Source organism: Lactuca serriola, chromosome 3 (genome assembly GCF_051521515.1).
Source record: "Lactuca serriola cultivar US96UC23 chromosome 3, Lser_US96UC23_V15, whole genome shotgun sequence".
NCBI classification, from domain to species: Eukaryota; Viridiplantae; Streptophyta; class Magnoliopsida; order Asterales; family Asteraceae; genus Lactuca; species Lactuca serriola.
Window position 1 is genome coordinate 130718204 of NC_136410.1, and position 144179 is coordinate 130862382.

Consider the following 144179-nt stretch of genomic DNA (forward strand, 5'->3'; position numbering starts at 1 on the left):
CTAATAGCCTCACTATATATAAGACCCTTATGACCCAAAAACGTAGAGAAGCATTCTTCTAGGGTTAGAACACATTTTTGGGCAGCCTCCATCCTCTCCCCTTTTCATCCTCTTGCTTATGGTGTTTGTGAACCATTAGAGGAGTGACATTTGTGACTCCAAGCTTTCAAAAGTCAATACAAGGAGGAATTGGGATTGTTATTGCTATATAACAATCAAGGTAATATCTTAAACCTATTCTCATGTTAATATGATTACTTGAATGCTAGAATTAGGGTTTATAGTCTTGGATAACTTGCATGTACAATAGAGAAACCTAGATCCAAGCATTAGGGTTTGTATGAGCATATAGGATGTCTTATGAGCAAAACTCATCAGGGATATATCCAGAGTATGCTACGATTGTCAAGTCATATTCATTTCCGATCAATGAAAAACCAAAATTATTCAGGTTAGCATACGAATCTGCAAGGAAGGATGTGGAATGAGCGTTTGGATTCCTAAAACAAAAGTGGGACATAATCAAACATCCGGAACGAACATGGGATAGGGAAAATCTTACGATGGTATTGATTGATTGTGTTATAAACAACTTGATAATAAAATAAGAGGGTATGGCTATTTGTTCATATACTGGGAACGATATACTTAATCCACCTACAGTAATACAAGTTGGTAGCTCGACATACTTTTCTAGGGTTTTGGATTTACAAAACCGTGAAACACACCACAATCTACATCACGATTTGACCGAACACATATGGGAAAGACAATTACAAGGGAAGAATGACAATGAAGACAAAGAGGATGAGGGATGTGACGTCGATGCGATTGAGGATGGTGACGACGAAGCGGACGAGGTCGATGACAAAAACGACGATGAGTAGTATTTCTCTATGGTTTTTTATGTTTTAAATTTTTATGTTTTCTAAGTGGTGTAATGTTGTATTTGGTATGTTTTATGTTTATTTTTGTAATTTAGATTTTAGATTTTTATGTTTTTAATTAATGAAATGTGGTTTTATTTTTTTTTATCTTTTCAAAAAATTTATTTATGATATAAATTATGTTTTTTATTTAATATAATGTTAACGAAATTTTAAAAATGAATATTTTGGAGTGGTAACCATTTCCAATGTCTAGTGGGTTGGTGGTGGTTGGTGATGAAGCTGACGTGGCACGGAGGTGATAATACTTTTTCAGTGGGTTGGTGGTGACCACTCCCCATAGTCTATGAAGGTGTGTTTGATCAATTGGAAGTCTAGAAGCTCATGTTTTCTTGATATCGATCAACCAATGAGATTGTATGTAGTAGACAATTAGTATCCATTCTTAAGGTAATATTCTAAACACCAAATGGTAAATATTTTTTGATTTAACTATCTCTAAGCGGATCGACGAATATGTAGATTATAATTACACAAAAACATTATTGGTTCTGTTGCTTGGTTAGGCTTTTATTGTTTTGAACATCAATTGTAACAACCACTTTTTCTCAACAAAATACATATACAAAATATACGTAACCTTTTTCCAAATATTATACATCAAAACTTTGAATTTGGTTAAGTATTACAGTCTTAGTTAATATGCACAATACATTCTAAAACTACACCCATGATCTGTTTGGTGTTACAACGTTTTATAAAAAAGATAATAGTCATATATAAGCAAACTACTTTTTGTTTCCATTGTTGTATTTCCTTTGCCTTGGTTAACATTACATGTTTCACACAAATTATACTCATACTGTATGCATAATCTTAGTGAATAGTTTATTTACAACATATAACATATAATCATATTTTTAAAGTTTTACACTATTTATCATAATACCAACTTATGACTCAATAATAGGTTTATGACATATAAAAAGATTCATGCTGAGAACTCATATTTTACTCCACCAATGCAATATCCTTCTCTTGGTATATTCTCAACATTATTTTATTATACTCTCTATAAGACTTAATAAAATACTCATATACTATCTCCAAAGAAACCATCTTCTTAAAACATAACGATTATATAACTTTAAATGATACAACACAATTCATAATTTGAGTTAAAGTTAAAAGGTTTGTGTCAATCGGATACACTTCAAATATAACAAATAAGAACAAAATTACTATGTAAATAAAGAACACAGAGGATCCACTAAGTTGTCTTTCACCAATAAAAGGTTTGTTTTCACCAAGAAAGCAAGTTTTCACAAAGGTGGTCACCAAGATGTTCACATTAGGCTTTTACCCCTAATGTTGAATATATAATAATCTATACAAGTATATTCCTTGATTGAAGGGATTGTATCTAATCTATACTAAGAACCGATCCTCATCACAAAGATATCAGATCTGCTATATATGCTATACATATCTATATCATTACCTAATATAAAAAGATTACACAAATTGCATAACTACACACTGATGCTGTTAAGACTTGAGGCATTGGCACTCATGGTGATCTTGACACTGACGCTGACAGTTATCATGTAGAGTGTTTGACTCATCAGATAATAAGATGTGACCTTACAATCTCCCTCTATCTGATAATGTTAAAACTAATCTTCTTCTTCAGATTCATCAAAAGAACCATTGTAGACCTTGTCAGCTTCTTTCAAGATTTCAGGCTTAACCCATCCAAATTCATCAATTTTAAGCTCTTACAATCTTTTACTAAGCTCCAGAGAGATCAGCACACGATATCCTCTTTCCAGTTCTATATGATTAAGTCCTTCTAGGTAAAGATGAAACAAATGGTCAGTGGGTGCAGCAGGAAGATCATCAGTGCATTGAAATCACATGTGATTTTGGCTATCAAGATAGAAAATGCCATGCTCTGGTTTTCGAATTAACATGAACTAAAATGGTGCAACATCCACTGGCAGTTCATTGTTGATGTAACGAGTGGCATATGGAAAAAGAAACTTAATAATGTTGGACTATCTGGGGGTGCTTGTTCTTCCTAAGATGGATGGTCTAAAAGGACCAGTTTATGGCACAAGATTCAGCTTCTTGACTTTGTTGAGTAGCTTCTGAATTGCTAACTTTAACTATGGAGCATGAATACCTTTATGTTTGTCGATTAGTTCATATATTTATATCCATTCGATGTACCCAAATTTGAGTAACTCACGAGCAAATACAACCTGAATGTACTCATACTTAGTCTTCTTTCTGATCAAGTGAAGCTTCAGAGACTCGTTCCTTGGTTTGTTCCACGAGTCAGAACATCTCCAAACTTCTTTATATTGATCCTATCATTCAGATCAAAAAACCTATGTTGTTTGTCTACACTATTATTGAATAACTGAAATTTCTTGACTTGATCATTAGTGCTTTGAACATCAACACTTTTCTCAGGAAGCTAGAGCCTGAGCAAGTTTGGAGGACATACGTTTTCCTTTTATAACATCTTTTGTTTATCAAATGGCAACATTATTCTATATCATGATTTCTCTTACTTCCTCAACAGTTATTCCCCATACTTTAGCCAAATCACTTAATCAACAGTAAGCTTACTTTTCTTGGAAGGAGGAAGTGTTAAAGGATCATCAATAGCAACAAAACTTCTAGTTTTAGTGACATGGGTTCCCCACAAGAAGGAAGCCTTCATCTTGCAAGGATTAAGCTGATCATCATCAGACTCTATGTTATTGTTTGTTCCTTGATGAATCTTCCCCTCAAAGTATGAATCAGTGTAGACAACATTCAATGGAACACCAGAAACAGTAGCTTGTGGCATGAATCCCATATCAAGAAACCCTTTATGGTCATTAGTCTCTGATTGATCACCAACATCTGGAATATGTTGATCACCAGTCCTTGCATTAGTGTCTGTAACAACAATTTCCTTTTGAAATTCAGCTTTAACCCTTCCAGATTTAGTTATCTCAGTCTGAGATGGAGTTGATGTAGTGACCACCATTTGGATTTGTTGATCAGGACTCTCTTGACTATTATCCCCCTTTTTGGCAAGATCATATTAGGGTTTGGGGAGCTAGAAGGTGGTGAAGGAGTACGAGGAGGAGGATGGGATAGTGGAGGTGGATTCGATGATGGAGATGGAGGCGAAGGAGGATTATCACCTGGAGAGTTTGGTAGGGTGTCATCAATAACCATATCATCATGATCATCACCCAATATCATAAACCCCTTCAAATCAGCCACAACCTTTTCCACTTTATACAATCTTTCTCCCATTGATTGAGTTATTTTCACTGAAAGAGAAAGTTGAGAGAGCATAGTTGTTTCAAAATTGGAGTTGGATTCCCCTTTATGAAAAAGCAGAAATCTGAATAGGTGTTGGTATAGGAGGAACAGTCTCAACTTGAGGAGAAGGAAACGCTAATCTTGGATAAATCACATCTTGGATCAGTAACTCGGTAGTCTGCACTGGAGGCGGTGTTGATCCACGTTGTACAACATCATCTGTAGAGGGAGTGGATGAAGAATTCGATGAAGAACTCGGTAGTCTGCACTAGTCTTTTGTTGCACACAATAGAAAACAAAATACTTTGCTTAAAGAGATTTAGTTGATCCAAGCTCCCAGATTTGTGTCGAAGGTATTTTCCAATAACTCCTATTGATTACTTCAATCCTATAGAAAAACACTGACAAAAGAGTGTATTTGTGTGGATCACGATAGGTGCCGTGAAGAAAAAATTTATAACCTAATCTTTCACGAACGGACTTGAACTGTTCTTCCGAACGGGTTTCCGAATAATTTTATAATCGAGGAAGACGAAGAACAGTTTGAAAAGATTCCACGTCGATAGAAACCCTATATTGACCATCTCCAATGGTTCTAGTAATGGGTTGAGCATCAGAATAAACATAGCATGAATAGTTGAACTCACATACTTGTATAAGGTAGAATGGATTTGGGAAGTAACATAAGGAGTATTGAAGAGGGCTGCTTTTGACATAGTCAACGATTTCTTCGATTCATGAGTTCACAGACTGTTTTGGAATGTCATCAGAGAATGCCACATTTTTAACTGAATGATGATAAGAGAATCCGGGGCATGAGGAACTTTGGCGACATTAGCGTTAGGGGCAAACTCGTACAGAGGTTTTGACATGCTGAGAGATTGAGGAAAATGATGGTTGAGAGAGCCTTTTTCGAGTGAGAAAGCCAATTTCTTGAATAGCTTGTAAAAGTGACCTAGGACAGAGTTTTCCCAATCTATACAAAAACGTTTCTTCCCTTTTGCGTAATCATGATTGAAAAGATCTGCACAGTAAAAATCTCGTATCTCAAGATATTGATAAACCTTTTAATCGTCATCCAAAAAGTTACTGTTGAGATAAGGAAATAACATCAATGAGACATAGCATCAGTTGCAATGGGCATCAGCGAAAGCAATCAGTGTATTAGAATTGCAGCTTGTAAACCAATAACTTTGTGATGTCTCATGATAGTGTAGGTTTGAACTACCATTCACTGACATAGTATTGCGAGATTTCATCAGCGTGTGGTTTCATATGCTGACTCATTAATCACTTTTATTAGAAGAAAAGGGCAAGAATGGTATGATGCATGTAATATATTCCGATGTGAAATGTACGCATCGTAAAAGAGTGTCGAAGTTTTATCAGTGTATGGGTAATACAGTGAATCATTAACTTCTTAATAGAAGAAATTTTGGGAAAGAATGGGTAGGTGCATGTAATATATCACTGGCAATAATATACCAATTTCCACAAAATTTTCGAATTCTTATCAGCGTCAAGCTTTATATGCTGAATCATTAAATTCTAAATAACAATATATGGAGAGAATGGATTGATGCGTGTGATAAGCTATGGTGTTTTAGCATAACCATCGGCATAAATTTTTCAAGCTCTCATCAGTGTATGGTACATTATGCTGAATCACAAAGCTTTAAAGAAGAACGTAAGGGCAAGAAGGGGTTGGTGCATTTGATAGTCTACGGTACATAGACTAAACATCAGCACATAGTTTCAAACTTTTATCATTTTGCGGTATATTACAGTGAATCGTAAAGATTTATTAAAAATAAATTAAGGAAAGAATGGATTATTTCAGTCACATTGAGGTGTAATCAGCGTGAATCATAAATGATGTTAATTCATAGCAAACAAGATCAAATATATTTAACAAAAACACAATTCATAGTAAACAAAGAGAGAGAATGCCTTTAATCATTGAGATATTGCATATTGATTTCAAGCATCATGTTCTCCAAGAACAAGAGAAGAACATGAACTAGTATTTGTAACTAACGAGTTACGGGGATCCAATCTTTTTAACATTCGAGTTAGGAGAGTCACCAAGACAAAACTCGAAGGTTCCATTTGTTGAGATCTATGAAAGAAGAGAAGGTGGGACCACTGTCTTGTTGAAGACACCTTTAGAACTCTGAGGGGATGTGGTGTTGTAGTGATAGCTTCAATGGAAATTAGACGTGATATGTCACCTAACTTCACTTCATTCTATTGCAACAAAAATATGATATTCGAGACGGAAAAGATATGTGCCCAAAAGAACATATTTTGGCACAATTATCTCCAATCTTGTCTCATCAATAAGATACAACACGTCAGTCAGCGTGAGGATCAACGTTAGGGAGAGTGTAGTTGGTGCTGAAGAAAAGATGCAGAGTCAGCGTTAACGAGTTCTAAGAAGATGTTGCACAAAAGGAATGACACACTGATCTTTTCAAAAGGAACAAATCGGATAAGGTCACTATCGAGAGAGAAGAACATGAATAGACAAATGTCAGTAGAGTAATGTAAAATGTATACTTCTTGAGTAAAATAAAAGTTAAAAAGAATTTTTGAAACAAAAAATCATAGTAAACTAAAATTCTAACAGCTTATGTTCAAAAGTTTTAAGGTAGCGAAGCATAAATACAAAAATATAAAGTTTCATTGTCTAAATAAGTAAAATCAAAGCATGTAAATGTTTTCTCCCTAAGTGCAGTAAGCATAATTGTGTTCTTATAGTCAAAAAATTTACCTTCATGGCAATCAAAGAGAACCTTATAACCAACATCACAAAGATGACTTTTGAGATAAGATTACTTTTTAGACCCTTGACATAAAACACGTCCTTAAAATTCTTGTGATTGTCATCATAGCTAGCCTATGGTTTTTTCTTTAAAGGACCAATGGGAGCATTGCTGACTGTTTGTTGATACTTGGGAACATGATGACGTTTTTCAACAATTTTATGCATCCCATAGTCCATGGTTTCAAGCACAACCATGTTCAATAGTTTTCCACATGGTGAACTTGTGCTCCTCAAAGGGAGGAATCTTGTTGAGACCAAAGGATTTAGGATTATTGGAAGGCGACATGATTACTTGAGTGTATCAATAACCACTTTGATACCAATTAAATTTTGTGTCGATCGGATACACTTCAATTATAACAAAAAACAACAAAATTACTAAGCAAATAAAGAACAAAAAAAGTAACGAACACAGAGGATTCACCAAATTGTATTTCACCAAGAAAGGGTTTGTTTTCACAAAGAAAACAGGTTGTCACAAAGACGGTCACCAAGACGTTCACATTAGCCTTTTACCCTAATGTTGAATATGTACTAATCTATACAAGTATATCCCTTGATTGAAGGGATTATATCTAATCTATACTAAGAACTATTCCACATCACAAAGATATCAGATATGTTATCTATTCTATTCATATATGTATCATTACCTAATACACAAAGATTACATAGGTTGCATAACGACACGTTAATGATGATAAGACTTGAGGCGTTGGTACTAATGGTGATGTTGACACTAACGTTGATAGTTTGTGTAAAGTGTGTGACTCATCAGATCGTAAGGTGTGACCTTACAAAGTTTAAGTTGTCACCTTGCTAAGGCTCACTAGAAATAGTTCCAATCCCGTGAAATCCCAACCCAACTCTTTCTTCCCCAAAACCTAATAGAATGTACGATTCTTTAAGTGTTATGACTTATTCAAACGCAATAACACCTTATATATATATATATATATATATATATATATATATATATATATATATATAGTTCTCAATTATGTGTAACACTCAATTCATTGATATACATCATATAAATCATGTATTTATTCATATCAGACCTGTTCAAAACTCTATTCACCAAAACTATCAATTTAAGGTTTTAGGGTTCATGATAATTTATCCCCAATTTCACAAAATTGATTGTTATTATCATTCCATACACTTACAATCATGTAATTACTACTTCTACTTGCTATTACTCATTAGAATTTCACAAAAGAAATCAGTTCTTATGATTGGGGTAATTAAACCCTAAACTCAAGTTTGCCGTAAGTCACATATTCAACTCATATATGGAACTTACTCATGATTATAGAATTAAAAATCAATACCTTAATTGCTTCTCCTTAATATCTATTTCTTTCTCCCTTAAAATTCGACCAAAAGACCATAAATTTTGTATCTATCTATTCTGGAACAAATGTAAAGAGAATTAGAGTTGATAAGGAACTCTCGTCCCTTTCATCTAATTTGTTTCATCGCGTCGTCACGTTGTGACAATACATTTTTCATGTCATGACCTAATTAACTCACTACGTCATCGTTTTCATTTTATTTATGATGCTTCTAGTCCGCCGCTAAAAAGTTTTGTCATAAAAGAAAATTGTATTATACTTTATCACGTTGTGGCATATCTATGTCACATCATGACTTTAGCAAAGTACATTGCCCTTATTATTCTCCTCACTTCAACAAAATAACAACTTTAGCCTCACATCGTGACACCATTTCTTTCACGTCATGAATACTAAAGTTTAGTAATTCTTCATAATTTTCTTGTTTTAGCCTCATTCATTTTATCCCACTCTTAATGAATTAAGTCCTTTCCATTAAGAAATTATTCATACTTTAAATTTTACACCATTCCTTTATCACTCACATAAAACTCTACTGAAATTCATAATTACACAAAAAGACCAAAATACCCTCTTTGGTCTAATTACTTTTATCAATATTTTTATCAAACGCTACTACACATACTTATACATTTTATACTACAACTTCATTATAATCACCACACTAATTTATATTAAAAAATATTTCATTAATATCCTTGATTTCATGATTTACTAAAAATGACCAAAACACCATTTTCGTTTAAACATTTCTATTACAAGTTACTCATTTTAACATACTCACCTACAACATTTTACACTATCACTTAGTTATAACTTCTAGTTCATTCTAACAAAACAAGTTTCATAAGTTATTTTCTTCTCAAAAAAGATTATATCCCCAAAATCTACTTAAACAAGTGCGGGTATTTAACTTACAATTCTTCCTTGGATTCCCAAGTGACATCTGATCCTCTATGGTGTCTCCACTTGACTTTCATAAGTCCAATATTTTTGTTTCACAGTTTTGTATCCTTTTTGTCCAATATTTCTTTCGATTGTTCATGATACCTTAATTTCTCATCTATCTCTATCTTTTTCAACGATACTTCTTATGAGTTGTCAAATAGTGTCTTTCTTAGACATGACACACGAAACTCATGATGAATACCTTTAAATTCATTTGGTTAATTAAGGTGATATGCAACTTTTCCAAACTCTTTGTGTAATCTCAAAAGCTCCAATAAAACGAGGAGTTAATTTTCCCCTTTTATGAAAAAGGAATACACCGTTCCATGGAGGCTTTTTTGCATATTGTTTTTGGCGATCTTGAGCAAATATCATGTTTTATCGAATCTATTTAGTTTTTCTTTTCATTTCTTCCACAACATCAAGTTTAGCAAGCGGTTTCTCTCTATCTTTTGTCCAGCAAGTAGGGTTCTACATGGTGCTCCATATAAAGCTTCATACTACGACATTTAGCAAGCGGTTTCTCTCTAGCTTCCTAACTTCCTTGAAAATCTATCATGCATGCTGTCAACATATCCTCTAATGTGTGGATCGTTTTCTCACTTTTCCTATCAGTTTGTGGATGTTAATCAATACTCATTATCACTTTTGAGCCCATTTGTTCTTCAAAACATTGCCAAAACGTTGAAGTAAACCGACTATCTCTATCTGATACTATAGACGTAGTAATTCCATGTCGTCTTACTAGTTCATCAATATACTTTTTGGCTAATCTCCCGGTAGTATAACTTTCTCTTATTAGTAAAAAATGGGTTCACTTAGTTCGTCAATCAACTATAACCAAAATAGAATTAAACCCATTCGAGGTTCGAGGCAACTTCTTAACGAAGTACATAGTGATGTTGTCCCATTTGCTTCTCAGAATTGGTAATGGTTGTACTTCACCGTAAGGTTTCTGATGACTTGACTTCACTTTTAAGCATGTTAGACGTTCTTCCAAATATTTATCCACTTCTCTTTTTATTATTGGCCACCAAGGACTTCAAAGTAAGATACATTTTTGTACTCCTAAGGTGAACAGAATACGGAGTGCAATGTGTATCATCTAATATCATCTTTCGTACATTGCTGACTTTAAGGACCTAAACTCTTCGCATAAAACTTTCCTAACCTCTTCTATCATCTTCCAATTTGGATATATATCCTTTCATTTTCTAGGTTTTTATCCTCTCAAGTTTTCCAGCCTCTATCTACGCTTCTCGTATCAAATAATGTAATTTACTAGAAATTCCCATTCGAGCATACATTACTCGAATTACTGGCTCTTTTCGACTTAATGCGTCCGCAAGTACATTGTCTTTTCCAGGATGATATAATATTTCGCACTCACTATGACATCCCTAATTTCATCTGTCACACCCCGAAACCGATGGCGGAAACGTTCCGGGGCGGAGGACGTCATGTAAAGTATCACAACCAATGTACATAGTAAGCATAGTAAACACAAAACATTACATTACATAGAATCATTACATTTGTTTGAAAGTAAGGTATTACAGGTTTTATAGATATATTAGTTTAAACAAAAGTAAAGACGTTACTTCCATATGCTCCATCTTCTGCAAAAGAACACGGGATAGCTATATAATGTTGACCTGAGAATACAAGTAGTTTTAAAAATATCAACATAAAGCTGGTGAGTTCATAAGCGGTTTGTTTTCTGAAAATGAATAAGTTTCCATTAGTTTTCTGAAACAGCTGTTATCTAAGAAAATCCTATATTTTCTTATAAGTAAGATTTGGTTATCCGTTTGTTACCTAATCTGGTTAAGAACAATTCAGTTATCCCAGGAAAAACCCTTATTTTCCTAAAAGTTTGTAGTTGGTTATCGGTTCGGAATGCATTGTACAAGTATCTACCATACGTAAAGTGTTTGTGTAAAGTTTCCTGAATGCCTGGTTATCCTTGAAAAATACATTAGTTTTAACACGTATATAAAACTAATAAGTATGTAGAAAAGTTTTCATAGTCTAAATTGCGAGTTCCATAACCATACAATAGACTAGATAAGGATCAGAATGGGGCCAATATCGTTTTATGACTTTTGTCACCCTTGGACCTTTCGGTCTGACTGTAGCTAGTAGCCAGGTGCGGGGTAGTCAATCCCGTATAAATCTATACACTCAATTCACGTTCTCCCTCCAGGAGATTCTGGATATAGGGGTAGTCCTACACTCTCGTATCTAGGGGGTGTTACTAAGGACGTGTCTACAATCTTAAGATTAATAAATTTTTAAAGCAATCCTTCACTCTCGTATCTAGGGGGAGTGTTACCAAAGACGTTTTTAAAAGTAATAATACAGAAGAATCCTGTTTATTAGTCCTTCACTCTCGTATGTAGGGGGAGTATTATCAAGGACGTGTCTAAAGTTCTAAATTTAATGTTATTAGTTCTTCACTCTCATATCTAGGGGGAGTGTTATCAATGACGTGGCTCAAGTTCTAAGTTTAATGTTATTAGTCCTTCACTCTCGTGTCTAGGGGAAGTGTTATCAAGGACGTTTTTAAAGTTCTAAAGTTCATGCTTTTAACAGTAATGATATGGAAGATCAATTTTGAAATATAAGATATAACATTTTATAAAGAGTTTCACAAATAGTTTGACAATTTACTCTGCAAGTTAAACGGTTGGTTAATATGGTTTTCAATGTTAAAAGCATATGAAATATGAAACATTTCAAATGAAATAATAAGTTTGAGTTCAAGACTTCCTTGTACTTTTACTAGTATTCCCCCCTGAAAACATTGAAAAACACGGAAAAAGGTGTAGGGGTATGAACTCACCGGACGAGAAATGTGTCGGTAGGATACTAAGTGTCAGTTTGGGGCTTGAATACACGTGAGGTTCCTATGTAATATGAAGAGATACGTAAATTGTATCTAATTAGACTTTGAACTACTAATTAATTAAGAATATGCATTCCCAGGCGCGAAAACACTTCATATTAAGTGTTAGGAGTGATCCGGGTAGTATCTAAGGAGGTGTAAGGGCTAGATAAGGAGTTTACTCTTCAAGAGTAAGCCCTTAGGGATGTTTACAGTCCAAAGACCATATCCCCATGAGTTTACGGCCGTAAACTCATTGGTGGTGTGTTCTTCGATGCTAATTGGTCTTACAATGCACAAGGGAATGTTCTAGGGTTGAATCAAAGGCTTAGGAAGTGATCGGGACTTGAATTGACCTTGGAAAGGAGTTTACGGTTTATGAAGGTGTTCTTGGTGAGTTTAATACCTTAAACATATGAGTTTATGGCAGTAAACTCATGTTTGTCCATGAATCATGTGTTTTGGTGGTTATAGGTTAAGCATACAAAGTTCTAGGTCCAATTCTAAGCAATTCAAAGTGTTAAGGGCACTTAAACACCCTTTGGAGGTGTTTACGGTCTTGGGAGACCTTCCCAAACCGTAAACTCAAGTGTGACTCATTTGTGTATGATTTGGTGCATCTCATGAAGGAATATAAGGTTCTAGGCACTCATGGAAGCTCATGGAAGCTTTTGGAGGTGTTTAGCAATTTAACACCTTAAAAGGTGTTTATGGTCTATGAAGGAGGGTTTACGGTCCAAGCATGTTCTTGGGCCGTAAACTCATGTTTACTACCCAAATGATATGATTTTAGTGTTCAAATCTCGTACATGCAAGTCCTTAAGCCATATCTAATAAATAGGAGTGATTTGGAAGGGTTTTGGGGCTCCAAAATCCCATTTATAGGTGTTCAAGGTTTGGGGAGGTTCCTGGACCGTAAACACAAGTCTTTGGTCCTTTTGGATGATTTAAACATGAATTTGAAAGCTAAACTTGCTAAACTATAAGCTAGGATAGATCAATTACCAAATTGGAGCTTGAAAAGGGTGGTTTTGGATCAAAGTCGAGTTTTAGAGAGAGAGAGAGTAGAGAGAGAAAGTTATGAGATGGTGGTAAAAAGCTAAATTGAAGTTCACTCATCCTTTATATAAGGCTTGAGTTTGTGGCCCGGTGGGAATCTACCCGATACTGACGTTAAACGAGGCTTATGGTCGTACCCAATTAGTTGTCGTAACCCGACGTAGTTATAATTAAAAAATTTCCAAATAAATAACGAGGGTATTTTCATGCGTTTCTAATGGGTTTGGACACTCATGAGGTCAAAATAAAAGTCTTAATTTAAATGACCTGATCCAAAATGTTAACGGAAAAATTGAAATACAAACGGGTTTTACTGACGGGAACGGGTTACCATGACGGAAAAATTTTTCGGATTGTCACATCATCGCCAGATGAGACCAATTTATTTATGCTTATTTTAAATTAAAGTTTCCTTTTTGAGGAATAATATTGTAGAATTTGTTCCCAAAAAACATGATAAAAATATTATCAAAGCATTTCCGAAGAAATGTATTTTAGTTATATTTAAAAACATTGGGATGTTGTACATAATATAGTACATAAGCATAAACAAAAATAATACTTGCCTTACACAAGTTTATCTAAACTACTAGCCTATAAGCATCCATAAATCGCTCAACATAACATCATACATCTGCTCTCGTGCTACTACCTGTAATACAAAAAACTGTGTGGGTCAGACTTGGAGGCCTGGTGAGCACATAGGGTTTTCAACCCATAATAAGTAAAATTATATATTTTCATTAAAACATTCAACCCGATTACCCATTCCCGTCATCCATACTTTCTATACGTAAAGCATCTATTTTAGGGGACGTATCCTAAGGAATCATCTTCGGGATAGACAATACTACATAGGGGATGCCTTAAAAATACATGTAAATACGGAAACCATGCAGGAGATGGAGTACACCTGGTGAACACTTAGTTCAAAAACATATACAGGTTGCGAGCCTACTGACGTTCTAATGGACTGTCTAGAATAGACTCTGGTCGTCACCTATACCCAACTAGAAAACTAGATCATCTTTCAAGTCAAGGCCTTTCATTATCTATCTCATATTTCATCTCTCATCATCCATACCATCTTTTATTTACCCATTTCTACCATATATATATATATATATATATATATATATATATATATATATATATATATATATATAGTTAAAATCAAGTAAAACATATATTAATCGTTCATCTGGCATAGATATCAGGAACACAGATAATAGGCACATAAAACATGTAAGTATCTTAAATACTTTATATCTATGTGGAAAATGAAACTAACTATGCACTCACTTGTTAAAGTGATGACTCGAAACTTGGATAGTGCTTTGCGTTATCACTTGGATTTTCCTTTAACGTGACCTAGGTTCAATTAATACTAAGTCTTAGGCTAATATTCCTTATGAATAAAGATAGCCTAGATCCATCATTAATTCCAAAGTGTACTGAGCTATAGCTGATAAGGGATAACCAGGTAGGATCATAACGGGGGTAGGTTCTGTTTGGTATACAAAGTATAGTGTTTGGAAATCTTACTTTAAACACCTCACTAAATCCAGTCTAGACATTATCCCCGTAAGTAGATATATTAGTAATATGACATTGGAGCTACTAACGAATCTTATTTATAAATTCATAACAACGACTATGAATTTTAAATATAAATTGCACTAAAATAATATAGAGTGTAATTTAACTTACAAAGATTCAATAGAGACTTCTATTGCCGAAATATCCTAAACTCTACGAGGAATTTGGACCAAAAGGATAGATATTGAGAGAGAGTTGTAGAGAAAAGTGTGAGGTATGGTTGAACACAAATGATCTATTTATAGACTAAGATACAAGCATGTGTGATGTGCAAGGACCTTGCATGCCGCTCACATGGTTGATCTGCTTTCCCGGGTGTGGTGCAACATGTCGGATTATGGCTGGTGGTATGCGGCGACGTCTAGAAGGTTGCCCGCGGGGTGTAAACGCATGCAACGAAACTAAAACTTCAAAATTACATAAATTCTTCATACGAGCTCCATTTCTTATGTTGTTTATATCCATATGTAGCTATCGATGGGTGCTACAACTTTTGTTTACACTTTGTTGGCTAATTTTGAATTTTTTTTATTTTACACATGCTTAGACTGTTAAAGCCCGTATAAAATTCACAAAATTTTTTTTCGATGTTTCTTTTCGACTGTCTTTTTATTGTTGGACTCCTATTAACGATATCTTCGACTCTGATTTAGATTGTTTCGGCGAACAATCAACCGATATAAAATTCGATATTTGGGCACCAATTCTTAGAAAATTCATAACTTTCTTTATTTAATTCAGATTTGGGTGTTCTCTATATACGCGCTCTCGGTTTAACAGATACTACATCTTTTTTTTTAGGTTGCTAAGGCTAAAAATTAACCTAACAAAAAATTTACTATTTTACGACGCGTATTGTCGAATCTTGTCGAATCGCGAAAGTTTGACAGACCGTAACTTCTTTTTTATAAGTCTGATTTAAGCATTCCTTGTATCCTCAAAATCCTTATCACGACTACGTCAAATTTCGTTGAGGGTATTCGGCCTAATTATTATTCAATTTTAGATGCGTATTTTATTCTTATTTTATTATGTTGCCGTAAACACGTACGCTACAAATAATTACAAATAAATAACATAATACTAAAATAATTTCCCTTTATTAAATCAAATACGTTACAATTGTTGAGCTTAATCATCTAAGTAATGGCTAGCAAGAAACACAGGCATTACACTTATAATCATTCAGTAACTCCATTCACCTTCCTTGTCTCATATTGAACTCTTTCTAATAAAAAAAGTATTTTAAACTCTTATGATCACTATATATCTGAAAATTGACACCATAAAGATAATGCTTACATATTTTTAATGGAAACATCGTTGTTGCGAACTCTAGATAATGTATCGGATAAACTTGTTCTTTTGCCTTTTGTCGTCTTGATGCATATGCAATTACTCTACCTTTTTGCATTAAAATGCATCCTAATCCTATACCTGAAGCGTCACTAAAAACAACAAATTCTTCCCCACCTTGCGGTAAGGCCAATATCGGTGATTCTCTGTCTTTTATGTTAAAATTTCAACGAAATTTCAGTAGTTACGAAACCTTCTATAAATCGACGGTAGTACCCAACTAAACCAAGAAAGCTATGTATCTCTGTTGTATTTTTTGGTGATTCCCATTCCATAATAGTTTTGATTTTTATAGGATCTACTTTCACACCTGCTTCGCTGACGTCATGGCTTAGAACTTGAACCTTATTCAATCGAAATTCACATTCCGAGTATTTCGCATAAAACTTCTCTTTTCGAAGGTGCTCCAATATTTGTTGTAGGTGGATTTTATGCTCATCCCAACCTGTTGAGTAAATAAGAATATGATCTATAAACATTTTGAAAATTTTGTCCAAAAATGAACAACACACTCTATTCAATAAATCCATGAAAGTCGCGGGTGTGTTGGTCAATCCGAACAACATTACCAAGAACTCACAATGGTTGTAATAGTTATGGAATGTTTTCTTTGGCCCATCCTTTTCTCAAACCTTTAATTGATGGTACCCCGATCGTAGATCAAATTTTGAAAAAAAACTTGCCCCTTATAGTTGATCAAATAAGTCATCTATTCTCGGTATAGGTTACCGATTCGTTAATGTGATTTTATTTAATTCTCGATAATCAATACACATTGACCTTTCTTTCTCCTTTAAAAGTAATATAAGGGCACCCCAAGGAGATGAATTGGGTCTTATAAACCTACAATCCAATAACTCTTGTAATTATATCTTCAATTCTCCCATTTATGTCGAGGCTATCCGATACGGTGTATGAGCTATAGGGATTACTCCTGGTTGTAAATCAATAACAAACTATACCTGTCGATTAGCCGGTACTTCTGCAAATTCATCCAGAAATACTTCAGGAAAATCTCTAACTATCTCCAATTCACATACTTCTTGTTTCTTTAAACTTGATTGCATTGCATATGCAAGGTATAATTTCCCTCCATTATTAATACACTTTCAAACTTTTCCAATGAGAACACACAGATTCTTTCATAATGTTTTTAACCATGTATTTTTATTTTTGAACCATACGGAGCTTCAATTAATAAAGTCTTCTCATCACACAGAATATGACCACGATTGAGTGACAAACAATCCATCCCCACTATCAAATCAAAATCTCGAGTAGTAATCGGTTTTAGCTCAATAGGAAAGATAGTCCCATAAATTTCTAACTGACACTCTCTAAATTGTTGTTTAATTATAATTCTATTCCTATTTACCATTTTGTTTAAAATGATCTCATCTGACTTGAGATGTACATATATTGAGTTCAGAGTGCGCATACCTGACACGACATCTAGTTTCTCTTTAGTCTCCTCAACCGTCATTTGAAAAGGGCTGCCTTGTACACTCCCTCCGTCATTTTATCGCTACTCAAGAACATTTCCTCGATTAACTTGTGACCCACTACTTTGATCTTAAATATTCACCCTTGCAATACGAGGACGATTCAAACGAATATACCCTTTATCTCCACAATTGAAACTGATTTTGAGACAATCTTTCGCCATATGCCCTTTATCTCCATACTTATAAAACTTGAAACTCATAGAAGAAGCATAACAATTTCAAGTATTCTTTTTGCAACAATTTTCAAACCATTTCTCATTCCTTTTCTACGGCTCAGTTTGGAACTATAATCTAAAATTCTTCTTAGAATCTCTTTCTGGCTTTCCTTCCCATTTCCTTTTTGGATGATTTTCATTTCTTACAACTCCTTCTTCCTTCTCTTGTCGGTATAATTCAAGTTCTCGTATCTTAGCTACTTATACTGCTTGAAGAAAGGTAGTAATGGTACTTGTTTGTAGAAATTCCCATATTTGATTTCTCAACCCCCATAAATAGCGATCAATCTTTCTTTCTTTGGTATCCACTTGATGTCGTGCAAACCTTAATTTCTCATTATACTCAACCGTATAAGCTTGAATTGACTTTTCTCATTGTTGTAAATGCATAAAATCCTCATCTTTTTGTTTTATATCTTGACTAGAACAATAGTCTTCAGTGAACTTAGTTTTAAATTGTTTCCAAGTCATGATTCGTGCTAGACTTTCTCCTAGTATACTCTAAATGAATTCCCACCAAAAGTGAGATTCTCCTTTAAACATATTTGTAGCAAAATTGACTTTATCTCCTTCCGAACATTACTGGTCTGAAATATTTTCTCCATGTGAGTTATGCAGGATACAGCTACAACCAGACCAGTAGTTCCATGAAAATTCAGTAACTTTACAATAAAAAAACTCTTCATGAGTACACCCCGATTTCCATCATGTAGTAGTACCTTCTACTCCTCCAGTCTCACCATGTCCTTCCACTATTGGTGGTCGATCATGTATCAATTTAGTAGTTGCCTCAATTTGTGGTGTAATCAGAACAAGCATAATGTGTTTTAAATCTTTCTTTACCTCTGCTTCAATTGTTTTGCTGAAAATTGAGGGTTGTTCAGGTGGTACTTCTGGTTGTCACATTGAGCCTTGTGATCCTGGCTGACCACTTCTTTGACCACCACAACCACCTCATGTATTTCTGGTATTCACCAATCTTCAAAATAAACAAGTTTATTAAATCTCTCTCCACCATAATATATATATATATATATATATATATATATATGGTTACTTCTACTCTAAATTTACTCTATTACTCATACTCATACTCATCCTATTGTCTCTCTAGGCTACCAATATTTTCTCCAACAACATTTCAAGTCTACAATCCATACTGAAGGATTTAGTTCACTTGAACTATTGCTCTAATACCAACTTGTAACAACCAATACTTCTCCACAATATATATATATATATATATATATATATATATATACACACACACACAAAATACACATAAGCTTCCTCTAAATATTGTCAATCAAAACTTTGGATTTAGTTAAGTATTACAAATTTAACTAATATACACAACGCATTCTAAAACTATACCTAAGATCTATTTGGTGTTAAGATATTTTATACAAAAGTTAATAGTCATAGATAAGCAAACTACTATTTTTTCCATTGCTGCCTCTCATTTGCCTTGGTTAACATTACCTGTTTAACACAAACCATACACATAATATAAGCATAGTTTTAGTGAATAGTTTATTTACAACATAGAATGGGAAAAGTAGCCTTTTACCAAGACTCAACTGTTTTGTATGTTTGTTCCTTTGTAAAAGTGAGTGCTTTTCCCAAGTATGACTATCATTACCCAAATATAATTTTATATTACCCTTTATGTGAGAAGATCAGAATTTGAATATAATGGGAAAATGTATATGTGTACTACAGTATTATTTGTATTAATCGCTCAAGTAATAACTACCTTAAAACCAATGGTTTAATTAAGGCAAAATGTGATATGACTGTTACCATACTAATCTGACTATAATACGACGATGAAAGATGTCGGAAGAAATGACATTTGGCACCTGTAGGCTTGCAAGTCCCACTGTAGCGAACAACAAAGGTGTAGGATAGTCAATCCAGTATAGATCTATATGCAAACTCACGCTCTCCCTCCAGGAGATTCTGGTTACAAAACGAGACATAACGAAATGGTCGATGTGTCATGAAGTAGTATCTCACATTATGTTATCTCTGAATCTTGTTATAGTATACTTGTTATAGTAATAGTATTCTATGTATAATATTATCTATATAGTATCCTTTGTATAGTATTCTGTTATAGTATTCTCTGTCTAGTATTCTCCGTTATAGTATTCTATGTTCTAGTATCCTCTGTTATAGTATTCATTGTTATAGTATTTGTATATGATAGTATTCTCCTAAACTATACCTATTATAGTTTACTAATAAGTTATGTATATGAATAGATGAATGTATACCTTTGCTACCCAACGGTACTGAACTGATTGAATAGAACTTTTATGTCCACATATGTATACATAATATATATCTAATATTCAAACGACCTTTGGACAACTGAACGAGACCCTAAGTCCACATCTAAACAAGGAAAAGGAAATAAAGCGAGCTAGCAATCCTAAGTCCTTCAAACATTAAGTATATAACAATACATATATATACATGCTTTTGACAGTATATATAAGTTAAAAAGAGGTTTTGTAATACATTTAAAGAGTTTTGATCAATAAATAAATAATGACTTGATGTCAGTTTATAAAATGATTTAAAAGTAGTTTGTTTTGAAACACAGTTTGAAGTGTATGAAATCCTTGTTTGAAACACAGTTATAAATCACATGTGATTGATCTTATAACTAGCATGTTTTCTACTTGTATTCCCCCCACCCCCCCCCCCCCCCCCCCCGCTGTAAAAGCATTTAAAATCATTTAAAAGATAAGTTTAAGGGGTACGAACTCACCTGAAGTGAGTGATGTGAATGTAAGATCAGTAAAGGATGCTAAGTGTCAAGTGAGGACTTGAGCACACACGGATCCTATTTAACATATAATGACACATATATACTTACAATTAATGTTTATAACAACTAATTAGGTAATGGAACAACCTTAGGGACTAGGAAACACTTGTACTGAAGTGTTAAACGACATAGGGTTGCTTATAAGGGGTGTAGGGCCTCACTTGGGAGTTTATGGCCCATATGATATGAACCACATGAGTTTACGGCCCAAATACCATTTCCTCATGAGTTTACGGCCGTAAACTCATGGTACTATGTGTCAAGTTGTGATTTAAGTTCTTATAAGTCAATTATGAAGTGTTCTATGATCAAGTCTAAGCCCTAGGAAGGAATGGTAGCACCATTGCACCACTAACTAGTGTTCACGGCCTAAGGACTATTTCCACATGAGTTTATGGCTATAAACTCATGGTATCTTGTACCAAATCAATGTTTAAGTTCCCTATCTTATCATAGAAGTGTTCTAGACTTGATCCTAAGGCTTGAGAAGAGATTAGGGCTCATTTGGACCCTTGAATAGAGTTTACGGCCCAAGAAGGTTCCTTGGCCGTAAACTCCCTTCTGATCATGATTTCTTGATGATTTCTATGTGTAATCTAGTTGATTTAAGCATATAACAAGGTAAGACAAGAGTACTTACAATGTAGAAGCTTGAAAGGGTGCTTAAGGCTCAAAAACACTAGTGTGTGTTCTTGGTGAAATGAAGAACACTTGATTATCTATCAAATGATGTGATTTCATGGATGAAATCATTCATAAACACTATATAATGAAGTTTATTAACTAATCAAGGAAGAAAATACTTACTAAGTTGAAGATCTAGTGATGATACTTGAGAGAGAATGAGGTTAAGGACTTGAAAATGGTTAAAAATGACAAAAATGGCTAAGTGTCACTTATATAGTCCTTAGGGTTTATGGCCCCAATACCATTTGGGCCATAAACTGCAAACTCTTGGAGTTTTGGAACTTAAATGTCGCATACTTTACCCTAAAGTATCCTCTCTCCAATTATCTCTGGCAGTACTAGGCTTTAGAACACTCAAACTAACTCCAAAACTGCAAAAAATTAGCAATTGAAAGTTTGACTTTGATTGAATGCAGGGATTGTTATTAGATAGAAATTCAATTTGTGACAACCACCTCGCATGATTCGCGAATGGTCTCTTCTTCCATCTGTCTTGGCAATGATTGCCCTAGTTTTAGTTGTAAAGATTGATTTTCTCCTGGCATTCCTATGGTGTTATCGTTCCTCTTAGATGTGTTGAATCCTTACTACGTCAAGCTTTAGACCTTGGAATTGATCTCTATTACTTCATGATGGAAAATCTGGACTCAAATGTCCGAGCAGGCTCTCTATTTTTCTCCTGATAGGGTAAGGTTCATTAACGATCTTTCCAACGCTTTTCTCTTCGTCTGATCCCTTCTCGGATTCCTCCTCATGAACCCTTTATGGTTCTTCCTCAACACTTCTGCTAACTGTTGTAGTGGGGTTTCGATGTCGAGATAGGTCGTTTGTGCAAGCATAGGGGTGTCTAAAGAATCTATGAGATTAATAAAAGATTTCTATTTATAAATAAATTTTTATGGGGTGATCCTTACCGGGTCCTCCAATAATTACGTAGTGTGTACTAGTTATATATAACTAAGATAGAATAGTCCTTCGAATAACTGAACCTACTCTAAGACCACTACCAAACAAGGAATGGGAAGTATAGAGAAAATCACAAATTCTAAGTCTATAAAATCTTAATTATATATAGCCTTAGCGTATACACTCAACAAGTATAGATCTACCAGTATGGGCTTTTAGTTTTCACATAAGTTATTTATAGCACCTTAAAATACTCCTATAGTATTTTAACTTTATGTTTTATTCTAGAGTTTTCTTGGTATACGAAGTTGATAAGTTTTTAGATTTGTTGTCAATGTATAGTATCATAAAATACTCCTATAGTATTTCAACTTTATGTTTGGTTCTAGTGTTCCTTTGCATGTAGAGTTGGTAAGTTTTAGACTTGTTGCAACAACACGATCATTCCTAGACATATGCTAATCACCTCTCCGATAAATATAGTTGATCAGAGTATATTCTTCCCAGAACTGGTTATATATCTATTGGCCAACTGGTGTTGTTCAACTTTCTAAATACTTTTGTATTGTTCTTCTTATGATTCTGTTCTAGTATGTATGCATGTATGTATACCTTTATAAAAAATATTGTTATATTTTAAAAATAAAACTCCTGGTCAGATTGTTTTTATCCCATTGTATTTATATTTGTATATGTTATATGGGTTGATTTACTTAGTTCACTTTAAACAATGCTCTGATACCAATTTGTCACACCCCCAAATCGGATACGTCAGGTAAAGTATCACAACAATTGAATAATAGTAATCAAAGAAACAACCATTACATTTATAATATAAAGTTTAGATTGTGTTTATAACATTGTTTGTATAACACCAGAAATGTATAGCAAAACCAAGAAGATGTGACGCTATAATGCTCCGTCTTCTCAAAACTTGTAAGTGTGTACCTGTCTACTGGTTCCTGAGAATACAAGTGCTTTTGAAAGTGTATCAATGTCTAAGTTGGTGAGTTCATAAGTATTTTATATGAAAAGGTATGTTCTGTGTTCCTTGAACATTTTAGTGTGTTCCTCCAGAAAATCCAATAGCTTTTGTTGTAAATGTATTGTAGTTTTAATACCCTAAGACCAGAACGTGTAAATGTTATTGTACTCTGAAATAGTATGATGTAGTTTTAATCCACATAAAACCATAAAATGAATGTTTCCTGAAATGTAAGTTTCTATGTTAGAAAATAGTGTATTGTGCTTGTATGTAGTAGTATGACCCATACTTGTTCCTCCTATGATTACTTCCTCCAATGATTACTTAGTGTATACAAGTTATATATAACAAGATCGAACGTACAATCAATTGTGTGGTTATGCCCTAAGCCCACAACCAAACAAGCAATAGGAATTACGGCGGAAATCACACATTCCACTGCCTATCATATATTATTTATATATAACTCTGAGTATAAACTATAAAATGATAGAATTAGCAATACGGGTCCTTTATGTCTTATTAGTTTGAATGTATGTTCTTGGACTCACCAATTGTACTGTAAAGTCTTCTATTATAGTTTTATTATTAAAAAAAACTATGTACCATTTTTTATGTATTCATACATTAATCGTATTGTGAATACCAAATTGGGAGTTATTATAACCATGCTTGATGACCTAGGATGGCCTGATAAGACGTTCTTTAGGACTCGGAATCGTGATGACATTTGTCACCCCAGAACTTCTGTTCCACCTGTAGCTAACAGTCAGGGCGCGGGATTGTCAACCCCGTATAGATCTATACAAAAATTCATGCTCTCCCTCTAGGAGACTCTGGCTAAAAAATCAGGGCTTTCGGTGGTACTTAGATAAGCACCTGAAGGTATATCTCACAAAGTTGTATTGACGGTTACATTTAGAATAATGTAAAGCAATTTTGAAATGCCAATTCATATGTATTATACATTTCATAGTGAAAAACTTAGTTTATGTTCCATAAACTATACTTATTATAGTTCATATGTTTGTTCTTATATTGTTATCTGACTTACTAAAATAGTATGTAAGTTTCTAAACTATACCTATTATATTTTATATGTATGTTCTGTATATAATGAAACCTTTGTAAAATAACATTTTGTATAAATAGTACTCAAATATTTGAGAAAGATACCCTTTTGCTCAACATGTTACAAAAGGGTTAAAGTTTTATTTAAATAAGTTTTATACTCATATATATATATATATATATATATATATATATATATATATATATATATATATAATATTTAGATTGAAAAGGTAGTCGGACAAGTGATTCTTCCTTAAGCCCATATCCAAACAAGGAACAGAAGTTAAGGTAGAAACACTAGTCCTAAGTCTTTTAAATCTTAATTATATATATATATATATATATATATATATATATATATATATATATATATATATATATATATATATATATTGTGAAAAACAAAATTTTAAATAATTGAAGTAGTATGAAATAGTTTAAAATTGTTTGAATCAATTGAAATAGCTTGAAATGGATTGAAACAGTTTGAAATCGTTTAAATGTGAACACAAGATTCCTTGTGTTTTACTTGTATTCTCCCCTAAAAACATTGAAAAATAGTGAAAATGTAGGGGTATGAACTCACCTCGAGTGTGTGTTCTTGTTTGGATACGAAGTGGTAGCGATGATCCTCGGGTTAGAACCCATGTGAGTAGTCGTATCCTAAAAATATGTGTACATGATATCATATTTAAATTAATGAAACCTTAATATAAATAATAATTTAACTAATAATTTAAAGTGTTAGACAACATTAAATTACGTAAGAAATAATTACAAAATTTTTAGGAATTATTTGAAGGTGTTCTTGAGTGTTCTTGGGTGAAATATGAATATTTGATGATACTCTTGGTGTTCTTGAGTAAAAATAAGGAGATTTGAAGATGGGATGAATGTTCTTGATGACTTTATGAAGATTTGAAGGAATCTGGGCAAAAACCCTTGAAGATATGATGATTTCGTATGATAGTTGAGAGGATTCTAGATGAGTTTTGAGAGCAAATGAGAGGGATTTCGATGTGAAAAGTAAATTATGGGGAATGATTTCGGTTTAATATATATATATATATATATATATATATATATATATATATATATATATATATATATATATATATATAGCAATGTGATTTCGGTCCTAAAGGGCCTTACACTTTAAAATATCGATTCTTAATGGGCTTAGCCTTGTGTTTCTGGTCATATAGGAGATGATTTTGGACATAGCAAACCGAAAACCCCATATTTCTTGAATCAACAAGTGTAAACACCTTTTGATTAGATTCCCTAAACCGAAAACAACCTTATTCTAGAATCCTTGGACCGAAAAGTCAAATGTCGTGGATTATTTTATGGTTTTAAGTTTATCCTTTTGCCTTATGTTGACTTTCATTAACTTAAATCAACATAGGTTCCAATCTACACTTAGTTATTAGCTTATAAACATGTTCTCAAGGCTATAGATGATACAATGCATCAAGGTTGCAATGTCGTTTCACTTATACTTGATGAAGATTTTGACTTTTATTTGCATAAGCGCGACTTTTATTGACTTTCATTGGCTTAAAATAACGGGTTGTTACGAAATTCCGCATATCGCTCCCCTGAATTTCAAGACCACCCATGTTCCTGCCCCTGTTTCCTCCAATCCTCTATTAACCTTTTTTTACCGAAATCATCCATTGAACATTACTTACCTTATTTTTTCACTCGTTTATTTCATTTAACCTTTCATATTGTACTAGTTATTCAAATACAAAACATAAAGTACAAAATGGCTACTCTAAGTTTAAATTTTATATTTTATAAATAATATAGTTAAATGTATGGTAATTATTTTGAGGCCCACATGGGGTATTTGGGGTCGAACTCCCTACCTCCAAAAACTAAACGAGGGTAAAATCGATCTCTACTTCCTCCCCTAGACCCAAAAACATTATACTCCCATATAGAAATGGGCCTTGTGGGATTAGGGTTCCAATAGGGTTTTTGAAATCCCTTGTATATAGAAACATCACACACATGATTTAATGACAAAGTAAAAAAAACATATTTTTGTTGCACAAGTTGGATCCTAGTAAGTACTTCTTGAGCCACCAAGAAATTATTAAAAATAAATAATAAAGCACAAAACCATTATTAAAAAGGCTAAATTACACAAAATGATTGCATTGAACACGAGCTTTCTAGACCTCTTTTTCTCCAGTTCTTATGTCGGGATCTAATTCCATATGGAACCCTCTTCAATGGTGTAGCCTACTAGCTTACATTAGACTAAGAGTAGTTGGAATATATATGGTGATCGGGTCCTAATGTCATGTTTCTTGTTTTTAAGATTGATTCCAGATATTTACTTTGATAACACAAAGTGAATCTTCATAACTTCACATTTGAACCTAAATGTGATATAAAATTCTCTTCTCTTAAGAAGAAAAGGAACATGACCCCTAAATTTTAAGGTAAGTTTACTCTTATAATAGTAACAATCTGATGATAAAGTTTTTCGATACCATCTTTTTCATATTTTCGTATAGATGATTTTTCTAATAAAAAACATTATATCTTCCAAATATAACATAATATGACTAAGATACTTTATATATAATTCTTATTAGCAAACTTTTTTTTATCTTCATTTTCGGAGGGCCATTTTGATCTGGTGATATTATTTGTATGCATCTTGGAAACTATTTTATTTGAACCCTTTAGGCATTCGACTTTCTAATCGATTTCATATACTAGGAAACAATATTTAAGGCATGCTTTTGTTTAGATATATGTGTACCAATTACACATTTGTTAGGTATCAACTATTGTTTTTCACTATTACCAAGTTATTAATATGTGTACAAATTATTTTTATAGGATGTTAGCTTCGTAAATCATCACATTCTCTTTATTCTATTATGATGTTATATGAAAACAAGGATCAAACAACCATAAATTAAGTTGTTACTGGATTAATACAAGTGTTTTCTGGAACTTTCAAAAATGAAATCATGCTTATATAGCTTAACAACCATAAAGAGGGCCTAATAAAGAAAAATAAAAGGGACTCACTTGTATCAAGTTACATCCTAATGAGTTGATAAGTTGTTGGAAGAAATGCTGAAACATGAAATTAGTAGAGCTACTAATGTGTGTATATATGTATAGACACACACACTCACACACACCTTGCTATATTCTTGATGATTCCTTGAACTATAAATTGTTTTTCACACATTCTAGTGAGGTCATATAGGATCTACCCCTACGAAGGATAATTCGACACAATGATTTTTGCGGAGGTCTAATCGATGTGATTGTTAGTTATAGCTAGTCTTCTAAAGCTTGGGTCCTTTTTTCTCAAGCTCCCATAAATTATGCCAATAATGATACATATAGTTATGTTGCGGAGGTCCTGGCTCTATACCACCCATAATGGAGCTATTGCTTGCAATTGGAAGGGTGTTGCTTGAACTTTACATGAATTACACTTCGAATGGATGTCCACACGATATGTTTTGATGCTTAATTCATTGTGGTTTTTATATACAAAGTACCAAGTAATAGGTTTGTACCTTATAAATGATATGTAGATTGATGTTTTGAGTACTTGGTGAGGGACAAGAGGGTCGAAGTTTTATATGAGATATTGTGTCTATAATATATATTCTAGGGTCAGATTTTCTTAGGATAGTAAGATGAGTCCATTCCTTTTGGAGTATCAGACCGTACCTACATTTAAGGGGAAAAGGTTTCGTGGGCTTCTATTTTATCTTCTAGTTTGGTGACATTGATGTAGAGACTATGTTCAATTGTTATGCTATTGTTAGTCTATTTATGCTCCAAACTTTGATTCGAAGCTACTAGTTGTGGTGGCTAATTCGCTTTTGACAGTACCCAGGAATCCGACAGTACCCAAGAAATCATAGAGAAATACATTCTAACTCTAAACCATCACACCTTTCATGTCAATCTCATGACCATGACTATCAATAGCTTTGACATTATAATTGGCATGGATTGGCTATCCATTCATTGAGTTGAAATTTTATGTTACGAAAAAGTTATATGATGTTCCCTGCCCAACGAAGAATCCCTGACTATCTATGGGGATAAACCTAGCAAAATCCTTTAAGTCATCTTTTATATGAAAGAATAGAAGTACCTTCGCAACAAGTATTATGCTTTCTTAGCCCACGTCATAAATAATAGGAAAGAGAAGAAAGAAATAAAAGACATACCTCAAGTATGTGATTTCCCTGACGTATTTCTAGATGATTTGCCAAGATTGCCCCCAGTTCGGGAAGTTGAATTCCTAATCAATCTGGTCCATGGGGTAGATCAGGTAGCAAAATCTCCATACATATTAGCCCCCTCTTAAATGCAAGCGTTATTAGGACAAATCCATGAGATTCATGACAAAAGCTTCATTAGACCAAGTATCTCAACTTGGGGATCCCCATTATTATTTTTCAAAAAAAGAATGGATCCTTTTGGATGTACGTCGACTATTAGGAGTTGAACAAATTGATGATCAAGAATAGATACTCACTTCCGAGGATCGACAGTCTGTTTGACCAGTTACAAGGATCCAGCTTCTACTCAAAAATTGACTTAAGGTCAGGATACCATCAACTTCAAGTATTAGAAGAGGATATTCCAAAGACAACGTTCAGTACTCGCTATGGACATTTCATGTTCTTCGTGATGCCTTTCGGATTAACCAATTCCCCTGCAATCTTTATGCACCTTATAAATTGTGTCTACAAACCTTACTTGGACAAGTTCATGACTATGTTTATCGATGGCATATTGATATACTCACAAATAGAGGAAGAACATGGACATCATCTACGAGTTATCCTAGAACTATTATTAAAAGATAAATTATACACCAAAATCTCAAAATGTGAGTTTTAGATAAGAGAAATACATTTCCTAGGGCAAGTAGTCAATAGAAAAGGAATACATGTAGATCCCTCCAAAATCAAATCAATCAAGAATTGGGAAGCACCTATAACACCGGCAGAGGTGTGCAAATTCTTAGGATTGGTACGTCATCATTGAAGGTTTATAAAGAACTTCTCTAAAATAGTTAAGCCCTTCATATCATTGACGTAGAAAGATAAAATTTTAAATGGGAAGAAAAAAAAGAGTTTGCTTTTCGAAATTAGAAACATATGTTGTGTAGCGCGCCAATTCTATCACTCCCAAAAGGAACTAAGGATTTCGTTGTCTACTGCGACGCCTCACATCAAGAACTGGGATGTATACTAATGTAAAGAGACGAAGTCATTGCATACGCTTCACACCAAATTACGATACACGAAAACAATTACACCACCCATGATTTAGAGCTGGGACCTATAATTTTTTCCTTAATGATTTGGTGACTTTACCTTTACGCTACCAAATGTACCATATACACGGATCACAAGAGTTTTAAGCACATGTTTAGTTAGAATAGACTCAACATGATGCAACGAAGATGGATAGAAGTGCTTAATTACTACAAATGTAAAATTCGATACCACCCTAGAAAAGCAAATGTTATGATAGATGCCTTGAGCAGAAAAGAACGGGCCAAACCTTGCAGAGTCAAGGAACTCACATTGACAATCTATTTAAATCTACCTGCTTAAATTAGAGATGCCCATCTAGAGGCCCCTTAGGAAGGAAACATGGTAGAAGAGTGTCTGATAGGCATGGACAAAGAATTTGATTCCATATACGATAAAAGGCGATGTTTCATTGACCGAATTTGGATGCAAAAGTTTGGTGAAATCAGCAATACGGTCTTGGATGAATCACACAAGATGAGGTACTCGATCCACCCAGGATCTGATATGATGTATCTGGACTTGAAGAAAACGTATTGGTGGCCGTACATGAAAGTGGAGATCACCACCAATGTAAACAAGTTCTTGACCTATGCTATGGTCAAGGTAGAATATCAAAAGCCCTCGGCTCTACTGCAACAACCTGAAATACCCGAGTGGAAATTGGATCAAATCTCCATGGACCTCATCACAAAACCACTTAATCCATCTAATGTATATGACACTATTTGGGTAGTAGTTGACTGTCAGACTAAATCCGCCAATTTCCTACGAATAAAGGAAACATATCAGATGAAAAAACTAGCTAAGACATACATCAAGGGGATAGTCAGACTGCATGGCCTGTTAATATCTATTATCTTAGATAGAGATAGTAAATTTACATCTCAATTTTGCCAGTCATTACAACAGGCATTAAGAACACACCTCGACATCAGCATAACCTACGATCCTCAGACCGATGGACAAAGTGAAAGGACGATACAAACGATTAAGGACATTTTCCAAGCCTATTCTATAGACTTCAGAGATGCTTGGGATACTCATCCTACCCTTGGTTGATTTCTCCTATAATAACAACTATCATACTAGGGTAAGGGTTGCACCATTCGAAACCCTTTATGGCAGGAAATGTCGTTCACTGACATGTTAGGCAGAAGTCGGTGATCCAGATTTAGAAAAGAAATACGCGGTGATAGTTTGCTAGTTGGACCATAGATCATACATGAGACTATATAAAGGATTGTGGCGATTAAAGAGCGATTGAATACCGCTCGCGATCGCCAGAAGAATACGTTGATTTCCAATAAAAACCCCTTTAATTACATGTTGGAGACAATGTCATGCTGAAAGTCTTTCCTTGTAAAGGAATAATAAAATTCGAGAAACAGGGAAAACTTAATCCAAGGTACATAGGACCTTTCGAGATCCTTATAGAGTGGGTCTAGTAGCCTACTGACTCGTATTACCCTAAGATCTTAACAGCATACATGGTCTCTTTCATGTATCAAACCTTAAGAAATGTCTCTTCAATGATACACTAATTGTTCCTGTTGAAGAATTCCAAATTGATATGAACCTCAATTGCGTTGAAGAATCAATCAAATGAAGAGTAAGAGTGGGAAAGAGTACATGTGGTAGCGTAAATACCAAATGAAGAGTAAGTACCCACACTTATTCGAGAGCACCACGACAACTAGCAAAATTTTGAGACAAAATTTCCTTTAGCAGGGGGGGAGGGGAGGATGTGACAAGCGAGGAAAAAGAGACACCAACCATCGCTAGAAATCAACATAGACATATAAGTTTCATAGGACAGGAATTTAACATTTTTATATATTAATAAATATATTCGATTAATCCTTACCAAATACGATTATTACAACTAATAGGCTCAGAAATAAGTGCACGAAAAGTCGTGTCATCTTATGAGCAGGTTAACACACTCAGAATACATACATCAACGTAATTCAAAAAATATAAACTTCGTAAAAATGACCTAGCATGGAGGAGATATGATTTTTATAATATATATAAATTAATCACATGTAAAAACTTACAACGTCAAAATTTACAAAGAGAACGGTTGACTTCTAGTGAAAGGCGCCAAAAGGAAAAACATAGTATTCCTCAAAATAGGAATTTTGAGACTAAGAACGACAAAATGGACCCCGTGTGAGAGAGTTATGATTTTTGCAAAATAATCTTGGGTAGAAAATATACATTAAAAGTGAAAGTTAGAATAGCCAAAATGACCAAAGGGAAAGTTGTAGTAAATGTCGATACCTACACGTGGATATCAGAAACGTCGAAAACAAGCCTCATACACGGGAGTTATGAAATTTAGAAAATGCAATTTTTGTCAGGTGCTCCGACGTCTAGATCCTTTAGGATACGTGTAACGTAGCGCACAACACGTTCGACAAGATGTGCGCTCCAAAACCTCTTATAAATAGAAGGATGTAGCAGCCAATATCTGCATATCTCAACACATTTCTGTTGGATAAGGTGTTTAAGTCCATAACTATTTCTGGTAAATACTTGACCCGACCCGTCATGGTCCATTTGGGTTGCATGGCACCATGCGATTGGATAAACTAAATGAGAGAAATAACGCATATGGTTTATTAATATATTATAAGTTCTAATATATTAATAATATTATTTAATTTGTTTTGATCAAGAATTAATTTAGAATTAATTAAGTGATCAAAAGAATAACTAATTAAATATATGGGTAGATTATGTAAATCTTCCATATCTTATATAGTGGGCTAAAAGGCTCCATGGATTATCAAGTTGGGGGTTCCACCCATAGGATGCTCCATGGAGTTAACCCATGGATTGAGAAATGAAGAGTCATGTTACATTAGGGTTTTACCTAATGCAACACACTATATAAAGACCATGCCTCTCCCCAAAATTGGCTACACTAGTGAGACACACGTGAAACAAGAGGGCTTGGCCGATTTTGAGTGTGTTAGAGTATTCTCTCAAGTTTATATTTTGAATTTGGTGTTGTGTGAAGCATTTAAGGCATCACACTTAAGGTGCTAGGCTCACAAGGTTCTAAGGAACACTATCATCAACAAGGTATGTAGTTCTATCTTTTATAAAAAGAAAAATTGTTCCCCATGTATGCTAGATAGGTTCATAACCTTGGAAATCAACTTTGCATAATAATTAGACAAACATAGATCCAAGGTTATTAGGGTTGCAGGTACACTTAGGAAGTGTTAGAATGCTCAAAACACATTAGTGGTATCAGAGCCTAGGCTTGCTTGTTTGATTTTTGTGCAAACTGCTTGAAAAATCAAGTTTTCTGTTTTCTGCCCGTATGAACTCGCCGAGTCCATGGGGGACGCGACGAGTCCATGACCAAATCCAAGCTACTCGTCGAGTCAGTTCATGCTGCAGTTTTCAGAATTTCGATCTTTGTTGCTGGGAATGGACTAAGAACATTACCCTAAACTGTTTTGGTGTTTTAAAACTTGTTTTAGTTGGTTTAATGTTCATGCTAATCCATTTACAATGAAAAATTATCAAAATTACAAGTTTTAAGTGTAATTTTTGATTCATGAAAGTGTTCATATTCATGTTCTTGATCTTATGATGTTTATATGATCATAGGAATTATTTGTAACCTATGTGGTAGATTAATTCATGATCATTATGTGTTTTAATGGAGTCCATAACTTGTCCTCAAGTTATGGAAAACCAAAAGTCTTTTGTTTAAAAACCATTAAAAGAACACATGGGTTATAAAAATGAAGAGTCTTCATTTTTAATACTCTAATTAACTCATAAGTTACAAGAAACGAAAAGTTTTGAAAGTTTACAAAACTTGCCCTCAAGTTTTGGAACAAGTAAAGTCTTGATTAAAACTTTAGTTCCAACCCTTAGAATTTTAAAAATTAAAATTCAACCCTTATACTTATAATATTATAAGTTAATATATATATATATATATATATATATATATATATATATATATATATATATATATATATATATATATATATATATATATATATAAGATCAAAGTCGTCTTACCGCTAGTACGCCTCATTTACGAAGCCGGTCTATAAGGTGGGTATAAGGTTGTTGCCTATAAAATGGCAACTTAATGGGTGTCCACTCTCACCCACCGCTTGCTTGACTGGTGGAGGGTCGTTAGCCAAACGGGTAAGACAAGGACTTACAAATTGTTACTAAAAGTATGATGAATATTATAAAGTAACTAAATGTTTTATTAAATTCTCAATCTTAGTTAGTTTAGGAAAAATGTGAATAAGGTGCTAATCCATGAAATTACACTTTACACTTTGTCTAAGTCGTTAGTGGAGCGTGTGTGGTTAACCGGCACACTAACTTGGACTTAACAAGGTAGGTAAAGGGTGACTTAATATTTATCATAGTATCGATGGAGCGTGTGTGGTTAACCGGCACATCGATTGAGGGGTAAACATTAAGGGTACCAAGTGATTTGCATGGTTACTTCACACCTCGTTTTGTGATCCTCGGCATCACAGTCACAAAACTTGGAGGGTACACTCGAGATTGAAACATGCCTTTGAAAAGTTCATTGAATCTCAAAAGAATCTAGGAGTTTCTAAGAACCAAATTAAATATATTTTTTTAATATTTCATCTTTGGTGGAAATTGGTGAATCGTCATTCACCTACCTTTCAAATATGTTATTACTTAGATTACGGCGTACCTCTTCTAAGTATAATATATTGTGATTGGGTCCTAGCCTTAATACTACATTTGGGTGTTTTATTAAGGACTATCTCTATATCTAAACTAATCCTTTCTTTCTTCTCTTTTAGATGTCTACAAACAACTCTGCTTCTGGCTCTAATCCTAGTGGCTCCTTTTCTCTTATGAACTTGTGTGGGAAAGTCACTTTTGATGGATCCAACTTTAATGAATGGATCAGAAACATCAGAATGATTACTCACTACGAGGACAAGGAATATGTCCTCGATAAGGAGCTTAAGGAGATTGATGAGACAGTTGCTACTCCTCAAGAGATCGTTGAGTTTAGGGCACATGAAAGGGATGCCACCAAGGTGGCATGCGTCATGATGGCCACTATGACCGCGGATCTCCAAAAATCCTATGAAGATTTCTACCCCTATGAGATGCACCAAGACTTGATGGAAAGATACCATCAAAGTGCTCGTCAAGAGAGGTATGAAATCATCTCCTCCATGATAACAACTCGCATGAAGGATGGTGAACCCATCACGGGCCACATGCAGAAAATGGAAAGATTCGTGGACCGTTTGCTGAAGCTTAATGTGAACTTCCCCAAGGAGCTTGCAATAGATATCATTTTGCACTCTTTACCTTCATGTTATGATCAATTCCGCATGACATACCACATGAACAAGGAAGAGGTCACTCTCAGCAAACTTCAAGGACTGTTAAAGACCGTGGAAAGTGGTCTTAAGGGTAAGGCGATTGTTACTCCTACTCCTACCAACTCCACCCCTGTCCTTGCAATTGGGAAAGGACGAGGGAAGAAGAGAAAGAGTTCTTCGAAGGGTTCCAAGGCTAGGACCCTTGATGGCTCTTCTTCAAGTGGAACCAAGAAAGGTTTCATCACTCCTTCTGACCCAAAAGAGGCTGAATGCTTCTATTGCCATGAAAAGGCACACTGGAAGCGGAACTGCCCAAAGTACCAGCAAGATGTGAACGATGGGAAAGTTAAACCTAACCATGCAGGTATTTACACTATCTTATCTAATAACTCACCCCATTCTAACTCATGGGTCCTTGATACCGGTTGTGGTATTCATATTCGTTGTGACTTGCAGGGACTAAGAAGAAGTGAGAATGTGGAGCAAGGAAGAATAAACTTAATCATGGGGAATAGGAAAGTTACACCTGTCACCAAGATTGGAGTTTATACTTTATCACTAAGTAGTGGGTTTAATTTAGATTTGAATAAATGTTGTTACTCGCCAGAAATGGCAAGAAATATTATTTCCTTTCATGCATTGTATAAACAAGGTTTTACCTTTTCATTTAATAATGAAGTTGGTTCTATTGATGCTTTCTTTAATAATGTTCTTTATTTTAAAGCATTGCCTTGTGATGGCGTGTATGAAACAGTATCTGTGGTTGATAACTTAGGAAATAATGTGATGTGTATTGATTCTATTAATAATAATAACTTGGATAAAACATCATTATGGCATTGTCGTCTTGGACATATAAGCAAAAAACGCATAGGCCAACTCCAAAAGGATGGAGTCTTGGAGTCATTTGACCTAAAGTAAGATGATAGTTGTGAATCATGCTTACTTGGGAAAATGAAAAAGTCACCCTTCACAGGTTCTTATGAGAGGGGTGAAGGTTTTTTGGACCTTGTACACACGGATGTGTGTGGACCATTCAAACATGCCACAAAGGATGCTAATCGTTATTATTTGACTTTTACTGATGATTACAGTAGATATGGATATATCTACTTAATCAAGCATAAGTCAGAGACTTTCGAAAGCTTTAAGGAATTTAAACAGGAAGTCGAGAATCAATTGGGCAGGAACATTAAGATGCTTCGATCCGATCGAGGTGGTGAGTATCTTAGTTCAGAGTTCCTCGACTATCTTAGGGAATGTGGGATTGTCTCACAATTGACACCTCCCAGGACACCACAGTTGAATGGTGTAGCTGAGAGGCATAATCGAACCTTGTTGGATATGGTTCGTTCCATGATGAGTGGAGTTTTGCTACCAATCTCATTCTGGGGGTATGCCTTAGAGACTGCCGCCCATATCCTTAATCTAGTCCCTACAAAGAAAGTTGCCAAAACTCCTCACGAGATGTGGACTGGTAAAGTACCCAAACTAGAACACATCAAGATTTGGGGTTGCGAGGCTTTTGTGAGGAGCGAGACTCATGATAAGCTAGAACCCCGAAGTGAGAGGTGTATTTTCATTGGCTACCCACAAAGATCCTTTGGCTACCTCTTCTACAGACCTAGTGATAATGTGGTCTTTGTAGCAAGAAGAGGAGTCTTTCGAGAGAGATAGTTTATAAGCCAAGGAGACAGTGGGAGGCAAATTGATCTTGAAGAAATTCAAGAGTCAAGTGGTGAAGGAACTTCAAACGCTAGCCCTCAACTTGAGGAGGAAACTCCTGTTGAGCCAATTGACGAGTCTGCACCTCTGAGGCGTTCCACGAGAGTTAGGAATGCACCTGAGCATTACTATGGTTTTCATATTACTGCGGAAGGTGAGACACTTATTAGTGATGAGACACTAGTAGGTCTGGATGAACCTAACAGTTACGCGGAAGCCATGGCAGGCCCCGAGTCTGCGAAATGGAAAGAGGCTATGGATAGCGAGATACAATCCATGTATGACAATCAAGTTTGGAACTTGGTTGAGAATGTACCAGGTCGTAAGACAGTAGGGTACAAATGGATCTTCAAGAAGAAGACCAACATGGATGGTAATGTACACACTTTTAAGGCTCGACTTGTTGCAAAGGGTTTCTCTCAAACTCCTGGAGTGGATTATGATGAGACCTTTTCTCTAGTAGCCAAGATTAAGTCTATTAGGGTTCTGTTGGCCATAGCTGCATTTCATGACTATGAAATTTGGCAAATAGATGTCAAAACCGCTTTCCTTAATGGAAAGTTTACTGAAGATGTTTACATGAGTCAGCCAGAAGATTTTGTCAGCAACGAGAACCCTAATAGAGTGTGTAAGCTTGAGAAATCCATTTATGGATTAAAGCAAGCGCCTTGCAGATGGAATCTTTGCTTTGATGAAAAGGTCAAGGAATTTGGCTTTTCTAGGAGTGAAGATGAATCTTGTGTGTATGTCAAGGCTAGTGGGAGTATAGTTAGATTTTTGGTATTGTATGTGGATGACATACTACTCATAGGAAATGACATCCCAACTCTGCAGGAAGTTAAGTCCTGGCTTGGGAAGTGTTTCTCTATGAAGGACCTAGGAGAAGCTGCCTATATTCTAGGGATAAGGATTTTGAGAGACCGAAGTAAAAGACTAATTGGACTTAGTCAAAGTACCTACTTGGACAAAGTGTTGAAGAGATTCAGCATGGAGAACTCCAAGAAAGGAGAGTTACCTATCCAAAGTAACGCCAGACTGAGTAAGACACAAAGCCCTAGTACTGAGGCTGAGATAGCAGAAATGAGTCGAGTACCTTATGCTTCTGCAGTAGGCTCGATCATGTATGCTATGACTTGTACTCGACCTGATGTAGCCTTTTCTTTGAGTATGGTTAGCAGGTATCAGGGGAACCCTGGCAAGGCTCAGTGGACTGCGGTAAAGAATATTCTCAAGTACCTACGGAGGACTAAGGACTGGGTCCTTATCGTCGGTGGGAATGCTGACTTGAGAGTTGTAGGGTATAGTGATGCTAGCTTCCAGACTGATAGGGATAATTTCCGCTCTCAGTCGGGCTGGGTCTTTACTGTAAACGGAGGAGCAATCACTTGGAAGAGTTCCAAGCAGGAGACAGTGGCTAATTCTACTTGTGAATCAGAGTATATAGCAGCAAGCGAGGCAGCAAAGGAGGCTATATGGCTGAAGAACTTCATTGGAGACCTTGGAGTTGTACCAGCTATAAAGGAGCCTATAGAAATTTTCTGTGATAGTGAAAGTGATGTTGCCTTAGCCAAGGAACCAAGGGATCATGGGAGATCCAGACACATCGAAAAAAAATATCACTTTATCAGACATCGCATAGAAGAATGAATACTCGTGGCAAAGAGGGTATCATCGGATGAGAACCCAACAGATCCCCTCACGAAGGGACTGAGTAGGGTTAAGCATCTCCAGCATGCTCGGAGCATAGGGCTGAAGGATGATATAAGTTTTAGTAGTTAGATAAATTATGAAATTTGTAAAGTGTAATTGACATGATATGATGAATAAAAGTTGTGTTTATTTATGAGTAAAGTGTTACTATCTTTTGTCAATCGTTTACTATAATTTCTTTTGCATGCTTTGACTTCCAGAATAGTATGTTGTGGTTTCACATATTATTCAAACCTCCACAGTCGGTCGTATGTTGGAAGTAGGTATGAATCAAGACTGTCATGATTGGTTGCAGAGGTCTAAGGTGTTTGACATGGCTACAACAATCATGAGTGCTCATAAGTTCTGAGTATTGGAATCAACCCACGCTCACTGGAATCACTTCATGGAATTTTATCTCGAGTGATCGTGAGACGGAAATATCATATAAGTCTTCAAACCTAGAGATATGATTTGTTACTTACGAGTTGGTTATACATTGATTGTACGAAAACGCATTGGTAAATCGATGTTATAAAACGTGCTTTTGTGTATAATTCAATGAGTGGTAGAACAAACATATGAGTCGAAGTTTATCTGTTCCTTCTTGGATTAGAAGTTGATATCTGGGCCCCTTGATGATTTTGTTTTGACCTATGTACCGGGCCCGGTCAGAACTAAGTTGATGTGTTCAATTAAGTTCTTTGTCAAACAAATCGGAAATCGGGAAACAAACTACTAGACAATAAGTAAGACATTGTTCCATGTAATTGTCCGACTGATATCAAGAACAGAGGATTATATGATCACTTATCTTAAATGGCGTATCAACATCTTCTCAGTTCCGAGAGACCTTGAAAGAGCTACGATTGTCGATCGGTTCCTAAAGTATTGCAGTTATAGTTATTCAACGTATCCAAGTGGGAGACTGTTGGATAAGGTGTCTAAGTCCATAACTATTTCTGGTAATACTTGACCCAACCCGGCATGGTCCATTTGGGTTGCATGGCACCATGCGATTGGATAAACTAAATGAGAGAAATAACACATATGGTTTATTAATATTTTATAAGTTCTAATATATCAATAATATTATTTAATTAGTTTTGATCAAGAATTAATTTTGAATTAATTAAGTGATCAAAAGAATAACTAATTAAATATATGGGTAGATTATGTAAATCTTCCATATCTTATATAGTGGGCTAACAGGCTCCATGGATTATCAAGTTGGGTTCCACCCATAGGATGCTCCATGGAGTTAACCAATGGATTGAGAAATGAAGAGTCATGTTACATTAGGGTTTTACCTAATGCAACACACTATATAAAGACCATGCCTCTCCCCAAAATCGGCTACACTAGTGAGACACAAGTGAAACAAGAGGGCTTGGCCAATTTTGAGTGTGTTAGAGTATTCTCTCAAGTTTATACTTTGCATTTGGTGTTGTGTGAAGCATTTGAGGCATCACACTTGAGGTGCTAGGCTCACAAGGTTTCAAGGAACACTATCATTAACAAGGTATGTAGTTCTATCTTTTAGACAAAGAAAAATTGTTCCCCATGTATGCTAGATAGGTTCATAACCTTGGAAATCAACTTAGCATGATAATTAGACAAACATATATCCAAGGTTATTAGGGTTGCATGTACACTTAGGAAGTGTTAGAACGCTCAAAACCCATCAATTTCATCCATCGAATCTTGAGCCTTCTCCTATCCCGAGTGGTCCCCGAGTTTTCGACGATCCAACAGTACGCCCTGGGTATTGAGCACACTTCAAAGGTGAGTTCATGACCCCATATTATGATTTTCAAATGTTTTACCGGGGGGGGGGGGGGGAATACATGTTATAATACTACATTGTTTTATAAATATTACTCATTGTATAGTAATAGGGATATAAGTATGCCTAAAACGTTAGGGTAACATTTTTCCTGGTATATACCTTGCCCAACTTTTAAGGGAAATATTATGCCTAGTCATTATGCTGACCAACCTTTGGTGATAACATCATACATAGTCGTTATGTTCTTACTATGCCTGAATATCCTACCGAACGAAACTATACCAACTTAATTATATATATATATATATATATATATATATATATATATATATATATATATATATATATATATACATATATACATATATATATATATATATAGGTTAAGCATAACTAATGAAACAAGTAAAGCGAAACTATTGATACTGCTACATGTTAACGGTTGTTAAATGAGACATTATTCATCCCTTAGATAAATAATATTTAGCTAACCACGATCTATAATCGTTAACACTTAAGTGAGCAGGAAAGATATGTATAGATCTATACATGCCAGACACTCTAACCTACGGTTTCTAACTACAACCTTGATGGTCAAGTCACAACGGGCATAAATTTCTAAATTCCGGTGACGTCCGATTACCCATTGATTTTGAGGAAATCCAACATCAAAGCTTGATTATAGGAACTGATTGGAACATTGTTTAGCCTAAATGAACTAAAACTACTAATAGGAATAAGCCTATGAATTAGCAAACTTCTAATAGTCTCAAGGATGTGAGTTTAGATTATTAAGAGTACATAAGAGCTAATATATAATAAAACCATTCAAAAATGTTTTAAAGCATAAAAACCTGTGAACTCACTAACATTATGTCGACCTTTCAATACCACGTGTATTCTCAGGAGAATTAGTACTGGAGATGACGGGGGTCTTCCCGAGAGAATAATTGGAAGTATCTGTGTCTTGATTGTTTATTTAGAATTTGTCTTGTACATGTACCTTGAAGAATTATGTAACTAATTTTATATAATAAATCAAAGATAATATTGATGTGATATTATTTGGTGTGTTACTCAATATATATGTGGTTTGTGATCCAACATTCTAACGTCACACACCCCGGCGTTTTCGCCGCCATCTGAGGGTGTGACAATTACTCAGACAATTGACAGCTATCCGGGTGATCCTGCTAGCGGGCAATGCACCTAACAAGTTCTAACAGGAATTTCTAGCAAAAACCAAGATTTTTACATGTAGGACTTCGATAATGAGCTCTTTTACTTTTCCAACCCTCAAATGCCACCGAACTTTGTTAAAAATAACATTTTGCATAATCCCAAAAACCCCAGAAAACATGGATCCTAGAGAGAAAGAAGTAAGTGATATAGGTGTGAAGTAATAAAGGAGATTCGCTTGCTATTTATAGGAAATTTAGGGGAGGGTCGTCGTGGTCTCTATGAGGCACACCACACCCTTGGGTTACGAAACTCATCTGCATTGTTGCCACATGTCGAAAGCCTTGGGGTCTATGCCCCCTGCTTCTAGAAGTGTGCATTATGCCTAACTGCAATGAGCGCATTTCGAAAAAAAATTTAGAAAATCGTATCTTTCCCACACATGACTCCATCGACTAATTCTCAAATTATTTTTAAAGTTATATTTGAACAGGTTTAGTCTGTTAAAGTCCATCTAAAATTCATGACTCCTGCAAACGACATACATTCTCGACTGTCTTTATATCGACGAACTCCTATTCATGATATCGTCAACTCTCGTTTGATTTTTTAACCTAACAATCAACCGATTTTAATTTCGGATTCTGCATCGCACACTCTTGTGTTGCAACTGAGAAAAATCATAACTTCCTCAGACGAAGTCAGATTTAGATATTATTTATATGCACAAGTTTGCTTTTTCAATTATTATGACATTCATCAAGGATATTCATCCTAAATAGTCTTCAATCAAAAATGTCTATTTACATAAATGGTCGTTTATACTATAAGAAGAAATTGTGGTGTTAAAACTCTCCCATACTTATAGAGATTTCGTCCCAAAAATCCTACTTCTAACACTCCTTAAGATAATGCCTACACACTATCCTAATGGGGTTTCATGAGATCAACCTAATATCTAGCCAATGTTACCACATCAAATATGTCCATTTGTACTGATTTATCCATATAACTTCATTTTCTACCATAGACATACTCCTAAATTCCTCGCGAAATCTACAAAAAATGGGAACTCGTCTGTCTAGACTTCTAGAATTTACACACTATGATTTGACGATCACCTTCAGACTTAACATGTCGACACAATCAATTTTCTTTGAAGTGATTAACTATGGAAATATATCTACGACATCCCAACAAAATCCACTTTCCAGAACATGCCTCTAAAAAGGCTGATGGTATCTCCCTTAAAATACACATGAGTGTAGATTGCAAGTGGTTTCTTTACCTATTTCAGGTGTTCCAACATCCTAAAACTTACCCAAAACTACTATAACAGGTTTATTGGTTTGAAAACTCTAGAACCAATACTCTAGTATTGGTGACAGACTCATTATAAGGCTTGATTATCTTCCAACCTGCTAGTTTATAATGAACATTAGGTCACCAATAGCCTTATCACAAGGCTTTAACTACATTACCTATGTCAAGGTACAACTCTTGCTCGATCAATTCGTTCTTATGCCTATTCACGATACATCATGATATTATCCAACTATTGGGATTACGATGCCAGATCACTCTTATCATCGCCCCCTTAGGGCCTGAAGACTCACGATCAACTCTTCGGTGGTATTAAGACTCACAACCATTATTCGGCTGTCTTGAAAGAATCCAGAGATCATCCTTCCCTGATCACAACAAACCTCTACTAATTAAAATTTTGAGGCTATGACATCATTTAAACTAACGAGGTGTCTCCAAGTCTGAATCTTTTAGCTCTTGACGCTTTGTATTGGCGAAATACGTAACGTACCGAGTTCCATGTCTAAAAGATCCTACGCTAGAAGGATAAATTTCACATCCTTTGGGGTACGAACCTATCAATTTCTATTGGCTATCTAAGTCATACCCAGGCATTTGGTCAACTTCTTGGATTCTACTTAACTCTTGGGATGAAGATGTAACTATTCCTTGAGATTCACATCGAAAAACTTATAACCTATAGTTATTCTTGCAGAAGGCTTATTTCTTCTTTTACCTTGAATAACTAAACCAAAACGAACAAGATCTATCTACTTGGTTTACACCTTCCTGGACCTCAACGTAGAGACCAAAAGTCAAACTTCTTTTCGAACTTTCATCTTATAGGTCGGTTCTCCCCCACTTGGGTTCAACCCATTATCTGCTGCTAGTTATCACTGATCAAATCCCAAGCTGGATTTATCTGTGTAATCTGTAGCTTCTTTTGACTTTGAAGAAACTCATGTTTATGATATCTAAAGACCTTCGATATTCCTATTGTAGTACTACTACTTGTGCTTATCGCAAGTGATATTCTCACAATGTCGACGAAAACCAAACAACTCGTTTAGGGACGTACTAACATATACACATGAGTAATTGGTACAAGAGGATCTTATTAATGTAATATAAATTTCAAGCAACAACAATTTTTGCTGGATTACATAATATTACATTTGAACATAAACTGGACCTAATAAAATATTTGAAATCCTATCTGAAGCCTTTATGGCCATTACTTTATTCTTCTATGACAGGAAGCAAAACATCTTCCTTTTCAGCCATAGGGCCCCTAGCAATGAATGCATGTAACAACCCATTATTTCAAGTCAATGTGATTGTCTAGTTCAACCATTATAATTTCTTTTAATGTAATAAAATGTTACATAAACCTAACAAGAAAGTTGTAGTGATCGTTACAAGGATTCCGAAAATATAAAGAACACCAAAATCTGAGTTATAACGAAGAAGTTATGACCTATAAAAATTTCGAGACAGAACCGACACAACGTTGTGTGATGTAAAAAGTGAGTTTACAATACAATGATTTTTAGCCTTATTGATCTAAATGAAAGTCGTAGTATACGTTAAACCGAGAGTGTATATAAAAAGAACGTCCAAATCTGACTTCATATGAGGAACTTTTGATTTTTCTAAGATTCGGCATAGCAGTGTACAACTCGAAATTCGAATTATGGATCGAGTGATTTTTAGACGATACATCTCATCAACAGTAGTTCAACAATAAAAAGACAAATGAAAACGGATATCGGATGAAGAGGTTATGAATTTTTAACGGACTTTTCCTGTCCCGCCCTGTTAAAAATATAACATTAAATTTAAATTCAAAATTAGCCGACGGAGTCTAAATAAATGTTGTAGGGTATGGTCTCACCTATGCGTGGATATAAACAATGTCAAAAACAGAGCTCGTATGCGAAAGTTGTGAATTTTTTAAGACTGAAAAATTAAATCAGAAGTCGTACGCCCAACGTACTCGGAAACATGGTCCGGAGTCGGGCACATCACCCTATTCCTTCGCATGCAGGACGTGTATTAGTAGCCTTGAGACATCTGAAGGTTGGAAATCAAACCAGTGCCACGCCTCACCGACCGCCCAACGTACGAGAGTACGCCCAGCATAACTGAGCGTACCAAGGTACGCCCAACGTAACAGAATTTACGCCCAACGTAATTCAAGGCTTCAGCGACCTATAAATAGGATGCCAGACCTTCAGGTTTATCTTACAAAATTTAATACACTTTCACCCAATAACACCTCTCTAGCCACTCTAAACTACCCTGAAACCTAGGGAACCTCCCTAAAACCCAAAGAAAGCCCGAAACAATCGAAGTCCTCGAGAAAATAATCTTTTTCGGTCGAAACTTTGCCCACGCAGAACTCGATCTTCACCAGAAACTCGTAATTTCAAATAGCGAAGCACTGCCCAAATCACCACTTATCGAGTGAGTTCATACCCCTGCACTTTTCCAAACTTTTTATATATTTTAGGGGGGGGGGGGGGGGAATACGAGTAAAACATAAGAAATCTTGTGTTTACAAATAAAAATGATTTATTACATTCTCTTTTACTTTATAATCACTTTATGCGAAAATGCTAAATAAGCGTTATTGTTAAATTATAACTTTTAAAGTTGTTAAAATAACAAGGTTTTTATTATATCATTAAATGGATATAAACTATAATAGGTATACTTTATGAAAATGTCAGATTATGTTACTAAGTAGGAAAAACGATATGAAAACAAGAATATAAATCATAATAGGTATAATTTAAGAGTCAGTCCACATTTTTTATCATAAACATGTATAAATAAAAATTTCATTTTTATTTATTAAAAGTTTTTTCACCATATTACATGTGAATTCGTTGAGGCAATAGATTTGTGAGACATGGCTTTGAGTACTTACCTAAGTAATAACGGAAGTCCCCACTTATGAACCAGAGTCTCCTGGACGGAGAGCGTGAGTTTGTGTATAAATATATAAAGGAGTGACAATTCCGCACCTAAGCTGCTTGCAAGATCTAGGCCGGTAGGCCTGAGGTGACAAACGTCATTAACGCTACTGACGCCTAAAGAACGTCGTATCAGGATATATGTCATATTCGTATGGTTATAGGAACTCACATGGCGAAAAAAAAAAACGATTTATTTACGTAGTAATATGCTTTTCAAACAATCTTAAGGGTTAATAATTATATGATTACTTCATATATACATTTGGGTTATATACAATGAAGATCCAATAGGTAGTGGAATGTGTGATTTCCGCCTTACTTCCTGTTCCTTGCTTGGTTGTGGGCTTAGGGTAGAATCACCAAATCGACCGTCTGTTCAATGTATATTATATACACCTTGTATATACTAAGTCATAATGGTCAGGTTATAAGAAAACATCCAACTTACATTCGACTGTCCGTTCGATCTTTCATTTTATATAACTTGTAGGCATTAAGAAATCAAGGCAGGAACTAGTATAGGTCACTTTACATATACGAATTTAAAGCGTTATATCTCTTTCTTTAAATACAAGAAACAAATATATATTGGTCTTAAGGCTAAAGACTACAGTCCATTTTATTAAGAAAATATAGGAACTTCTAAAGGAACACACTCATCATGTTTAAAACAACATTTATTGTTAACTCTACGATTACCTAGCGGATACATTTTCGCTATATATAATAAGAATCCGATAAACAGTGGAATGTGTTACTTCCGCCTCATTTCCTGTTCCTTGTTTGGTTGTGGACATAGAGCAGACCCACCCATTCGACTATCCATCCGATCTGAATAACATATAACTTTTATACGCTAAATAATTATAGAAGGCACTTTTATGGTTATTACTTAATAAGAAAATATAGGATTTTCTGGAGAAACACACAAACGATTTTCAAGGAATACGGAAATTACTTTCTAAAACAAAATACTTATGAACTCACCAACTTAAATGTTGATACACTTTCAAAATCACTTGTATTCTCAAGAAACTGCTAGACAGGTACATGCTCAGGTTTAGAGAAGACGGAGCATAGTAGCTTCAAGTCTTTGTTTTACTATTTACTTTTGGAGTCAATCATATGTGAATCGAATACAACGTAAACTATATATTATTAATATATAATGGTTGTTGTTGCTTTGATTACTGTTATACATTTTTTGTGATGTTGTACATGACGTCATCCGCCCCCAAACGTTTCCTCCGTTCCGATTTGGGGGTGTGACAAATTGGTATCAGAGCATTGTTTATAGTGAACTAAGTATATCAACCCAGTAAAGATATACAACTATAAATACAATAGGACTAAAAACACTCTGACCAAGAAGTATACTTTTTAAATATATCAATATTTTTATGAAAGTATACATACATTCAAATATATATACTAGAACAAGTATCACAAGAAGAAGAAAACAAAAGTATTTAGATGTTGGACACTACAGTCAAACCTGTATAGTTATGTAATCATATCTGGGATAAATATAGCCTGATCAGCTATACTTATTTGAGATACGACCAACATGTGTTTGGGGATGATGGTAGTGTTGCGGCAAGTCTGAAACTTACCAACTCTATATACAAAGCAATAATAGAACCAAACATAAAGTTTAAAATAATATAGGAGTATTTTATGATACCATACAATAACAACAAGTATAAAAACTTATCCTCTTAAGAAAAAACTAGAGAGCACTGTATGCGTCACACTAATAACTAAGAAATTGCTATAAACTAGTGAGTCGGTGTAACGCTACTCACACTATGTGTTAAATTTATAACGTCTTTCATCACAACTAATAACTAAAAATCAAGTCACGAAACTTTAGTGAGGGTAGTCACTATTGAAAATTCATAAGTTTATTTTGCATAGACTCTTGTTATGAATTCTTTACAAAACACTTTTGGAACTTGATACATACAAAGTTAAGATAACCTAATTCTTATGATATTCAATTTATAACCACTACTGATATCTTACCTTTCATCTTTAAAATCTATGACAGAAACATGTCGCCTCGTAGATATATAAGGCGTAACAACATGTCAACAAATTCACCTCCAACACCGTCACAATATGACCTCGCTATGTTCCAGGTTGCGGTAACTACTGCCGTAGCCGCCGCCATGACTCATATCCATGCAAGTGGTACCAATGGGATGAGAAGTGGTGCCAACCCATCTAACTATGGAAATAGCCACGGATACCTTAGGGAGTGTACATATAAAGACTTCATGAATTGAAAACCCAAAACCTTTAATGGAAGTGGAGAAGTAATTGCTCTAATGCAATGATTCGAGAAAACATAATCGGTTTTTGAAATTTGCACGTGCCCGGAAGGGAGCAAAGTGAAGTTTACTATTTGCACCTTCTTTGATAGGGCCCTGACGTGGTGGAATGGCCATGTCAAGTCACTAACCCTTATAGTGGAAAACTCAATGGGTTGGGAGAGCCTAAAAACAATGATGCTAGAGGAGTATTTCCCAAGGGGCAAAGTACAAAAACTAGAGCAAGAGTTGTGGGATCTTACCATGACAGGTTTAGATATAGTAGCCTACACTAATACATTTAGTGATCTAGCAGTACTATGCCTCGGGATGGTTACACCAGAGAGCAAGAAGATAGAGATATACATCTGGGGACTATCTCCTCATATTCAAGGAAACGTGATAGCTGCAAAACCTCTCACGTTCGACATTGCCAAGCGTCTGGAACAGACACTCGTGGACCATGGGGTTTGCCAAGTAATAACGACCCCTGTTCCTAAACCAACAAAAGAGGATGGCTATAATCCAAAGTCTGGGAGCAAGAATAAAAAAACATTCAACACAAGAGACTTCGAAAATACAACAGATAATTGTTGTTCATGCTGCCACAACACCGGCCACTCCATCCCTCACTAGTCGATATGCTAGAAACCTTCCGAAATGTAACAAATGTTACTTTCATCATACCGGAGCTTTCCGGAAGATGCATTGCAAGAACAACAACATGACTGGGCACACTGATCGTTTATGTAGGTCACCGGCACGACCAATCTCTCAAGTCCCCGGCATTAGAGTAAGTCAGGTCTGTTATAGGTGTGGTGAAACTTGACACTTCCAAAGGGATTGTCCAATAATAAGGAACTTTAGTGAAGATGGAAGAATACTGATGATCACTACAGGAGAAACTATCCCGGAACCACCCGTGAACAGTGGTACGTTTTCCCAATAAAAGTATTTAAAGCTTAAACTTTTAACAAATAAATTACTCTCTTGTCCGAACAAGACACATCATTTATATAAAAAGTAGCACATTGACATTCATCTTCCTCTCGAAGGGCTTTGAGAAGAGGGGCAACAGTGAAGATACCAAGACCATGTCTATGGGGTCTTAGTAAGAATCTGTTGCAAGAAAATGCATGTAAGGGAGGACTTCCCGCATTAAGATTTAAAACTTGTCGTCTACTTGAAGGAAATGTTTGGAACAGGAAACTTACAATAATACAACGCCACATTCTTCGAAGATTGAGGAACAAGACGAGATCTATTAAGAGAATGATTTATTCTCAAAAAAATCTGAATAGTTACATCCAATTACAAACTAAACGAAAGTTGCCCCTTGATTTGAATTTTATCTTTGTTATCAGTACCTTTTTTTCATTAGCTTTGGCGTTCCGGTTGCCTTTAGCGCCGGTGAGAGTCTTTCAGCCATACCTTCCCATTCGGATTGGTTTACCTTTACCGAGGATATGCTGGAAGACTCAGCGAGTTTCGGGCGTAGTAGTAGTACCCCTCTTTCCCTCGGGAAGGGCTTCAAAGCGCCTTCATCATGTCAAGCTTCAGGCAACCGATTGGCTCCAAGGGGCTTTAGAAGAAGAGCAATGAGCGTAGTGTTGAACTATTTCAGTAAGCACCCCTTCCGAAATAGAAATCCATCCTTGATTGCCATCGAGATTTCCTCCCCAACTAGCCCTTTATTAATCTAAAATGAAAGAAGAAGTTTGGGAAACCGTCAGGCCCCACTCAAACTAGATGCCCTACCACTTTAGAATTCTAAAGAAGCATTTATTAAAAAAAAGAAAGAAGCCCGAATGCTCAAGCTCAATATCATATGGGTTGTGTTCTACCAACGAGCAACTAGGAGCTTAAAGAAAGCACTGAGAAAGAGATAAGTGTTCCGTAGCTTTAGTTGAGTTAATGGATTTAAGGGGCCTAATAGCGTTAGCTGAAGATAGTAGCGGATCAACTCGTATTTATAATAAAAATAAATCGTATTATCTTCAAAAAAAACATGCGTATTGCACACTTGTTATATTTGTTTATATAGTGTTAGTTCTATAACGAATTTCAAGTGCCTATGAATTAGTTCCAAGAAAGCGGCCGTTCACGTCAGGAATCAAGGTTGTTGATGTAGTTGCTATTCTCTCTTTTTTTCGTCTCGATTGGGTTGGTGTTCAATGTACCGCTTCGTGGGTCCAAGATCAAAAAGAATGCATTGGATGGATGCCCGGGCATTGAGAAGGAAGGACGCTTTCAGAGGCGAAAGGCCATGGGGAGATACCATCTGTGATCCATAACCCTTACAATTAAGCTATCATGGCTTAATGTATACATTATGGTCATACATAGTTAAGATTTTGTAGGTTTAGAGTGAGTGATTCCGCCTTATTTCCTATTTCTTGTTTGATTGTGGATTTAGGGCAGAGCTACTCATTCGGCAGTCTTCTCAATCTTAATTGTACATGACATGTATACACCAAGTGATTATAGAGGGTCCTTGTAGGGATTGTATTGAGAAATGTTCGCAGTAGTAATAACAAGGATAAAACAAAAGGCGCTAAAGACATATACATAGAATACGCCATCGCTTTAAACAAACACTTTTTTCTATTCGATTTAACACCCGTTACGAAAACAAGATCCGACATAACCATTAGAAACAGATTGGCTTGGTCCTCATCATACCTATTCCACGTGCTACCAAAGAGACCCTTCTTCTTAGCCGACCGAATAAGAAAACTCTCGTCACTCATAATGACAAACCCGAAATAGACCTCAGAATCGTTTCTCGCTTCAAACCTCGTATACGACTTGTATACACGAGGTGTTGGTGGATGAACCAAGTATGAGTCTTACCATAAACATCAGGGAAAAGCTGCCCAAGACTACGAGTAGGCATGCTATTATTCAAATAAACGTATACAAGTAAACCAAACCCATATTTTTTTTCCTAGTCCACGAATACCACTTTAGAAGCAATTTCGGGACGAAATTCCCTCTAACGGGGGGATAATGTAACAACTCATTACTTCAACTCAATGTAATGGTCTAGGTCAACCATTATAATTTGTTTTAAAGTAATAAAATGTTACATTAACCTAAGAAGAAATTTGTAGTGATCGTTACAAGGATTCCGGAAATATAAAGAAAGCCTAAATCTGAGTATTTCTTTATGGTTGTGTTGGTATGTTTTTAGACTTATTGCCACATCACAACCATTCTTGGTCATATGCTAATCACTCCTTGGACCAACATAGTTGATCAGGCTATGCCACTCCCAAGACTGACCATATATCCCCAGGCTTAATTGTGATATTCAACAAACGTAATACTTTTGTTCTTATCGTTGTGACACCGATTTTAGTATGAATGCAGGCACGTATACTTACTTAAATATTTTAGTATTTAAAAGTATAAACTCTTAGTCAGAGTGTTTTAATCCCAATGTATTTATAGTTAGTATATCTTTTATGGGTTGATATACTATATTCACTATAAACAGTGCTCTGATACCAATCTGTCAGACCCCAAAATCGAGAACAGCGCAAACGTTCAGGGGTGGAGGATGTCATGTGAAGTATCATAACAGTGTAACATAGTAAACAAGCAACAACATCATCCATTGCATTAAAAGTAAAGTTTTAATACATGTGTGTTCTTTCATTGTAACAAGACACCAAAATATGTAATCAAAATAAAAGATGAGTCTTGTCTGTGCTCCGTCTTCTCAAAACCTGGTCATCGTACCTGTCTACTGGTGACCTGAGAATACAAGTTATTTTGAAAGCGAGTATCAGCATAAAGCTGGTGAATTCATAAGTATATAAGTGTCATTACCCTGTTTTGGAAAGCTGCTATGAATTCCATGTAAATCTTTGAATGAAACATTTGATATAAGTATGAAAACCCTAGAAAATACCATATTTCCTATTAGTATAAGAGTAGTCTTCTACCAAGACTTGTATGCTTTGCTGTAACAAGGATGGTTTTCCATTTTTACGACTACTATTAACAATATATAGTCTACATCATCATTTATGTGAATGTATCACATAATAAAAGTAATAGGGGAAATATAACCATATAAGTGTTATCCTTTTATAGTAGGATAAACACGACATCGCGACTGCCGAAACGTATTAACCTTGAAGATCCGTAGATGTTCATTTTCCTCTGTAGCTAACAACAGGTTGGAGGAATGGTTAGTCCCGTAAAGGTACCCCTAGTATAAGTATTAACCATAGGCAACCGTAGATGTTCATTACCTCTGTTGCTAACAGGTGGGTGCCAGAATGGTTAGACTTGTATAGTATCCTTTTGTACTAGGATAGACAGAACTAAACTACATGTATGATATGTAATAGTATCTAGGTACAAGTATCCATGTAAGTGTATCCACGTAAGTGTATCTCTTCATATAATATTTAGTATAGACTCATGAATGAACTGATTCTGGTGTAATTCCTTGTAATAGAAATAATGTTTTGTATCTCCTAACTATCCCTATAATAGTTTACTGGAAGGTAATTGATATCCAAGAAGGTTTATGCACTCTTACAACAAAAGAGTGTGGGATAACTGAATGAAGGATGAAAACTATCATATCAATACATATATATATATATATATATATATATATATATATATATATATATAAGAACATAAGTGTATAGATGTAGATTTGATCAAGAAGATAAAAAATGGTTTTGTAAGACATTTAAGAGCTTAGAACAATAAATAACAATTACTTGATTTCATTTTAATAAACATTTCAAAAGTAATACATTTGATAACAAAGTATTTTTATGATAGAAAACCATTTTATGCATCACATTTTGAAGTATGTGAAATCAGCTGGATGAAAGAACAGTTATAAATCATATGTGATTGATTCATTAACATGTTGTTTTCTACTTGTATTCCCCCCCCCCCCCATTAAATCATTTAAAATCATTTAAAACATTGATTAAGGGGTATGAACTCACCTGTAGATGGTGGTTTGGATGAACTGAATGATGTAGGTTAGCTAGGTGACAAATGAAGACTTGTTCACACCAAAAGATCCTAGTTAACATATAATCACACATATATGTATCCAATTAGACTATAAACCACTAATTGAAAAAGTTAAGACATCCTAAGGCATGTAAAACACCTTAAATAAGTGCTACAAGTCATAAAGATTGCATCTAAGTGCTAAAGGACCTTGCTATTGTGTTTAGGGTTCAAGGGTAAACTCCTTAGGAGTTTACGGTTTTCATGACCATTACCCAATGAGTTTACGGTCGTAAACTCCTCACTCTTTGACCATAAGTTGTTTTGAGGTTTTACAAGTCCTTTGAAGCATTTCTACTTGACGGTTAGGCCTTTGGAAGAGACTAGGGCGTCATTACACTCCTTTGAGGAGTTTACGTCCCCAAGGCCATTTCCTTTTGGGTTTACTACCGTAAACCCATATGGAAAGTGGTATTTTCATGTTTTCAAGTCCTATGCTCATCAAAGAATGGATCCATGTTAGTTACTAAGGCATAGGAAGGAATATGGGTCATTTATACATACTTTGGGGTGTTTACAGTTTTGGGAGCTCCCCAAACCGTAAACACATATAAATGAGGGATTTTTGTGCTTTTTATGTGATAAACACATCAAGGAATGATCAAGGAAGGATTTAGACATGTCCCTAAGGCTTGTGAATGGACTAAGGCACCCTAAGGCACCCTTTGGCACCTTACTTGGTGTTTACGGTTTTGGGAGCTTCCCAAAACCGTGAACACCTTGTTCTTGGTGTTCTTGGGACATTTCCTTGATGTAAAGATGTATAACAAGCCTTATAAGACTCTTGGATAGAGGTACTTACTATATGGAAGCTTGAAATGAGCTAGAAGTCCAAGAACACTAGTGTGTGTTCTTGGTGTTTTGGAAATCTAATTAAAACATGAAATTTGATGGATTAAAAGATGTATAATCACTAGTTGTTATGATATAACAACAAATCAAGCCAAGAAGTACTTACGTTTTCGAGAATTCGGGTGAAAGACGGGATGGTAGTTGAGAGTGTTTGTAGTTTGCTCTTTAGATTGCAAGTAAGAAATGAAGTATTTTGGGGAGTAAACTCATGCTTAAGGGATGAGTTTACGGTTTTTGGAGGGATTTATGGCCCAAACATAAAAGTTTGGCCGTGAATCTCTTAACTACGTGGTACTTGCGGTTTTGGAATTTCAAGACTCGATACGACACTTCCTTTCACCCGTTCGTTTAAAGATTAATTAATAAATTTTTTAAAATAATCAAACAAACTTTAAATTTGCTAAAAACAATTGAAATTGAACTTGACTTAGAAAATGAACTTCACTTATAAATTGAAGTGATTGACTTTAGGGTTTGACCGAATGAAAATTTCGGGTTGTCACATCATCCCCCCGTTAAAGGGAATTTCGTCTCGAAACTAAGTCTAAGAAAATAAAGTAGTTACAGATAACTAAGCAAAGAGGTGAGGATATTTTAGATTCATCTGATCCTCTCGCTCACAAGTGAATTCCGGTCCTCGCATGGCGTTCCAGCGAACCTTCACTACCGGAATACTGCTTTGCTTCGTTTGCTTGACCTCTCGATCCATGTTCTCTACTGGTTCTTCCACGAAGTTGAGGCTCTCGTTGATCTTGATCTCGTCGAGTGGGATAACAAGAGTTTCGTCGGAAAGACACTTTTTCAAGTTCGAGACATGGAAGGTAGAATGTACGTTACTGAGTTCACGCGGTAGATTGAGTTTGTAAGCTACGGGGCCGATTCGGGCAAGAATCTCGAAAGGCCCTATGTATCTTGGATTGAGCTTCCCACGCTTTCCGAATCGTATCAAGCCTTTCCAGGGTGAGACCTTCAGTAGGACGCGGTCGCCAACCTGGAATTCCAATGGTTTCCTTCGCTTGTCAGCGTAGCTTTTCTATCGGTCTCTAGAGGCTTTCAATCATTCATGAATTTGAACGATATTCTCTGTCATTTCCCGAATGATCTCTGGACCCGTGAGAGTGCTTTCGGGAACTTGTCCCTTAGCTAACAGGGTATCACCCACCTCATCCCAGCACAGAGGGGATATGCACTTTTGGACATAGAGGGCTTCGAAAGGAGCTGCCTTTAGGCTCGTGTGATAATTGTTGTTGTAGGAAAATTCAACAAGGGGTAAATGAGTATCCCAAGCTTTACCAAAGTCAATCACACAGGCTCGCAACATATCTTCTAAGGTTTGGATAGTTCTCTCACTTTATCCGTTGTTCTGTGGATGGTAGGATGTACTCATGTCCAGCCTAGTTCCTAGGGAACTTTGTAACGACTGCCAGAACCTAGAAGTGAATCTACTATCTCTGTCGGAGATAATGGATATGGGAACATAGTGCAGTCGTACAATCTCCCTAACGTATGTTCTCGTAAGTTTCTTCATTTGGTCAGTTTCTTTGATTGGTAGGAAGTGTGCAGACTTGGTAAATCTGTCAACAATGACCCATATGGAATCAAATCCACCCATTGTCTTGGGCAACATGGTACTGAAGTCCATAGTGATCCGCTTCCACTTCCATTCGAGTATCTCCGGTTGCTGCAGAAGGCCGAAGGCTTTCTGGTATTCGACCTTTACCTTCGCACAAGTAAGGCATTTACTTACGAAGGTAGCAATATCTACTTTCATGTTAGGCCACCAGTATAACCTTTTCAGATCCAGATACATCTTATATGAACCTGGGTGGACGGAATAACGAGTGTTGTGAGCTTCGGTCATGACCAAGTCTCTGAAGCCACCGTGTTTCGGAGTCCAGATCGGATCCATGAGGTATAAGGCTCCGCCACCCTTGAGTTCTAAATACTTATCAATCCCTCTCACGGATTCACCTGCCAGGTTTTCAGGTTTCAAAGCGTCGAGCTGAGCCTCCTTAATTTGCTTGGACAAGTGTGAATGGATAGTTAGAGTCAAAGATTTGACTCCATGACCAGAATATTCTTTCCGACTTAGGGCGTTGGCTACTACATTGGCTTTACCCATATGATAATGAATTTTGCATTCATAATCACTGAGTAGCTCGACCCACCGTCGTTGTCTCATGTTGAGCTCTTTGTGGTCGAATATATGTTGTAGACTCTTGTGGTCTGTAAAGATCATGCTTTTTGTACCATACAGGTAGTGTCTCCAGATATTCAGAGCAAACACAACTGCTCCTAGTTCATGATCGTGGGCGGTGTAGTTAACCTCATGTGTCTTTAGCTGTCTTGAGGCATAGAAAATGAATTTACCTCGCTGCATCAGAACACATCCGAATCCTTGACTTGATGCATCGCAATAGACAACGAAGTCTTCTATCCCTTCGGGGAGGGATAGTATTGGTGCGGTGCACAAGGCTCGCTTGAGTGTTTGGAATGCTCTTTCTTGTTTCTCTTCCCAGTCAAAGGCCACGCCCTTCTGGGTCAATGTCGTAAGAGGTTTCGCTATGCGGGAGAAGTTCTGAATGAACCTGTGATAGTAGCCAGTGAGACCTAGAAATTGACGAATTTCTGTAGGTGTCTTCGGTGCTGACCAATTCTCAATGTCCTTGATTTTGGAAGGGTCCACATGTATTCCCTCTTCGCTAACAACGTGGCCCAAGAACTCGACTCGTTGGATCCAAAATTCCCACTTAGGGAACTTCGCATAGAGCTTCTCCGATCATAATGTTTGTAAGACTTTGCGGAGGTGTTGAATATGCTCTTCCTTACTTCAAGAGTAGATGAGTATGTCATCGATGAAGACGATGACGAACTGATCCAAGTAAGGACGACACACCCTATTCATCAGATCCATGAATATTGCGGGCGCGTTAGTTAATCAGAATGGCATTACTACAAACTCGTAGTGTCCATAACGAGTTTGGAATGTTGTCGTGGGAACATCTTCCTCTAGCACTCGTAGTTGGTGATATGATCTATCTTCGAGAAGTAGTTGGCTCCTTGAAGTTGATCAAATAAATTGCCAATGCGGGGCAAGGGATAACGAATTTTAATGGTAAGCTTGTTGAGTTCTCTATAGTCGATGCACATACGAAACGATCCATCTTTCTTCTTGACGAACAAGATCGGTGCTCCCCATGGTGAGAATCTTGGCCTAATGAATCCTTTCTTGAGAAGTTCATTAAGCTGAATGGAAAGTTCCTGCATCTCTGCCGGTGCCAGACGATAAGGAGATTTGGCTACAGGAGTAGCCCCTGGCACTAAGTCGATTCTGAACTCGGCCTGGCGTTGTGGTGGTAATCATGGGAGTTCTCCTGGAAATATATCGGGAAAGTCGCGTACTTCTGGGATGTTCTGAATGTCTTTTACTTCTTGACTCCTATCGACGATGTGAGCGAGGAATGCATGATATTCCTTTTGTAAGAATTTCTGAGCTTGGATGCTCGAGATGATTCGAAGGCTCGTACTAGGTTTGTCGCCATAGATAACTAAGGTTGCGTTGTTAGGAAGCTTAAGACGAACTGCTTTTTCAAAGCACATGATGTCGGCGCAAAGAAGACTCAACCAGCCATGCTGATGATAACGTCGAAACATTTAATTGGGACCGACATGAGGTATATCTTGAAAGTATGGCCATCTAAAGTTAAAGTACAACCTACGTATATGCAGTTAGTACTTTCCGTTTTCCCGTTTGCCATTTCTACCGCGAATGAATTATCTAATGCACATTGTTTTTGTTTAAGTAGGTGTGCAAATTAATGACTTACGAAACTTTTTTCCGCTCCACTGTCGAAAAGTATGCAAGCATATGAGTTATTGTTGGGTCAAAATATGGTTTATACTTTACTTTTCTAGGCAATTGTATTTTTCTATAATATTTGTGAATTTATGGTCTAGTTTACGGCTGAGTTTATGGCCATAAACACCTTACGCCCGTAAACTCATTTACGGCCCATGTTCTCCAAGTATAAATATAGGTGTTAGGGTGAGGAGTAGAGATTGATGAACCCTAGAGAGTTTACGGCCAGTGAGATAGAAGAACTATTGTGTGTTAGTGTGTGTGTGAATCTCTTTTATCCGGATCATCATTCTATACATTAATACATTGAGATTCATCATCTACTTCTTCTCCTTCTCTTCTATTGTGATCTGACATCATCCGTTTGATTGGGATTCCGCACCATCAAACGAATCTGATTGATACACATGCATTTTAGTGTATCAGTCAGATCCGTTTGATGGTGTGGAATCTCAATCAAACAGATGATGTCAGATCAAATAGAAGCGAAGGAGAAGAAGAATAATATGAATCTCTGAATGAATTGATTAGAATTAAAGTTCCAGATACAAAAGATTCACACAAAATGCTATCTGGCCGTAAACTCTCTTCTCTCTGGCCGTAAACCCCTTAGGGTTCATCAATCCCTACTCCTCACCCTAACACCTATATTTATACTTGGAGAACATGGGCCGGATAACATGGGCCGTAAATAGGTTTACGGTCGTAAGGTGTTTACGGCCGTAAACTCAACCGTAAACATGACCATAAGCTCACAAAATATTACACAAATATATAATTGCCCAGAAAAGCAAAGTATAAACCATATTTTGACCCAACAATCTCCCCCTTGGTTTATAGCTTTCTTTTCTTAATGACCCAACAAGCTCCCCCTAAAAAGTAGCTGGCTCTTCTTGTCAATCTTCAATGAAAGCTTGGCTTCAGCTTTAACCTTCGATTTCTTCACAACATCAGGATGAACATATGAATCTTCAATGAATGACTTCATCTTGAGCACTTGAGGTTTTCTTCTGATTCTGGCATTGAATGCACATTGGGTGAGGAGGCTTGACGTACTAATTCTTGAAAGATGGTGCTTTCAGCTTGAGAATCTTCAGAGAGAACCTCAGAGAGAACAAATTTCCTAGATCACTTCAGTAGGTTTAAGATAGAAACAGACTGATTGAGGAGGCTTCAATACAATCTGTCACATAATCTTCAATTTCTGCTTCACCTTGCTTCTGGGGTTGAAGGATTGAATGTTGAAAGAATAATCTTCATTTCTTGCTCCTTCGAATGCGAATTCTTCGATACTCACGGACGAGGCTTTGGCTCAGAAATCTTCAACACAAACTCCATGAGTCTTATCTATACCTGAAATCACTTTTCAAGATAAAACAAAACTAAAAGAAAACTTAGCACACAAATTAAAACAGAAACAAAAATATTTTTGGATTTTTTATTTTTTCCGAACAAGAAATAAAACTATTTTTGGATTTTTAATTTTTTTTATTGTTATTAATTTTTAATTCTCCCTTAATATTTAAATTATAAGAAACTATGACAAATTTAACAAAAATAAAAATGATATCTAACTTTAAGAGAGATTTGGGATCAAATTTTTTAGACAGCCTTTATCTACTCGTCGGTACCTTTCATATTCACATCTTTGTCTGGTTGATCGTCGGTATTGTTGTCCACTTAAACACGAAAAATTGTGACTTATTTAGGACATACTATTTGTTACAAGACAAGGTGAACCTAAGTTCCTAAAAATTATATCTGATCCTAATTCCTTAGATACTATATCTTAGGGACCATTCATCTGACGACGACCAGGGATATTATTGTCCACCTAAATCGTGCAGCGAGATCAACAAACAATTTTTAAGTGTACTAGAACGTGTTTCCCGCTTCCTGATATGCCCCAGCAATCAAGAACTTCTAGAATACTCCTTACACCGGGTGAGCAGACAACCATTCAGAGAGAGGAGAGATTCAGAATTCTATTGCTAACTACTTCAGAGGGGTTGAGAAGAAGAAGGTTGCATATGCTGTGTACCAGGTCGGATTAGTAGTCACGCAAAGGAGACAGCACATGGCTAACAAATAAGAAGTATTTCACATATATATAGCCTGCAGAGAAATAGAGTTGCATATGTTGTGTACCAGGTCGGATTAGAAGTCGTGCAAAGGAGACAACATATGACTAACAGACGGAAAGAAAGAAAATGATATTCTACAGACCTAATTTATCAGAATTTACCAGTCGTCCCATCCAACCGGAATTAAGGACAGAATCCGCACATTGAGGAAAAGTTCAACCACGATTCCAAGTATGGGTTCATTTAATGTGACGAGTACATTCCCATATATATCTCCATGCTCAACCTATCCGAGCGTCGTATTGTCAGGCTGAACGTATCTAACTAGGTCAAGATTTGGCAAGTCTCTAAATTTCCGAAGTTCAAATCTCCCTAGTCAATTCAATTTAAAATTTTTCGTGCCTACCGACGCATCAAACCAGAGCATAGACCCTTCAACTTTGGGTACGTTATGCAGACTCAGATTGCCTATTATCACTTGCTAATTTCATTTAACAAAACATCTCTTACAAGCACATTTCATTTAGACCATATTTTTTGGATTTTCTAATTTTGTAATGTTTTTGGATTTTTGAAACTTTTCTAATTTTTGTTTTGTTTTTATTTCTCCCCCTAAATTTGTGCATAGGAGAGAAACGAAAGTAAATGCGCAAATTTAAACTATTCTAAAACAAAAATTAGTCTTTAAAGCGAATCAGCTTAAGAAAAACTCAGGAATATAGAGAAGAAAACGCAAACCGTAATTCACCGATTGAATCTGCATGCAGAAGGTATGAGAACAGCAAGCATAATCTCATAACAGATCCGAAAATTCTTCATATCGTTAAGCACTAACCCCATTTGTGATCTCTTCCTTTCTTCATTTCCCGCAAAAGGACACATACTCTCAAACAAAATTTCGAGTGTTGTATAGTTGAGATATGCCTCCTATCATGTGCTTGGAACAGCCACTACCAACAAACCGAATTATGATGATATGCCTCCATGGCTGCTCCGACACAGAGCGGGATCAGTTGGTCTTTGGAACCCAGTCCATTTTGAAACTGGGTCGACCTTTGTCATCCTTGCACGGTACTTTCTCCCATGACATGTCTTGCTTATCACAAACAGAAGATGTAGAAATATTATAGTCGTTAGTTGATTTGGGAGATTGAGCCTTCGGAACCCATTTGTAGTTGGGTTTAACCCATTTCTTTTTCGATCCAATGGGTGCCTCAGTACTTGCTTTGGAACTAGATGTCGTCCGTTGAGATGACTTTGATTTTGGCTTCTTGGGAGCATCTCTTGGATTGGACTTCTTGGCCGTCATTCCCTTCTTGCCCTTGGGATTTGGATTCTTGGCCTTTGGAGTTTGATTCTTGGCCTTGGGAGTTGAATTCTTGGCCTTCTTGGTATTCCAGTCGTCAATGTCTGATCGTGATCTCAAGGAGTTTCTTTTGAAGTATCTCCCTCTTGGCGCGTTATGCCACCTTTGTGCATAGTAGGGAACGTATGCGCGATTAGGACAATTTCTGGCAATGTGTCCAGGTGTTCCACAATGAAAACAAGTCTTTTTCTTCAATGTGAAGCTATTTCTTCCTGCCCCTGGTGGCGTATCTTTGCCTTGTCTCTTGTTGTTCCCACATGCACCCTTGCAACAGGCACTCTATTTAGCTTGAAATGGTGGCATGTATTTACCAACGACAGGTTGATTAGAAGCAATAGATTCAGATTTCAAGGGGTCGTTTGTTTGTTCAGAAGAACTCTCCTTGTTCTCATCCTCTGTTACTTTGCCTGCACAAGAAGTAGCAACATTAGTATCTTCAATATTATTAACCCCTCCTGACACAAATCCAGCTCGTTTTCCATATTGAAGATGTGGCTTCATGTCAGTTTCGTCCTGTGTCATAGGGATGGATGTGTAGTTATGATTATAAGGAGGAGGTACACTATCATACCCTAGACCCTTGTTTTGATTTTCTTTGAATTTTAATTGGGTTTCATATAAGGATTCGACTGTCTGACTTGATGCAGTATAATTTTTGAAACTGACATCCGTTTTCCACACTTAATTTTTAAAGCGTCAAGTTCTTCGGTTACAGCAACAAGTTGTCTCTTAATATAATCATAATTTTCACACTTGTCGCTATACTCTTCCTGAAGTTTCCTAAAGTCCTTGGTTTTTGCTTCTAATTCAGCCTTCAGGAGTTTCTGTCCTTTCCTGAGTTGATATCCTTTATATCTCAGGTCCTCAACTTCCCTTTTTAATAAATCAATTTGTTCCCGAAGAAATTTAATCGTATCTTCACTAGATATCGTACATGAAACTTCACATGATTGAGAACATGAAACTTTATTGACCAGGAGGTTTGTGGAACTCATTGTTTTTCGACAATTCAAAGCGTTAAGTTCTTCAATTATATCAGCCAGACTAAGACGATTGATATCTTTTATCTTCTTGATGTCAGCCACGTCCATATCCCACGATTTCGGAAGTGCATTCAGCAGCTTTTTGTTTATCTCAAATTTGGACAAGAAGATCCCAACTATATTCATCTTAGTAGTGAGTGTAGTAAATCGCTGCAACTGAGCTTCCAGGTTTTCTCCAGAGATATAATCGAAAATGTTGAAATTTAGTCTTAAAATCTCATAACGACTCTCTTTCATGTTTTCAACTCCTTTGTAGACCTTAAAATCAATTAAAAGCACAACTAAAAGCTAAAATAAAACTTAAAAGTCAAACCCTTTGATTATAAACCTCAAAAGTCAACCTTAAAAGTCAAATTTAAAAAGTTAAACTCAAAAGTCAAACTTAAAAGTCAAACCAAAAAGCTAAATTTGAAAATTTAAAAATCAAACGAGAAAGTCAAAGTTTAAAGTCAAAGGTCAAACTTGGAAGTCAAAGTCAAAATTTAAGGTCAAAAGTTAAAAAATAAAAGAAAAAAATTAAAATATAATTTTATTTATTAATTTTAATTTATTTTATTTTATTTTATTTATTTATTTATTATTATTTTTAATTATTATTATTATTATTATTATTATTATTATTATTATTATTATTATTATTATTATTATTATTATTATTATTTTAATTTTGGATGAAAAAGGAATTTAAAGTTAAAAGAAATTGAGTTTTGGGCTAAAAGTGTCAAAATAGGAAAACTTGCTGCGAAAAAGACGGGTTATAGTTTAAATTTGAAAGGAAAGGAGCAAGGAATCAGCTAGTTGAGTTGGATAAGGGGCAGGCTTGTTGTTCTGGAGGTCTCAGGTTCGAAACCCGGCACTACACCTTCGCTTCCTTTTTATTGAAGCGCTGAAGCCTACTTCTGCTGAGCCGAGCCGTCGCCTAGCCGCCGAGCCGAATTCCGAGCCGAGGCTGCAAACTCTGGCGGCCGTAAACTCCAGTCGGAAACTGTTTCCGGCAGTAAGCTCCGGCCGCGAACACCGAAACCGTAGTCGCCGGCCGCAAACTCCGACCAAAAACACCGTTTTTTCGACTTTGAATCTCCAAAACTCGATCAAAAACCTTTTTTTATGAAAAACACGAAGAACAAACCCCCCTTATTTTTGCGAGATCTATCCAAAAATGCAAAAATATTTCGATAATAAGATCAAATAATGCCCCAAATCTGACGAAATTGACTGATACAACTTGACTCTGATACCAATTGTAAAGTCCAAAAATCGGATCTACCAATGATCAAAGACAAATAGCAACCACACAATATGAAATAATAAGCAATGAAAGAACAAACCAAGCTTGCATACGCTTTATAGCCTTAAAACGTCGGATACAACTTGGTGAATTAGAAAAATTTTAAAAATCCAAAAATATCAGAGCGGGACCAGCGTCAAAGGCATCTTACAGTTGCGTATTTGTGCTTATCGTTCTTCACAGCGAAAAAGGGTTTTTGTTCCAGTCGAAATATGAGATTTAAGAAGCTTTCGGTCCAAGCTTACGGCCGTAAACATCGAGTTCACGGCCGCAAGCTCTTCAAGCTGTTTCACCGCAAACAGAGTTCCTTACCAGTGAATCAAGTTTTGATTTAAGACTGCTAATATTAAAGATCATAGTTAATCAATTAAATCATTAAAAATAATATAAATTTTTGACAATAAATTTTTGACAGTAAACGATTGGCCGTAAATCGATTTCCGATTAATTACCGTTGGAAATTTTGTTCAGAAATTTTGCCGAATTCACGACCGTAAACAAGGAGTTTACAGCTGCAATCTTTTTGCAACAGTAAACTGAGTTTTGCTCGACAGTAAACAAATTTTTGGAAGTTAATTTCGGAAGTTAACTATTGGCAGCAAACGTTTTTTTTTTTTAAATAATTTTTTGGTTTTTGGCAGCAAATTAATTTTTTTAAATTAAAATTAATTAATTATTAAATAAAATAAAAACAAAACAAAAATTAGAAAATTAAAAAAAATAAAAAATATGGTGTAAATGAAATGTGTTTGAGGGAGATGTTTTGGGAAGTGATATTATCAAGTGATAACAGACAATCTAAGTCTGCGTAACGTACCCAAAGTTGAAGGGTCTATGCTCTGGTTTGATGCGTCGGTAGGCACGAAAAATTTTAAAATGGACTTGACTAGTTAGAGTTGAACATAAGAAATTTATAGACTTGACAAATCTTGACCTAGTTAGATACGTTTAGCCTGACAATACGACGCTCGGATAGGTTGAGCAGGGAGATATATATATGGGAATCCACTCGTCACATTACATGAACCTGTACTTGGAACCATGGTTTAAGTTTTCCTCGATGTGCGGATTCTGTTCTTAATTCCGGTTGGATGGGACGACTGGTAAATCTCGATAAATTAGGTCTGTAGAATATCATTTTCTTTCTTTCCGTCTGTTAGTCATATGTTGTCTCCTTTGCGTGACTTCCAATCCGACCTGGTACACAACATATGCAACTCTATTTCTCTGCAGGTTATATATGTGAAATACTTCTTATCTGTTAGCCATATGCTGTCTCCTTTGCGTGACTTCTAATCCGACCTGGTACACAACATATGCAACCTTCTACTTCTCAACCCCTCTGAAGTAATAAGTAATAGAATTCTGAATCTATCCTCTCTCTGAATGGTTGTCTGCTCACCCGGTGTAAGGAGTACTCTGGAAGTTCTTGATTGTTGGGGCATATCAGGAAGCGGGAAACACGTTTTAGTACACTTAAAATTGAACACTCAAAGATTGTCTATAGATCTCGCTACTCAATTTAAGTGGACCACAATATCTCTGGTCGTCGTCAGATGAATGGTCCTTAAGATATAGTATCTAAGAAATTAGGATCAGATATAATTTTTAGAAACTTAAGTTCACCTTGTCTTGTATCAAATAGTATGTCCTAAATTTGTCACAATTTTTCGTGCTTAAGTGGACAACAATATCGATGATCGACCAGACAAAGACATGAAGATAGAAGGTACCGACAAGCGGATAAAGGCTGTCTAAAAACTTTGATCCCAAATCTCTCTTAAAGTTAGATATCATTTTTGTTTTTGTTGAATTTGTCATAGTTTCTTCTAATTTAAATATTAGGGGAGAATTAAAAAAATTTAAAATAATGAAAATAAAAAAAAAACAAAAAATTCAAAAATCAAAGAAAAATTAGAAAAATTAAAAAATCCAAAAATAGTGTTATTTCTGTTTTATTTCTTGTTCAGAAAAATTAAAAATCCAAAAATATTTTTGTTTCTGTTTTAATTTGTGTGCTAAGTTTTCTTTTACTTTTGTTTTGTCTTGAAAAGTGATTTCAGGTATAGATAAGACTCATGGAGTTTGTGTTGAAGATTTCTGAGCCAAAGCCTCGTCCGTGAGCATCAAAGAATTCGCATTCGAAGGAGCAATAAATGAAGATTATTCTTTCAACATTCAATCCTTCAATCCCAGAAGCAAGGTGAAGCTGCAATTGAAGATTATGTGAAGGATTGCATTGAAGCCTCCTCAATCAGTCTGCTGCTATCTTTGTACCTGCTGAAGTGATCCAGAAGATTTGTTCTCTTTGATGTTTTCTCTAAATATTCTCAAGCTGAAAGCGCTATCTTTCAAGAATCAGTACATCAAGTCTCCTCACCCGATGTGCGTTTAAGGCCAAACTCTGAAGAAATGCCCAACGGCTCAAGATGAAGTCATTCATTGAAGATAATTGCTGAAGCCAATTTCTCACTGAATATTAACAAGAAAAGCTAGCTACATTTTAGGGGGAGCTTGTTGGGTCAATTAAGAGAAGAAAGCTATAAACCAAAGGGGAAGATTGTTGGGTCAAAATATGGTTTATACTTTGCTTTTCTGGGCAATTATATTTTTCTTTAATATTTTTGGAGTTTACGGTCATGTTTACGGTTGAGTTTACGGCCGTAAACACCTTACGGTCGTAAACCCATTTATGGCCCATGTTATCGGGCCCATGTTCTCCAAGTATAAATATCGGTGTTAGGGTGAGGAGTAGAATTTGATGAACATTAGAGAGGTTACGGCCTAGAGAGAGAGAAATGTGTGTGTGTGTGTGTGAATCTTTTGTATCCGGATCTTCATTCATATCAATACATACAAGATTCATATTAACCTTATTCTCCTTCTCTTCTATTTGATCTAACATCATCCGTTTGATTGGGATTCCGCACCATCAAACAGATTTGATTGATACACAGACAAATTAGGGACTTACAATTGGTATCAGAGCCAAGTTGTATTAGTCAATTTTGTCAGATTTTGAGCATTATTTGATTTTATTTTCGAAATATTCTTGCATTTCTGGATAGATCTCTGAAAAATAAGGGGGGTTTGTTCTTCGTGTTTTTCATAAAAAAAGGTTTTTGATCGAGTTTTGGAGAAAAAAAGGGCAAAAATAAGTGTTTTTGGTCGTAATCAACGAGGGGGTGGCGGCCAGCAGCTAGGGTTTCCGAAGTGTTTGCGGTCCGAGGCCTCGCACGTTTACGGTCCGAGCTTTCGGCCTCGGAGTTCACGGTCCGAGATTACGGGCCTCGCGTTTCCAATTCGCAACAGATCCTGGCATCGCGCGTCGCACCTCGGCCTCGCAACCAGCTTCGCATTTAATAAATAGGACGCGACTTTGGAGGTGCTGGGGATCGAAACCGCGACCTCCAACTCCCAAAGACAGCGCCTTACAATCTCAACTACCAAGATTCATGTTTCACTCCTCCAAAATTTAAAACATAACCCGTCTTTTTCGCTTCAGGTTTCGCATTTTTGACACTTTTAACCCCAAAACTCAATTCCTTTTAATTTTAAATTTCTTTTTCATCCAAAATAATAATAATAATAATAATAAAATTAAAAATAATAATAATAAATAAATTAAATTAAAATTAATAAATAAAATTATATTTTAATTTTTGACTTTTATTTTTTTTAACTTTTGACTTTGACTTCCAAGTTTGACATTTGACTTTAAACTTTGACTGTTTCGTTTAATTTTTAAATTTTCAAATTTAGTTTTTCAGTTTGACTTTTAAGTTTGACTTTTGAGTTTAACCTTTTAAATTTGACTTTTAAGGTTGACTTTTGAGGTTTATAATCAAAGAGTTTGACTTTTAAGTTTGATTTTGGCTTCTAGTTGTGCTTTTTAATTGATTTTAAGGTCTACAAGGGAGTTGAAAACATGAAAGAGAGTCGCCAGGATATGTTAAGACAAAATTTCAACATGTTCGATTATGTCCCTAGAGAAACCCTGGAAGCTCAGTTGCAACGATTTACCACACTCACTACTGAGATGAATATAGTTGGGATCTTTTTGACCAAATCTGAGATAAACAAAAAGCTGCTGAATGCACTTCCGAACTCGTGGGATATGGACGTGGCTGACATCAAGAAGACAAAAGATCTCAATCGTCTTAGTCTGGCTGATATAATTGAAGAACTTAACGCTTTGAATTGTCGAAAAACAATGAGTTCAGCAAACCTTCCGGTCAATGAAGTGTCGTGTTCTCATTCATGTGAAGTTTCATGTTCTCAATCATGTGAAGATACGATTAAATTTCTTCGGGAACAAATTGATTTATTAAAAAGGGAAGTTGAGGACCTGAGATATAAAGGATATCAACTCAGGAAATGACAGAAACCCTTGAATGTTGAATTAGAAGCAAAAACCAAGGACTTTAGGAGACTTCAGGAAGAGTATAGCAACAAGTGTGAAAATTATGATTATATTAAGAGACAACTTTCTGCTGTAACTGAAGAATTTGACGCTTTAAAAATTAAGTGTGGAAAAATAGATGTCAGTTTAAAAAATTATACTGCGTCAAGTCAGACAGTCGAGTCCTTATATGAAACCCAATTAAAATTCAAAGAAAATCAAAACAAGGGTCTAGGGTATGATAGTGTTCCTCCACCTTTCAATCATAACTACACATCCATTCCTATGACACAAGACGAAATTGACAGGGAGGCACATTTTCGATATGGCAAACCAGTTGGATTTGTGTTAGGGGGATTTATTCAAGTTGAAAATACTAATGTTTCTGCTTAATGTGCAGGTAAAGTAGTAGAAGATGAGAACAAGGAGAAAACCATTGAACAAACCAACATCTCCTTGAACTCAGAATCTGTTGCTTCGAACTCAGCTGTTTCTGATCAACCTGCTGTTGAGAAATACAAGCCACCAATTCCAACACAACAGAGTTCTTGTGGCAAGTGTGCATGTGGGAACAACAAGAGACAAGGCAAAGATATGCCAGCAGGGGCAGGAAGAGATAACTTCACAGTGAAGAAAAAGACTTGTTTTCACTGTGGAACACCTGGACACATTGCCAGAAATTGTCTTAATCGCGCATATGTTGCCTACTATGCACAAGGCTGGCAGAACGCGCCAAGAGGGAGATTTTTCAAAAGAAACCCCTCAAAGTCACGTTCAGACAATGCCAACTGGAATGCCATGAAGGCCAAAAATTCAACTCCCAAGGCCAAGCATCCTACTCCTAAGGTCAAGCATCCGAATCCCAAGGGAAAGAAGGAAATGTCGACCCAGAAGTCTAGTCCAAGAGATGCTCCTGTGAAGCCAAGACCGGTTAGGTTAAAGTCATCTCGGCAGCCGGCTTCAAGTTCCAAATCAAGTGCCGAGGCGCCCATCGGATCGAAAAATAAATGGGTTAAACCCAACTACCAATGGGTACCAAAGGCTCAATCTCCTAATGATTCTAATATTTTTACATCTTCTGTTTGTGATAAACAGGACATGTCATGGGAGAAAGTATTGTGTGTTGATGACAAATGTCGACCCAGTTTCAAAATGGACTGGGTTCCAAAGACCAACTGATCCCGCTCTACGTCAGAGCAGCTATGGAGGCATATCATCAGACTTCGGTTTCTTGGTAGTGACTGCTCCTGGCATATGATAGGGGACATCTCTCAAATATACAACACTCATAACTTTGTTCAAGAGTTTGTGTCCTTTGCGAGAAAGGAAAGAAGGGAAGAAAAGAAGGGATCACTTGGGGTTACTGCTTAATGATATGAAGAATTTTTGGATCTGTTCTGAGATTATGCGTGCTGTTCTCAGACCTTCTGAATGCAGATTCAATCGGTGAATTACGGTTTGCGTTTTCTTCTCTATACCCTTGATTTTTTCTTAAGCTGATTCGCTTTAAAGACTAATTTTTGTTTTAGCATAGTTTAAATTTGCGCATTTACTTTCGTTTCTCTCCTATCCACAAATTTAGGGGGAGAAATAAAAACAAATCAAAAATTATAAAATTTAAAAAAAAAATCCAAAAACATTAGAAAATTAAAAAAAAATAAAAAATATATGTTGGTTATGAAAAATGCTTGTAGGAGATGTTTTGAGAAGTGATATTATCTAGTGATAACAGACAACCTGAGTCTGCGTAACGTACCAAAAGTTGAAGGGTCTATGCTCTGGTTTGATGCGTCGGTAGGAACGAAAAAAATTTAAATGGACATGAATAGGCAAAATTGAACTTAGGAAATTTATAGACTTGACAAATCTTGACCTAGTTAGATCCGTTCAGCCTGACAATACGACACTCGGATAGGTTGAGCAGGGAGATATATATGGGAATCTACTCGTCACATTAATTGAACCCGTACTTGGAACTGTGGTTTAACTTTTCCTCAATGTGCGGATTCTGTCCTTAATTCCGGTTGGATGGGGCGACTGGTAAATTCCGATAAATTAGGTCTGTAGAATATAATTTTCTTTCTTTCCGTTTGTTAGTCATATGTTGTCTCCTTTGCGTGACTTCCAATCCGACCTGGTACACAACATATGCAACTCTATTTCTCTGTAGGCTATATATGTGAAATACTTCTTATCTGTTAGCCATATGCTGTCTCCTTTGCGTGACTTCTAATTCGACCTGATACATAGCATATGCAACCTTCTACTTCTCAACCCCTCTGAAGTAATAAGTAATAGAATTTTGAATCTATTCTCTCTCTGAATGGTTGTCTGTTCACCCGGTGTAAGGAGTACTCTGGAAGTTCTTGATGGCTGGGGCATATCAGGAAGTGGGAAACATGTTCCAGTATAATTAAAATCAAACACTCAAAGATTGTCTATAGATATCGCTGCTCAATTTAGGTGGACAACAATATCCCTGGTCGTCGTCAGATGAATGGACCTTAAGATATAGTATCTAAGAAGTTAGGATTAGATATAAATTTTAGGTTTTTAAGTTCATCATGTCTTGTAACAAATAGTATGTCCTAAATCTGTCACAAATTTTTCGTGTTTAATTGGACCACAATATCGACGATCGACCAGACAAAGATGTGAATATGGAAGGTACCGACAAGTGGATAAAGGCTGTCTAAAAACTTTGATCCCAAATCACTTTTAAAGTTAGATATCATTTTTAATTTTGTTAAATTTGTCATAGTTTCTTCTAATTTAAATATTAGGGGAGAATTAAAAATTAAAAATAATGAAAATAAAAAAAAAATCCAAAAATCAAAGAAAAATCAAAAAAATTAAAAATCCAAAAATATGTTATTTCTGTTTTATTTCTTGTTCAGAAAAATCAAAAATCCAAAAAAAATTTTGTTTCTATTTTAATTTGTGTACTAGGTTTTCTTTTAGTTTTGTTTTGTCTTGAAAAGTGATTTCAGGTATAGATAAGACTCATGGAGTTTGTGTTGAAGATTTCTGAGCCAAAGCCTTGTCCGTGAGCATCGAAGAATTCGCATTCGAAGGAGCAAGAAATGAAGATTATTCTTTCAACATTCAATCCTTCAATCCCAGAAGCAAGGTGAAGCTGCAATTTAAGATTATGTGACGAATTGCATTGAAGCCTCCTCAATCAGTCTGCTGCTATCTTTGTACCTGCTGAAGTGATCCAGAAGATTTGTTCTCTTTGATGTTCTCTCTGAAGATTCTCAAGCTGAAAGTGCTATTTTTCAAGAATCAGTACATCAAGTCTCCTCACCCCGATGTGCGTTCAAGGCCAAACTCTGAATAAATGCCCAACGGCTCAAGATGAAGTCATTCATTGAAGATAAATGTTGAAGCCAATTTCTCATTGAATATTAACAAGAAAAGCCAGCTACATTTTAGGGGGAGCTTGTTGGGTCATTAAGAAAAGAAAGCTATAAACCAAGGGGGTGATTGTTGGGTCAAAATATGGTTTATACTTTACTTTTCTAGGCAATTGTATTTTTCTGTAATATTTGTGAATTTATGGTCCAGTTTAAAGCTGAGTTTACGGCCATAATCACCTTACAACTGTAAACTCATTTACGGCCCATGTTCTCCAAGTATAAATATAGGTGTTAGGGTGAGGAGTAGAGATTGATGAAACCTAGAGAGTTTACGGCCAGAGAGACAGAAGAACTATTGTGTGTTAGTGTGTGTGAATCTCTTGTATCCGGATCATCATTCTATTCATTAATACATTGAGATTCAACATCTACTTCTTCTCCTTCTCTTCAATTTGATATGACATTATCCGTTTGATTGGGATTCCGCACCATCAAACAGATCTGAGTGATACACATGCATTTTAGGGACTTACAGTTATCGAGGAGAAACGTACCAGTAACTATCGTAGGATCAGCTACCACTTCCTCGTGGCCCATGGCCATAACTCTTCCTACTCCGCCAGCCATCCCCGCCTTAGGGAGGTTCCTCTTGTAGTGGCCCACCTCACCACAACCGTAGCAAGCTTGGCCCACACCGGCGTTAGGAACTTGGGCGGTCGGCCCTGCTGGAGTATTGCAGAAATGGGCTGTATGCCCCTTCCTGTTGCAGTTAGAGAACTGCATTTCCTTCCAAGGTCCATGGTGATGGAAGTTTCATTTGGTGCACCTCAGAAGATTTCCAGCATAAGTTTTTGCTGGTAAGGGGTTTGCAGGGACAACAGGGGTTACCGTGGCAGCATTGATCGCCACGAGTTGTTGTTTCTTTGAGGAATCTTACGAAGCCCCTCTTTTTCTCTTGTTCCACCCTTTTTCTTGTTGTCGTCGTTGTTTCCCTTTTGTGGCTGGGGTGTAGGCATTGTTGGTTTTTGATTTTTCCCGTGATCTATGAGAGATTGTGCCAGCTCCTTGGCGCTATCAAAAATGACAGGCTTGGAAGCTACCACACTTGACTGGATCTGGGGTGACAGTCCCCAGATATATGTCTCTATCTTCTTGCTCTCGAGAGCAACCATATCAGGGCATAGAATTGCCAGATCGCAGAATCTATTCTTATAGGTTGATATGTCAGAACCAACCATTTCTAGACCCCAGAGTTCCTAATCGAGTTTTTATATTTCCCCTCGAGGACAATACTCTCTCATCAGCATGGCTTTCAAGTTTTCCCAGCTGATGGAATTTGCCACTACAATAGTTAGAGACTTAACATGGACATTCCACCATGTTAGTGCTCTGTCAGAAAAGGTACAAGTAGCAAACTTGACCTTGTTGCTCTGCGGGCAGGCGCAGATTTCAAAGACCGCTTCCGTCTTTTCAATCCATTTCCTTAAAACCATAACCCCACCAATTCCATTGATGTTCCGGGGTTTAGCAGTTGTAAATTCCTTGTAGGTGCATTCCCTGGGATGCCCATGGCTCTCTCCGTGGTTGGAGGGATGCACACCTAATCCCGATCCGCTAAGGGCAGGAGTATTGATGGCTAACACAGCAGTTGCTACGGCTACTGTGAAGGCTGCCTGGAACATAGTGGCATCGAAAAGAGGAGGTGGTTGGGGTGGTTGAGGAGGTGGAGGAGGTGGTATCGGCGTTTTGTCATTTGGATTACACCTTGCGTTTCTTCGTGGCAGCATCTTTTAACTATACGTTTAAAAAGATGGCAACATTGATTAGAATAAATGAATAATGAGAGTGACTCATGGACTAACTCTCCATAGTCCAACAGTACAATGAATAGTATGTTTGAATAAAGATGATAGCATTTGGATAATAATTTCCATATGATTAGATATCTGTCAATAATACTGGAATTATAGATGTAACAAGTTTGGGAAAAATGGCCTACAAGTAGCCCTTACATCAACCAAGATAGGAAAATTTTGATAGAACTATGACTAGATCAAGACCTAACGGGTCTAAGATTTACAAAGATAGGAAATTTGACCATACATTTTTGTTACATAAACTAGGTTATATCCAAAAGATATTTGATGAGATTCTATCAGCGACGAGAACTGCTAGCATTAGTTCTTGATCCCGATAGTAGGCGTTCTATGTCCCTTATACGCCTGTCAGCTCTCACTTGCTGAGCTCGAAGTTCCCTAACTTCAGCTTGGGTTTCAGCAAGTTCCCTCTGCAGAGCTGCACTGCGGACCAGAGTCCTTTCATGAGCAGACTCTAGTTGGAGAATACAGATGGTGTTAACGCCAGAGTTGGCATCAATCTCCAAGACTCGATTGATAGATGATTGACCCAGTATCGTGTTCCGAGAAATCCTACGAACCATGATGGGTAGGACCCTGTCAGCAGAACCTCCTTTAGTGAGGTTGTAGAAGCTTCTGTCTCCGTTGTAGGGGATAGGTTGACCCTGTTCCTGACTCCATGTATTCAAGTTTGTGGCCCACAGAGGGGTGGGTCCTTGAAATGCGGGACGAGGATTCAGTTTTGGGTTTTGAGCAGCTGCAGGTAGGTTGTTGAATTCAGGCTCCGAGTGAGAGCTATCAGAAAAACCATCAACATGGTGATCATCCAAAGGGATTGGGTGATCATCTTCTGGTTCTTCCTCTAGCCATCCAGCGTTGCCTTGGTTTGGTAAGTACGGGTCGCCATGGTGAAATCCAGCCATTAAAATCTACGAGAGAAAAGGGATATAAGAAATAACTAAATAGACGAACTAACTAAGATAATTACAGTAAGAACAAATACCCCTATGGTATTTCTTTATGGTTGTGTTGGTAAGTTTTTAGACTTGTTGCCACATCATAACGATTCTTAGGCATATGCTAATCCCTCCTAGGACCAGCATAGTTGATCAGGCTATGCCACTCCCAAGACTAACCGTATATCCCCAGGCCTAATTGTGATATTCAACAATCATAATACTTTTGTTTTTGTCGTTGTGACACCGATTTTAGTATGAATGCAGGCACGTATACTTACTTAAACATTTTAGTATTTAAAAGTATAAACTCTTAGTCAGAGTATTTTAATCCCAATGTATTTATAGTTAGTATATCTTTTATGGGTTGATATACTATATTTACTATAAACAGTGCTCTGATACCAATCTGTCACACCCCAAAACCGAGAACGGTGAAAACGTTCAGGGTTGGAGGACGTCATGTGAAGTATCATAACAGTGTAAAGTAGTAAACAAGCAACCACATCATCCATTGCATTAAAAGTAAAGTTTTAATACATGTGTGTTCTTTCATTGTAATAAGACACCAAAATATGTAATCAAAATAAAAGACGAGTCTTTTCCGTGCTCCGTCTTCTCAAAACCTGGTCATCGTACCTGTCTATTGGTGACCTGAGAATACAAGTTATTTTGAAAGCGAGTATCGGCATAAAGCTAGTGAAGTCATAAGTATTTAAGTGTAATTACCCTGTTTTGGAAAGTTGTTATGAATGCCATGTAAATCTTTGAATGAAACATTTGATATAAGTATGAAAACCCTAGAAAATCCCATATTTGCAATTAGTATAAGAGTAGTCTTCTACCAACACTTGAATGTTTTGAAAGTAGTCTTTTACCAAGACTTGTATGCTTTGCTGTAACAAGGATGGTTTTCCCTTTTTATGACTACTATTAACAATATATAGTCTACCTCATCGTTTATGTGAATGTATCACATAATAAAAGTAATAGGGGAAATATAGCCATATAAGTATTATCCTTTTGTAGTAGGATAAACACGACATCGCGTGTGACAACCCGATATTTCAACTCTATGTAATGACCTAAAAAGTCAAGTATTGTAACCACTTTTGATATAATGAAATTAACTTCGAAAATAAAATGTCCAAAAAGTCTCTAATTGATTACCTACTATGTTAGATATCATTAAACTGTGATCATATGTAAAAAGAACGACCAAATCTGACTTCGTATAAGGAAGTTATGGTTTTTCCAAGGTCGGCTTAGCGACAGACAGCTAAAAACTCGAAACAGAGATCCAATGACTTTTGTCCAGAATGACCTAAATGAGAATCGAAGGTCTCGACAATGGTTTTTCAACGGTAAAAAGTCTGGCAAAAACAGACGTCGAATAATGAAGTTATGAATTTCTAACGAAATTTTCTTACCGCCACCTTTTAATAATAAATAATAAAAATAATTTCAAAATTTGCCAAAGGAGTCTAAACGAAAGTTGTAGAGCGTAGTCTCACCTACGTGTGGATATAAAGAATGTCGAAAACGGAGTTCATATGAAGAAGATATGAATTTTTAAAGTTTATTAAATAATAAAAATATAAATTTTAAATCAAAATTCGGTATTATCCTAAGGAGGAGTCACCAGGCCAATCCGAGTTATGCCCAGCGTACTCTCGTACGCCCAACATACTCGAGGACTAGGCCTTGGATCGTCCACGTTGCCCCCTATCCGAAGTTCCGAAGCAGTCGAGGACGCCGTCACGCATGACGCACGCGTACGCCCAGCATAACCATGTACGCCCAGCGTACTGTAATGCCCGTGTTTCCAGGCTAAGCATTATCATTGATGTAATAGTCTAGGTTAACCTTTGTAACACATTTTGAAATAATAGAAGTGTATTATTTGAGTATTATGTGTTTTGTGCTTAATTGCTTAATTATGTGGTTTGATTAATTAAGAATAAAAATAAGCGTCAAAATTTAAGTGTAAAATAAACTCGTTATCTCTGGATAAGGTTGTAGTAGTTGAAACGAGGTTTCCAAAAATATATAGAACGCCCAAATCTGACTTCGTATGGGGAAGTTATGATTTATTGAAGTTTCGACTTAGCGGTATGCAGCCCGAAATACTTGATTTGAGATCAAGCGGTTTTTAGTCGAATCGATCTAAACGAGAATCGAAGATCTCGTTGTTGGTAACGAAACGATGAAAAGTTAGGCGAGAACGGACGTCAAACGAAGAAGTTATGAATTTATATCGAAGTTTTTCTGTCCCGACCTACTAAAAATAATTAATTAAAATAAATTAAAAATTAGTCGACAGAGTCTAAACGAAAGTTGTAGAGCGTAGTCTCACCTACGTGTAGATATAAAGAACGTCGAAAAAGGAGTTCGTATGAAGAAGATATGAATTTTCAAAGTTTATTAAATAATTAAAATTTAAATTTAATTATAAAATCCGGTATTATCCGAAAGGGAGTCATCGGACTCATCCGAAGTACGCCTAGCGTACTGTTGTACGCCCAACGTACAGCAAAGCATGACGTCCCTTGCACTCGAGTTCTTCGGATGACGCATGCCATGACGATTCGGACGCGTACGCCCAGCGTACTCCGAGGCTCCAACCTCCTATAAATAGGATGTGAGGGCAGCCGGCTCATTTGCTCTTTTTGTCTCTTCTCTCTCCTGTTTTGCATCGTTTTGCGTGCCAGAAGTACCCCGAAGCCCCAATATTATTCCCGAGCCCCGAAGCAAGTTTCAAAGTCCCGAAGATCCCGAGAAGTAAGATTCCCGAGCCGAAGCTCTGCCCGCGAGGAGTCCGGTTTTTATGAAGATCGTCCAGATCTGCCGAAGAATACTACTTCTACAATCCGTAGTGCTGTCCGATCATCTTCTGATCAAGTGAGTGTGTAGTTACTTTCTTCTAACGCATAATTATGAAGTATATTATACGAAATACGTGTTATGTGTATAATTTTGTTGTTATATGTGTGAATGTGTATTCATTCTCTTCTATCTCACAGATCTGATTTATTTTCTATGAAATACGTGTTATGTGGGTGTGCCTCATCTGTTATGTGGAATATGTATTGAATAAAAATGCTATATAGGTTTTAAACTATGTATGAAAATATATATTTTTATCTACTAATATGTTGGGTAGAACATGGGTAGATAGTTGGTGTGTAATAAACAAATGAGAGGCCTCGATGTTGTCGTTGTTGATCTAGTTATTCAGCGGAGTATGTATAACGACCACAGACTCTTTCTAGACAGTCCAGTGGAACGCTAGCAGGTTCATAACCTGTAGGTGTTGTGAATGATGTGTTCACCGGTGTACTCTATCCCCCTCATGGTTGCCTTTAGGATATCAATTGTTGAGGAAACCCCGTAGCAGTATTGTCCGTCCCGATGAAAATCCTAGATTAGGTCCCTTGAGATAGATGTTGTTTTAGGGACGTAAAGTGAGGATAACAGGAATGGGTAATCGGGTTATTGTTGGTTGGTGAAATTAAATATAATTTATTTATTATGGGTTGAAAACCCTATATGCTCACCAGGCTCCCAAGCCTGACCCACTCAGTTTTATTTGTATTACAGGAAGTGGCGCAAGGGCGTAAGATGGATGAATCATCGAGTTGTTTTGTTTACAAGTCTGTATATGTATATATTTGTTGAATCACTTGTAATGTTATCGTTTATGCTTTATGGTCTGTATCGGAACATGACATCCCGATTGAATCTGCATGCAGAAGGTCTGAGAACATCAAGCATAATCTCAGAACAGATCCGAAAATTCTTCATATCGTTAAGCACTAACCCCATTTGTGATCTCTTCCTTTCTTCATTTCCCGCAAAAGGACACATACTCTCAAACAAAATTTTGAGTGTTGTATAGTTGAGATATGCCTCCTATCATGTGCTTGGAACAGCCACTACCAACAAACCGAATTATGATGATATGCCTCCATGGCTGCTCCGACACAGAGCGGGATCAGTTGGTCTTTGGGACCCAGTCCATTTTGAAACTGGGTCGACCTTTGTCATCCTTGCACGGTACTTTCTCCCATGACATGTCTTGCTTATCACAAACAGAAGATGTAGAAATATTATAGTCGTTAGTTGATTTGGGAGATTGAGCCTTCGGAACCCATTTGTAGTTGGGTTTAACCCATTTCTTTTTCGATCCAATGGGTGCCTCAGTACTTGCTTTGGAACTAGATGTCGTCCGTTGAGATGACTTTGATTTTGGCTTCTTGGGACCATCTCTTGGATTGGACTTCTTGGCCGTCATTCCCTTCTTGCCCTTGGGATTTGGATTCTTGGCCTTTGGAGTTTGATTCTTGGCCTTGGGAGTTGAATTCTTGGCCTTCTTGGTATTCCAGTCGTCAATGTCTGATCGTGATCTCAAGGAGTTTCTTTTGAAGTATCTCCCTCTTGGCGCGTTATGCCACCCTTGTGCATAGTAGGGAACGTATGCGCGATTAGGACAATTTCTGGCAATGTGTCCAGGTGTTCCACAATGAAAACAAGTCTTTTTCTTCAATGTGAAGCTATTTCTTCCTGCCCCTGGTGGCGTATCTTTGCCTTGTCTCTTGTTGTTCCCACATGCACCCTTGCAACAGGCACTCTATTTAGCTTGAAATGGTGGCATGTATTTACCAACGACAGGTTGATTAGAAGCAATAGATTCAGAGTTCAAGGGGTCGTTTGTTTGTTCAGAAGAACTCTCCTTGTTCTCATCCTCTGTTACTTTGCCTGCACAAGAAGTAGCAACATTAGTATCTTCAATATTATTAACCCCTCCTGACACAAATCCAGCTCGTTTTCCATATTGAAGATGTGGCTTCATGTCAGTTTCGTCCTGTGTCATAGGGATGGATGTGTAGTTATGATTATAAGGAGGAGGTACACTATCATACCCTAGACCCTTGTTTTGATTTTCTTTGAATTTTAATTGGGTTTCATATAAGGATTCGACTGTCTGACTTGATGCAGTATAATTTTTGAAACTGACATCCGTTTTCCACACTTAATTTTTAAAGCGTCAAGTTCTTCGGTTACAGCAACAAGTTGTCTCTTAATATAATCATAATTTTCACACTTGTCGCTATACTCTTCCTGAAGTTTCCTAAAGTCCTTGGTTTTTGCTTCTAATTCAGCCTTCAGGAGTTTCTGTCCTTTCCTGAGTTGATATCCTTTATATCTCAGGTCCTCAACTTCCCTTTTTAATAAATCAATTTGTTCCTGAAGAAATTTAATCGTATCTTCACTAGATATCGTACATGAAACTTCACATGATTGAGAACATGAAACTTTATTGACCAGGAGGTTTGTGGAACTCATTGTTTTTCAACAATTCAAAGCGTTAAGTTCTTCAATTATATCAGCCAGACTAAGACGATTGATATCTTTTATCTTCTTGATGTCAGCCACGTCCATATCCCACGATTTCGGAAGTGCATTCAGCAGCTTTTTGTTTATCTCAAATTTGGACAAGAAGATCCCAACTATATTCATCTTAGTAGTGAGTGTAGTAAATCGCTGCAACTGAGCTTCCAGGTTTTCTCCAGAGATATAATCGAAAATGTTGAAATTTTGTCTTAAAATCTCATAACGACTCTCTTTCATGTTTTCAACTCCTTTGTAGACCTTAAAATCAATTAAAAGCACAACTAAAAGCTAAAATAAAACTTAAAAGTCAAACCCTTTGATTATAAACCTCAAAAGTCAACCTTAAAAGTCAAATTTAAAAAGTTAAACTCAAAAGTCAAACTTAAAAGTCAAACCAAAAAGCTAAATTTGAAAATTTAAAAATCAAACGAGAAAGTCAAAGTTTAAAGTCAAAGGTCAAACTTGGAAGTCAAAGTCAAAATTTAAGGTCAAAAGTTAAAAAATAAAAGAAAAAAATTAAAATATAATTTTATTTATTAATTTTAATTTATTTTATTTTATTTATTATTATTTTTAATTATTATTATTATTATTATTATTATTATTATTATTATTATTATTTTAATTTTGGATGAAAAAGGAATTTAAAGTTAAAAGAAATTGAGTTTTGGGCTAAAAGTGTCAAAATAGGAAAACTTGCTGCGAAAAAGACGGGTTATAGTTTAAATTTGAAAGGAAAGGAGCAAGGAATCAGCTAGTTGAGTTGGATAAGGGGCAGGCTTGTTGTTCTGGAGGTCTCGGGTTCGAAACCCGGCACTACACCTTCGCTTCCTTTTTATTGAAGCGCTGAAGCCTACTTCTGCTGAGCCGAGCCGTCGCCTAGCCGCCGAGCCGAATTCCGAGCCGAGGCTGCAAACTCTGGCGACCGTGAACAGTTTCCGGCCGTAAACTCCGGTCGGAAACTGTTTCCGGCAGTAAGCTCCGGCCGCGAACACCGAAACCGTAGTCGCCGACCGCAAACTCCGACCAAAAACACCGATTTTTCGACTTTGAATCTCCAAAACTCGATCAAAAACCTTTTTTTTATGAAAAACACGAAGAACAAACCCCCCTTATTTTTGCGAGATCTATCAAAAAATGCAAAAATATTTTGATAATAAGATCAAATAATGGCCCAAATCTGACGAAATTGACTGATACAACTTGACTCTGATACCAATTGTAAAGTCCAAAAATCGGATCTACCAATGATCAAAGACAAATAGCAACCACACAATATGAAATAATAAGCAATGAAAGAACAAACCAAGCTTGCATACGCTTTATAGCCTTAAAACGTCGGATACAACTTGGTGAATTAGAAAAATTTTAAAAATCCAAAAATATCAGAGCGGGACCAGCGTCAAAGGCATCTTACAGTTGCGTATTTGTGCTTATCGCTCTTCACAGCGAAAAAGGGTTTTTGTTCCAGTCGAAATATGAGATTTAAGAAGCTTTCGGTCCAAGCTTACGGCCGTAAACATCGAGTTCACGACCGCAAGCTCTTCAAGCTGTTTCACCGCAAACAGAGTTCCTTACCAGTGAATCAAGTTTTGATTTAAGACTGCTAATATTAAAGATCATAGTTAATCAATTAAATCATTAAAAATAATATAAATTTTTGACAATAAATTTTTGACAGTAAACGATTGGCTGTAAATCGATTTCTGATTAATTACTGTTGGAAATTTTGTTCAGAAATTTTGCCGAATTCACGACCGTAAACAAGGAGTTTACAGCTGCAATCTTTTTTCGACAGTAAACAAATTTTTGGAAGTTAATTATTAATTTTCGGAAGTTAACTATTGGCAGCAAACGTTTTTTTTTTTTTAAATAATTTTTTGGTTTTTGGCAGCAAATTAATTTTTTTAAATTAAAATTAATTAATTATTAAATAAAATAAAAACAAAACAAAAATTAGAAAATTAAAAAAAATAAAAAATATGGTGTAAATGAAATGTGTTTGAGGGAGATGTTTTGGGAAGTGATATTATCAAGTGATAACAGACAATCTAAGTCTGCGTAACGTACCCAAAGTTGAAGGGTCTATGCTCTGGTTTGATGCGTCGGTAGGCACGAAAAATTTTAAAATAGACTTGACTAGTTAGAGTTGAACATAAGAAATTTATAGACTTGACAAATCTTGACCTAGTTAGATACGTTTAGCCTGACAATACGACGCTCGGATAGGTTGAGCAGGGAGATATATATATGGGAATCCACTCGTCACATTACATGAACCTGTACTTGGAACCATGGTTTAAGTTTTCCTCGATGTGCGGATTCTGTTCTTAATTCCGGTTGGATGGGACGACTGGTAAATCTCGATAAATTAGGTCTGTAGAATATCATTTTCTTTCTTTCCGTCTGTTAGTCATATGTTGTCTCCTTTGCGTGACTTCCAATCCGACCTGGTGCACAACATATGCAACTCTATTTCTCTGCAGGTTATATATGTGAAATACTTCTTATCTGTTAGCCATATGCTGTCTCCTTTGCGTGACTTCTAATCCGACCTGGTACACAACATATGCAACCTTCTACTTCTAAACCCCTCTGAAGTAATAAGTAATAGAATTCTGAATCTATCCTCTCTCTGAATGGTTGTCTGCTCACCCGGTGTAAGGAGTACTCTGGAAGTTCTTGATTGTTGGGGCATATCAGGAAGCGGGAAACACGTTTTAGTACACTTAAAATTGAACACTCAAAGATTGTCTATAGATCTCGCTACTCAATTTAAGTGGACCACAATATCTCTGGTCGTCGTCAGATGAATGGTCCTTAAGATATAGTATCTAAGAAATTAGGATCAGATATAATTTTTAGAAACTTAAGTTCACCTTGTCTTGTATCAAATAGTATGTCCTAAATTTGTCACAATTTTTCGTGCTTAAGTGGACAACAATATCGGCGATCGACCAGACAAAGACATGAAGATAGAAGGTACCGACAAGCGGATAAAGGCTGTCTAAAAACTTTGATCCCAAATCTCTCTTAAAGTTAGATATCATTTTTGTTTTTGTTGAATTTGTCATAGTTTCTTCTAATTTAAATATTAGGGGAGAATTAAAAAAATTTAAAATAATGAAAATAAAAAAAAACAAAAAATTCAAAAATCAAAGAAAAATTAGAAAAATTAAAAAATCCAAAAATAGTGTTATTTTTGTTTTATTTCTTGTTCAGAAAAATTAAAAATCCAAAAATATTTTTGTTTCTGTTTTAATTTGTGTGCTAAGTTTTCTTTTACTTTTGTTTTGTCTTGAAAAGTGATTTCAGGTATAGATAAGACTCATGGAGTTTGTGTTGAAGATTTCTGAGCCAAAGCCTCGTCCGTGAGCATCAAAGAATTCGCATTCGAAGGAGCAATAAATGAAGATTATTCTTTCAACATTCAATCCTTCAATCCCAGAAGCAAGGTGAAGCTGCAATTGAAGATTATGTGAAGGATTGCATTGAAGCCTCCTCAATCAGTCTGCTGCTATCTTTGTACCTGCTGAAGTGATCCAGAAGATTTGTTCTCTTTGATGTTTTCTCTAAATATTCTCAAGCTGAAAGCGCTATCTTTCAAGAATCAGTACATCAAGTCTCCTCACCCGATGTGCGTTTAAGGCCAAACTCTGAAGAAATGCCCAACTGCTCAAGATGAAGTCATTCATTGAAGATAATTGCTGAAGCCAATTTCTCATTGAATATTAACAAGAAAAGCTAGCTACATTTTAGGGGGAGCTTGTTGGGTCAATTAAGAAAAGAAAGCTATAAACCAAAGGGGAAGATTGTTGGGTCAAAATATGGTTTATACTTTGCTTTTCTGGGCAATTATATTTTTCTTTAATATTTTTGGAGTTTACGGTCATGTTTACGGTTGAGTTTACGGCCGTAAACACCTTACGACCGTAAACCCATTTATGGCCCATGTTATCGGGCCCATGTTCTCCAAGTATAAATATCGGTGTTAGGGTGAGGAGTAGAATTTGATGAACATTAGAGAGGTTACGGCCTAGAGAGAGAGAAATATGTGTGTGTGTGTGTGTGAATCTTTTGTATCCGGATCTTCATTCATATCAATACATACAAGATTCATATTAACCTTATTCTCCTTCTCTTCTATTTGATCTAACATCATCCGTTTGATTGGGATTCCGCACCATCAAACAAATTTGATTGATACACAGACAAATTAGGGACTTACAATTGGTATCAGAGCCAAGTTGTATTAGTCAATTTTGTCAGATTTTGAGCATTATTTGATTTTATTTTCGAAATATTCTTTCATTTCTGGATAGATCTCTGAAAAATAAGGGGGGTTTGTTCTTCGTGTTTTTCATAAAAAAAGGTTTTTGATCGAGTTTTGGAGAAAAAAAGGGCAAAAATAGGTGTTTTTTGTCGTAATCAACGAGGGGGTGGCGGCCAGCAGCTAGGGTTTTCGAAGTGTTTGCGGTCCGAGGCCTCGCACGTTTACGGTCCGAGCTTTCGGCCTCGGAGTTCACGGTCCGAGATTACGGGCCTCGCGTTTCCAGTTCGCAACAGATCCTGGCATCGCGCGTCGCACCTCGGCCTCGCAACCAGCATCGCATTTAATAAATAGGACGCGACTTTGGAGGTGCTGGGGATCGAAACCGTGACCTCCAACTCCCAAAGACAGCGCCTTACAATCTCAACTACCAAGATTCATGTTTCACTCCTCCAAAATTTAAAACATAACCCGTCTTTTTCGCTTCAGGTTTCTCATTTTTGACACTTTTAACCCCAAAACTCAATTCCTTTTAATTTTAAATTTCTTTTTCATCCAAAATAATAATAATAATAATAATAAAATTAAAAATAATAATAATAAATAAATTAAATTAAAATTAATAAATAAAATTATATTTTAATTTTTGACTTTTATTTTTTTTAACTTTTGACTTTGACTTCCAAGTTTGACATTTGACTTTAAACTTTGACTTTTTCGTTTAATTTTTAAATTTTCAAATTTAGTTTTTCAGTTTGACTTTTAAGTTTGACTTTTGAGTTTAACCTTTTAAATTTGACTTTTAAGGTTGACTTTTGAGGTTTATAATCAAAGAGTTTGACTTTTAAGTTTGATTTTGGCTTCTAGTTGTGCTTTTTAATTGATTTTAAGGTCTACAAGGGAGTTGAAAACATGAAAGAGAGTCGCCAGGATATGTTAAGACAAAATTTCAACATGTTCGATTATGTCCCTAGAGAAACCCTGGAAGCTCAGTTGCAACGATTTACCACACTCACTACTGAGATGAATATAGTTGGGATCTTTTTGACCAAATCTGAGATAAACAAAAAGCTGTTGAATGCACTTCCGAACTCGTGGGATATGGACGTGGCTGACATCAAGAAGACAAAAGATCTCAATCGTCTTAGTCTGGCTGATATAATTGAAGAACTTAACGCTTTGAATTGTCGAAAAACAATGAGTTCAGCAAACCTTCCGGTCAATGAAGTGTCGTGTTCTCATTCATGTGAAGTTTCATGTTCTCAATCATGTGAAGATACGATTAAATTTCTTCGGGAACAAATTGATTTATTAAAAAGGGAAGTTGAGGACCTGAGATATAAAGGATATCAACTCAGGAAATGACAGAAACCCTTGAATGTTGAATTAGAAGCAAAAACCAAGGACTTTAGGAGACTTCAGGAAGAGTATAGCAACAAGTGTGAAAATTATGATTATATTAAGAGACAACTTTCTGCTGTAACTGAAGAATTTGACGCTTTAAAAATTAAGTGTGGAAAAATAGATGTCAGTTTCAAAAATTATACTGCGTCAAGTCAGACAGTCGAGTCCTTATATGAAACCCAATTAAAATTCAAAGAAAATCAAAACAAGGGTCTAGGGTATGATAGTGTTCCTCCACCTTTCAATCATAACTACACATCCATTCCTATGACACAAGACGAAATTGACAGGGAGGCACATTTTCGATATGGCAAACCAGTTGGATTTGTGTTAGGGGGATTTATTCAAGTTGAAAATACTAATGTTTCTGCTTAATGTGCAGGTAAAGTAGTAGAAGATGAGAACAAGGAGAAAACCATTGAACAAACCAACATCTCCTTGAACTCAGAATCTGTTGCTTCGAACTCAGCTGTTTCTGATCAACCTGCTGTTGAGAAATACAGGCCACCAATTCCAACACAACAGAGTTCTTGTGGCAAGTGTGCATGTGGGAACAACAAGAGACAAGGCAAAGATCTGCCAGCAGGGGCAGGAAGAGATAACTTCACAGTGAAGAAAAAGACTTGTTTTCACTGTGGAACACCTGGACACATTGCCAGAAATTGTCCTAATCGCGCATATGTTGGCTACTATGCACAAGGCTGGCAGAACGCGCCAAGAGGGAGATTTTTCAAAAGAAACCCCTCAAAGTCACGTTCAGACAATGCCAACTGGAATGCCATGAAGGCCAAAAATTCAACTCCCAAGGCCAAGCATCCTACTCCTAAGGTCAAGCATCCGAATCCCAAGGGAAAGAAGGAAATGTCGACCCAGAAGTCTAGTCCAAGAGATGCTCCTGTGAAGCCAAGACCAGTTAGGTTAAAGTCATCTCGGCAGCCGGCTTCAAGTTCCAAATCAAGTGCCGAGGCGCCCATCGGATCGAAAAATAAATGGGTTAAACCCAACTACCAATGGGTACCAAAGGCTCAATCTCCTAATGATTCTAATATTTTTACATCTTCTGTTTGTGATAAACAGGACATGTCATGGGAGAAAGTATTGTGTGTTGATGACAAAGGTCGACCCAGTTTCAAAATGGACTGGGTTCCAAAGACCAACTGATCCCGCTCTACGTCAGAGCAGCTATGGAGGCATATCATCAGACTTCGGTTTCTTGGTAGTGACTGCTCCTGGCATATGATAGGGGACATCTCTCAAATATACAACACTCATAACTTTGTTCAAGAGTTTGTGTCCTTTGCGAGAAAGGAAAGAAGGGAAGAAAAGAAGGGATCACTTGGGGTTACTGCTTAATGATATGAAGAATTTTTGGATCTGTTCTGAGATTATGCGTGCTGTTCTCAGACCTTCTGAATGCAGATTCAATCGGTGAATTACGGTTTGCGTTTTCTTCTCTATACCCTTGATTTTTTCTTAAGCTGATTCGCTTTAAAGACTAATTTTTGTTTTAGCATAGTTTAAATTTGCACATTTACTTTCGTTTCTCTCCTATCCACAAATTTAGGGGGAGAAATAAAAACAAATCAAAAATTATAAAATTTAAAAAAAAAATCCAAAAACATTAGAAAATTAAAAAAAATAAAAAATATATGTTGGTTATGAAAAATGCTTGTAGGAGATGTTTTGGGAAGTGATATTATCTAGTGATAACAGACAACCTGAGTCTGCGTAACGTACCAAAAGTTGAAGGGTCTATGCTCTGGTTTGATGCGTCGGTAGGAACGAAAAAAATTTAAATGGACATGACTAGGCAAAATTGAACTTAGGAAATTTATAGACTTGACAAATCTTGACCTAGTTAGATCCGTTCAGCCTGACAATACGACGCTCGGATAGGTTGAGCAGGGAGATATATATGGGAATCTACTCGTCACATTAATTGAACCCGTACTTGGAACTGTGGTTTAACTTTTCCTCAATGTGCGGATTCTGTCCTTAATTCCGGTTGGATGGGGCGACTGGTAAATTCCGATAAATTAGGTCTGTAGAATATAATTTTCTTTCTTTCCGTTTGTTAGTCATATCTTGTCTCCTTTGCGTGACTTCCAATCCGACCTGGTACACAACATATGCAACTCTATTTCTCTGTAGGCTATATATGTGAAATACTTCTTATCTGTTAGCCATATGCTATCTCCTTTGCGTGACTTCTAATTCGACCTGATACATAGCATATGCAACCTTCTACTTCTCAACCCCTCTGAAGTAATAAGTAATAGAATTTTGAATCTATCCTCTCTCTGAATGGTTGTCTGTTCACCCGGTGTAAGGAGTACTCTGGAAGTTCTTGATGGCTGGGGCATATCAGGAAGTGGGAAACATGTTCCAGTATAATTAAAATCAAACACTCAAAGATTGTCTATAGATATCGCTGCTCAATTTAGGTGGACAACAATATCCCTGGTCGTCGTCAGATGAATGGACCTTAAGATATAGTATCTAAGAAGTTAGGATTAGATATAAATTTTAGGTTTTTAAGTTCATCATGTCTTATAACAAATAGTATGTCCTAAATCTATCACAAATTTTTCGTGTTTAAGTGGACCACAATATCGACGATCGACCAGACAAAGATGTGAATATGGAAGGTACCGACAAGTGGATAAAGGCTGTCTAAAAACTTTGATCCCAAATCACTTTTAAAGTTAGATATCATTTTTAATTTTGTTAAATTTGTCATAGTTTCTTCTAATTTAAATATTAGGGGAGAATTAAAAATTAAAAATAATGAAAATAAAAAAAAAATTCAAAAATCAAAGAAAAATCAGAAAAATTAAAAATCCAAAAATATGTTATTTCTGTTTTATTTCTTGTTCAGAAAAATCAAAAATCCAAAAAAAATTTTGTTTCTATTTTAATTTGTGTACTAGGTTTTCTTTTAGTTTTGTTTTGTCTTGAAAAGTGATTTCAGGTATAGATAAGACTCATGGAGTTTGTGTTGAAGATTTCTGAGCCAAAGCCTTGTCCGTGAGCATCGAAGAATTCGCATTCGAAGGAGCAAGAAATGAAGATTATTCTTTCAACATTCAATCCTTCAATCCTAGAAGCAAGGTGAAGCTGCAATTTAAGATTATGTGACGAATTGCATTGAAGCCTCCTCAATCAGTCTGCTGCTATCTTTGTACCTGCTGAAGTGATCCAGAAGATTTGTTCTCTTTGATGTTCTCTCTGAAGATTCTCAAGCTGAAAGTGCTATTTTTCAAGAATCAGTACATCAAGTCTCCTCACCCCGATGTGCGTTCAAGGCCAAACTCTGAATAAATGCCCAACGGCTCAAGATGAAGTCATTCATTGAAGATAAATGTTGAAGCCAATTTCTCATTGAATATTAACAAGAAAAGCCTGCTACATTTTAGGGGGAGCTTGTTGGGTCATTAAGAAAAGAAAGCTATAAACCAAGGGGGTGATTGTTGGGTCAAAATATGGTTTATACTTTACTTTTCTAGGCAATTGTATTTTTCTGTAATATTTGTGAATTTGTGGTCCAGTTTAAAGCTGAGTTTACGGCCATAATCACCTTACGACCGTAAACTCATTTACGGCCCATGTTCTCCAAGTATAAATATAGGTGTTAGGGTGAGGAGTAGAGATTGATGAAACCTAGAGAGTTTACGGCCAGAGAGACAGAAGAACTATTGTGTGTTAGTGTGTGTGAATCTCTTGTATCCGGATCATCATTCTATTCATTAATACATTGAGATTCAACATCTACTTCTTCTCCTTCTCTTCAATTTGATATGACATTATCCGTTTGATTGGGATTCCGCACCATCAAACAGATCTGATTGATACACATGCATTTTAGGGACTTACAGTTATCGAGGAGAAACGTACCAGTAACTATCGTAGGATCAGCTACCACTTCCTCGTGGCCCATGGCCATAACTCTTCCTACTCCGCCAGCCATCCCCGCCTTAGGGAGGTTCCTCTTGTAGTGGCCCACCTCACCACAACCGTAGCAAGCTTGGCCCACACCGGCGTTAGGAACTTGGGCGGTCGGCCCTGCTGGAGTATTGCAGAAACGGGCTGTATGCCCCTTCCTGTTGCAGTTAGAGAACTGCATTTCCTTCCAAGGTCCATGGTGATGGAAGTTTCATTTGGTGCACCTCAGAAGATTTCCAGCATAAGTTTTTGCTGGTAAGGGGTTTGCAGGGACAACAGGGGTTACCGTGGCAGCATTGATCGCCACGAGTTGTTGTTTCTTTGAGGAATCTTACGAAGCCCCTCTTTTTCTCTTGTTCCACCCTTTTTCTTGTTGTCGTCGTTGTTTCCCTTTTGTGGCTGGGGTGTAGGCATTGTTGGTTTTTGATTTTTCCCGTGATCTATGAGAGATTGTGCCAGCTCCTTGGCGCTATCAAAAATGACAGGCTTGGAAGCTACCACACTTGACTGGATCTGGGGTGACAATCCCCAGATATATGTCTCTATCTTCTTGCTCTCGAGAGCAACCATATCAGGGCATAGAATTGCCAGATCGCAGAATCTATTCTTATAGGTTGATATGTCAGAACCAACCATTTCTAGACCCCAGAGTTCCTAATCGAGTTTTTATATTTCCCCTCGAGGACAATACTCTCTCATCAGCATGGCTTTCAAGTTTTCCCAGCTGATGGAATTTGCCACTACAATAGTTAGAGACTTAACATGGACATTCCACCATGTTAGTGCTCTGTCAGAAAAGGTACAAGTAGCAAACTTGACCTTGTTGCTTTGCGGGCAGGCGCAGATTTCAAAGACCGCTTCCGTCTTTTCAATCCATTTCCTTAAAACCATAACCCCACCAATTCCATTGATGTTCCGGGGTTTAGCAGTTGTAAATTCCTTGTAGGTGCATTCCCTGGGATGCCCATGGCTCTCGCCGTGGTTGGAGGGATGCACACCTAATCCCGATCCGCTAAGGGCAGGAGTATTAATGGCTAACACAGCAGTTGCTACGGCTACTGTGAAGGCTGCCTGGAACATAGTGGGATCGAAAAGAGGAGGTGGTTGGGGTGGTTGAGGAGGTGGTATCGGCGTTTTGTCATTTGGATTACACCTTGCGTTTCTTCGTGGCAACATCTTTTAACTATACGTTTAAAAAGATGGCAACATTGATTAGAATAAATGAATAATGAGAGTGACTCATGGACTAACTCTCCATAGTCCAACAGTACAATGAATAGTATGTTTGAATGAAGATGATAGCATTTGGATAATAATTTCCATATGATTAGATATCTGTCAATAATACTGGAATTATAGATGTAACAAGTTTGGGAAAAATGGCCTACAAGTAGCCCTTACATCAACCAAGATAGGAAAATTTTGATAGAACTATGACTAGATCAAGACCTAACGGGTCTAAGATTTACAAAGATAGGAAATTTGACCATACATTTTTGTTACATAAACTAGGTTATATCCAAAAGATATTTGATGAGATTCTATCGGCGACGAGAACTGCTAGCATTAGTTCTTGATCCCGATAGTAGGTGTTCTATGTCCCTTATACGCCTGTCAGCTCTCACTTGCTGAGCTCGAAGTTCCCTAACTTCAGCTTGGGTTTCAGCAAGTTCCCTCTGCAGAGCTGCACTGCGGACCAAAGTCCTTTCATGAGCAGACTCTAGTTGGCGAATACAGATGGTGTTAACGCCAGAGTTGGCATCAATCTCCAAGACTCGATTGATAGATGATTGACCCAGTATCGTGTTCCGAGAAATCCTACGAACCATGATGGGTAGGACCCTGTCAGCAGAACCTCCTTTAGTGAGGTTGTAGAAGCTTCTGTCTCCGTTGTAGGGGATAGGTTGACCCTGTTCCTGACTCCATGTATTCAAGTTTGTGGCCCACAGAGGGGTGGGTCCTTGAAATGCGGGACGAGGATTCAGTTTTGGGTTTTGAGCAGCTGCAGGTAGGTTGTTGACTTCAGGCTCCGAGTGAGAGCTATCAGAAAAACCATCAACATGGTGATCATCCAAAGGGATTGGGTGATCATCTTCTGGTTCTTCCTCTAGCCATCCAGCGTTGCCTTGGTTTGGTAAGTACGGGTCGCCATGGTGAAATCCAGCCATTAAAATCTACGAGAGAAAAGGGATATAAGAAATAACTAAATAGACAAACTAACTAAGATAATTACAGTAAGAACAAATACCCCTATGGTATTTCTTTATGGTTGTGTTGGTAAGTTTTTAGACTTGTTGCCACATCACAACGATTCTTAGGCATATGCTAATCCCTCCTAGGACCAGCATAGTTGATCAGGCTATGCCACTCCCAAGACTAACCGTATATCCCCAGGCCTAATTGTGATATTCAACAATCATAATACTTTTATTTTTGTCGTTGTGACACCGATTTTAGTATGAATGCAGGCACGTATACTTACTTAAACATTTTAGTATTTAAAAGTATAAACTCTTAGTCAGAGTATTTTAATCCCAATGTATTTATAGTTAGTATATCTTTTATGGGTTGATATACTATATTTACTATAAACAGTGCTCTGATACCAATCTGTCACACCCCAAAACCGAGAACGGTGAAAACGTTCAGGGTTGGAGGACGTCATGTGAAGTATCATAACAGTGTAAAGTAGTAAACAAGCAACCACATCATCCATTGCATTAAAAGTAAAGTTTTAATACATGTGTGTTCTTTCATTGTAATAAGACACCAAAATATGTAATCAAAATAAAAGATGAGTCTTTTCTGTGCTCCGTCTTCTCAAAACCTGGTCATCGTACCTGTCTACTGGTGACCTGAGAATACAAGTTATTTTGAAAGCGAGTATCGGCATAAAGCTAGTGAAGTCATAAGTATTTAAGTGTAATTACCCTGTTTTGGAAAGTTGTTATGAATGCCATGTAAATCTTTGAATGAAACATTTGATATAAGTATGAAAACCCTAGAAAATCCCATATTTGCAATTAGTATAAGAGTAGTCTTCTACCAACACTTGAATGTTTTGAAAGTAGTCTTTTACCAAGACTTGTATGCTTTGCTGTAACAAGGATGGTTTTCCCTTTTTATGACTACTATTAACAATATATAGTCTACCTCATCGTTTATGTGAATGTATCACATAATAAAAGTAATAGGGGAAATATAGCCATATAAGTATTATCCTTTTGTAGTAGGATAAACACGACATCGCGTGTGACAACCCGATATTTCAACTCTATGTAATGACCTAAAAAGTCAAGTATTGTAACCACTTTTGATATAATGAAATTAACTTCGAAAATAAAATGTCCAAAAAGTCTCTAATTGATTACCTACTATGTTAGATATCATTAAACTGTGATCATATGTAAAAAGAACGACCAAATCTGACTTCGTATAAGGAAGTTATGGTTTTTCCAAGGTCGGCTTAGCGACAGACAGCTAAAAACTCGAAACAGAGATCCAATGACTTTTGTCCAGAATGACCTAAATGAGAATCGAAGGTCTCGACAATGGTTTTTCAACGGTAAAAAGTTTGGCAAAAACAGACGTCGAATAATGAAGTTATGAATTTCTAACGAAATTTTCTTACCGCCACCTTTTAATAATAAATAATAAAAATAATTTCAAAATTTGCCAAAGGAGTCTAAACGAAAGTTGTAGAGCGTAGTCTCACCTACGTGTGGATATAAAGAATGTCGAAAACGGAGTTCATATGAAGAAGATATGAATTTTTAAAGTTTATTAAATAATAAAAATATAAATTTTAAATCAAAATTCGGTATTATCCTAAGGAGGAGTCACCAGGCCAATCCGAGTTATGCCCAGCGTACTCTCGTACGCCCAACATACTCGAGGACTAGGCCTTGGATCGTCCACGTTGCCCCCTATCCGAAGTTCCGAAGCAGTCGAGGACGCCGTCACGCATGACGCACGCGTACGCCCAGCATAACCATGTACGCCCAGCGTACTGTAATGCCCGTGTTTCCAGGCTAGGCATTATCATTGATGTAATAGTCTAGGTTAACCTTTGTAACCCATTTTGAAATAATAGAAGTGTATTATTTGAGTATTATGTGTTTTGTGCTTAATTGCTTAATTATGTGGTTTGATTAATTAAGAATAAAAATAAGCGTCAAAATTTAAGTGTAAAATAAACTTGTTATCTCTGGATAAGGTTGTAGTAGTTGAAACGAGGTTTCCAAAAATATATAGAACGCCCAAATCTGACTTCGTATGGGGAAGTTATGATTTATTGAAGTTTCGACTTAGCGGTATGCAGCCCGAAATACTTGATTTGAGATCGAGCGGTTTTTAGTCGAATCGATCTAAACGAAAATCGAAGATCTCGTTGTTGGTAACGAAACGATGAAAAGTTAGGCGAGAACGGACGTCAAACGAAGAAGTTATGAATTTATATCGAAGTTTTTCTGTCCCGGCCTACTAAAAATAATTAATTAAAATAAATTCAAAATTAGTCGACAGAGTCTAAACGAAAGTTGTAGAGCGTAGTCTCACCTACGTGTGGATATAAAGAACGTCGAAAAAGGAGTTCATATGAAGAAGATATGAATTTTCAAAGTTTATTAAATAATTAAAATTTAAATTTAATTATAAAATCCGGTATTATCCGAAGGGGAGTCATCGGACTCATCCGAAGTACGCCCAGCGTACTGTTGTACGCCCAACGTACAGCAAAGCGTGACGTCCCTTGCACTCGAGTTCTTCGGATGACGCATGCCATGACGATTCGGACGCGTACGCCCAGCGTACTCCGAGGCTCCAACCTCCTATAAATAGGATGTGAGGGCAGCCGGCTCATTTGCTCTTTTTGTCTCTTCTCTCTCCTGTTTTGCATCGCTTTGCGTGCCAGAAGTACCCCGAAGCCCCAGTATTATTCCCGAGCCCCGAAGCAAGTTTCAAAGTCCCGAAGATCCCGAGAAGTAAGATTCCCGAGCCGAAGCTCTGCCCGCGAGGAGTCCGGTTTTTATGAAGATCTTCCAGATCTGCCGAAGAATACTACTTCTACAATCCGTAGTGCTGTCCGATCATCTTCTGATCAAGTGAGTGTGTAGTTACTTTCTTCTAACGCATAATTATGAAGTATATTATACGAAATACGTGTTATGTGTATAATTTTGTTGTTATATGTGTGAATGTGTATTCATTCTCTTCTATCTCACAGATCTGATTTATTTTCTATGAAATACATGTTATGTGGGTGTGCCTCATCTGTTATGTGGAATATGTATTGAATAAAAATGCTATATAGGTTTTAAACTATGTATGAAAATATATATTTTTATCTACTAATATGTTGGGTAGAACATGGGTAGATAGTTGGTGTGTAATAAACAAATGAGAGGCCTCGATGTTGTCGTTGTTGATCTAGTTATTCAGCGGAGTATGGATAACGACCACAGACTCTTTCTAGAGAGTCCAGTGGAACGCTAGCAGGTTCATAACCTGTAGGTGTTGTGAATGATGTGTTCACCGGTGTACTCTATCCCCCTCATGGTTGCCTTTAGGATATCAATTGTTGAGGAAACCCCGTAGCAGTATTGTCCGTCCCGATGAAAATCCTAGATTAGGTCCCTTGAGATAGATGTTGTTTTAGGGACGTAAAGTGAGGATAACGGGAATGGGTAATCGGGTTATTGTTGGTTGGTGAAATTAAATATAATTTATTTATTATGGGTTGAAAACCCTATATGCTCACCAGGCTCCCAAGCCTGACCCACTCAGTTTTATTTGTATTACAGGAAGTGGCGCAAGGGCGTAAGATGGATGAATCATCGAGTTGTTTTGTTTACAAGTCTGTATATGTATATATTTGTTGAATGACTTGTAATGTTATCGTTTATGCTTTATGGTCTGTATCGGAACATGACATCACGAGTTTTGATTATATAATGAAAATGCATCTCTTGATGAAATGCTTTGATAAATATTATTTTATCATGTTTTTTTTGGGAACAAATTCCGCAACACTTTTAAATCAAAAGGATTTACTCTGAAATTATTTTAAAAAGCATAAATGAAATCGGTCTTTTCTAGCCGTGATTTTTGGGATGTCACAGTTGGTATCAGAGCATTAGTTTAAGCGAACTAGGAATTTGTAGGATTTCTAGACTTAAACTTAGAATGCTAAGTGGAATTTTGAGATGTGTGTCTATTGAATTTTAGACACGAGCACTAGTTTATTTTTAGGAAAGTGCCTAAAGTGCTTTTATGTGCTAAATGTTATATGTTGCCATATATGATATTATTTGTTCGGATCTACGGTTTGTTGCCAACCGGATCTGAAGGTTTGTGTGTTTAGGATTCTAAGCGTATGTATTCGATATTAGAACTAGCATGTAATTGTTTCAGAGTGATAAGGATGATTTGAAATCTATCGTGAATGAAGATCTAAATTTCACCTTATTTGGTGTGTAGATAAAAAATGGTGAGAACAAGGAGTGGCGTTGGAAACGCAGATGAAAACAGGTATCAACCGCCAGTGATTGAGCAAATACCTGTTGTAGCAGCAGCACCAGAACCAATAACAATGGCTGGGGTGCAAGCCATGATTCGGGCTATGTTAGCCGAACAAAGGGATGAGATGTGACAGATGTTGCATGATAATAGGGACGAACCTATCATACCTATTGAGGAACCTGAATTGATTCCCCGGCAATCGGAGGAAGGGAACAATAGTCGCATTATGAGTCAAGTTGGGACTCAAGGAGAACGAAGGAACGATCCGGAAAGGAGAAACAACAAGGATGGGCGAATGTACAAGAACTTCTTGGGCTCCAAGCTGCGAAGTCTTTCTGGGAGCCCAAAGCCTGTTGAGATAATGGATTGGATCTCCGAAATTGAGATGGTATTTGAAAGTTGCGAATGTAGCAACAAACAAAAGACTGTCATTGCAGTTAGACAACTGAAGACTGGAGTGTTAAGTTTGTGGAAGTTGTTGGCAGATACTATGCCACGAGGAGAAGCCCTGAAAATGTCATGGGAGGAGTTCTTGGAACAACTAAGGGTGCAGTATTGTTCAGAGATAGATCTGATTGATCTGAACAATGAGTTCCAAAACTTGAAGAAAGGGAGGATGAGCATAAATGATTATGCTACTGAGTTCACTGAGAAAATGAAGTTATTTTCGTACCTAGTGCCAACGGAATTCTCCAAGATTGATAGGTTTGCTAATGGACTGCCTGCCGACATTGGTCCGACAGTCAAGATGGCAACTACTCTGAAAACAGTTGTTCGTGCAGCTAAGAATGTGGAGGCCCAGTAGAAGGAAAAGGGTCTGGAAAGGATAGAAGTTGGTGAAAAGAGGAAGTTCGATGGAACTTCAGGGTCCAATAAGAAAAACAAGTTCTCGAAGTCTGGTTCGAGGGGAAGTGGAGGCGAAGCGAAATGGTGCGACAAATATAAGAAGAAGCATCATGTAAAATGTGAGGTAACGACCACCTGCTACAAGTGTGGAAAGCCAGGTCACTATGCCAATGAATGTACCCTCTCTAAGAAGGTTTGCTATGGTTGTGGTGAGGAGGGACACATGTCGAGGGACTGCCCGAAGAAGAAGGAGGCAGCTAGAACCAACATTCCGCCAAAGCCGAAGGCAAGAGCATTCCAGATGACACTGGAAGCTGCTAAAGATGAAGCTGATGTCGCATCAGGTACCTTTCTCGTAAACACATTCCCTGCCCAAATTTTATTTGATTCTGGAGCCAACTACTCCTTTATATCGCATGAATTTGGTAGAAAACTAGCTTTGCCTGTTGATAGACTAGATAATGCCTTATTAGTCGAAGTTGCTAGTGGCAAGTTTGTACCTGTTAGCCATCGTATGAAAAACATCTTAATTGATCTGAATGGGAATAAGTTCCACGAGGAATTATTGCCTATCGAACTTAATGGTTTCGACATCGTGCTTGGAATGGATTGGCTTGGCGCCAATGATGCCGAAATTAATAGTGAAAGTGAACGCGCCTGGGAAGGAATCGTTTATGGTGTATGGAGATAAACACAGAGTAAATTCTGGAATCATTTCTCTAATGAAAGCCAGAAAATGTTTGACCAAGGGGTGTACATCATACTTAGCATTCGTGATCGATCCTAAGAAGGAAAAGAAGGCGATGCAAAATATACATGTTGTGTGTGATTATCTGGAAGTATTTCCCGAAGATCTTCCTAGATTACCGCCTGATCGACAAGTGGAATTCCGTATTGACTTGTTGCCCGGAACAACGCCAATTGCAAAAGCACCGTATCGATTATCACCGACGGAGATGAAGGAGTTGATGATGCAACTTCAGGAGATATTGGAAAAAGGTTTCATTAGACCTAGTTCATCGCCCTGGGGAGCTCCGGTGTTATTCGTAAAGAAGAAAGATGGAAGTATGAGGATGTGCATTGATTACCGAGAGCTGAATAAGGCAACAATAAAGAATAGATATTCGTTGCCGAGGATTGATGATGTATTCGATCAACTACAAGGTTCAAGTTATTTTTCAAAGATCGACCTAAGGTCATCATTAGCTGAAAGTAAGAGAACAGGATATAGAGAAGACTGCATTCAGAACCCGATATGGACACTACGAGTTTTTGGTTATGTCGTTTGGACTAACCAATGCTCTAACAACATTCATGGATTTAATGAACAGGGTTTGTAATCTGTTCCTAGATAAATCTGTGATAGTGTTCATAGATGACATTCTGATTTATTCGAAAAGACAAGAGGAGCATGGCAAACACTTGCGAGAATTGTTAGAAGTCTTGAAGAAGGAGAAGTTGTATGCTAAGTTCTCCAAATGTGATTTTTGGATTCGTGAAGTCCAATTCTTGGGTCACGTGGTCAACCAAGAAGGGATAATGGTTGATCTAGCGAAGATCGAAGCTGCGATGAAGTGGGAACAACCGAAAAGTCCCACGGAGATCCGAAGCTTTTTGGGATTAGCCGGATATTACCAAAGGTTTACCCAAGGCTTTTCTTCGATCGCTACTCCGTTGACAGCTTTGACCCACAAAGGAGCTACTTATGCTTGGAATGATAAGCATAAAGAAGCATTCGAGAAGCTAAAGAAGAAACTATGCGAGGCACCGATACTTTCTCTACCCGATGGAGTTGAGGACTTTGCTGTTTATAGCGATGCGTCTGGGATTGGATTGGGTTGTGTTTTGACCCAAAGAGAAAAGGTGATAGCATATGCGTCTCGACAGCTGAAAGAGCATGAAAAGAACTACCCGACTCATGATTTGGAGTTGGCAGCGGTAGTTTTCGCTCTGAAGATATGGAGGCATTACCTCTATGGCACAAAGTGCAAACTTTTCACTGATCATAAGAGTCTCCAATATCTCTTTGGTCAGAAGGAATTGAATATGAGGCAACGACGTTGGCTAGAATTACTTAAAGACTATGACTGCGAGATACTTTACCACCCCGGTAAGGCTAATGTCGTTGTTGATGCTCTCAGTCGGAAAGTCAATCTTGAAAGGAAAAGGCCAAGAGCATTGAGAATAGAAGTTGTCTCGACCATTGTGGAAAGTATAAAGAAAGCTCAAGATGAAGCTTCTGAAAAGAATGACCGAAAGGAGGAACGTTTGGGCAAAACGTTGGTGTTCGGTGTAAACAGTCATGGACTGAAGGTGTTCCAAGATCAGATTTGTATACCTAAGATAGGAGGAATCAAAGATCTTCTGATGGAAAAAGCTCACAAGACCATGTACTCGATTCATCCCAGTAGCACTAAAATGTATAAGGACCTGAAACCCTACTACTGGTGGCCGACAATGAAGCTTGATGTTGCAAAGTATGTGGCCGAGTGTGTGACTTGTGCGAGAGTAAAGACACAACATCAGAAACCGTACGGGAGTTTATAACCATTGCCTGTGCCTATGGGTAAGTGGGAAGACATTGCTATGGATTTCGTCACTAAACTGCCCAGAACAAAGAATGGTCACGACATGATATGGGTGGTCGTTGATCGATTCATTAAGAGTGCGCATTTCATAGCAGCCAAGGAGAAATGGTCTATGGAGTAGCTTGCAAATTCTTATGTGAAGGAAATTGTGAGGCTTCACGGTGTTCCATTAACGATTGTGTTGGATCGTGATAGCCGTTTCACCTCGTGGTTTTGCAAAAGTCTACAAGAGGAATTGGGTACCAAGTTGTGTTTAAGTACAACTTACCATACGCAGACTGATGGTCAGAGCGAACGAATGATACAAACACTTCAATATATGCTAAGAGCATGTACCTTGGAATTCCTAGGTAATTGGGATCAACATTTACCTTTAGTAGAATTTTCCTATAATAATAGTTTTCACTCGAGCATTAAGATGGCACCTTACCAACCTTTGTATGGACAGAAGTGTCGTACGCCGTCTTGTTGGCTTGAGGCTGGGGAAAAAGCAGTTTATGGGACCGGAGATGGTTCATCAAACTGCTGAAAAGTTGAAAATAATTAGGGAAAGAATGTTAGCAGCTCAGGATCGTCAAAAGAGCTATGCTGACAAAAAGCGAAGACCGATGACTTTTGAAATTGGAGATTCAGTTTTGCTAAAAGTCTCGCCGTGGAAGGGACTTATAAGATTTGGTAAAAGGGGAAAGTTGAGTCCAAGGTTTATTTGACCGTTTAAAGTTCTTCAGAGGATGGGAACCAAGCTTACAAGCTCGAACTACCAGAAGAATTGAATGGAATTCATAACACTTTTCATGTGTGTTATTTGAGGAAGTTCACGGGGGAAGTTCCCGACATGATTCCACTGTCGGAATTGAGAATCGATGAGAACAAAAGGTTGATTGAAGAACCAGAGGCAATCGTTGACCAAAAGACTAAGAAGTTGCGACGCATAATGGTTGAGTTAGTGCTTGTCCGATGGAAACACACGAATGGGCCGAATCTCACCTGGGAGACGGAGAGTGACATGATGGGTCGCTATCCGCATTTGTTTGCTGATGTGTGATTCCGGGGACGGAATCATTCTAAGGTGGAGAGAATTGTAACGCCCGCGTTTCCAGGCTAGGCATTATCATTGATGTAATAGTCTAGGTTAACCTTTGTAACCCATTTTGAAATAATAGAAGTGTATTATTTGAGTATTATGTGTTTTGTGCTAAATTGCTTAATTATGTGGTTTGATTAATTAAGAATAAAAATAAGCGTCAAAATTTAAGTGTAAAATAAACTCGTTATCTTTGGATAAGGTTGTAGTAGTTGAAACGAGGTTTCCAAATATATATATATATATATATATATATATATATATATATATATATATATATACATACATATATATATATATATATATATATATATATATATATATATATATATATAGAACGCCCAAATCTGACTTCGTATGGGGAAGTTATGATTTATTGAAGTTTCGACTTACCGGTATGCAGCCCGAAATACTCGATTTGAGATCGAGCGGTTTTTAGTCGAATCGATCTAAACGAGAATCCAAGATCTCGTTGTTGGTAACGAAACGATGAAAAGTTAGGCAACAACGGACGTCAAACGAAGAAGTTATGAATTTATATCGAAGTGTTTTTGTCCCGGCCTACTAAAAATAATTAATAAAAATAAAGTCAAAATTAGCCGACGGAGTCTAAACGAAAGTTGTAGAGCGTAGTCTCACCTACGCGTGGATATAAAGAACGTCGAAAAGGGAGTTCGTATGAAGAAGATATGAATGTTCAAAGTTTATTAAATAGTTAATATTTAAATTTAATTCTAAAATTCGGTATTATCCAAAGGGGAGTCATCGGACTCATCCGAAGTACGCCCGTCATACAGCTAAGCGTGACATCCCTCGCACTCGAGTTCTTAGGATGACACATGCCATGACGATTCGGACGCGTACGCCCCGCGTACTGCTGTACGCCCAGCGTACTCCGAGGCTCCAGCCTCCTATAAATAGGATGCGAGGGCAGCCGGCTCATTTGCTTTTTTTGTCTCTTCTCTCTCCCGTTTTGCATCTTTTTGTGTGCCAGAAGTACCTCGAAGCCCCGGTATTATTCCAGAGCTCCGAAGCAAGTTTCGAAGTCCCGAAGATCCCGAGAAGTAAGATTCCCAAGCCGAAGCTCTGCCCGCAACGAGTCCGGTTTTTATGAAGATCATCCAGATCTGCCGAAGAATACTACTTCTACAAGCCGTAGTGTTGTCCGATCATCTTCTGATCAAGTGAGTATGTAGTTACTTTCTTCTAACGCATAATTATGAAGTATTTTATACGAAATACGTGTTATGTGTATAATTTTGTTGTTATATGTATGAATGTATATTCATTCTCTTCTATCTCATAGATCTGATTTATTTTCTATGAAATACGTGTTATGTGGGTGTGCCTCATCTGTTATGTGGAATATGTATTGAATGAAAATGCTGTACAGGTTTTAAACTATGTATGAAAATATATATATTTTTATCTACTAATATGTTGGGTAGAACATGGGTAGATAGTTGGTGTGTAATAAATAGATGAGAGGCCTCGATGTTGTCGTTGTTGATCTAGTTATCCAGCGGAGTATGGATAACGACCACAGACTCTTTCTAGACAGTCATGTGGAACGCTAGCAGGTTCATAACCTGTAGGTGTTGTGAACGATGTGTTCACCGGTGTACTCTATCCCCCTCATTGTTGCCTTTTGGATATCTATTGTTGAGGAAACCCCTTAGCAGTAATGTCCGTCCCGATGAAAATCCTAGATTAGGTCCCTTGAGATAGATATTGTTTTAGGGACGTAAAGTGAGGATAAAGGGAATGGGTAATCGGGTTATTGTTGGTTGGTGAAATTAAATATAATTTATTTATTGTGGGTTGAAAACCCTATATGCTCACTAGGCTCCCAAGCTTGACCCACTCAGTTTTATTTGTATTACAGGAAGTGGCACAAGGGCGTAAGATGGATGAATCATCGAGTTGTTTTGTTTACGAGTCTGTATATGTATATATTTGTTGAATGACTTGTAATGTTATCGTTTATGCTTTATGGTCTGTATCGGAACATGACATCCCGAGTTTTGATTATATAATGAAAATGCATCTCTTGATGAAATGCTTTGATAAATATTATTTTATCATGTTTTGTTTTAGGAAAAAAATTCCGCAACACTTTTAAATCAAAAGGATTTACTCTGAAATTATTTTAAAAAGCATAAATGAAATCGGTCTTTGCTGGCCGTGATTTTTGGGATGTCACACGTACGGAGGCGGTTCCCAGCCCCTATAAGAGGGATGCGAGGGTTCCAAAGAAAAAGCCCAATTCCTCTCATCTTTCTTGCGTTTTACCTCATTTTCCGTGCACGTGATATCCCGAAGCCCCAGTTTCCTTGCTCAAGTCCTGAAGGCCGTTTGTGCTCCCGAGATTCCTGAGAAAATCCGTTTTCTGGAGTCGAAGTTCTGCTCGGTTTTCATCTCGCCTTCTTCGATCTTTCAAGTGAGTTCATACCCCTAAAATCCACACTTTTAAATGTTTTATAAATGTTTTTATATGCTTTTAAGGGGGGGGGGGGGGAGGGGAATACAAGTAAAACACACCATTATTATCATGTGTTATATAAAGTTTCATTATATACTTTTTATCAATGGAATCATATGTGATTTATAACTATTATAGGGAAACTTTCGTATGCAAAATATATCACGATAACATCATGGCTTTTGAAATGAAAAATGTTGTTATATATATATATATATAAGTCAAACACTCTGCTTGTACTGTATGTATATGTGTCCATTTTTGGCACTACAAAACTTATACTTTCATAACAAGTGAGCACTTCACTAGGGTTTACTATAAAAATGAGACACACTTTTAGAAAACTATAATAGGTATAGTTTTACGAGAACATCACGGACTTTTACATACTACAAACACTATCTCAAAGAGATACATTCATATACAAGAACAAATGAACATTTTCATACGTAAATCTGTTTTATACTAAATTTTGTGAGACATTAAACTTCACATACGTTCGAGTACACAAGTCCTGTATTATATACCAAAATCCCTTGGAGAGGGAGCATGGTGTTTGTGTATAGATCTATACGGGATTGACAACCCCGCACCCTGACTGTTAGCTACAATACACCATTTGGGGTGACAAACGTCAGAACATTCCAATGCCTGAAGAACGTTGTGTATAGGCAAATCCAGTCAATAGCATGGTTATAAAACTCACATGGAGTATTAAAAACACATTGATTTACGGGGTTTTTCAGACGTCTTGACGACTTTACACGTACATAAATTAACTACATTAGGCATGAAAAACATTATTGTGTTACAATTTTGGAACTTCTAAACTGCCACCTGTCACACCCCAAAACCTGAACGGTGCAAACGTTCAGGGGTGGAGGACGTCATGTCAAGTATCATGAGATATGTATATGGTAAGCAAGTAATGAACAACCATTTCATTTAGAAAGAAAGTGTTTACAATATATGTGTTCACAAAACATAGAAGTCATAAACAAATAACAAAACAAGACTTGAAGCTATAATACTCCATCTTCTGAAGTCCCAACACGAGCACCTGTCTAATAGTCTCCTAAGAATACAAGTTATTTGAAAGAGTTGATCAGCGATTAAGCTGGTGAGTTCATAAGATTTTAGTGATCTGAGTAAGCTGTAAAATGTGGAAAAAGTATATGTAAAAGTGATGTAAGCTGTAAGTTCTGTTTTGAAATGATCGCCTGTCCCTCTAGAAAATCCTATATTTCCTACTTTAATGGAAGTTGGGTAAAATGACACTACAAGCCTTTCTATGCATAATAAGTGGGTACAAGTTACATATACTTGGAGTAAACAAATAATCGATTGTGCGCATCTGCCCTCAACTCACAACCCAACGGGGTACAGTAAGTAAGGCGAATAGCACACATTCCATTGGTTGTTAGATCGTTGTCATATATAACCTTGGTGTATTCACTAATTACTCATGGAGTTATTTGTAATGGTTCATTTATATCTAATGGAGAGCTCCTTTTAAGAAAACCTAAATTTCTTATAGTAAAACATTGACAATGGTGATTACTTTTATAATAGCTTTGTTTATACTGCTATATATAATTTGATATCGGGTAGATAGTAGATTGGGTGACCTTGGTGTAAGCCCACATCCAACGGGAACAGGACGTACAGCGAAGAGCACACATCCTACTAGCTGTCGGATACTAGTTTTATATATAAACATGGTGTATAAACTAAGGTGTTATAGAGTTAACTCACTTAAAGTCTTTAAAACTATACTGGCTTAATAGAATGGATTAAGCCCTTAACTGGGAAATCGCTAGTTTTGTATACCAAAAGTACTGACTTTGAAACGAAAGTTTTGTACTAGAAAAGCTGTGCATTGACCCTGTGTCCTATAACCTGATCCATACCTGGTACCCTTATGATGACTTAATGTATACTAAGCATAAATATATATAGATTCGGGTGAATAATAGATTGGGTGACCTCGGTGTAAACCCACATCCAACGGGAACAGGACGTACAGCGAAGAACACACATCCTATTAGCTGTTGGAATCTACTTAGCATATATGTATCCTATAGTGTATACATTAAGGAATCATAAAGTTAGCATCATGGTCCTAACTTTTAAAAGTTGTCTTCTACCAAGACTCGATAGTTTTGAAACTAGTCTTCTACCAAGACTCTACTGTTTTGAAAGTAGCCTTCTTCCAAGACTCGACTGTTCCTTTGTCATACGTAAAGTATATTCTCCCTAGTTTATAACCATCTCGAAGAGAAATAGATTAACCTTCAAGTGTTACCGACATGAAAGTAATGGGAGAAGTGAGTACCCTGATGTCATTTATAATGACATGCGGAGGTACTATTAACCTAAAACATATTTGTTTTATTACGGTCATAATGTGAAAGCTAAAACCCCTACTAAACGCTCTCATGAAAGGAGATTGAGGGAACCCACCGCGACCCGAGCAAATCCATGCAAGTCGTGTAATTCACATTAAAGTTATATGATCATGTATACCCAATATAACGATCACTAATGCATTAGCGATTCATTGGTATAATTAGATCCTGTCTACATGTTGTCATGCTATAGCAAATTAACTTGTTTGTTATGTTCTGTTCTGGTGTTGTTTGATTCTCTTCTCTATTTGTTCTGTTCTGGTATTGTTTCTTTGTGTGCTTTATTGTACTAGAAGTAATGAATAGTATTCTCCTAAACTATACCTATAATAGTTTACTAATGTTCTAACTGTGCTGATGATGAAAAGACTCATTTGTCTACTAAGTTATGCTTATACTTTAAAAACGGAGTTCTATACAACTATAAAGTAACACAACCTTTAAAAGAGTTTTGAAGTGTAAAGACGACTTATAAATGACATAAGTAACATTTTGAAGAATGTTTAACAACAAATAATTACACAATTATCATTGTGTTCAACCTGTATTCCCCCCCCCCCCCCTTAAAACAGTTTAAAATAATTAAATGATTCATTACGGGGTATGAACTCACCTGATGTGGGTGATTCAAACGGATATGCGTGTAAGGATGAGAAGTTCCAAGAATGAAGTTCTGAGACACAATAAGTCCTAAATGATATTTAAGGACACATAATGACATGAATATAGTGTTTATAAACAACTATATGAAAGATAACACCTTCCGGGACTAGGAAACACTTTGGCTAGGTGTTGGAATCACATGTGATGTAACATAGGAAGGTATAAGGCACACACACATGAGTTTACTACCATGAGTAAACTCATGGCTACACATGTGGGAATGCAAGTTTAAAAGCTAGGGAATGTTTTAGGGACATTAGCTCTAACCTAGGATGAGAAAGACCACCTTCTTTGGAGTTTTTGAGGAGTTCACGGACCAAATGAGTTTACTACCGTAAACTCATGGCCATTTATGCTTATGAGGGTCCTAAAGGTCATAAGGAAGCATTCTAAATTCATGCCTAAGCCTTAGGAAGTGTTTGTGGCATCAAAACACTCTTATCTTGATTTTACGGCCCATGGACCATTTGGTCATATGCTTGCGGCCGTAAACACCTATGGGTGTTGGTATTTTGGTTGTTTTGGGTCCTAGACACATCAAGGTAAAGTGCTACGCTTGTCTCTTGGCTTATGGAAGGCATTTAGGGCATTTTGGCACCCTAAAATGGAGTCCACAGCCCAAGAACTTCCTTGACCGTGAACTCACTTCTAGCCTTGTTTCTTAATGTTTTGGGGGTCTAAAACAAGTAATGGTAGTCTCTAGGTTTAGTCCCAAGGCTTGGAGGGACATTGGGTACACTTTGACCCTCAAATTTAGTGTTCACGGTCCAAGAAGATCTTGGGCCGTGAACACCATTTCCTTGGTGTTTTGGCTTGATTTTCATGTTATTAAGGCATATAACACACTTACATACACTCTAGGTTTAAGTACTTACAGTTGGGGGTGATTGGGTGAAGATCCTTCAGAGAGAAAATCGACTTTTCTCTAGCTAGAAATGTAACAAATGAATCCAAAATGGCTAAATTTTCTTTATATAGCCTTGAGGGTTTTTGGTCCGAATACCATTTTTGGACTGTAATATTCCAAACTCTTGAAGGTTTAGGCACTTATTGCAACATATTAACCCTAGTGTATCCTCTCTCCTGATATCCTCTAGAGCACTAACATTAAAACACTCAAACTTATCCCAAAAGTTTGATAGTTAGTTGATACAGATTTGACTTCAATTGCAGTGGATGGTTTTACCGAATGGAAATTTTTGGGTTGTCACACCACCCACATATGGAAAAACATAAATTTTGTTGAAACAAATATTGGTTTTGATAGAAGGCTACATTTATATCAGTAGAAAATATGGGATTTTCTAGAAATAAACAAACAAAAACAAACCATTTCATTTTAGTTCATACAAATATTGTCATTTAATACTTATGAAACTCACTAGCTTAAATGTTGATCTACTCTTTCATAACTACTTGTATGTCCCAAGGATTCAGTAATAACAGGTAACAAACAGCTTTTGAAGAAGGGACGCAACGTCGCCAGTTTAAATTCATATTTTGGCATCATATTGTAATTGGTTTTGAACATGTACCTTTTAACAATGTAAACTTTCATTTATATATATGATGGTTATATTTCTTTCTCTACTATGTATTCAATTGTTATGGTACTACATGAAGTCATCCGCCCCCAAATGTTTCCGCCATTCTGGTTTGGGGTGTGACAGATTGGTATTAGAGCATTGTTTATAGTGAACTAAGTATATCGAACCACATAAGATATACAAATTATAAATGCTTAAGGGACTAATACTCTCTGACAAAACATTTTTTTGTTTTTACGCCTAAGCCGCGTTTCGTTTAACTTAAATTGTTTGTTCATTTAAGTACAAATACATGCATACAACAACTTATTTTCATGATTATAACTATACAAGAAGTATTTAGACAAGTTGGACACTACGATTAAGAATCGATATATGTAATCATATTTGGGCCAAATATAGCATGATCAACTATATTTATCCGAGATCGGACCAATGTATATCGAGGAATGCTCATAGTGAGCAACAAGTCAAAACTTACCAAAACATCACAAGAATCAAAACACACGAATTTAAATACTATAGGAGTATTTGGTACATAAAATAGTTTAGCATACATGTTTAGTCATACATATTCCAAATTTCGTTCAATTCTTATAACCCTATTCTCATATAGTCAAATGGCTAGACTTCATCACCCCGGTGACCCCTACTATCCCAACCAAGGCAACGGGGGATGGATCGAAGAGGATCCCGAGGAGGACGAAAAACCCATAGAATTGGATGAAGAGGAGGACTGCGGTACCGAGTCAGAGCCGGAAGTAATCAACCCACCACCCGCACAACCTCCCGTCTTCGTGAGAAACTTTCAAGAACCTACTCTCGTTTGGGGAAGTCACCTCCACCATTGGAGCCAACAACAAAGTCTACACCCTCCCTACGGCATGTGTCGGGACTTCTACGATGTCTGCGGCGAAGGTTCAGCCGATCGAGCACTCCTAGTCATGGTGGGCAAACTAGCCAACCAGTCCTACCAATCCGGAGTTCAAGCTAGCCGGATTCGGGAAGTCAACGTCGAAGTACAGGTTCACACTTCCGACATCCGTAGGCTGGACAGAGCTCAAGACAATGCCCAACTCCAAACTGAAGCATTCTAAGCTCAAATGATTGCAGCCTTCTCTGAGATGAGGGAGCAACAAGCTGCCTTCGATAGGCGTCTTATGGAATCAAAGCAATCGGATGCGGAGTCAAGCTCCAAGCGCAACCTACGTCGCAAGTAGTGCTTGCCAAATCCCAAATTTTGTTATAAGTTAGGACCTTGGATAATAGTTTTATTTTTCTTAAACTTTGTAACCGGAGACCCTTATAGGGGTCAAATTTTCGTGATCGTTGTATCAACTATTATATTAATATAATTGGCACGCTATTATTACTACATTGAGTATTTCGTTCAATCCTTAAAATATTATGGAGAAACCATGCACTTGTTTCATATATTCGGATTTACGAATAACTTCCATTCTTCTATCTTTGAGACTCATACTATCATCTGTTGTTGAACTATAGCAATTTAGTTCATGAGACACATTCATTTTCTATGCTATGGAATTCTTATCTTTATCTTCTCAACCTATAGTTGAAGGATGCCTCCACATAGAAACCCGAGACGAAACAACGGTGGGGAAGCGCTGATACCACCATCGCCTCCACTTTCTCAATTTGATGCTGCCATGTTCCAAGCAGCAGTCACAGCAGCTGTGGCGGCTGCCATGTCACAAATCAATACCCTTGTTACGACTGGTTCGGGAATCGGCACACTTCCTTCCAACCATGGTGAGAGTCATGGGCAACCCCGAGAGTGCACCTATAAAGACTTTGCGAATGCCAAACCTCGGATGTTTAATGGAACTAGTGGTGTGATGATTTTGAGACAGTGGATCGAAAGGACAGAATCGGTCTTTGAAATCTGCTCCTGTCCCGAGCACAGCAAAGTCAAGTTTGTAACTTACACGCTTACTGATAGAGCTTTAACTTGGTGGAATGGCCACGTTAAGGTACTTACTCTGATAGCAGCGAATTCAATAAGATGGGAGATCTTAAAAATCATGCTGATGAGAGAGTAATGTCCACGAGGAGAGATTCAAAAACTCGAGCACGAACTCTGGACTGTTGGAATGATTGGTACCGACATAGCAACTTATACCAACAGATTCTGCGATCTGGTAATCCTTTGCCCAGATATGATTGCTCCTGAGAACAAGAAAATAGAGAGATGCATTTAGGTACTGTCGCCCCAAATTCAGTCAAGCGTGTTAGCTTTAAAACCTGACACTTTTGAAAGTGCCAAAGAGCTGGCACAGTCTCTTATTGATCACGGAAGTCATTAGAACTCAACAATTTCGGCACCAGAACCACAGAAGGGAAACAACAACAACAATAACAAGAAGAGAGGACAGAATAAAGGGAAGGGTGGGTCTTCCCAAGAATGCTCGAAGAAACAACAACTAGTTACAGTGAATGCTGCTGGTGTGCCTACTACCATTCCTACAAATCTCTACCCAACAAGGCCTTATGTGGGTAACCTTCCAAAGTGCACCAAATGCACTTACCAACCCCATGGACCTTGTCGGGAAATGCAGTGCCCCAACTGCAACAGAAATGGACGCACTGTCTGTTTCTGCAAAGCCCCCGTAAAGCTGATCACTCAAGTTCCCAGCGCTGGTGTAGGCCAAGCTTGCTACGGTTGTGGCGAGGTGGGCCACTACAAAAGAAACTGCCTAAAGGCAGCGAATACCGGCGGAGTGGGACGAGTTTTGGCTATAGGCCACGAAGAAGCCGTAGCTGATCCTACAGTAGTTGCTAGTACGTTTCTTCTCGATAATTCATATGCATGCATACTATTCGATATTGGAGTAGAGAGAAGCTTCGTGAACCAAAATTTTATTCACTTACTTAAACGTAAACCTAGCATGTTAGAAAAATCATTCACTGTAGAAATGGCAAACGGAAAAACGGAAAACCCTAACTACATATACATGAATTGTACATTAACTTTAGACGGTCATTTTTTCCCAATCAACCTCATGCCTGTCCAAATTAAAAGTTTCGACGTCATAGTCGGCATGGATTGGTTAAGTCTTCTTCACGCCGACATCATGTGCTTTGAAAAAGCAGTTCGTCTTAATCTCCCTAACGATGAAACATTAGTGATTTATGGCGACAAATCAAATACAAACATTCGCATCATTTCGTGCATCCAAGCTCGAAAGTGTTTGCGGAAGGATTATCATGCATTTCTTGCACACATCGTCGATACGAGTCAGGAAGTAAAGGAAATTAAGAGCATTCCAGTAGTACGCGACTTTCCCGATATCTTTCCAGAAGAACTACCGGGATTACCACTGCAACGTCAAGTCGAGTTTAGAATCGACTTAGTTCTAGGGGCTACCCTAGTAGCAAAATCGCCTTATCGTCTGGCGCCAGCAGAGATGCAAGAACTTTCCAGCCAGCTTAACGAACTCCATTAAAAAGGATTCATTAGACCAAGCTTCTCACCTTGGGGAGCATCGGTCTTGTTTGTAAAGAAGAAAGACGAATCGTTCCGTATGTGCATTGACTACAGAGAACTGAACAAGGTTACCGTCAAAAATCGTTACCCTCTGCCCCGCATTGACGACCTATTTGATCAACTTCATGGAGCAAACTACTTCTAGAAGATAGATCTATAATCCGGATATCACCAATTACGAGTACTAGATGAGGATATTCCCAAGTCAGCCTTCCGAACTCGTTATGGACACTACGAATTTGTAGTGATGTCGTTTAGATTAACCAACGCACCAGTGGTATTCATAGACCTAATGAATAGGGTGTGCCGTCATTACTTGGATCAGTTCTTCATCGTCTTCATCGATGATATACTTATCTACTCCCGAAGTAAGGAAGAGCATAATCAACACCTACGAAGGGTCTTAGAAACATTACGATCGGAGAAGCTCTATGCGAAGTTCTCTAAATGCAAATTTTGGATTCGAAGAGTCGAATTTCTGGGCCACGTTCTTAGCGAAAAGGGGATACACGTGGACCTCTCCAAAATTAAGGCCATTGAGAATTGGTCAGCACTGAAGACGCCTACAGAGATTCGTCAATTTCTAGCTCTCGCTGGCTACTATCACAAATTCATAAAGAACTTCTCTAGCATTGCGAAACCTCTTACTACATTAACCCAGAAAGGTGTGGCCTTTGACTCAGAAGTAAAACAAGAAAAGGCATTCCAAACACTGAAACAGGCCTTGTGCACTGCACCGATACTATCCCTCCCCGAAGGGATAAAAGATTATGTAGTGTATTGTGATGCATCAAATCAAGGACTAGGTTGTGTTCTTATGCAAAGAGGGGAGGTTATTGCCTATGCCTCCCGTCAGCTTAAGATACACGAAGTAAACTATACCACACACGATCTTGAGTTAGGAGCAGTGGTATTTGCTCTGAAGATCTAGAGACACTACCTGTACGAAACAAAGAGTACTATTTTCACCGACCACAAGAGCCTTCAGCACATTTTCGATCAGAAGGAGCTCAACATGCGACAACGACGATGGGTCGAGCTACTCAATGACTACGAATGCGAAATTCGTTATCATCCTGGCAAGGCCAATGTAGTAGCTGACGCCCTCAGTCGAAAACAATACACTGGTCGGAGTGTCAAATCTCTGACTATGACTATCCATTCCCACTTATCCACACAAATTAAGGAGGCTCAACTTGAAGCTTTGCAACCTGAAAATGTGACGGGTGAATCCATGAAAGGAATGGAAAAGAATCTTGAAATCAAGGGTGGCGGAGCATATTATCTCATGGACCGTATCTGGACACCGAAACATGGTGGCTTCAGAGACATGGTCATGACCGATGCACACAACACGAGATATTCCGTTCACCCAGGTTCAGATAAAATGTATATGGATCTTAAGAAACTGTACTGGTGGCCTAACATGAAAGAAAAAATTGTTACCTTCGTAAGTAAATGCCTAACTTGCGCTATGGTTAAGGTCGAGTATCAGAAACCTTCAGGATTACTACAATAACCGGAGATACCAGAATGGAAATGGGAACGGATTACTATGGACTTCATAACCAAGTTTACCAAGACAACAGGTGGACTCGATACCATATGGGTCATCGTCGACAGATTGACCAAATCCGCGCATTTTCTACCAATCAAGGAGACTGACAAGATGGAAAGGCTTACAAGAACTTACATAAGGGACATAGTGCAACTACATGGAGTTCCAATATCCATTATCTCCGATAGAGATAGTAGATTCACTTCAAGGTTCTGGCAGTCACTGCAAAGTTCCATGGGGACTATGCTAGACATGAGTACAGCCTACCATCCACAAACATACGGGAAAAGTGAGAGAACGATACAAACTTTGGAAGATATGCTGAGAGACTGTGTGATTGACTTTGGAAAGGCATGGGATATCCATTTACCCCTTGTCGAATTTTCATACAACAATAGTTATCTAACGACCATAAAGGTTGCTCCATTTGAAACCCTCTATGGCCGTAAGTGCAGGTCCCCTCTGTGCCGGGCTGAAGTTGGCGACACACAGTTAGCTAAAGGACAAGTTCCTGAAAGCACTCTCACTGGTCGGGAAATCATACGAGAAACGACAGAGAAGATCGTTCAGATTCGTGAACGATTGAAAGCCTCTAGAGACTGACAGAAAGGCTACGCTGACCAAAGGAGGAAACCTTTGGAATTCCAGGTAGGAGACCGCGTTCTATTGAAGGTCTCACCGTGGAAAGGCTTAATACGCTTTGGAAAGCGTGGAAAGCTAAATCCAAGATACGTAGGGCCTTTCGAGATTCTCACCAGAATCGGCCCTATAGTTTGCAAACTTAATCTACCACGTGAACTTAGTAACATACATCCAACCTTCCACGTCTCGAACTTGAAAAAGTGTCTGTCCGATGAGACTCTTGTTATTCCACTCGATGAGATCGAGATCAATGAGAGCCTCAACTTTGTGGAAGAATCGGTAGAAATCATGGACAGAGAGGTCAAACAAAGTCCTTGTAGGTGCATTCCCTGGGATGCCCATGGCTCTCTCCGTGGTTAGAGGGATGCGCACCTGATCCCGATCCACTAGGGGCAGGAGTATTGATGGCTGACACAGCAGCTGCTACGGCTGCTGTGAAGGCTGCCTGGAACATAGTGGCATCGAGAAGAGGAGGTGGTTGGGGTGGTTGAGGAGGTGGAGGAGGTGGTATCGGCATTTCGTTATTTGGATTACGCCTTGGGTTTCTGTGTGGCAACATCTTTTAACTATACATTTAAAAAGATGGCAACATTGATAAGAATAAATGAATAATGAGAGTGACTCATGGACTAACTCTCCATAGTCCAACAGCACAATGAATAGTATGTTTGAATGAAGATGATAGCATTTGGATAATAATTTCCATATGATTAGATATCTGTTCATAATACTGGAATTACAGATGTAACAAGTTTGGGAAAAATGGCCTAGAAGTATCCCTTACATCAACCAAGATAGGAAAATTTTGACAGAACTATGACTAGATCAAGACCTAACGGGTCTAAGATTTACAAAGATAGGAAATTTGACCAAAGTTTTTTTTTACATAAACTAGGTTATATCCAAAATCTGATTTGATGAGATTCTATCGGCGATGAGAACTGCTAGCATGAGTTCTTGATCCTAATAGTAGGCGTTCTGTGTCCCTTATACGTCTGTCAGCTGTCACTTGCTGAGCTCGAAGTTCCCTAACTTCAGCTTGGGTTTCAGCAAGTTCCCTCTACAGAGCTGCATTGCGGACCAGAGTCCTTTCATGAGCAGACTCTAGTTGGCGAATGCGGACGGTGTTAACGCCAGAGTTGGCGTCAATCTCCAAGACTCGATTGATAGATGATTGACCTAGTATCGTGTTCCGAGAAATCCTACGAACCATGATGGGTAGTACCCTGTCAGCAGAACCTCCCTCAGTGAGGTTGTAGAAGCTTCTGTCTCCGTTGTAGGGGATAGGTTGACCCTGTTCCTGACTCCATGTATTCAAGTTTGTGGCCCACAGAGGCGTCGGTCCTTGAAATGCGGTACGAGGATTCAGGTTTGGGTTTTGAGCAGCTGGAGGTAGGTTGTTGACTTCAGGCTCCGAGTCAGAACTATCAGAAAAACCATCAGCATGGTGATCATCCAAAGGGATTGGGTTATCATCTTCTGGTTCTTCCTCTAGCCATCCAGCGTTGCCTTGGTTTGGTAAGTAGGAGTCGCCATGGTGAAATCTAGCCATTAAAATCTACGCGAGAAAAGGGATATAAGAAATAACTAAATAGACGAACTAACTAAGATAATTAGAGTAAGAACAAATACCCCTATGGTATTTCTTTATGGTTGTGTTGGTAAGTTTTTAGACTTGTTGCCACATCACAACGATTCTTGGGCATATGCTAATCACTCCTTGGACCAGCATAGTTGATCAGGCTATGCCACTCCCAAGACTGACCATATATCCCCAGGTCTAATTGTGATATTCAACAGTCGTAATACTTTTGTTCTTGTCGTTGTGACACCTATTTTAGTATGAATGCAAGCACGTATACTTACTTAAACATTTTAGTATTTAAAAGTATAAACTCTTAGTCAGAGTGTTGTATGCCCAATGTATTTATATTTAGTATATCTTTTATGGGTTGATATACTATATTCACTATAAACAGTGCTCTGATACCAATCTGTCACACCCCAAAACCGAGAACGGCGGAAACGTTCAGGGGTGGAGGACGTCATGTGAAGTATCATAATAGTGTAAAGTAGTAAACAAGCAACAACATCATACATTGCATTAAAAGTAAAGTTTTAATACATGTGTGTTCTTTCATTGTAATAAGACACCAAAATATGTAATCAAAATATAAGACGAGTCTTGTCTGTGCTCCGTCTTCTCAAAACCTGGGCATCGTACCTGTCTACTGGTGACCTGAGAATACAAGTTATTTTGAAAGCGACTATCGACATAAAGCTAGTTAATTCATAAGTATTTAAGTGTCATTACCCTGTTTTGGAAAGCTGTTATGAATGCCATGTAAATCTTTGAATGAAACATTTGATATAAGTATGAAAACCCTAGAAAATCCCATATTTCCTATTAGTATAAGAGTAGTCTTCTACCAAGACTTGAATATTTTGAAAGTAGTCTTCTACCAAGACTTGTATGCTTTGCTGTAACAAGGATGGTTTTCCCTTTTTACGACTACTATTAACAATAAATAGTCTACCTCATCATTTATGTGAATGTATCACATAATAAAAGGAATAGGGGAAATATAGCCATATAAGTATTATCCTTTTGTAGTAGGATAAACACGACATCGCATGTGACAACTTGATATTTCAACTCTATGTAATGACCTAAAAAGTCAAGTATTGTAACCACTTTTGATATAAGTATTATCCTTTTGTAGTAGGATAAACACGACATCGCATGTGACAACCTGATATAATGAAATTAACATCGAAAATAAAATGTCCAAAAAGTCTCTAATTGATTACCTACTATGTTAGATATCATTAAATCGTGATCGTACGTAAAAAGAACGCCCAAATGTGACTTCGTATAAGGAAGTTATGATTTTTCCAAGTTCGGCTTAGCAACAGACAACTAAAAACTCGAAACAGAGATCGAGCGACTTTTGGCCGGAATGACCAAAATGAGAATCGAAGGTCTCGACAATAGTTTTTCAAAGTCTGGCAAAACCAGACATCAAATAATGAAGTTATGAATTTCCAACGAAATTTTCTTACCGCGACCTTTTAATAATAAATAATAAATAATATAAATAATTTCAAAATTTGCCAACGGAGTCTAAACGAAAGTTGTAGAGCGTAGTCTCACCTACGCGTAGATATAAAGAACGTCAAAAACGGAGTTCGTATGAAGAAGATACGAATTTATGAAATTTATTAAATAATAAAAATATAAATTTTAAATCAAAATTCGGTATCATCCGAAGGAAGAGTTACCTGGCCAATCCGAATTACGCCCAGCGTACTCGAGGACTAGGCCTCAGATCGTCCACGTCGCCCCCTATGCGAGGCTATGCCCCGTCCTATCTAAAGTTCCGAAGCATTCGAGGATGCAGTCACGCATGACGCACGCGTACGCCCAGCGTACCGAGGTGGTTCCCAGCCCCTATAAAATGGATGCGAGGGTTCCAAAGAAAAGGCCTAATTCCTCTCATATTTCTTGCGTTTTTGCCTCATTTTCCGTGCACGTGATATCCTGAAGCCCCTGTTTCCTTGCTCAAGTCTCTAAGGTCGTTTGTGCTCCCGAGATTCCCGAGAATCCGTTTTCTCGAGTCGAAGTTCTGCTTGGTTTTCATCTCGCCTTCTTCGATCTTTCAAGTGAGTTCATACCCCTATAATCCACACTTTTAAATGTTTTATAAATGCTTTTATATGCTTTTAAGGGGGGTAATACAAGTAAAACACACGATTATTATCGTGTGTTTTATAAAGTTCCATTATACAATTTTTATCAATGGAATCATATGTGATTTATAACTATTATAGGGAAACTTTCGTATGAAAAATATATCACGATAACATCTTGTCTTTTGAAATGAAAAATGTTGTGTATATATATATATATATATATATATATATATATATATATATGTATATATATATATATATATATATATATATATATATATATATATATATATATATATAAGTCAAACACTCTGCTTGTACTGTATGTATATGTGTCCATTTTTGGCACTACAAAACTTATACTTTCATAACAAGTGAGCACTTCACTAGGGTTTACTTTAAAAATGAGACACACTTTTAGAAAACTATAATAGGTATAGTTTTACGAGAACATCACGAACTTTTACATACTAGAAACACTATCTCAAAGAGATACATTTATATACAAGAACAAACGAACATTTTCATACGTAAATCTGTTTTATACTAAATTTTGTGAGGCATTAAACTTCACGTACGTTCGAGTACACAAGTAATGTATTATATACCAAAATCCCTTGGAGGGGAGCATGGTGTTTGTGTATAGATCTATACGGGATTGACAACCCCGTGCCCTGACTGTTAGCTACAGTACACCATTTGGGGTGACAAACGTCAGAACATTCCAACGCCTGAAGAACGTTGTGTATAGGCAAATCCAGTCAATAACATGGTTATAAAACTCACATGGAGTGTTAAAATCACATTGATTTACGGGGTTTTTTAGACGTCTTGACGACTTTACACGTACGTAAATTAAGTACATTAGGCATGAAAAACATTATTGTGTTACAATTTTGGAACTTCTAAACTGCCACCCACATACGGAAAAACTTAAATTTTCTAGAAACAAACATTGGTCTTGATAGAAGGCTACATTTATATCAGTAGAAAATATGGGATTTTCTAGAAATAAACAAACAAAAACAAACCATTTCATTTTAGTTCATACAAATATTGTCATTTAATACTTATGAAACTCACCAGCTTAAATGCTGATCTACTCTTTTAAAACTACTTGTATCTCCCAGGGATTCAGTAATAACAGGTAACAAACAGCTTTTGAAGAAGGGACGCAGCGTCGACAGTTTAAATTCATATTTTGGCATCATATTGTAATTGGTTTTGAACATGTACCTTTTAGCAATATAAACTTTCAATTATATATATGATGGTTATATTGCTTTCTTTACTATGTATTAAATTGTTACGGTACTACATGAAGTCATTCGCCCCCGAATGTTTCCGCCGTTCCGGTTTGGGGGTATGACATCGCAATTGCCAAAACGTATTAACCTTGAAGATCCGTAAATGTTCATTTTCCTCTGTAGCTAACAGCAGGTTGGAGGAATGGTTAGTCCCGTAAAGGTACCCCTAGTATAAGTATTAACCGTAGGCATTCGTAGATGTTCATTACCTCTGTTGCTAACAGGTGGGTGTCGGAATGGTTAGTCCCGTATAGTATCCTTTTGTACTAGGATAGACAGAACTAAACTACACGTATGATATGTAATAGTATCTAGGTACAAGTATCCATGTAAGTGTATCCATGTAAGTGTATCTCTTCATATAACATTTAGTATAAACTCATGAATGAACTAACTCTGGTGTAATTCCTTGTAATAGAAATAATGTTTTGTATCTCCTAACTATCCCTATAATAGTTTACTGGAAGGTAATTTATGTCCAAGAAGGTTTATACACTCTTACTACACAAGAGTGTGGGAAAACAGAATGAAGGATGAAAACTATCATATCAATACATATATATAAGAACATAAGTGTATACATATAGTTTTGATCAAGAAGATGAAAAATGGTTTTGTAAGACATTTAAGAGTTTTGAACAATAAATAATAATGACTTGATGTCATTTTGATAAACATTTCAAAAGTAATACATTTGACAACAAAGTATTTTTATGATAGAAAACCATTTTATGCATCACATTTTGAAGTATGTGAAATCAGCTGGATGAAAGCACAGTTATAAATCACATGTGATTGATTCATTAACATGTTGTTTTCTACTTGTATCCCCCCCCCCATTAAAGCATTTAAAATCATTTAAAACATTGACTAAGGGGTATAAACTCACATGTAGATGGTGGTTTGGATGAACTGAATGATGTAGGATAGCTAGGTGACAAATGAAGACTTGTTCACACCAAATGAACCTAGTTAACATATAATCACACATATATGTATCCAATTAGACTTTAAACCACTAATTGACAAAGTTAAGACATCCTAAGGCATGTAAAACACCTTAAATAAGTGCTACAAGTCATAAGGATAACAGCTAAGTGCTAAAGGACCTCGCTATTGTGTTTGGGGTTCAAGGGTAAACTCCTTTGGAGTTTACGGTTTTCATGACCATTACCCAATGAGTTTACGATCGTAAACTCAAGAGTTTACGATCGTAAACTCCTCACTCTTTGACCATAAGTTGTTTTGAGGTTTTACAAGTCCTTTGAAGCATATCTACTTGATGGTTAGGCCTTTGGAAGAGATTAGGGCATCATTAGACTCCTTTGAGGAGTTTACGGCCCCAAGGCCATTTCCTTTTGGGTTTACTACCGTAAACCCGTATGGAAAGTGGTATTTTCATGTTTTAAAGTCCTATGCTCATCAAAGACTGGATCCATGTTTGTTACTAAGGCATAGGAAGGAATACGGGTCATTTATACATACTTTGGGGTGTTTACGGTTTTGGGAGCTCCTCAAACTGTAAACACATATAAATGAGGGATTTTTGTGCTTTTTATGTGATAAACACATCAAGGAAGGATCAAGGAAGGATTTAGACATGTCCCTAAGGCTTGTGAATGGACTAAGGCACCCTTTGGCACCCTATTTGGTGTTTACGGTTTTGGGAGCTTCCCAAAACCGTGAACACCTTGTTATTGGTGTTCTTGGGACATTTCCTTGATGTAAAGATGTATACAAGCTTTATAAGACTCTTGTATAGAGGTACTTACTATATGGAAGCTTGAAATGAGCTAGAAGTCCAAGAACACTAGTGTATGTTCTTGGTGTTTTGGAAATTTAATCAAAACACGAAATTTGATGGATTAAAAGATGTATAATCACTAGTTGTTACGATATAACAACAAATCAAGCCAAGAAGTACTTACGTTTTCGGGAAATCGGGTGAAAGACGGGATGGTAGTTGAGAGTGTTAGGAGTTTGCTTTTGAGATTGCAAGTAAGAAATGAAGTATTTTGGGGAGTAAACTCATGCTTAAGGCATGAGTTTACGGTTTTTGGAGGGATTTACGGCCCAAACATACAAGTTTGGCTGTGAATCTCTTAACTACGTGGTACTTACGGTTTTGGAATTTCAAGACTTGAGACGGCACTTCCTTTCACCCGTTCGTTTAAAAATTAATTAATAAAATTATTAAAATAATCAACCGAACTTTAAATTTGCTAAAAACAATTCAAAATGAACTTGACTTAGAAAATGAACTTGACTTATAAACTGAAGTGATTGACTTTAGGGTTTGACCGAATGAAAACTTCAGGTTGTCACAACGTCGCCCTATTCCCTTGCATGTTGTACACGTATTAATAGCCTTGACATATTCGAAGCTCGAAAATCAAACCAGTGCCACCTCTAACGGAACGCCCAACGTACGAGACTAGGCCCAGCGTACCTAAGCATACCAAGGTACGCCAAGAGTACTAAGTTACGCCCAGCGTACCAGAATTTGCGCCCAGCGTAATTCAAGGCTTCAACCACCTATAAATAGTATGCGAGACCTCCGGGTTTATGTCACAAAATTTCATATACTTTCACCCTATATCACTTCTCTAGCCACTCTAAACCACCCTGAAACCTAGGGAACCTCCCTAGCACCGGAAGAAAGCCCGACACAATCGAAGTCCTCGAGAAAATAATCTTTTTCAGTAGAAACTTTGCCCGTGCAAAACTCGATTTTCACCAGAAACTCGTAATTTCAAGTAGTGAAGCGCTGCCCAAATCACCACTTATCAACTAAGTTCATACCCCTACACTTTTCCAAACTTTTTATATGTTTTAGGGGGGGGAACAAATAAAACACAAGAAATCTTGTGTTTATAAATAAAAATCAATTATTACATTCTCTTTTACCTTATAAACACTTTACGCGAAAATGGTAAACAAACGTTATTGCTAAATTATAACTTTTAAAGTTGTTAAAATAACGAGGTTTTTATTATACAATTTACATGCATAGAAACTGTAATAGGAATAGTTTATGAAAATGTCAGATTATGTTACTAACTAGCAAAAATGATATGAAAAGAAGCATATAAATTATAATAGGTAAAATTTATGAGTCATTCCACAATTTTTATCGTAAATAGGTAAAAATAAAAATTTCATTTGTATTTATTAAAAGGTTTTTCACCGTATTACTCGTGAATTGATTGAGGCAATAGATTTGTGAGACATGGCTTTGCGTACTTACCTAACTACCAATGGAAATCCCCACTTATGAACCAAAATATCCTAGAGGGAGAGTGTGAGTTCGTGTATAGATCTACATGGGACTGAAAATCCCGCACCTAAGTTGCTTGCAACAGTTAGGCCGAAAGGCCTGAGGTGACAAACGTCATTAGTGGTACCGACACCTAAAGAACGTCGTATCTAGATATCCGTCATATTAGTATGGTTATAAGAACTCACATGGCGAAAACAACGATTTATTTACGTAGTAATATGCTTTTCAAACAATCTTAAGGGGTAATAATTATATGATTACTTCGTATATACATCTAGGTTATATGCAATGAAGATCCGATAGGCGGTGGAATGTGTCATTTCCGCCTTACTTCCTATTCCTTGCTTGGTTGTGAGCTTAGGGCAGAATCACCAAATCGACTGTCTGTTCGATCTCAATTATATATACCTCGTATATACTAAGTAATCATGGTAAGGCTATAACAAAACATCTAGCTTACAGGGCAAGCACGTCTTCAACTAGTTTTACTTAATAAAACTACAAGTTATCAAACTAAGTATGGCATTTATACTTATACTTTTCCGGTCTTGGTACATTAAAGACAACAACTCATCTTTATAGTAAATATAGGATTTTCTGGAAACAAATACGATTGATTACATGTCGATGTAAATACTTAGTGTATCCATTTGGGTTATATACAATGAAGATCCGATAGCCAATGGAACGTGTGACTTCCCCCTTACTTCATGTTCCTTGTTTGGTTGTGGGCTTAGGGCAGATCCATACATTCAATTGTCCGTTCGATCTTTCATTTTATATAACTTGTATGCATTAAGTAATCGTGGTAGGAACTAGTATAGGTCACTTTACTTATACAAATTTAAAGCGTTGTATGTCTTTCTTTAAATACAAGAAACAAATATATTTTGGTCTTAAGGCCTAAGACTACATTCCATTTTACTAAGAAAATATAGGATTTTCTAAAGGAACACACTCATCATGTTTAAAACAACCTTTATTGTTAACTCTACGATTACCTAGAGCATACGTTAGGGTTATATATAATAAGGATCCTATAGACAGTGAAATGTGTGACTTCCGCCTTATTTCCTATTCCTTGTTTAGTTATGGACTTAGGGCAGACCTACCCATTTGACTGTCCATCCGATCTGAATTATATATAACTTCTATACACTAAGTAATTGTAGAAGGAACTTGTATGGTTATTACTTAATAAGAAAATATAGAATTTTCTGGAGAAACACACGAAAAATTTTCAAGGAATAAGGAACCTACTTTCTAAAATAAAATACTTACGAACTCACCAACTTAAATGTTGATACACTTTGAAAATAACTTGTATTCTCAGGAAACTAGTAGACAGGTACTTGCTCAGGTTTCGAGAAGACGGAGCATAGTAGCTTCAAGTCATTGTTTTACTATTTACTTTTGGAGTCAATCATATGTGAATCGAATACAACGTAAACTTTATATTATTAATATATAATGGTTGTTGTTGCTTTGATTACTATTATACATTTTTTGTGATACTGTACATGACGTCCTCCTCCCTGAACGTTTCCGTTGTTCCGGTTTGCGGGTGTGACAATGTAGAACTTCAAGAATTGGGGCCAATGTTGCTCCCTCTACTTCCTACGACATTGCAAGTTCTGGTGTCTGAATCATTCTTATTGCTAAATGTGTGCAATTAGCCCTAAGGCTTAAGACAACATAGCTTAAACCCACCTCTAGTGTGTAGTTTTGGTGTTTATGACCTTTTTGTCTGCATGTTCCATATTTGATCTTGTGATGTGATGACTTTCGGATATCTACAATGCTTAGCATAACACCATCAAGTTTCTTGGTTGTTGTGGGCAAATTTGGGTTATACGCATGTCTTCTCGTTTCTAATTATGTTCCTAAACCAAGCTCTCCTTCCTAAGTGGTCCTAATAATCTCATCAACAGTTCGAATGGCCATCTTCTGCTCTACGATCCTGACGATCACCATCACAATGATCCATCCCACGATACTTAGTAATTCTTCTAGTAAGGGTCTTTGATACTTCAGCAACAATCTAATCGTGTAGTGATGACTCGTCTGACCCAATCTTAGGGTTGTCTGTTTTGTGGCATGTAATTGACATTATGTTAATTTTTAAAAAAAAACATGTCACCTCATATTCTGATAACCCTCTACTGCATAAGGTTCCTAAAGAACTTAACGTTTGTTTCCATTAAACAAACACATAAGACATTTCTCCTTACCTTATCCTTACCATACTAACAACTCAATCTATCCTCCTTTGTTCCTGGGAGGTCAACATACAACCACACCAAAACAGGCAGCAACTCTAACTGTTAGTTTCTTAGCCCCAACGAAGACGAAAATCCTTCTATAGATCATCTTGATCATATTCTTCTTAAATGACTAAAGTGAGGACTATATCAGACAAGGTTCTCAGAACCAACTCTCTTACGTAAATCTACTTTATCCGGACTCAATCCCTTGTGGCCACTTAGGCCCAAAACTAAAGCCACTCTCCTAAACATCACCATACGAGAGGTAATGGTGGTAACGATGAAAAACAAATTTATATTGTTAGCCACCTTATCTACTAAACTACGAGTGTCTTAGTAACCTTGTGACTCTTTTTGATCCAAGTATGATTCATGTGCTTTGGGTAGTATAGGAAACTACTACCTTTCATAGCTACTCATATTCGTCTAAGATTTTTCTTGAAGTTTGTAAGTCACTTCTCTACACTACATATGATGATCACTAAAGATATATGTATCTGTCCCAATGAGCACATACGATAGATCTTTCTAGACTCCACTGGGATTTTGCCACTTTACCGACACCCTACCACATGAATATAAGCCCTATCAAGCATATTTTAAAATTTCTAGGCTCTCTTTCAAGTATTCCCTCTAAAAGATCTAGTATGCCCGATACTCATATTAAAGTGATATTACTAATTAAGATATGATCCTAAAGGGTCACACTAACAACAACTTGATACCATTGATTATTTATTAGAAACCGATTTAAATAAAAATGCAGCAAACCCTTATAATTAATTGGAAATTATTTATTTCATGGAAACTTTAATTTTCATTAGCAAGTAACATAATATATATCACATGGTATGATTTATTAAATCATGTAAATTATTTTAGACTAGTAAGACTTCTGTCTTTTAGCTAAAAGCCAAGGTTTATATTTTATAAAAGAAGTTTACAAAATTTATATACATTTGTCTTCTTTTATATCTTTATAAGAATGAATAAAAGAAGCATGGTCTTTTGATTATTTTAAGTAAAAGAAAGCATGGCTTAAAGCTATGGGGAACATTACGAACATGTAGGTCTTAAAATTCTAAAGACCTTTAGGGTATTACCTTTTCTTTAATTCCTTAACATGGGGCTTTCGTTTTGGCATGCTTTAGACATCAAAAAAATGTAGCTCCTCCATCTCTCTCTCTCTCTCTCTCATTCTTCTCCTTCAAAATGTTAGATGTTATTTGTTGCTTCCATTTTTTCTCTCTTTAAGTCATATTTTGATATGCACTTATAGTTTAAGAGCTTAAGAGTTTAAAGACTAGCATCATCATAAAGTTGTATTATTGTTGGTGTCAACAAAGGAAAGAGGTATACTCATATTCTCCATTAACATCCTAACCTCCTATTGAGGAATCAAAGGCTACAAAGGTTGTTATGTTCTTCTTCTTTATTTTTTGTTTTCTATCCAAACTTTGCAAGAAGATCCTTTGTGGGTTATAAAATATTTTTAAGATTCATTTTAAAATTTTATGTTTGCCAAATTTTTGAGATTTATGAAACTAATTTTGAATATAAACACAACACCCTCCACTTTACTCTTCTATTGGTCAAGGAAGAACTTCTACCAATATTAGCTAATTATCAGACGAATACGATTACATGCCTCTAAAATCAAATAATATGTTGACCGAAAGATCTGACACTATAATGGTTAGACTCAAATGAGAGTTGTGCAATAGCGCCAAATCAAGCAATCTAATATTGTTTAATTTTGGGAGCATGCAACTTAACTTACTTTTTCAAATAACTAATTAATGTTAATATAGTTTCTAAGAAGAAAATAACAAGGAAATTCTTAGGCTATAATTCATCTTAAGTATAAGGTGACTCTAGCCTAAAAACCAGAAAATATACCTAGCCTACATACTAGCATGTATTTCTAACATTTCACATATCAACAATCATAACAAATATGGACATTTTGGGAATCACTTTCCTTTTTGAAGCTCCGGCTGACTATACGCATCACATTCTTTCCTTTTGAATAAGTTCTTTTTCTTTAAAAGATTTGTTAAGATATTTCAGATCCTCCGTTTGATCCTCCGTTTGGTCAACACTAGTTTATCTGTACTTGTGGCCTACAAGCCATTTCATCAAAACATGGTCCTATAGGCTCTCGACCTCTTTTTCGTTCCGCCAACATTCCCTAATGAAATCTAATATCAAAACAATTATGCGTATAGAGACTACACTGTAGAATCTACCAGTACAAACATATTTATACTTTGTACTATACTAGTTTTAAGTAAATTTACAGTTAGGCACATAAAGATCATACTATCATCTCTACTCTAGTAGCTTTTTATCCTAACATAGATGGACATATATTACAGTACATAGTATAGTGAGATAACTCACTTAGACAATTAGTCAGACGATAGACACCTATCTGTGTGATCCTACTAGCAATCCAATTGGCGGGTAATACGCCTAACAAGTATTAACACGAATTTCTAGTGAAAACTGAGATTTGTGCAGTTAGGACTTTATACCGAGCACTTCTATTTCTACGGCCCTCAGATGCCTCAGAAGTTTGTTAAAAATAAGATTCTTCAGAATCCCGAAAACTCCATAAAAGTAAGATCTTAGAGAGAGAAGTCAGAGAGATTGGTGTGAGGGAATGAAGGAGGTTGTCTTGCTATTTATAGGAGATCTATGGGCAGGTGTGTTGTTCCTTCTATGAGGCGTGTTGTGCCCTAGGGTGACAAATCTCATATGCCTTGTTTCCACATGTCAAAAGCCCTGTGGTATGTGCCCCTGCTTCTAGAAGTGGGCGTTGCACCTATCTATGCGGGGCGCTTTTCGAAATACTTCAAAAAATTGTATCTTTCTTGTACGAGCTTCATTTTCGATGTTCTTTATATCCACGCATAGCTATCGACGAGTACTACAACTCTCATTTAGACTCCTTCGGCAAATTCTCTCTTTATTTTTAAAGATATATTTTTGACAGGCTTAGACTGTTAAAGTCCGTATAAAAATCATAAATCCTTCATATGACATCCCTTCACGACTATCTTTATATCGATGGACTCCACTTCATGATATGTTTAACTCTCGAGTAGATTGTGTTACCTAACAATCAACCAATTTATATTTCGTTTTCTGCATCGCACACTGCTGTGCTGCAACTAAAAAAATCATAAATTACTCATATGAAGTCAAATTAGATATTTTTTATATGCACGAGTTTGCCTTTTTAGTGAGCATGAGTTTCATCAAGACTATTTATTTTATGTAGTCATCTATCAAAAACGTCTATTTATGTAACCAATCATTTATACTGTAAGATGAAAATGGGGTGTTACAGAATCCAACTTAAATTTTTGCCAAGGTGGTGACTTCATAAAAGTTGAAACTAATGGATTGTATTATCTTACATTAATCTTATTATAGTTTATTTATCAGACAGACAATATCTATTATAGAAATAGTTTTTTTTCTTCTTCTTCTAAATATAACCATTTTTATAAGAATTCTGTTTAACGAATTGTACTATCTTATATTAATCTTATGATAGTTTCTTCTTCTACATATGCTTGTTTTTCTGGTTTTCAAAATCATGATCGTAAGATCATATATATATATATATATATATATATATATATATATATATATATATATATATATATATAGGTTGTCAAGAACGTAAAATCCTACCAAAATATTTCAGAACATCAAAATAATATTTCTTACATATGTGATCATACAATCCTAGGATCTGAACTGTGATCTTAACTAAATTGATATCATTTGTTTAACAAATTTTTTTTATTTTCTAAAGATAATCTTTTTTTGTAACTTTTAGATTCTTGTGTTTATTTTAGAGAGAATTGGATGACTAAAAGTAGATAAATGAGTAAATTACACGAATGGTCTCTGTGGTTTAGGGTAATTTGCGTGTTGGGTCCCTAACTTATTTTTTTAACTCGGTCCGTTCCTATACTTTGGTTTTGTTGCGCGGTTGGTCCTTGGACAACTTAAAATGACTAATATACGCTTATTTATTATTTTAATTATTTTTAATTATTAAAAGAAATTGTTTTATAGACGTGGGTCCCACCTCCCATTTCCCTACCCTACCCTTCTCTAATCTTTCACCTCTAGCTAACTACCGCCACCCATTTCGCCTTCTCTGGCAAGATCATTTTTGTGCACTCCTTCGTTTCACCTACAATCCATCAATCTTTCATTTTGCAAGAAAATAATGAACAAGAAAACCAGATGAATTGTTAAAAAAACAAGTCAATCCAAGACATTCTTTTTTGAATAACGACACTTGTTGGGAAGAACTGAGATGAAAAGGAAAACATAGGAAATCTGATGCACTGGTTGCGTCAAACCATTTGGCACATAGAAGTTGATGAGTCCAGAAAGACATCAGCCCTAAAACCAACAGAACCATGTTTATGATTTCAGATAGAGATCAAATCCTTTCCACGATACTCCTATATTTATCACCATCCTCCTCCATCCTAGAAACAAGAATCATAGAACCAAACATCAAATTCAGAAACCTCATAGGCATTATTAGATTGGGGTATAATCGGTGTTAGAACTAAATTTCTTTAAGGATCATTAGATTCTATGCAAGCAAACAATTATGAAAGTAAATAAGAACACAAGAATGGCTTTGAATGTGTCGAATAATTAAAACTTTAACACCTCAGAAGAGGTTGATTAAGAACTTCGACTATAGAGATGTTTAGGGTTACAAAATAATGAACGTCATTAATTAACTATTTAAAATACGCATACATGCATGCATATTTATACTATAACCCTACAAGATAATCACGGATGGACAGGCCCAATCTGGATACAAAACATGAGGCCCATGACGCAACATGAATAGATACAACAATCTCCCCCATTGCGTCTTTGGAGCCGAAATCTCAATTTTGTTTAGCAACAGAAGTCTTCTTCACAGTCTTGAACACCCTTGGAAGATGATAGCGAAACTTAATGTACCAACGAAGCATATCCATAAAGTTCTTCTTGTCTGCTTCAGAGTTCTTCTTGCACCGATTAATTATGTTGATTATGTGCTGCAACCAGTCAGTGGAAAACAAGTGTTTATCCACAAGAGCGAACAGAAACATGTGAGCTTCGCCTTTGGTAAACATCACAGTCAGATGTGTTGAATCCATCTGGCCTATCTTCATCTTGTCAACATCAATTGGTTTCGGTGTAGGCTTCACAGTAGGCTTTTTGTTCATAACCTTCGCAATCTCCTGATCCATAGTTGCAACTTCATGGATGTAGGAGGCCAAAATTCTCTTTATGTGTTCCAGAATCGGCTCATATTCTATCGGATTAGTGAGCAGAATGTTGTATAGCAGAATCCAGTCATGGGGATTCAAACTAGGAAGGTCTGCTAGAGAGATAGTAGACACCGAGTTTGCAGAACCTTGAGTGATTTTGAAATTGACATTGAAAAATCTCCTAGCAGGTGATGGTTTAAGCACCTTAATAGTCACGATCTTCTGGGCACTCCATGTTAGATATTGAGGTTGGCCATACTTCAGATAGAATTCAATCAGCTCTCGGTCAACCTTCGAATGAGGAAAAGGAACCTCAGCAGTCGAATCAAAGCAATGAAATGTGAATGCTTTTCTTGTTATCGGCATATCAAACTGTGAGTCCTTCGAGTTATCACAGTCAAATGAAGCAACAAGTTCCAACCAATAAATACTTGGAAACTCTATGGCTTGATTGATAAGTACTTCTCTGGTCCATAAGGGAAACAAGGCCTTTTTACAGTTCAAGGCATCTTCTTCTTCCTTGTTTCTCCTTTCCCTCTCCTTTGCTTCCTTTGCAACTATGAGAGTGTCATCCAACTCTCAGTCCCTCTTTTTTCTCTTGAGAGCCTCAGCAATAGTTTCACCAACGTCACTATCACTATCATCAGTGGTCGCCTTTTGCTTTTCTTGTGTACCAGAACCAGAAGCTACATTATCCTTCAGTTCGGTTGTGACTTTGACTTTTGGTTGTGTAGTTTCTGTTTTCACAGTCACTTTCGGTTGAGCACCTTCTCCCCCTTGTTTTGGAGGTCAGAATCCCTCCCAAAACACCCATCATTTCTTGTAACATGGAAATGGTAGGAGTCAGTTTTGTGGTAAGATGATTCCAAATGGTCAAAGTTAGAATAGGATCATGAGCACCAAGAAGATTGGTCAATATGTCCTTCACATCACCAGCACAGCTACGAAAAACAGTTGTTTCGGTCTTTAATAAAGAAATTTCTTTTTCTGCTTGAGCCAGCTGTACTTTTTGGACTTCAATCGTAGAGGATTGTCGTGCCAGTTCGTCCTTGAGAGCACTTTTAGTTGCCAGATCAGCGTGAAGAGATTCAAGCTTAGACGTTACTGAGCTGATAAGCGATGAATTCTTAGCTTGGATAGAGGAACGCACAGCCTCGAACTTTGACTGCTCTTCTTGAAGAGACTTACAGAAGGAATCTACAAAATTGTGTATATTGGTTGCATTGGTGTCAGCATGCCCCTTCAATGACTCAAGAAAAATATGAGTAGTACCAACAATGGCAGTAACATCATCAACAACCTTCTTTGAAGAGGAGGTAGAGGCATCAATGGCTTTGGTGGATCTGTCAATAGACTCCATATATTGTTCTAGATCAGTTTCCAAAAAGGCTTTGAGGACGACACCACTATAGGCTTTGATGTCTGCAAGCAATCGATCAAGTTTCTCATTAATGCTCTATAGATGTTGGCTAGTGATAGGAGCATCATCATCCTCATCCGTTGGAAGCCGATATCGACTAAAGTATGTAGAGTCATACTCATCATTCTGATCACCGAGAGTAGCACCAGAATCGGTTGAGTTTGTAGGTGAAAGAGGTTTAGAAATAACTGGAAGTTTAGTTTTAGTATTCGCCCCCGTATCAGATACGTTGACTCCTACTGTCGGTTCAGGAATTGTAGTGGTGGTAGTTTGAGAAAGTATAGGAGGTGGTAATTAGGTTGTAGAAATTGGAGTAGAAGTAACTGGTGGAGGTGATGGTAAAGAAGATGTTGGTTGTGAAGTAGTAGATGAAGGATCAATAGGAACCGAAACCGAAACAGTCTGTTTCGGTGATGGAGGTGGAGTAGGAATGTTGTCATGAATAGGTTCAGTTGGAGTTGGGGATCTGGGAGGTGTTTCACCTCTCGGTGATTCATGATTGCCTTCCTCTTCTTCAACATCCTTGTCACTTTCTGAGCCAGGAGGAGTTAGACTCTTGGGTCTTCTTGCCATTTTCTTAGGCTTCTTGGGCTTGGAAGAATCTCATTTATCAGACTTTTGCTTGTGTGACTTAGAGCCTTTAGACTTATCCTCCTCTGTGGGCTCCTTATTCGTGGTAGTGGGTTTTCCTCTGTTGCCAGGCTTGTCCACAGATTCTAGGGCAGCCTTCTGTTCTGGAGTAAGGACTCTCGGTCCCGTGGGAGTAAGTTTTCTGTATTCCGCCATAACATGACTTTCAGCTGAGACACAACGGTACATGGATTCAGGAATCGAGCCATTGTGAGGGAACTTGATTGGATCAGAGATGATGATCTTCTTCGTGTGAAACGTAGCAATAGACGCGACTAGGACATCCTTCATCACAAGAATGTCCAAAGTGTTAATCGCCCTTCTTGTAATAAGAGTCCAGAAACGTCCACAAGAAATCTCTGAATGCCTCGTAGAATTATTGAGACTCTGCACCACTTGAGACTAGATAATCATCCCATAATCAAGGTTGATGCCATTGTAGAGACCGTATAAAAGAGTCAGAAAACCCTTGCAAGTGTCATCTGATCCACCACTCCATTCCGCCAAACTCTTAATGAGAAGAGTTAGCATACCATTCCATTGAGAGGGTAAACAAGACTTTTTAACTTTCGTGACTGTGGTGAGCATATCTGTATATCCCATCTCGTAAAGCATTGAGAACAATTGTGTAGTTGTGATAAAGTCTGGTGAGATCACTGAGGAATCAATGGCAAGATTCAGCAAAGAACAAAACATCCCCTTTGAAATAGAAGCCTTCTTATTATGTATTTAAAAGAAATTACGTTCTTTGTTCTTGTCATATGAGGCCGTAGAATAAACCTGCGATAATAGCGACATCGGAACAGCTTCAACTTGCGTTAGGGCTATAACCAATGGAGAGTACTTCAAACATTCAACAACATGAAGAATATATGAATCATACAAAAACGGATTAAGTTCGATGATCATATTTTGATTTGGCTTGATGGAAAGCAATGCAGACGAAGCAGTCTGATCGTGAGCGGAAGAAGAAGTCAGCATTGTTGAACGAAGAAAGAAAATGAACAGTTGGAACTTGCTTAGTAATCTTGAGAGAATTTTTGCTGGTAAAAGACAAATAAAGAAAAACCCCTTTATATACCGTTTCTAGGAGAGAGAATGAGCATGACGATATTGACGTGATCACTGAAACGTCACCTGAAAAAGTGCGATGTGACAGGGTGGATTTGTCAGCACGCGTGGGTATAGAGACCATTCAAATTCACGTGCCAAAATCTTATCTTCAATCGTCCTTTGAAATTCATTGTAACTTCAAGAAATATGATTGCCCCTGTGTAAACAAGACTTGAACCAACAGCAACTAGAGTTTTGGAAAATTAAATTTTCGCGCAATAGATTGACAAACGATAAAGAAATAAAACAAAAGTGTATAGGATGTGAGTGATGTCTCATTACAAGAAAGAAATCAGGTGATCCCGGGCAAGAATCGCTTCCTTCAAAGTCAAGATAGACTTGAAGTGCTTGCGTAGTTTCCCAAAAAATACGATCAAGTGTTTGTTAAGAAACATTGAAAGGCTTCTTTTTAAGTCATAGGCTTAAGGTGGCTTACCTTCAACCGAATGCCGATTCTCAATGTAAGACCGAACATTGGAAAAAGTACTTGTGAGACCGATATGGTCTGTTGAACAAGTAGGTAGGATAAATTTTATAATGACTAAAGAAGTTATAAAATCTCAAAAACAAAAATAAGCTGTCTCTTTAGGGGAAGAAAAGCCTTGGTGTTAGACAAATTCATAAAAGATCACTCAAAAATAAAAAGAGATTTCAGTAGGTAACAAGTAAGATCTTGAATATGATAATTCACCATCAATTCATTATTGGTGTTGAATTTTGGGTTTGACTCAGAACGTGGTGTCCGTATCTAAGATCATAAACAAAAAATTTATGCAACCATAAACCTCAGTGGTAAGGACTGAGAGTCTCAAGGGTTACAGTGGTGAACCGAAAGTTGATGGAGAATGTAAGGAGGATGGCTAATGAACCGAAAGTACCTTCTGCTATAAAGACATGACCAAGCAAATAAACTCTTAACTTATATGAGAAGAGTAAGGTAGCTCTAGACTAAGTTGATGTTAAAAGCCTGATTGGGAAGATACGATGGGTATAGATCGAATCATTAAGGCCTTGCTCTTAGTTATAGAGGCGTTGGTCAACATACAGCAGCAAGCTTCTAGGGACCCTTAACTAGCTCTTACAAAAAAGATTGTACCTTCCTCAGCTCCAAATTCTGTTTTACTGGAACACTTGTGACCTAATTAAAAGAAAGAGCTAGCAAGCAAACATACCACACAAACAAAACAAGCAAACAAACACAAAAAAATATTTTTGGAAATTTTAATTTTTCTGAAAAAGAATAAAAACAAAAAGAGGTTAAAAATATACATAATATACAACCGTAACCTTATCTTTAAGGAGTGAAATAGACTGAGCGTTCGGTTCATTTCGGTTCCATAAAATTCCAGAGCCGATATAGACCGAGCGTTCGGTTCATTTCGGTTCCCAAAAAATATAGAGCCGAAATAGACCGAGCGGTCGCTCCATTTCGCCTGTCAAATTTTAGTGTAAGATTTAAGGATTCGGTACCGACTCTGCTTCCATCATTCCCATGCCTTGTAAAATTCTATTGGAACTTCCTTCAGGTAAGGCCTTAGTGAATATGTCAGCCAGTTGATCAGAGGATCGAACGAAATGTACTTCCACGTTCCCATCTTCTACGTGATCCTTGATGAAATGATATCTAAGTGAAATGTGTTTAGTTTTTGAGTGTTGCACTGGATTGTGACAAATCCTTATTGCACTTTCTGAGTCACAATAAAGAGGAATCTTCTTCATACTCAGCTCGTAATCTCTCAGTTGACTTTGAATCCATATTACATGAGAAGTGCAAGACGCTGCAGCTATATACTCAGCTTCGGCTGTTAAAAGTGACACTCAGGTTTGCTTTTTGGACTGCCAGCTGACAAGTTTTCCGTCAAGAAATTGGAATCCACCTGTTGTGCTCTTTCGGTCTAGACCACATCCTCCAAGATCAGCATCAGAAAAAGTTTGAATAAAGAATCCAGACCTTGCAGGATACCAGAGACCGAGAGAGGAGGTTCGCTTCAGGTAATGGAATATATTCTTCACTTCCACCATGTGAGGTTCTCTTGGATTAGCTTGAAACCTAGCACAATAACAAAAAAAACATAATATCCGGTCTACTAGCTGTTAGATACATAAGGGACCCTATCATTTGACGATAAAGTGTTATGTCGACAACAGGTTTTTCCAGAGATGGTGTTAAATTGGTGCCAAATGCCATAGGAACCTTCATTTTTGAGTCACCCGTCATACCGAATTTCGTCAGTAAGTTCTTTGTGTAGGCCTCTTGGTTGATACATATACGTTCTGGTCCCTGTCTAATGTTTAAACCAAGGAAAAAATGAATTGGACCCATTGAGCTCATTTCAAATTTAGTCTCCATCAACTTCCTGAATTCAGATGTTAAGCTAGGATTCGTAGAGCCGAAGATGATATCATCAACATAAATTTGAACAATCATAAGATGTTCGCCTTCCTTCTTTCGAAAGAAGGTTGGATCAACCGAACCTTGTTTAAATCTTGACATTTTTAAGAAGTGAGTTAAAGTTTCATACCAGGCTCTTGGTGCTTGCTTTAATCCATAGACTGCTTTATCCAGCACATAGCAATGATTAGGGAATTTCGCGTTCACAAACCCGGGTGGTTGCTCAACATAAACTGTTTCTTCCAATTCTCCATTCAAAAAGGCACACTTGACATCCATTGGGAAAACTTCGAAGTTTTTATGAGCAGGATACGCTAAATAGATTCTAACTAATTCCAACGTAGATGCAGGAGCGAAGGTTTCCTCATAGTCTATTCCTTCCCCTTGGCAATAACCTTTGATTACCAACCGAGCCTGTTGCGAATGACATTCCCTTTCTTGTCCAACTTATTTCTAAAGACGCACTTCAAGCCAACCACAGAGGCATCCTTTGGTGTGGGAATCAGCCTCCAAACGCGGTTGCGTTCGAACTCATGAAGTTCATGTTGCATTTTTTGGACCCAATCTGAATGATCAAGTGCATCATTTACAGTTTTTGGTTCAATCTTGGAAACAAACGAATTAAACATACAAAATTCAACTTTAGAGAATAATGCAGTTTGTTTCGCTTTTAATTGAGAACGAGTAAGAACTTTTTCTAAAGTTTCACCAATAATATGTGCTTTGGGATGGTCCTTGGTCCATTTTACTAACGGAGGATAAGTTAGATCATATGTTGGGTCTAATTCAACGTTTACTTCTACTTCAAATTCTGATTGATCATCATCACCTTCGTCAGTTGTATTCTCTTTCTCCCCCTTGACTAGCAAAGTGTAATCTGTGGCAGCATCAAAGTTGTTGGCATCCTCTGTGGGAGTGGGATTCTCCCCCTCAATAGTTACAGAGTTTGTTGCTGATGCAGTTGAACTCCCCCCCTGAAACTTTGAGTCAGCAGATAGTGGATCACCCTTAGCTTTAGGAAGTTCACTTTCCATCTCTTTGGCAGCTTCATCTATAATCCTTTTAAGATTATCAATTTTGTTGTCTGTTGCTTTCGCTTCTGAGAGTGCCGCCTTCTCTGGTTCATCAAACTGACATATGTACTCTTCAAACAGGTTGTCTATTGGAACCGAGACTTGTCCAGATGCTGGAAAAATTTCTCCTAAGTCACTGTCACTACTTTGAACTTTCTTCATGTAATTATCATCGAAGTTGACATAATAGGTTTCTTCAATTCGTTTTGAGCGTTTGTTCAACACTCTGTATGCTTTTGATGTTAGTGAATAACCCAGAAAAATTCCCTCATCGACTTTGACATCAAACTTATTTCGGTTCTCTTTAGAATTGAAAATAAAGCACCTTGAACCGAATATGTGAAAAAAATTGACATTTGGCTTTCGGTTGTTTAAGATCTCATATGGAGTAAGTGAGAATCTTTTGTTTAGAAAGGACCGATTCTGAGTGTAGCATGCGGTAGCAACAGCATCAGCCCAGAAGTATAACAGAAGTGAAGCGAAACTGAGCATGGTTATGGTTGCCTCACATAAAGAACGGTTTCATCTTTCAACAATCCCATTCTGTTGTGGTGTATATGGGGCCGAAAAATTGTGAGTTATTCCCTTGTCAGCCAGAAAGTTCTCAAAATCATTATTCTTGAATTCCAGACCATTGTCACTTCTTATATTCCTTACCGTCTTCCTTAGTTGTACTTCCACTTGCTTGATGAATGTCTTCAACTTGGCAGTTGCATCTGATTTCTACTTAAGAAAGAAAACACAGGTGAAGCGTGAAAAGTCATCTACAATAACAAGAATGTACTTACTGCCACCGAAGCTTTCTATAGCCGAAGGTCCACAAAAGTCGATGTGTAAGAGTTCAAGAACTTCAATTATCTTTGTATTGATTCTTGTAGGATGGCTCTTTCTGCTTTGTTTTCCCATCTCACACTCTGCACACAGATGTTCCTTGTCGGATTTCAGAAGAGGAAGTCCTCGTACGTGATCACCAAGCACCAACTTATTAATGTCTTTGAAGTTCAGGTGCGATAATCGTCGATGCCACAACCAGATTTCATATGTAGTTGCCTTTGACAACAAACAAATTGTTGGTTTTCCTCGTATTGGGTTGAGATTTAAAGGGTACATCTCTCCCTTGTGTTCAGATTTCAACCAAACCTTCTTGGATTGTTTCTCAATTATCTCAGAGCCCTCATCATCAAATGATACTTTCAGACCTATTCCCACAACTAATTGTGACACGATGATGAGGTTATGTTGCAATCCTTCTACATAAGCCACTTTTCGAATTGAGAAATCTCCATTGTTATCATACCGTATCCCTTGATTGTTCCATAAGAGTAATTTCCATACTTCACACACCCACCATCTTTCAGGGACCGAAACTCCCTCAGTTCTTCCTTCCTTCCTGTCATGTGACGTGAGCAGCCACAATCTATATACCATTCATCATCGAACTGCTTGTCACTGATTACCTGCAAAGTGAAGCAGATTTACGAACCCAAAGTCACTTGGGTCCTTGTGAGTCGTTCACAGAAAACGGAATTGCAGTAGAAATATGAACCAAATATGTTCTTTTTACTAAAGTGGTTTGATCTTTTCTTTTAATTGTATACACTTTGATTTTAGTTTTCTCTTGTTTAAATTTTAGTGCATTGTTTGGTTTGTTAGATGGTATTTGATTTTTCTTTTGACTCCTAGGGATAGCTGATGATTTCTTATCATTGAACTTAGAATCTGATGTTATCTTTCCATTTCCTTTGATGTCCTCCATAGAATTTGCTTTGCTTTGGGACTTGGAGGAACCGAAACTTGACCAGGGACCGAAACTGGGTTTAGGACCGAAATTGGGTTCTGGACCGAAACTAGTCTGGGAACCGAAAGTGGACTTTCGGTTCTGAGTGACGTTCGGACCAAAACTAGACTTTTGGTTCTGAGACTTGGAATAGTAGGAACTTGGACTGAAATTTTCCTTTAGTTTTTCCTTTCCTTTGTCCGTTGATGCTCTCTTAGGATGGACATAGTTGGGATTTTGAGATTTCCAGTAACTCTTTCGCTCATTTAGATTCTTTGTATATCTTTGATTTCTTAAGCGTTTCTGTTCAGCTAGCTCCTTTTGCAATTTGTGGATGTTGAAGCTAGCCTTTGGCTTCTCTCTTTGAGTTTCGGTTGTTTTGGATGGAACTTTCGGTTCTTCCTTTGGTTCTTCAGGGATTTATTTGGTTGCACTCGTGCTTGGTTTGTTAAAACTCGAGGGTTTGTTTATGGGTTCAACAACGTATCTTCCTTCAACCCTCCAAGAAGTCTGCTCAGACAAGCCTACAGTTTCGCCTGCATTATCAATAGGAGTTGACCAGAAGTAGTCGTCGCACCCTTCAGCATTATCTTTGTCGACCATGATTCTTAATTCTGACATCTACTTTGAAGTGACTCCTGTAACTGCATAAACCTGATTTGGCACAGTTTGAACCTTTTGATAAACCATAGCCTTTTCCTTGAGTTTCTGTTTCTTATCTTTACACAGGCGAGTGAATTCAACCGAATTTTCAGAAATTTGGGGTTTCTCATTCTCAGTTTCGCTCTTCATAAACTCATAACAATCAACCACATCTTCTACTGAGATTTCACTCATCTCACTTTCATCATCAAATTCAGAGGTGTTTTCGAAGTCCATTTTATTATCGGAAGTTAATTTGGCATTGGATTGGTCAAATGATTGAATAGTGTCTGACTTAATTTTCAACCTATCATTCTCATCTAAAATATCTTTTAGCATACATTTGTGTTCCTTAGAATCAATGAAGGTTTCTATTTTGTCCAGTCTAACTTTGTAATACATTGATTTCTCTTCTGATGACACTTCTGATTCACATTCTGCTATGACCTCATCTTCCTTAAATTCAAGAAATGGCAAAATCATCTTATGAATTTTCTTTCCTATTTCACAACTTAAATGCAGTTGAGCTATATTAGTATATAAACGCTTAACAATTAAACAAAAAACATTCCTTTGTTTTAAAAACTTTAGACTGTCTCTTTGCAAATAAATAATTTCATCCTTAGCCCTAACTAACTCCTGCTCCTTCAGCTCTATCCACATTCGTCTCTTCTCACTCTTCGTTGTTACCCCTGCTGATTTGGTCAGTTAGGTTCGAATTTGTTAATCGAGTTTGCATGAGAATACTGCTTAGATTAGAAAATTTAAGTTTTAATTCATTTAATTCTTCTTCATATTCTATTATTGGAATTTTAGGAGATTCTAGGATTGATTGTACCTTTTTGATCAGACGATCGTAGTCGTTGATTTGCTCACTTACTGGCTTTGCTGCAAAACATTTGTTTTCAGTCAGGTTCGGTTCCTCACTCGCACTTTCGAATGATGAACCAGCTGTGACAATCAAGCATTTTCCAGCCAAACCTTCTTCCTTTGCCACATAAGCCTTTCCATGAGTGGGCTTTCTCACCTCTTCATCTTCAGAGTCGGTTGACCAAACTTCTACGCCACCGAACTCGTCTTCATCAGCATTCTCCTGTACAATCAAGGCATTCATAGAGTTGTTACTTGCCTTCTTTTTCTTGATCTCTTCCAACTTGCGCATATGGTACGCCTCATCATCTTCATCATCTCTTTTCTCAGCCATTTTCCATAGCATGCAATCCTTGGCAAAATGGTTCTTTCCGTGACAGTAATTGTAGTCGTATCTTGAGTCTCCTACAAGTTTGCTCTCTTTCTTATCTTCATCCTTTTTAAAGGAAATTTTCGTTTCATCCTTCACCTTTTTAGAGCTATAACTTCCCTAACAGTTTCAGTTCTTGTTGACGGGGAATTTTCTCCATGCAAACTTCTTGGGATTGGTGACCATCATAGCATACTCCTCGCTTGTAAGGTCATACTCAAACATATCAGACTCTTCCTCTTCTTCTGCAACACTTTTTCCTTTTGAGACAAGAGCCAGCAATCCCACACCAGAAACCACTTTCGCTTCTTTGGTTGCTACACTTTCATGGGACTTAAGTATTCCCACAAGTTTCGCTAAGGAGTAAGACATAAATTGTTCATGCGTTTTCACAGAAGAAACCACAACCATCCATTCCGGTCTCAACCCATTCATAAAGGTTACCTTCTGCTCAATCAACTTTCTCTCTATTCCATGTTTGATCATCTTACTTAGGAGATGATTGAACCGATCGAAAGTTTGTATGAGTTTCTCCCCTGGTTTCTGTTTGAAAACTCTAAATTCTGACAGCAGAAAGGTTTGAATTGAGTGTTCCAAGTCTTCATCCGTTGAATAGAGTTCTTTCAACCTATCCCAGATTTCTTTGGCCATCGTCCATCAACTAACTAAACGAAACGTGTCAAATTGCAAAGCGAATCTTATCATTCTCATGGCCTTTACGTTACACAATAGCTTGTCTTTCTCATCCTGCAGCATCTTCTGTTCATCCGCCACCTGCTTGTTATATTCCTTTTGGGTCTTAACTATCGTGTTCGTTCCCGAATGAACAAAAGGTCCAAGTATGGTGGCTTCGCAGATGAGATAGTCATTATCTTCAGATCCAACCAAGTAGTCTTCAAAGTGATGCGCCCATACTTCATAGTCTTGGGTGTAGAGTGAGGGTATCCTGGTAGTAGATCCAATGCTATTTGAGATGTTGATGGTATTTGTTTGTGAATCTTCGTGAGACATAGTGAGCTTCTAGAATCAAACCTGTAAAACTTGAGATTAGGGTCTTATTTGAAACAGAGTTGTCGTCGAAACAAAGAAGACGACTTCTATTTATACGATAAAAGCGGAAACCTTAAGGAATTCTGAATATAGAAGGAATGTGTATTGACCACACAATCTCCTGCTCTGATGCCAATTGTTAGAACTAAAGTTCTTTAAGGATCATTAGATTCTATGCAAGCAAACAATTATGAAAGTAAATAAGAACACAAGAATGGCTTTGAATGTGTCGAATAATTAAAACTTTAACACCTCAGAAGAGCTCGATTAAGAACTTCGACTGTAGAGATGTTTAGGGTTACAAAATAATGAACATCATTAATTAACTATTCAAAATACGCATACATGCATGCATATTTATACTATAACCCTACAAGATAATCATGAATGGATAGGCCCAATTCAGATACAAAACATGAGGCCCATGACACAGCATGAATAGACTCAACAATCGGAAATTCACATGGAGGGTGAAGTGAGGGGTAAGAAGTGGTGGACGATCAAGGGTTTCCAACGAAGACCATACAAAGAGAGAATGAGCTTCGCAGATCCGACCAACGAAAATAGTCATTGCCTCATGCTCTTAATTAGGGAGCTGCTAGCCTGGTACATATGGCGATTGAGGAGAAAGGATGTGAGAGGTAGTGGATGTGTTCTTCAGGTAAGGCTCGTCTTCTCCGAAAAATTCCTTGTACGAGATTCTGGCGATGTGTTGCCATGTAAGTGGGATGGTGGCCTAAGAAAGCTTCAACGAGAGAGAAACTGAAAAGAAAAGAGAGTGTAGGAAGAGATTAAAAAAACCATAAAGTTAAAAAAAAACAAAAAAAAAAATTACAAAGAGTATACATGCCTTTTTATATCTAACATGGACCAACTACGCAACAAAATCAAACTATAAGGACGGCCTGAGTTAAAAAAAAAAATAAGATAGGGACCAAACACACAAATTATCCTAAACCACAGGGATCATTCTTGTAATTTACGCTAGATAAATATTATAACATAATTACAAGATAATATTGTGTCATAGAAACTATCATATTAAAAAATATAAATATTAAATTGATACCAAAATTTAAATATTTTTATGAAAAGTATTATTTTATAATTAAAATAGATGTGAATTATTAATAAATAAAATAAACGATAATTGAAAGAGTCCGATATGTCTTCCTTTAATACATATACGATTTTATAGTTGTATAAATATATAATCGGCTAACGACCGGTCTTCGTAGGATCCCAAGGATTAGCCGCATATAATTGGACAACATGTGATTCTACTCTCTTTCATGAAATAATAATAGTACCTGTTATTTAATAAACAGTTGATTTATAATTAAATAATTAAAGGGGGTTTCAACTATAATTTTATGGAAGAAAACTAATTTTCTACAGATTAAATATCTTTCTAATATATATATATATATATATATATATATATATATATATATATATATATATATATATATATATATATATATTCACGTTAATTTGAGAACATTCTAATTTTATAAGACATTGAGACCAAATTTAAACATAATTTTAAAATGCAAAATAAAAGGAAAAATTCAAAAATTCTTTTTAAAATTTTTTTTTTCGAAATTTGAATTAACTAAAAAAATAAAAAAAATAAATAAAAGTCCCGTTTTTTTTTAAATAGGTAAAATATTCTAATAGAATATTACACTGTACATATTCTAAAAAATAATTTAAAAATGCAAAATAAATAGAAAAATATAAAATTTCTTTTTTTAAATATTATTTTCGGAACTTGAATTAACTTAAAAATAATAAAAAAAAATTAAAAAAAATCCCATTTTTTTTGAAAAATACGTGAAATATTCTAAATAGAATATTACACTGTACATTATCTAAAAAATAATTTTAAAATGCAAAATAAATAGAAAAATCTAAAAATTCTTTTTTGAAATATTATTTTCGGAACTTGAATTAACTTAAAAAAAAAATAAAAAAATGCGTCTTACGGTATCACAAAATTAGGCCGTTTCACATTAACCTAACTCTCTCTCTCTCTCTCTCTCTCTCTCTCTCTCTCTCTATATATATATATATATATATATATATATATATATATATATATATATATATATATACATAATCAAAATAAATATCAAAACTAAAAAATAATTAATAATTTTTATATGTTATTATTTTATATCAAAATTAAAAAATAATTAATAGATTTTATATATTATTATCTACATAAGAAAAAAACTAAATACAAAAAAATAAAAAAATATTTATTTCGCTTATTTAAACTCTTTATAAATGTTTTTTTTTTCATTAGCATTTTGCTAGTATTTTTTCGTTTAATTTATTTAGTTGTTCTAAAAAACATTTAATTTTTCATTTAAAATATTTATTTCAAAATAAAGCTTCATTGAAAAATGCTAAGAAAATATATTAAATTTACCATGGATTATAAACCTTTATCATGGATTATAAGCCTTATTTTCTAATTGGGAATTTTAAAAAATAGGTCAATTGAGGAATCTAACCGTAATGTAATATGTATTTGAAGAAAATAATCAAAAAACTTTGTTTTTGGCAAAATAACAAACAAGTCCGTAACGGACATCACAAACAGAGAAATTTTTTTTTTGAAAAAATAAAAGTATATTTCGGGTAGAAATTTCGGAATTTCAGACCAACATTTCGGATTTAAAACTGAAATTTTGGAGTTCGAAAAAGGGTTTTAGAAAACAGTCCAAAATCCGATGAACAATTTTGAAATTTTAGAAACAAAAATTTATTGAAGTATAACAAAAAATTAAAGAAGTATAGTAATGTGATATATATATATATATATATATATATATATATATATATATATATATATATATATATATATATATATATATATATATATATATATATATATTGAAAAAAACAAAAAAATACCAAAATTTGATTATGAATCTGGAACATGAAATTCTTGATTAATTGTTATTTTTTCATAAACTGAAAAAAATCCAATGATTTTTCATAAAAAATTAAATAATGGTTAGTTTATTCAATTTGCTTAAATTGATAAGTATTTAAAACCTTCTATTTTTTAAGATGCAAAGAGTTATTCTGGTACGATACATAAGAATACCACCTCCCATCGGACAAAAGTAGCTTTCCCACAATAAATGGAGAAAAACTTCGTCAGGTATTAGATAGAGAATCTTTGTATTGACTTTAAATTACTTGATATGAAAATTGAACAAATAATTTGATTTATAATTTTCTATGTTTTCAAACCAATTCAGTTAAAGACTTACAAACGAAAAAAATAATACACATATAATGTATGAGAATCTTGGGGTTTCAATGCACAAGGATATGCTTAAGGACTTCCAATAGAATCTAAATCAATCAAGAGCATTATTTGGTTAAAATATTTTGTAATAAAAGATTTCATTTTTTGTTCAATAAGTTATCGAAAGGTCTCAACTCTCAAAAACATCAATAAATAAGATTTTTTTGTGTTTCGCCCGTCACAATCATATTTATTACTTGAAGTTTCGATTTTGATTCAACATCAATTATATATTTCTCATTTGTTGTTCTAACGTTTCAGTGTACCGACAGACGCGGGTTATGCCTAATCATAAATGATTATACGGTAGAGAGGTATATTCATATATAATTATACATTTTTATATGTATATGACTAATCATAAATGATTATACATACCGAGTAATCCTATATGATTATGACAGTTTGTGGTAGAAGATGTGGTGGTGACAGATGTAGCAATGGTATAAGCGACGGATGTGACAATGGTGGGTCGGCTGGTGTCAGAGGTGGTGGTAGTGGTGGTGGCGGTGGCGGTTGTTGTGGTGGGGATGGTGGTCGGGGAGAAAAGAACGGAT